Source organism: Microcaecilia unicolor, chromosome 8, assembly GCF_901765095.1.
Source record: "Microcaecilia unicolor chromosome 8, aMicUni1.1, whole genome shotgun sequence".
Taxonomy (NCBI): domain Eukaryota; kingdom Metazoa; phylum Chordata; class Amphibia; order Gymnophiona; family Siphonopidae; genus Microcaecilia; species Microcaecilia unicolor.
In genome coordinates, this window is record NC_044038.1 from 184370715 (window position 1) to 184514893 (window position 144179).

The following is a 144179-nucleotide window of genomic DNA, read 5'->3' on the forward strand; positions in this document are numbered from 1 at the left end:
TGGGAGATGGACCGCTCTGGGCCTAAACACAAAGGGATGCCACCTAGTCTATCATTGTTGGAGTCTTTCTGTAGGCTAGCGGGGCTAACACACATCTTCAGGGCACATAGGACCCACTCTAGATTAGATTATAGCCTCCTCTCGCAGGAACTCTTTAGTCAGGTACAGGCGGCGAAAATAGGGCCGGAGGGCCTTTCAGATCACGCAATGATATGGGTAGACCTTGAAGCGCAGCTATACTACAGAGCACAGGCGAATTGGAGGTTTCCAGCTTACCTTTTCCCTTCTGCTGAATTTAAGACATACTTGCTCACTAAATGGGAAGAGTACTGCACCTTTAACGCTCAACATGCAGATGATCCAGTGCTTTTCTGGGCAGCTGCAAAGCAGTGTTGAGGGGGCACATAATTGCATATGTAAGCCAGCGCAACCACCGCATCGCAAAAGGTATTATAGAACGCCAATTCAGAGAGGCGAAGCGGCGGTATATAAAGTCACCTACAACAGGGAATTACAAATCTCTGACGGCGGCACAAGTAGCGCTGAATGAGATATTGCATGAGCGAATGACCCGATCACTATTATATAGGAAATATAAGATGTACAAATATGGAGACATAGTGGGGGGGCGTTTTAGCGAGGATGGTGAAAGGAGCCCGCAGGCCTCACTTTATTGCGGCAATTAAAGATAGCGTGGGGAAGGTGACGATGAGAGCAGAAGAAATAGCTGAAACATTTTGGAGCCATTTTGCAGCATTGTATCGGGGGGGAGGGGAGACCCAGAGGCAATAAGAACCTACCTGAGACAATCTGGACTGCCACAACTCACTGTGGAGGAAGCGGCAGGGTTAAATAAGCCGCTAATGGCTAAAGAAATCCAGAAAGCTATTAAAGCTTTACTCAGCACCCGGACCAGACGGCTATTCTGGTGAATTTTACAAATTACTAGGGAATCCGTTAACAGGGCCGCTGTGGGAATACTATACAGAAGTGATAGAACGAGAGACCCTACCCCCGCAGGCGAACACAGCATTAGTCAGTCTTATACCAAAAGGAGGGTGCGATCTGATGAACCCAGGCTCGTACAGGCCGATATCATTGATTAATGTTGATATTAAAATCTTGTCATGGGTGTTAGCAGATAGACTGGCTCCTCTGTTGCCCCGGTTAGTCCAGGAGAGCCAGGTGGGCTTCGTTAGAGGTCGACAGTCTGTACTCAATGTACGTAAGTTACTGGCGGTTGTGATTCATGCAGCAGTTGAGGGAGAGGGTGGTCTAATAGTTAGTTTAGACGCAGAGTGCGCTTTTGACAGGGTGCTCTGGCCCTTCATGTTTGAAACTTTGCAGTGGGTAGGGATAACGGGCTGGTATCTGCAGGCTATACGAACACTGTACTCATCACCAAAAGCCATGCTTATAATCAATGGGGTCAGAACCCAAGAGCTAGATAGTGTGGGACCCGGCAGGGTTGCCCCCTGTCCCCTCTACTGTTTGTGCTCTCGCTGGAGCCGCTGCTGTGCAGGGTGTGGGCAGAGGAGGAGATACGGGGAATAGAAATTCAAGGGGTAGCAACGAAAATTCTTGCCTATGCGGATGACCTATTATTAATGTTGGATTCGGGTCATTCCTCCCTGCACTGTTTACTAGACGTGCTGCAAAGATATGGGACAGTTTCAGACTTTAAGCTTAACTTGATAAAATTGCAGGGGCTGCCATTGGGAGAGGGAATAAGGGACAGCTGGAAAGGGAAATTCCCCTTAGAATGGGCAGAGGGCAATATTAAATACCTAGAAGTTAGGGTGCCAGCTGATCTGTCAACTCTATATAAACTGAATGTATTTCCACTGTTGCTGGAGACTAGACGGCTGCTGCAGCTCTGGGGCGCCTATCCCATCTCTCTAATAGGCCGCATAGCACTTTTTAATATGATGATAGCGCCCTAGTGGCTTTATTTCAAATGCTGCCACTATATTTGCGGAGGAGAGAAGAGCGGGGGCTGTATCAACTAACACAGGAATTTCTGTGGAGGGGCCGGCGCCCCAGACTACCAATGATGGTATTGCAGAAGCTCATGGGGGAATGGGATTGTTGAACATCTGATATCTTGTGTTGTCCTGTATACTAAGGCACATCTGAGACTGGCTGGCTGGTACTCAGCACTTACACCAACTGACATAGAGACTTTGTTGTCCCCCAAGGAGCACTTGGATGGCTGTTACATACCACAGGGCGGAGGCCGCGGATGGAAATCAGGAAAAAACCCATTTGTAAGCTCAGCAAGAGAGGCATGGAGATGGTTATGCCGGCGACACAGATTTTCTCCTGCAGCAACACCCTTTTTGCCACTAAAACATAACCCGGACTTTCCAGTGGGGACCTCCTCAAGGACCTTTTCGGAATGGCATTCACGAGAGATTCAATACCTCTACCAGCTGATAGATGAGGAGGACAACTCAAGAAATTTCCAGAGTTGCAGCGGGAGTTTGGGCTGCCAATGGTGGACTCCTTTGCTTATTATCAAGTGAGACATTATGTTTACTCATTGGGCTGGATGAACTTATGTGAAGATGTGCAGGAGATAATAAATTCGGCACTGACTCTGGGGGCCCAGAATGTGGTGCCGCTGAGATTCTTTCATCGCAACCTACTAGACACGACAGAGGATATAGATTAGAGAAGTTATGCAAAGAAGTGGACGGATGACCTAAAGGAGGAAGTCACTGAGACTCTGTTTACAGGGTTTTTGAGTAGCATACTGAAAAGTGTTACATTTCCTCATGACTGGGAGCTGCAATATAAGTTTGCTCTAAGACTCTATGTGGTGCCTAATCGAGCGTTTAAGGTGAAGTTTGGAGCCTCAGGGGCATGCCTGAAATGTGGACAAGATCCAGCTACTTTGTCATATGTTTTGGTTATGCCCGCAGGTGCACAGTTTCTGGAGAGCGGTGGTGGGTGCCATTGAGACTTATTGGAATTGTACAGTGCCTTTGCAACCCCTGCTTTTATTTGAAGAGTTCAAAATGTGAGTCTCCGAGTGTCGGGCTTGAACGGTTTTTTTTGCAGAGATCTATGCTGCAGGGGAAAAAGAGTACTACTGATAAATTGGAGAGAGGAGTGCCAGCCCAACATTGGCCCAATGGAGGGTACAAATGATAGAGATGTTGAAATTAGAGCGACGTGGAGTACAAGACTTGAAACAGAAGCGGGGTAAAAAACTGACAAAAATCTGGAGCCGTTTCTGGATACTCTACAACCAGCAGCCAGGAGTAGACTTCTTAACTGTTGAATGTGTGTGACACTTTGATATGTCCTGATGTGCCTAGAATGCCACTAAATCTTAGGAGAGGGGGGAGGGAGGGAGGGGAAAGGGATGGGCTGGGGAAGGGAGGGGAGGAAGGGAGTAGCATAAGGTTGTTTAAAAGAAATTATAAGATACTATTTTGACGGTAATAGACATCAGAAGATAACGTGTTGTAATGCATTGTGATGTGAATGATCGCAGTACATAAATGTATCTTTTTCATGCGAATACCAGTCAATAAAAAGATTTAAAAACAAATTATGCAAAGAAAAGCTCATCTCTGTGCTCTCGTGCTTCTGAGGAGGATGTTTTGTTTTGTAATAATTTTTTTTAATAGTCATCAGTCTCTTTTGAGGTGCTTGTAAGTGTTCAGATCCTTCTAACGTTTGGGATAGGTCTTTATTCTAATGATGTCTTAATATGCTGCTGTCACGGACACCTTAGCACCCACCTGGGATTAACCCTGTGGCCACCTGGAGGATATGTCCCGGCACTGCTTATGGCCGTCTGCACCTGGACATATTCTCTACACTGGCATACCCTTCCATCCACGTGCTGGTTTCCACGCCTCTGGGTGAGTCTCATACCCACAAGTTGTCTCCCCTGTTGTTTCTAAGGACACTGGGGCCACAATCCCAGGGGTCCCACAGTGCCTAGAAAGCACTCAGACTCAAACTGCCAAGATTCTTTGTAAGTCCAAGGCATCAGAGCTAATAAACTAATGGGTTTATTATCACAGAACTAGAACAGTGAATGATTTAAAACAGGTGCAAAAACAACAAGCAATAACAGGTAACTGAATAAGGATCAATATCTAACACTTTGTTACTACCTGGGTAGCACCTGGGGAGTTTCAGGAAATAACTGCTCACAGTTCTTGAACAGGGGCTCAGGTAGAGATGCTTACCCTTGCACTCCCTATCTGAGACTGTGGAAAATCCAGTATCTCCTTTCCTGGCTGGATTTGAACTCTGGGGCCAGTCAGAGCCCAGAGCACCAGCTGTCCAATGGCACTGTAGGTTGTCTTCCCATAGGGCTTAAACTGAAAAGTAACACTTTCCCTGCAACAGCTTTAAAACAGGAAAACAACCACCACCTACTGGTCAAACAAGAGAAATACACTGCATGAAAAGATTAATATAGTTCACAGGCTTGAAAACCCCCTGTTTCGCCACAGCTGTATTGGGTTTAAGTCATCAATGCCAGGAGCAGACAAGAAGATAATTATCTTGGACCACACCAACAAGGTTTAGCAAGTCCCAGAAGACCAGCTAGGCCACGAGAGTACAAGAATCCTTGTAAGCAAAGCTTCCTCTTCCAGAGGATTCTGGTAGGACAGTACCCTTACCTCTGTTGCACCCTTTCTCTTAGTGCCTCTGTAGTTTTACAGGTCTAGAGATTTGACAGCCTGAGTGTATTGAGTTCTGAGAGCTATTGTGGCTTCTTCCTGCTGGTCTGGGTAGAGCTTGAATATATCATATCTGGCCTGGGATGGATAGTAAGAAAGGGAAATTTGGATTGCCTGTTAATTTCTTTTCCCTTGAGTCCTGCCAGGCCAGTCCAAATCCCACCCATGGAAGCTACGGCAGACAAGGGATCTCAGACTGATAAATTTAAAAAATTGGATAGTATGTTGTAGCCCACTCTGAAAGTAGTTATTTCTTTGGTGTATGGAATTCTCAGTCCTGGGTTAGTGACCATGAACTGATGATTTTGCACCATGTTGGATTTCGGGATGAATTTTAAAAACCCAAAGCATAGGGATTGGTATGCTAGCGGTTAGACCACTGGACTCAGACTAGTTTGTTATTTGTGACATGATGTAGAGTTTTTGTATGATTTGTGAATGTTTTATTTTTATTACATGTATTTGAATATTTTGATTATGTATGTTATTGTAATCTGCTAAGAACTGTGGAGTAAGCTGAATAGAAATATTTTAAATAAATCTGGGAAGTCCAGTTCAAAACTCACTGCACCTCCTTGTGATCTTGGGTTAATCTTTTAACCTTCTATTGGCTCAGGTACAAACTTAGACTGTAAGCCTTCTGGGGCGAAGTAAATACCTAATGTGTCTTACCTTGGGCTACTAGTTGAAAAGATGTGAGCTAAATCTAAATAGAAATGATTGGCCTTTTGTAATCTGATCTTTGAGATATACGATATTTAGGAGCTTCAGGCAGCACCCCTCCTAACAGGTGTGGACTCAGCTCAGCAATTTTTCAGAGGCTCTATGGGCTGGAAAGGGGGCATAATTATGTGCCTGGACTAGTCTGGCATAACTCAAGGAAATGGAAATTTAGCAGGTAAGTCCAATTCCTTTTCTTGCTCACAATCCTCACTTAACCCTCCATTGCCCGCCGCATTGAGCCTGCCATGAGTGGGGAAAGCGCGGGGTACAAATGTAACAAAAACAAATCCTATCAGCCAGTAATAACCTACTTCAGCAGTAATGGAAACTGCTTCAAGGTTTTGACTATCAAAAGGAGAAACATGTACTATAGAGGCATGGGTGAAAATAAATTTCATATCCTGTCCCTCTGTTTTATCGACCAATTAATTTTTTCTGCTGTCCTTATCGGCTTTGGTTTTGGAGGTAAAAGGAAAGATAACTAACCAACAGTAGTGAATATGTTTTGATAATAGGGGAAGAAAAGGGGATGACAATACTACTTCAAAATCTGCACCCTAGTCCACAAAATTCTTCATGGAGAAGCCCCCGGATACATAAATATCCTAATCAATCTTCCAGCCAGGAATACATCAAGCACATCCCGTTCATTCCTTAATCTCCATTATCCTACCTGCAGCGGCCTCAAATATAAATCCACCTACACTTCCTCCTTTTCCTTTATTAGCACCCAATTACAAAATGCACTGCCTAAAGCTGTCAAAACTACTTGAAACCATCTCAACTTCAGGAAATTACACAAGACCAGCCTATTCGGGAAGGCCTACCACCAGGATCCAACATAAATCCTAAAGTGCTTCAAAACAGCATATAAATGGACTATTTTGGACTCTCTTACCTTCCCACTTTTCCCCGTTTTACCTTGTTCTTTGTATCTTTTCTGACTTCCACAATATATTGTAATTGTATAACTACTGGACTGGCGATAGCCTTTTTGGTTTATTGTAAGCCACATTGAGCCTGGAAATGTGGGGGTATAAATGTGATAAATATAAATATACTTTCAAGTAGATGAAGAAATGTTAAAATAATGGCTGCCCCCCCCCCCCAAGCCAATGTTTTAAGAAATGCCCAAACTGAAAAAGAAATGAATCTTTCTGACACGCCTGATGGGTGTATCACCTTACTGTACAAGGTTGATAAATGTGAAGTGTACCAAAATGTCATTGAAAGCCTGGTATAGCAGGAGCCTTACCTTGAGCAAAGTCTTGGTGGCTGTAGCCAACCCAACATCTCATGCCATCTCATTGCCAAGATGGTGACGGAACAGGACGGACCCTCCTGAGCTCCGTGCCCAGGTGGCAGCTGAGCGTGGCAGAGGCAGCAGACGGAGCCCGAATCGGCCAACAAGAAACACCGCTACACCCCAAAGCAGGGAGAAGCAAGCGACCCTCTCCCCATGGGGGTCAGCGAGATGATGGCAGGGGAGTGGTCAGTCGCGTGCCCGGCGCTCGTCCACCAGCCCGCCCCCACTGGGAAGCCAACAGAATCCCGCTTGGGCTACTGCATGGGCCCGCCAGGTAAAAATTGCCACCCGGGGCCTGCCCTTACCCATCAGCCCATCTCTACTGGGTAGCCGATGGAACCTCTGCCGTCCCCACGTGCTCACAGCGCCAGACAAGGCGTGTAGATGCGCAACTGCCGGGGCCCAACCGACTGCACCGCATGGCCAGTTCACTGAGACGGCAACGTGAAGAACGCGAGCGTTGCAGTGTGAGAGTCCTAGAAAAGGGCCTCGTAGGACCCAGTGCACATCGACAGTGGCTGCCGGGGCCGCTGCCTGCCCCCAATTCCTCCAGCAGCTGATACGGCAATCGATGTGGAACCCCCGAACAACTTCTACATACCCAACTGCTTATTACCTCTGCAGCACAGTTGTCTCTCCTCGGTTTCCTACCTACAACCACTAATAAACCTCTCAAAACTACGGAGCCTCTGTGTCCTGGGTCAATTCTAACTGTGAGTAAACTATCCATATCTATTTCTATAAGCATAACCCCAGAAAGAAAGAGACTTCTGCCGTGCCCTGGTACACCAAGGACTACTCCAAGCCACTGAGACTATCCACTGGAAAAAAAACAGCAGGAGACAAATTGAAGAATCCATCCTAGAATTACTCCCCCTCCACACCACCTCTGTTCACCAACATTACACAGGACCCAGAGCAATCACCGATTCCAACAACCCAAGGCAAGCCAATAATACATAAAAACACAAGTCTAGCACTCAAGAATCCACCACAAACAACATAGCACGATCACGCACCTTATCAAACACGGCCACTAGCAGCCAAAGTGAATTGATGCCATAATGAATACCGTCAATATACTCCTAACATTCTACTCCTTATCTCTGATCCACCTAACACTAACCACACCACTCACAGAAAGCAATATCATACCCATACTACACACTCATTACAGACAGATCAGATACACCACACCATCAATTAGTCATCAACCAAACCAAAGGAAGAACACCAACATGCGGACAACCTCAACACAAGGGAAAGAACGGTCAGAACAAACCCACACTTACAAAGAAACGACAACTGACTAAAATCCGCATAACACCAAACACAGAAGACCCATACCAACTAATTCAAGTGGGTTACATCAACGCCAGATCCGTAGTAAATAAGACAGTATTAGTAACAGACTGGATCATGTCAGAAAATCTCGATCTACTTTTCATCAACGAAACCTGGATCTATGATCAAAATGACCCCATAATCCTTAACCTATGCCCTCCAGGATACAAAATCTCCCACTGGACCAGAAAGGAAAAGAGAGGCGGTGGCATAGCACTAATATACCGATCTCACTTTACCACCGAAACCACTGCCAAGTCTATAACAACCCAAGTTGAATTTGCATCAATCAGAATCCATCACAAAACCCTACTTGATCATCTAAACTGTATCTTGTTTTATAGACCACCAGGTAATTGGAACGAAAGCCAACCAAACTTCATGGACTTCATCTCAAACACCTGTCAACTCCAATATACTAGTATTAGGAGACATCAACCTCCACCTAGAAGACCTAAATTCTACCAACGCATGAGAATGCAAGGAATTCCTGCACTCATGGGATTTTAAATGGCCACCCATGCAAGCAACCCATGTCAAAGGCCACACACTCGACCTCATCTCACACAAACTGTCCACAGACAAGAACCTAATAATAACAGAAATTAAATGAACAGAAACATCATGGACTGACCACTATAAACTAAACCTATCCCTAAAATGGTGGAAAAAGGGTCCACACCGTACACAAGAACACACAACCTGTAGCACCAGCGACCATATAGACTCGGAAACATTCTGGCAAATGATATACAATAATGAATGGACAGCACAAATGGACTCCATATACTACCTCTCAGAATGGGATAAAAGATGCAAAAGTATACTAGACGAAACAGCACCCTTGCGAACAAGAACCTCACGCAGGCATAACTCAATACCATGGTTCAACGAAGAACTGAAAATACTAAAAATACAATCCAGGCAACTCGAACGTGCATGGGAAAAAATAAAAGATGAACACACAACGCATGGAAACAAATACAAAGGAAATACAAATACACTATAAGACAGACCAAAAGATCCTACTATAAAAAAAAATTGATCCAGATTACAAAGACATGAAAAACTTATACCAACTCGTGAACAAACTACTAGATACCACCTCGGTCACCACAACTAATACAGACATCCCAAATGCAGACAATCTTCCTTAATACTTCAAAGAAAAAATTGTAAACCTATGTAACGCATTACCTCAGGACAACACCGATATCAAAAACTTTGTCAACAGCCTGGACACTACCCCCGGTGAATACACAGCGGATCGAACCTGGTCAAACTTTGCTCTCCTCAATGTCAAAACAGTTACCCAGGCGATTAACAGGTTCTCCAATACCCATTGTAAATTAGATACCTGCCCCAGCTACCTGATAAAAGCCGCCCCCCCCCCACCACCACTTCATAGCAGACCTTACATCCCACTTAAATTACATGCTTCAACAAGGTCTCTTCCCCAAGGATAATGGCAATATCCTGCTCACCCCAATACCAAATGATAACAAAAAAAACAAATGAAATTGAAGAGTCATGGGATAGCAGGTACATAAGTAATGCCACACTGGGAAAAGACCAAGGGTCCATGGAGCCCAGTATCCTGTCCACGACAGCGGCCAATCCAGGCCAAGGGCACCTGGCAAGCTTCCCAAACGTACAAACATTCAATATGTTAGACCTGGAATTGTGGATTTTTCCCAAGTCCATTTAGTAGTGGTTTATGGACTTGCCCTTTAGGAAACTGTCTAACCCCTTTTTAAACTCTGCTAAGCTAACTGCCTTCACCACGCTCTCCAGCAATGAATTCCAGAGTTTAATTATGCGTTGGGTGAAGAAAAAGTTTCTCCTATTTGTTTTAAATTTACTACAATGTAGTTTCATCGCATGCTCCCTAGTCCTAGTATTTTTGGAAAGCATGAACAGACGCTTCACATCCACCTGTTCCACTCCACTCATTATTTTATATACCTCTATCATGTTTCCCCTGAGCCGTCTCTTCTCCAAGCTGAAAAGTCCTAGCCTCCTTAGTCTTTCTTCATAGGGAAGACGTCCCATCCCCGCTATCATTTTAGTCGCCCTTCGCTGCACCTTTTCCAATTCTACTATATCTTTCTTGAGATGCGGCAACCAGAATTGAACACAATACTCAAGGTGCGGTCGCACCATGGAGCGATACAACAGCATTATAACATCCTCACAACTGTTTTCCATACCTTTCCTAATAATACCCAACATTCTATTCGCTTTCCTAGCCGCAGCAGCACACTGAACAGAAGGTTTCAGTGTATTATCGACGACAACACCCAGATCCCTTTCTTGGTCCGTGGAACCTTGCATGACGTAGCTATAATTCAGGTTCTTTTTTCCCACATGCATCACCTTGCACTTGCTCACATTAAACGTCATCTGCCATTTAGCTGCCCAGTCTCCCAGTTTCGTAAGGTCCTTCTGTAATTTTTCACAATCCTGTCGCGAGTTAACGACTTTGAATAACTTTATGTCATCAGCAAATTTAATTACCTCTTGTCCTGGATGTAAATCCCGTGAGCCCTTGGGTCCTACTGGAGGGCGGAGGTGAAGGTGACCGCAGCCCTCCAAAGGACAGCCGAACAACCCCTAGACTTCACCCACAGCGACCGCCATTCACCGGGAGTTGAGCTCCCAGCTGCAGGCCGCCAACAGAACTTCCGGAACCGCAGGGGTTGGCCGACCGGCCAGGCGGAGGGAGGAGTGGGATCAGGCAGCGGACAGGCTGGCAGCAAGCGAGGAGTGTCAGGAACTAGCAGAGGTCAGGGCTGGCAGCAAGCGAGGAGTGTCAGGAACTAGCAGAGGTCAAACCTGTCAGGTCAATCAGAAGAGATGTCTGGAGACAACGCACGGAAGCTTAAGTCCTCTGAGACGAGAAGCCGAAGCAAGAATCATGAGAAACGCTGTTCCTTAAATAGCCCTTCCCATCAGGGAGCCGAGAGTCAGCTGGGGAGCGCAGGGACCACAGGAGAAGTCATCCGAGGAGCATCCAGGATAGGCGTAGCATCAGACCGGAGGCGGAGCCCCGCTTCAACCAACCAATCAGGAAACCACAAGGCGCAGCCTCGCCTCCCGGGCTCCGCATCCAGAAGAGAAGCCGGCCCTCGAACGCCGGCGCCATGTTCTTTGACTTTGTTGACGCGGGCCCGATGGCCAGCAATCAGGAGCAGCGTGGCCAGGTTGGCCGGCGATCTGGAAAGGGAACCAGAGAGGCCGGCCAATGGCACAAGGAAAGGCGGCCAATTCTGGAGCGTGTCCTCTGCGGTCGCTGCGCTGCTCAGGTGAGAGGCGTGACAGGCAAGGGTCGCGACACCTCGCTAGTTACTCTAATCTCTAAATCATTTATAAATATATTAAAAAGCAGCGGTCCTAGCACAGACCCCTGAGGAACCCCACTAACTACCCTTCTCCATTGTGAATACTTCCATTTAACCCCACTCTCTGTTTCCTATCCTTCAACCAGTTTTTAATCCATAATAGGACATTTCCTCCTATCCCATGACCCTCCAATTTCCTCTGTAGCCTTTCATGAGGTACCTTGTCAAACGCCTTTTGAAAATCCAGATACACAATATCAACCGGCTCCACTTTGTCCACATGTTTGTTTACTCCTTCAAAGAATTGAAGTAAATTGGTCAGGCAAGATTTCCCCACACAGAAGCCGTGCTGACTTGATCTCAGTAATCCATGTCCGTGGATGTGCTCTGTAATTTTGTTTTTGATAATGGCTTCTACCATTTTCCCCAGCACCGATGTCAGACTCACCGGTCTATAATTTCCCGGATCTCCCCCGGAACCTTTTTTTAAAAATCAGCGTTACATTGGCCACCCTCCAATCTTCCGGTACCACGCTCAATTTTAAGGATAAATTGCATATCACTAACAGTAGCACCGCAAGCTCATTTTTCAGTTCTATCAGTACTCTAGGATGAATACCATCTGGTCCAGGAGATTTGCTACTCTTCAGTTTGCTGAAGTACCCCATTACGTCCTCCAGGTTTACCGTGAAGTCAGTAAGTTTCTCCGACTCGTCTGCTTGAAATACCATTTCCAACACCGGTATCCCACCCAAATCTTCCTTGGTAAAGACTGAAGCAAAGAATTCATTCAATCTCTCTGCTACGTCTCTATCTTCCATGATCGCCCCTTTTACCCCTCGGTCATCCAGCGGCCCAACCGATTCTTTTGCCGGCTTCGTGCTTTTAATAACCGAAAACAATTTTTTGCCTCTAATGCTATCTTTTTTTCATAATCCCTCTTTGCCTTCTTTATCTGCGCCTTGCATTTGCTTTGACACTCCTTATGCTTCTTGTTATTTTCAGACGGTTCCATTTTCTGAAGGCGTTTCTTTTAGCCCTAATAGCTTCCTTCACCTCACTTTTCAACCAGGCCGGCTGTCTTTTGGGCTTCCGTCTTTCTTTTCTAATTCGCGGAATATGTTTGGCCTGGGCCTCCAGGATGGTATTTTTGAACAGCGTCCATGCCTGTTGTACAGTTTGTACCCTCTGTTGCCCCCCTAAGTTTTTTTTTTTTTAACCATTCTTCTCATTTTATCATAGTCTCCTTTTTTAAACTTATTAACGTATATGACTTCCTGTGTATAGTTACTTCAAGGTTGATATCAAAACTGATCATATTATGATCACTGTTATCAAGCAGCCCCAGTACCACAATGTCCCTCACCAGATCATGCACTCCACTAAGGACCAAGTCTAGAATTTTTCCTTCTCTCGTCGGCTCCTGCACCAGCTGCTCCATAAAGCTGTCCTTGATTTCATCAAGGAATTGTACCTCTCTAGCGTGTCCCGATGTTACATTTACCCAGTCTATATTTGGATAATTGAAGTCACCCATTATTATCACATTGCCCATTTTGTTTGTGTCTCTGATTTCTTTTATCATTTCTGCGTCTACCTGCTCATCCTGGCGAGGCAGACGGTAGTACACGCCTATCACCGTCCTTTTCCCTTTTATACATGGAATTTCAACCCACAATGATTCAAAGGTGTGATTTGTGTCCTGCTGAATTTGTAATGTATCTGAGTCAAGGCTCTCGTTAATATACAATGCTACCCCTCCACCAGTCCGGTCCACCCTATCACTACGATATACTTTGTCCCCCGGTATGACAGTGTCCCACTGGTTATCCTCCTTCCACCAGGTCTCAGTAATGCCTATTATATCCAATTTTTCATTTAGTGCAATGTGAGTGGAGGAGTGGCCAAGTGGTGAGGGTGATGGACTTTGGTCCTGGGGAACTGAGGAACTGAGTTTGATTCCCACTTCAGGCACAGGCAGCTCCTTGTGACTCTGGGCAAGTCACTTAACCCTCCATTGCCCCATGTAAGCCGCATTGAGCCTGCCATGAGTGGGAAAGCGCGGGATACAAATGTAACAAAAATAAAAAATATTCCAACTCTCCCATCTTATTTCTTAGACTCCTAGCATTTGCATATAGACATTTCAGAGTATGTTTGTTGTTCCTATTTTCATGATGCTTAGTACTTGACACTATTGATTTGCTATCTTTTGTCTGATCTTTAGTTGTATTTAAGGGCACCTGGCCTACCACGGTCTCTTGTGCAACCTCACTATCCAGAAACCCTATCTTCCCTGTTTGTGAGGTATCCTTGCAAGATACCTTATCCCGAACCATGCGCTTTTGAGCGACTGTCGGCCTTCCCCCCATTTCTAGTTTAAAAGCTGCTCTATCTCCTTTTTAAATGCTGATGCCAGCAGCCTGGTCCCACCCTGGTTAAGGTGGAGCCCATCCTTTCGGAATAGGCTCCCCCTTCCCCAGAATGTTGCCCAGTTCCTAACAAATCTAAAACCCTCCTCCCTGCACCATCGTCTCATCCACGCATTGAGACTCCGGAGCTGTGCCTGTCTCTTTGGCCCTGCGCGTGGAACAGGTAGCATTTCAGAAAATGCTACCCTAGAGGATCTGGATTTGAGCTTTCTACCTAAGAGCCTAAATTTGGCTTCCAGAACCTCTCTCCCACATTTTCCTATGTCATTGATACCCAGATATACCAAGACAGCCGACTCCTCCCCACCAGTATCTAAAATCCTATCTAGGTGACACGTGAGGTCCGCCACCTTCGAACCAGGCAGGCAAGTCACCAGGCGATCCTCACGTCCACCAGCCACCCAGAAGCGGAGCCAGGTTGACGACGCGGGGGGAGCGAAAGCGACGCAAGAGTGAACTGCCGGTGCACGTTTTCAATGCAACACGATGAGAAAAAAATAGGCGCTGGTGCCAGCAGAACTCCATTGGGGGGAGCGGACGCTCCCCTGGCGCCCCACCTAGCTACCCCACTGCAGCCACCCAGCTATCTATATGCCTAATGATCAAATCACCAACTACAACGGTTGTCCTAACCTTTCCCTCCCGGGCAGCACTTGGAGACATATCCTTGGTGCGAGAGAATATTACATTCCCTGGTGCGCAGGTCCTGGCTACAGGAGTACTTCCTACTTCACCAGGGTGATGCTCTCCTAGGAGACCTCCCTCCTCCAAGGTAGCACAAGGGCTACCAGACTGGAGGTGGGACTTCTCTAAGAGCTAGGAGCTCTTTGCATCGGGTAGTGTTCTATTGTGGATTAAAAACTGGTTAAAAGATAGAAAACAGAGAGTAGGGTTAAATGGACATTATTCTCAATGGAGAAGGGTAGTTAGTGGGCTTCCCCAGGGCTCTGTGCTGGGACTGCTGCTTTTTAACGTATTTCTAAATGACCTAGAGATGGGAGTAACTAGTGAGGTAATTAAATTTGCTGATGACACAAAGTTATTCAAAGTCGTTAAATCGCAGGAGGGTTGTGAAAAATTACAAGAGGACCTTACGAGACTGGGCGTCTAAATGGCAAATGACGTTTAATGTGAGCAAGTGCAAAGTGATGCATGTGGGAAAGAGGAACCCGAATTATAGCTACGTCATGCAAGGTTCCATGTTAGGAGTCACAGACCAAGAAAGGGATCTAGGTGTCGTCGTTGATGATACGTTGAAGCCTTCTGCTTAGTGTGCTGCTGCGGCTAAGAAAGCAAATAGAATGTTAGGTATTATTAGGAAAGGAATGGAAAACAAAAATGAGGATGTTGTAATGCCTTTGTTTCGCTCCATGGTGCAACCGCACCTCGAATATTGTGTTCAATTCTGGTTGCCGCATCTCAAAAATGAATTAGGAAATGTGCAGAGAAGGGCGACGAAAATGATAGCGGGGATGGGATGACTTCCCTATGAGGAAAGGCTAAAGCGGCTAGGGCTCTTCAGCTTGGAGAAAAGGCGACTGAGGGGGAGATATGATAGAGGTCTATAAAATAATGAGTGGAGTTGAATGGGTAGATGTGAAGCGTTTGTTCACACTTCCCAAAAATACTAGGACTAGGGGGCATGCAATGAAGCTACAATGTAGTAAATTTAAAACAAATCGGAGAAAATTTTTCTTCACTCAATGTGTAATTAAACTCTGGAATTTGTTGCCAGAGAATGTGGTAAAGGCAGTTAGCTTAGCGGAGTTTAAAAAAAGGTTTGGACGGCTTCCTAAAAGAAAAGGCCATAGACCGTTATTAAATGAACTTGGGGAAAATCCACTATTTCTGGGGTAAGCAGTATAAAATGTTTTGTATATTTTTGGGATCTTGCTGGGTATTAGTGACCTGGATTGGCCACTGTTGGAAACAGGATGCTGGGCTCGATGGACCTTTGGTCTTTCCCAGTATGGCAGTACTTATGTAACTACTGCCCAGTAGCTTCTATTCCAATGGCAGTCAAATTGATGGAAAGCATGGTAACCAAACAACTTACTGATTATATGTAATCAATAGAAATCAAACAAAAGAAAACATGGAAAAGAAAATAAGATGATACCTTTTTTATTGGACATAACTTAATACATTTCTTGATTAGCTTTCAAAGGTTGCCCTTCTTTGTCAGATCGGAAATAAGCAAATGTGCTAGCTGACAGTGTATATAAGTGAAAACATTCAAGCATTACTATGACAGTCTGACAGGGTGGGAGGATGGGGGTGGGTCGGAGGTATGCATGGGGACATCAAAGCATATCATTGATATTCTAACAGGATGGGTGTGGATAGGTGAGGGGTGGGGTGATCAACAGAGACATACAGCTTTATGGTTTATAATGGGCTAGGAACCCCAGGTCCTTGTTAAGTCCTTTCTGTTGGGTGTTAAAATATTCAATCATTCTGACTTCAAAGGTCTTACGTTCTTGTATGGTTTTAAAGTTACCTTTCAGTATTCTCACTGTGAAATCATTGGTACAGTGTCCTGGTTCTGTGAAGTGCTGTCCCACCGGGGTGGGGGCCCTATTGGCTGTATTGTTCATGTGATGTCTATGTAAAGATCCCTTTATGTTGAATATCTTTCCTTTGTGGGTAACTGTGGGGTCCTGTGAAATATTTTGGCATAGTTTGCAACTGGATAAATTACAGGGACGTGTGCCCTTTGTTTGATTTCTATTGATAACCTTAAGAGTGGACTAACACGGCTACCACACTCCTCTACTTAAGATGATTATATGTACAAATTCACAATACTACATGAATCACAATCAGGATTCTGGCCACTACATAGCACTGAAACAGTACTAATCACTCTCCTAGCCAAATTCAAGCAGGAAATAGCAACAGGTAAAAGCATACTCCTCCTTCAATTCGACATATCTAGGTAGTGTGTTCGACATGGTAAACCATAAAATACTACCAAGACTACTTGACTACTTCGGCATCGGCGGAAACATATTTAGCTGGGTCAAGGGCTTCCTAACCACTAGAACATACCAAGTGAAATCAAACTCAAACATATCACCGTGGAAAGCAGACTGTGGAGTACCTCAAGGATCACTATCACCGATCCTCTTCAACCTAATGGTGACCCCATTAGCCAAGTCCTTATCCAACCATGGCCTCAACCCTTTCATCTATGCAGATGATGTCACAATATACATTCCTTATAAACATGACCTGGCTGAAATCTCCAATGAAATCAAGCTCAGTTTGAACATCATGGACGCATGGGCAAATGCATTTCAACTAAATCTCAACACAGAAAAAACACATTGTCTCATCCCAATACAACACATACAAACCCACAAGCATAAACACCCTAGATCACACCCTTCCTATCACAGACAGCCTGAAAATTCTCAGCATCACAATCGACTGTAATGTCACCCTAGAGTGCCAAGCGAAATCTACAGCTAAGAAGATGTGGAAATTCAAACGACTGAATCCATTCTTTCTGAGGGATACATTTTGCAACCTGGTACAATCTATGGTATTAAGTCATGTAGATTACTGCAACGGAATCTATGCGGGATGTAAAGAACAAATCATAAAGAAACTTCAGACCGCCCAAAACACGGCAGCCAGGCTCGTATTTGGAAAAACGCAATTCGAAAGCGCCAAACCCCTCTGAGAAAAACTGCACTGGCTTCCAATCAATTTTAAAATTGTCACAGAAGCACACAGCACGCCTTAAGAGAGCACTAGGAGAAATGGGGAGGGTTTGGGGTGAGGTATTGGAGGGAGGTGGGTGGGGGGTTTGTTTGGGGGAGGGAGATGGGAAGGTTTAGAAATTTTGTTATATGTGTGGTCAAAGATTTGTTTGATTCTGCTATGTATATTATGTGCCATGCAATAAACATGATTGGAATATAAAATTGTCACAGTGCCCATCCATAAAGTCTTGATGTCTATGTAATAAGATGTGGCAAACGCCTTCTTCAGGACCTCGTGCAGCAAAATGTGTGGAGATAAAATAACAAGACCAGGCCAGTCAGCCGTAGGTAAAAAGAAAACACAGCTTCCTCATTCTAGAATCATCTCACCAAGAGCTCTCATACCCATTCAAACATATCTCCTGGGAAGGAACATGAGGTCTTGTATGTAGTGGGAAAGGTATTTTATATGTTTAATGCATGTATGTACTTGAAAGGAAAAATGCGAATGTCACAGGAAATAATAAGACTAATGAATAACAATTCTAGCCAGAGTATAATATTTTCTCAATCTTGAAGTCCACAACCTTTGGGGAGAGGAGATTTAAGGAGGACCTTAAAGAAAAACCTGGTGACCAGCTGAGGTGAATTTAAAAATACATATTTCACATTCTTGTACTGTACAAGATATATACCTAAGCAAAGAGCCTTGGGTGAAATTCCATCTAGCTATGGATTTTTTTTTTTTTTAGATACCTAATTTCTACTATAAGAAACATTTTCATCTTCCTTTGAATGGTCATATCTTTAATAAACGTGATATTGAGGGCCTGGGGAAACTGCTGATGGCAGCCTCCCTTCTGAAACTTGCATCTGGCTCTGGCTGCAGAGCATATAATTGTTCCAATGACTGGATTGAGGAGGGTGGGGGTAGTCTTCTATACAACAGAAATGGCCATTCCTCTTACCCATAATGGAGAAAAGGAAAAAGGCACTGCAGCCCTTTCAGACCATCACAGCCATCACCATCTTGCTTTGGCCGGGTAAGACGGTATTTTAAGGTACCATGTTGTTGCAGTCCACCAGTTTCAGCTAGTGCAGTATTACAGCTTTCTCCTAGAGAAAGCAAACTCTGCCCTAATAGCTTACCAGCAGATCTTCAGATCAAGATGTCTGATTCCGTTCAGGGCACAAAAGACTATCCTAAAGATCACATATGCTTGGCCTTTATTTCTAAGACATCCTCCTACAGCAGACAGGGGCATTTTTGAAAGAACATTCATGTCTGAATTGGGATGTCCTGCACCTACCATCCAAAAAGATCTGTCCATCTTACAACCATTTTTGAACAGGAAAAATATCAGGAAATGACATTTTTTTTATGCTGAAAAGTCCAAAATGAACACCTATTTTCCACAATATGAATGTCAAAAAAATCAGGCACAAAAAAACATGTCTGCCATCATTGGACTCTAGAGCAGAGAGGCAGCTGAGTGGTCAGTGCAGTGGACTTTAAACAATGGGACATTACAGATCAAAGCAATAGGTGTCTTACAAATTCAGGTCCAGTGTTTTTTATTTTATCAAGATTTACTATACTGCCTTTCACTGCTACATTGCAGATCAAAGTAGTTTACAATCTAAAATTCACAGAAAAGAATGGAACTCCCGTATTTATAATAGGAAAATAGAATTCTTCATACAAAGCAGAACAAACAAAATATACAACTGCCCAACTCCAATTGCAACAATTCAGGTATCATCAAAAGCTTTCTGAAAGAGCCAAGTTTTCACTTTAGTCTTGAATGACTTCAACGATAACTCCCCTCTTATAGACAAGAGGAGGTAATTCCAGGGGGCAGGAGTCCTGAAGAAAAAGACACTCTACTGAATACATTCTAACTGAGCGCCATAAGGACCTGGAAGAAGCAAATGATAATTAAGAGAGCTAAGAATTTGTCCAACAAAGTAGGGAACAGTAATCAGTGGCAAATATCTGGGTTTGGCTGAGTCAGTATTTCTGTGTTCCAGGAAGGCTCACATATTTGTACAGAAATATGAGTTAAAAATGGGAGTTACACCTGGGTCCTGTTCAAAGTCCACTGCACTGACCACTAGGCTACTCCTTGTACTTGCTTGTTGCTGTATTAGGAATGGCCTGGAGCTATCATAAATTCTGGTATCCACTTTCACTTTTATTTTTTAGGGGGTAGGAGGGCAATCAGGGCATCTTTTTGTACTCTAAACATGATTGAAACAGGTCTAGATAAAAATGGCCTAATTTATTGCCTTGTGCTAGAAAAGAATATAGGGAGAGTTTCCAAAACAGGATAAATCCAAAAATATAATCACTTGGAAACTGTAACAAGTAACCTGCTATATATTAGTACATAGGAGGAAAAACCTCTAGAAGCACCTTTCACCACTAACAAAGCGGGTAGAAGGGCTAGGGCTTCTTCATCTTCGGGAAAAAACCTCCAACATTTTTTATTTTATTTTCATTATAAGCATTCATCAAAGTAAAGTTATCTCAATATTTCTCTACAAATGCAGATGTTGAAAATTGTTTGTAAAAAAAACTCGAGAAGATACTTAGCTTCTCATAGGCTCCTCCAAAAATAGAACCATGGTTAACGTTGGCCTTCGTTTCGCCACAGCTGCTTCAGAACCTCTGGTCTAATAATTCTGCTGAAAGAGCAAACACGAATCAGTTACAACTTAAAACACTTCACAACATCTTACAATAACATTCTATACAGCTTACTCTCTGTTCAGGACTGCCGATGGAAGCATGAAGGGCAGCAAACATTACAAACATGGGCGGAATAAGAACATTCTCTTTGATGTCACACGCTGTCAAATCCCCACCAATGAAACATTACCATGGGCGGGATCTATTCATGAACAAACATTTTGAAATAGCATATTCTGCATTACCCTTAGACTGACTTCACATTACAAGTATTGAGCTTAACTAAATAAATCTCAGACTTGTAAAATCTTTTAGGAGCAGGTCTAAGAGAAGCGAGAAAGGGTGCCAGGTCTTCAGTCCTTCAGGCAGGTAGCAGCACAGTTCCAAGATGGGGAATATTGGCAAGGCCCAGGCTCCAGCTGTTTTTTTTTTTGTTTTCTTTAATTTTTTTATTTATAACTTTTGAAAATAATACATTCATATCACTATAAATGCAAAGTTTAAGATTAAATTAAACAAAAATATATCAATGAGAAAAGGAAATTAAGTCATATACATATTGACCACCATAGTTGGGAAAACAAGATATCGGCAAAAAAAGATAGGAAATAAATTCAATCAATCAAGGTGGAGAGCGTTATCCACACACTAGAAGGCACTAACAGTATCATTTCCTATGTTGTCATTCAGGGTTGAACCTTCCCCTCTTCCTTGGCTTTTATGAATACAGCCATTTTTTGAGGGTCTAGAAAAACATAACTAACACTTTCAAATGTAACCAAGCATTTACAGGGATACTTCAGCATATACAATCCGCCTAGGGCAATAACCCTTGGCTTTAAGATTAAAAAGTCACGACGTCTTTTCTGGGTGTCCCTGTTGAGGTCTGGATAAATTTGAATTTTGTCCCCCATAAATTTGGCTTGCATATGCTTAAAATACAAACGAAAAATATTATTTCTATCCACTTCGAATGCAAAGGAAACTATAAGAGTCAATCTTTGTGTCACCGTCTCTAAAGAGTTCTCCAAAAAAGCGGATATATTTAAGTCAGGTGGAGATTCTGGTAAAACAGATTTAACTCCAAAAATATACTGCGCCTTGGCAACCGGTAGTAAAGCATCCTTAGGAATATTTAAGACTTCTTCCAAATATCTCTTAAACATGTCGACTGGAGGAATTAAAGGTATTTTAGGAAAATTAAGAAGTCTAAGATTATTCCTTCTTGCTTGGTTGTCTAGGTATTCCACTTTTTTAACCAGTATCTCCTTATCCTTGAGCGTTATAGTTGTTAAATTATGGAGAGATTTAATTTCACCGTTCATTATCCCAATTTGTTCTTCATTTTTCTGAGCTTGGGAAGCGGTAAGAGTCTGGGAAGTTTTAAGGGGAATTATGTCCTCTTTCATAACGTCAGTTACCTGAAGTAGGTTGTTGTTCATGCCCTGGATGGCGTCCCATAGGCTCTCGAGAGTGATCACTGCAGGTTTTACAGGTCCACGAATACCCCCGGAGGCACCTCCCGATTCACTGGCGAAGAGAGGGTTTTCTACCCCTTCTTTCCAGGTAGTAGTCATAACTGGGGTCGCCGTTGTAGAAGGCCCTCCTCTCACAGCCTGTCGGCTTGACTTTTCGGGCAGCTCAACAGGCTGGAGTCCCGCTGCAAGCAAACTGCTTCCGGGTCGTGGAGGAGCAGTGAGTAGAGGCGGGCTTAACGAAGCCCCCTCGATACTGCAGTCCGGCGATCCAACGTCGGAACTGGCCTTCGTGTGTGTTTGCCGCTCAATTCTCTGTACTCCACAGCTCTCCAGTGTCAGCTGCCAGGGAGTAGAGCTTACGGGAGCTGAGGAGGTTAGCATCACCATCTTCCCTTTCTTCTTACCCATGATGTCCGTCGGGTAGGGAAATCTCGACCTAGAGCTTAGTGAGAGTCAGGAGCTCAGAGACCAACATCCTCCTTGAACGCCATCTTGTTTCCTTGGCTCCAGCTGTTTTTTTTAATCTTCCAGCAGGCCAGGTTTCAGGATAAACCTGTGACAGACAAGGACAAATTCTTGCATGGGCCTACTGTGCTCATGCCCAAAGGTCTGGGAAGGCCTTTCTGATTATCAAGGCGTGCTTTACTTAGCAGCCTACCTGTAATATCCGGTGGCTGTGATTTTCAGGAACATGATAAATCTATTTATAAACACTGCTGAAACTACTGATGCTTGTGTCAATACTCTATAACACAAATGTGATGTTCTACGTATACTTTCAGACATGCCAAGTCTCACTCATTAGGAGTGTGTCACACTCATTTGAAAACTTTCTCACTCATCAGAGCTTCAGTACCAGTGCATTGATCCTGATCACTGCTCTCATGCGAGGCAAGCCTTAGAGAAGTAAACCAAGTGGTCCAACCAGTAAGAAGAAATCTGAGCACACCTTCCTGCCTACTGCTTCCCCTTGCCCTGTTAGTTTTCCCTTTACTGCAAATACATGTGCTCTGAAACCAACATATATACTTTTAACTACTGGGTGGAAGAGAATGTTCAGCTTAAAAATTGAACCTAAATTGCTACTCACTTTGTGTTCTTTCAGTGTCTTCAAAGAAAAGCCAATATCATTTAATGCTGCCTTGATTCATCTGGAAAGCAATGGTACGCTTAAATCATTCTAAATTTATACCCTGAATGTACCCTCTGAAAAATCTCACTCTTTGGCCTTTGATCTCACTCCTTGGTGTGGTAAATCTTACTCTTTGAGGTGGGGCACCCTTGGTATCATAGTTTCATGTACCTTGCATAAGCTGTATATGGGTTGGCATTGCCTCTCCTCCATCTCTAGCCATGCAAAGTTCAGAAATCAAGTGTCTTCTATCATAGGGACCAACTTTTCAAGATGATTGAGGGTGCTAAATCTAAGGAAATTTCCCTCCTTGGACACCCACAGATCTGGCACCTGAGTCTAGTTCTGCTCCAGCTCACCAAACCTTTGTGCTCCCAGCATTACTTCTTTCTGAGTAGAAACACAGAGAGACATCCTTACAGTCGAATGAGCCTCAATGTTAAAAAAGAAAATAAATTGTGGACACAATAGAATATTGGTATTTTAAAATGTTACCCATTCCAAAAATAAATAAACGAAATAAAAATAAAATGTACTTTCTTCCTTTGTTTTCTCCATTTACCTCTACTTCCATGGGCCTTTTTCTCACAGGACTTCTTCTGTGGCCAGGCAAACATGTTTTTGAATAAGTGTGCTGATGCCTCAAGAGGATTTCTTGTTCACCTAGTTTCTTTCTCTGTTCTCTATCCATCACTCTCCACTCCATCACATTTTTCTCTAACTGACTAGATGTCTCCATTTCATTTCTCCCCTTTCCTATTCCTTCTTCCAAACTCTTATCTCCTTTCAGAACAGCTCAGGCCATTTCTCCTCTCTGACTCTAGCTTCTACTTCCTACATTTCTGATTTTCACTCACTCTCAGACCCTGCCTTTCAAATTTTTTGCTCCTGTCCTTGATTCCCCAGTATATACTTTCGCATACTTTTGTATTTCCCCTAGCTATTCCCCCGCCCCCCCCAAGCAGCACAAAAGTACCAAGAAAAAGAATACAGTGCAAGTGACAAACAGAACACCAAAACAAAGCCACCAGCAGCACATAAATGCCTTCAAACGTCCTTTAATAAAAATCTTCACTTGACTCGACATGGGCCGTGTTTCAGCTAAATGGCGTGCATCAAGAGCAATATTTCCTCTAAGGAGTGGCCTGATGTATGCAAAATTGTTTTTGTGTGAGGTTTTAAAAACCAACAATTTTTGAGTGCCAGTATTAGCAAAGCATTTCTGTAGATGGCACAAAAAAACATTTTTGTGAGCAACCATTTAAAATCTGTGAGCGACGATCCTAAAATTTATGAACAATCACTCATGTGCTCCGCTTAGATTGAGAATTGATCAGGAGTCTAAAAAATTAAAATATATTAAATATATTAAAAATTAATATACAAAACATACAGAATAATATCAGTAATTAAAATAGACATTAAAATAAACTAACATCAAGAATAAAGCATATGGCCTATCCAGACAGCCCATCCATACTAATTATGAAGCTCTACAAGGATATTAATGGGCTCATTTTTTGAAAGAGAAAAATGTCCGTAAAAGTGTCATAAAGTACCATTTGGATGGATTTCTTCTCAAAATGTCCAAACCAGTATTTTCAAAACCTGTTTTGCAGACGTCCATCTATGCATTTCATCTGCAGTGCACTGTAGACAGGTAGACCCAGGCCTATACCTCCTCCTACCTGTACAGTTGTGGTGGAAGCTGTGAGCCTAGTGGTTAAGGTGGTGGACTTTGGTCCTGAGGAACTGAGTTCAATTCCCACTTCTGGCACAGGCAGCTCCTTGTGACTCTGGGCAAGTCACTTAACCCTCCATTGCCCCAGGTACAAATAAGTACCTGTATACAATATGTAAGCCGCATTGAGTCTGCCATGAGTGGGAAAGCGCGGGGTACAAATGTAACAAAAAAATGCACAAAGCACAAAACCTTGTTCAAAATAGTATTTTTGGAAAAAAAAAGATAATTTTCTTTTTTCAAAAATTGGTATATTTCCTATTTGGATTTGGCATGTATAGCGCAAAACGTACGAAGTTCGACTTAGACACACTATCGAAAATGCCCCTCTAAATGTCCTAGGCAAATGTTCAGCTCCCCCCCCCCCCCCCCCATTAATCTTTAGACTTTTGGCCTTGTCCATCCCCAACAATCCTAATCAGCCCAACTTCATCCCTCCCAAAATAATCTGAGTAAATACCTATTTAAAACCTGCCCACCCTCCCCAGCGCTACGAGATGGCTTAACGGTTGGGCCTGTTCTACTGTCCCTTCTTCTTTCTCACTTGTACCGTGCTTTCTTGAATTCTGTTACTGTCCATATGTCCACCACCTCCACAGGGAGGCTTTGCCTGTGCCTGCCTTCAGTACCAAATTTCTACTCTAAACACAATGGGTATTAACCCTGCCTTCTTCCTCATCCCCATCTCCCTTTTTTTCATCTACTCTCTCCAAATTATACTCTGACTTGGAAGGAAGCCTCTGCTGGAACTTGGTAAAAGGGATTGGGGTTTGCTGCCTGGCTTTTCATCTAATAATCCTTTTATCTGGAGGCTCTCTGCAGGGGGGTAATTGTATGTCATCCTGCCAAGCAGCTGAACCAGGATTCTGTAAATCTGTAACCAGGGATTCCTTGGTAGCAAAGGCCTTTGTCACACTGTTCAAAGATTAACCTGAAGTCTGAGCTAATTTCACATTCATCTTCCTGGGAGTAGGGTCTGACGGACTTCACCAGGCTCACTCTAAAAGATACCAGAAATTCATAGGGTGTACCCCCGCACCCCATGTAATGGGCTAAAAATTGTGGCACAGTAAGGAGATAACTTCTCATCCTGGTATGTTACAACACTCAATGTTGGGGATCTGGTGCTGTGTGCAGGGAAGGGGAGAGAAGTCAAATAGATATGTCTTGGGTGCTGGATCTCAATCTCCGGTTGATTTGTCATTAGCTGCACAGAACTTTCAGAAGCAGTCCCAATTAAAATAAGTGGGAGAAAGTATTAAACAGGGGCCCCAGGTTTGCATGTGGATAAGTGAGGGGATCATTGGAGCAGACATATATGTGGGTGTGAGAGACCAAAGGGAGTGTGTATGTGTGAGTGTGAGAGGATTAGAGAGATGGAGCTATTTTGAGTTGTCGGGAGGGGGAACATCAGAAGGGGAAGATGTCCATGTGTGCGGATGCAGACCAAAGGGACAAAGGTATCTGCATGTGTGTGAGGTATGAGGGTGCAGAAGTGTGTCTGTGTGTATATAATGGTATCAAATGAGTGAAAGGGGGGGTGCATATGCTCCTGCCACGTTCTCCACAGCATATCCTGCTGGGAAAGGCTGGGACTGCAGGAACTGTTAGCCCCCCCCCATCCCCACCCCCTACATACCCAGTGTTCCTGCTCTATTCCCTATATAACCTTCTGTTGGGATTGCAAGAAATTCATGTTATCCCATCATTTCTGTTTTGACTTTCTGTTTCTAGAATCTTTCGAATCAGAGGAACGGAGGGGGGGGGGTGTGTAAGGGTTCAGAGAGACGGTACTGTGTGAGCTGGAGGCAGATAAAGCGGGAGAACTCTTCCCAAAGTTAGAACCATGCACTGAACAGTGGGTATTGGCAATACAGGTGCTCAGTTCCTGTTCAGCTTGGCAGAGTTTTGCAATGTTCCTTATCTCACACTGCATTGGCAAAACACGCTGATGCCCCTGGGGTCCCGCAGTGATGCCCCTAATTGTCCATTGCATTCCCAAAGAGAGAGGTTTTTTTCCTCCAGTCAGTTAAATCTTACCACCTTGAACAAGTTTGTTCCTGTGCCTACCCCTATTCACTTGTTTCTCTCTGGAATAAGCTTCCTTCTTTTTGTAGATCTGTAGATTAATTATTGGGGTTTAGGAAGGCCATCAAAACTGGATTTTTAAACTACATTTCTAAATTTTGTTCTTTACTTGGGTTAATTTTATTCTACAATTGGTAACTATTCCTGTATGTGCTGTGGGTTTTTATTTGCTAGTTTTATGTTATTACTTTGTATATTTTGTGTAATTGATTGTGTTTGTTTCTTTGTAACCTGTTCTGGGCTTAATTAGGAGAACAGGCTAAATAACGAAATAAGAACATATGAAGCCAGGGATTAGTAGTAAATTCTTGCCACGTTCTCTTTCTCTATTTACAGCAGATTAACTCGGCCTCTTCTCTCTCCTCTACAGTGCCAGTGGTCCTGGAAAGATGAGGTGGTCTTTCTTTAACCTGCTGCTTTGGCTCCTAACTCTAACTGCAGTACAGACAGACAGAGAGGATGGTAAGAGGGAGAACGTTCAGTTCCGTGCTAAATCTCTGACAGAAAGACCCCTTTGAGAGTCTCTGTGGCTGTCGGTCCATCCCCACCTCACAGTGCTTTCCTTTCCCTTGCTGTGCTGGTCTTTGGTTCCCTTTCATTGGAGAAGAAGCAGCAATGCCAGCCAACCTTATGTGACTTGCAGAAGAGAGGTAGCTGTGTTGTGGGGATGAATCAGGTTTGAGGAATTATATTTATTTTATGATTAATATCCTGCCTTGGACATCTTTTTAGAAAAGCAATTAAGAAATGTATTTCTTTGGCTTTAATTTGTACCTTTTCATTGCCAGCTCAAGGTGATTTATATGTTGGTATAGTTGGCATTTCCCTATCCCTAGAGAGCTTATGATCTAAGCGCTACAGTTACTAAGTACATTAACATGTTAAATCATTTTTTAGTCATGTAATGTTTATTGTTACATTCAGGCAGGCATCAACTACAACAGAAGTTATTGCTTCCAGACAGAAAACAATTAAAAATTAAAAACTTCCTCTTTACATAGCTACTGACGTCCTAAGCCAAATGCCCATACATTTCCCAACATCCACCCCTTCAGACTCCCTCAACCAACCCTCCCCGTCTCCTCTCCCATTTACAATCTATCAACAGCCCACACTCCTTTAACTACTGCTAATGCTGCTCTGCACTTAACTGGCTATAAAAATCATGCCATAACTCCACATCCTGGCACTGCTGTCTGGGCAAGCATCATCATTTGACCAGCCTCTTTGATTTTCTCCACCCACTGGAGACATGGGTTCAATCCACCTCACCAGAATTCACTGCTGAGTGATCCCTTAGCTTCCAATACACAAAATAGGCCTCTCTGTCCATACCCCTCTTGACAAATGTCTCTCCCTGCCCTGGCACCCAGAATGTCATCATATCTAGACAGTGAATAAGATCCCTGTTTACTAAGGTGCACTAGCGTTGTTAGCATGCGCTAATGCTTAGCATGAGCTAAAAGCGCTAACGTGTCTCTAGCGAGGTTTAGTAAACAGGACCCAAAGTGTTTAACCTGTAGATACATAAAAACCTTTATAGGTCATATTTCTCATTTGTACCCAGAACACTGTTTTCCCAAGAGATTCCCTTCACTAAGTCCTTCCTCATGTTATCCACACCATCAGGGGTGTCTTCCCAATTGCAGATTTTAGTATCATCCACAAAGAGGCAAACCTAACCAGTCAGCCCTTCAGCAATATCGCTTGCAAAAAATGTTTAAAAGAACTGGCCCAAGAACCAAACCTTGTGGTACACCACTGGTAACGTCCTTTTCCTCAGAATAAGAACATAACCTAAGAATAGCCATACTGGTCAGACCAATGGTCCATCTAGCCCAGTATCCTGCTTCCAGCAGTGGCCAATCCAGGTCACAAGTACCTGGCAGAATCTCAAATAGCAGCGATATTCCATGCTACTAAACCCAGGGCAAGCAGTTGTTCCCCTATGTCTAGCTCGATAGCAGACTATGGGCTTCTCCTCTAGGAACTTGTCCAACACTTTTTTAAGACAGAAACAAAAAAAGGCAAAGATCTGCCACAGAAATAGCAAATAAAAAGAAAAAAAGCAGATCAAAAAAGACAAAAAAATAGAACAGGAGGGTAACAGAAGAAGTGGTTTATTACAAGTTACCCGACGTGGCCACGTTTCGCCCTCAGGCTGCGGCAGGGGTAAAAAAACTACAAAATAAAAATACATAATGAGTAAAACATAAACATCACATTGTATATTTGAAAATAAAACATATCTAAAAACACTATCACATCATATAATAAAAACAGATCAAATCTAAAAACATAATACAATAAGATATAATATCAAATCAATATCAGTTAAAAACATTCAGATTAAATATGCATGCAATAAAATAATAATTTTAATACAAGACATGATATCAACAAAAAATAATAATATCAACACTAAATGTATATCAACAGAACTGCATAGGACAGATAGGGGGAGAAATACAACACTAAAATAACTGAATGACCATACATACTAAATATCACCTACCTAATAGGGGTAAAAAGCAAAGTGAACCCCTAAAAGTAGTCATACAACCACCTAAAAAAGACAAAATAAAATATATAAAATCTCACAATGCTTGGCCTCAATTGCCGTCTTTTATACACAGTCAATGATCTAAAAATATTGAAATTAATATTCACTTTGTTAAAAAGTAAGGATCAGTGGGTTTCCATGTTCTAATAGATAGCAACTCAGATCAATAGAAATCAATACAAAGTACCTAAAAACATCATACTGTTCTATGACAATCATATATCTTGATGATGATATCATTAAAAAGAGCTCCACAGTGGCCATGAAAAAAAATGATTACAACTCACAGGCAATCCAGCACTCATTACTGTTGTTTGAATATACAAACATCAATTGAAATTGTGCTGTTGCAACGCACCAAACGTGCTTACCCTGATACTTGTGTCATTAGAAAAAACTTTGCAGTGGATGTAGCAATACTGATTCAGAGGCGCTCAGCCAAACTCACAGGCAATCTAGTGCTTTATGCTGCTATTTGAATGGGTGGATATCCATACATAAACCCTAATAATTTTATCATTAGAATTTAGCAATCCCAGTCAGCACAACTGACATGTAATGCAGTGCTCTTTACTGATACTTGAATAGGTAGATATACAATCATCTGTTTCAATCATAACTGTGGCAACATCCCAAACCCCCTTTAAGTATTGAAGCTAACAACACTAAACTGATCAGATTACACAAACTTCAATCAAACAGACATGGAGCAACAAGAAACTGGTTTAGAAAAAATACTGACTTAGAATTTGCACTGACAAAACATATTTAAAGCAAGCCAAGCTGTTTAAACAATACACACCACCATCTAAATTCCATATGCAGTATCTTATATCCTACCTTACATAAGTGCTTCCCAAGCTTACTGAGCAAACTTCACAATGCTATGTTGACTGGCAGCATTATAATAAACACTCTGATTGGGCCTTTAAATATCCCCTTTGAGAGTTCAAAGGTCAAAGAGAATTCTAGAACAAGAACCCACTAATCCACTATGGACATCTCAAAAACGGATAAGTACTACTACTACTATTAAACATTTCTATAGCGCTACTAGACTTACGCAGCGCTGTACAAATCAACATGAAAAAGACAGTCCTTGCTCAACAGAGCTTACAATCTAAATTGGACAGAAGAACAGACAGCTAGGGGTGGGGAAATTGCAGTGGTAGGGGTGATAAGTGAGGGTGTTGAGTAAGAGAGTAATGGTTAGGAGTCGAAAGCAGTAGCAAAGAGGTGGGCTTTAAGCCTAGACTTGAAGACAGCCAGAGACTGAGCCTGACATACTGGCTCAGGGAGTCTATTCCAGGCATAGGGAGCAGTGAGATAGAAGGAACGGAGCCGGGAGTTAGCAGTGGGAGAGAAGGGGGACGACAGGAGACATTTACCCAGCGAATGGAGTGTAGGGAGAGATGAGAGCGGAAAGGTACTGAGGAGCTGCGGAGTGGATGCACTTGTAGGTCAAAAGCAGAAGTTTGAACCGTATGCGGAAGCGGATAGGGAGCCAGTGAAGCGACTTGAGGAGAGGGCTAACGTGAGTATAGCAACTCTTGCGGAATATAAGACGCGCAGCAGAGTTTTGGACAGATTGAAGAGGAGATAGATGGCTGAGTGGGAGACCAGCGAGAAGCAAATTGCAGTAGTCTAGGCGAGAGGTAATAAGGGTGTGGGTAAGGGTTTTGGCAGCGTCCTCGGAGAGGAAAGGGCGGATAAGTAAAAATAAAAATGGAAAAAACAAAAAAACTTTAAGAAACAGGGATGATTTTTTTTTTAAATTCTGTCATGTGACTTTTCCAGGCAAAGGATGTGGAACAAGCATTGGATACTTGTAGTAACATATACTCACCACCAGGTGGCTGATTTAAACAAACATTGGGGAGAGTCACGTGATGGGCTGAGGGAAGAGGTCGCATTCCTTTTCACTCCCGGGTTCTCCCTCCCTCGAACCCTCCACAAACTGGATTGACTTGCTGAAAAACGAAGGAACGCAATCGGAAACAAACTTAAGACTCATGGACTCTTATATCATCCGCGAAACTAGAGCGATGACGGGGAAAACAACAAAAAAAGAGCCAGAGAAGCAGCGAGGGGTCGGCGAAAACAAGATGGCGCCGAGCCCAGCGTCAGATTCGGCGCCAAGGTTCCATCAGGCTCAACTCGAACAGCTCACAGAGGCGGTAAAGTCCGCTTTGGAACCGCAACTAACCCAGATTGCTGAAAGGCTAACAAGCGTAGAAACGAAACTTGGTGAAACAACAAAAAGAACGGGCGAACTTGAAGCACGTGTGTCGGAAGCAGAGGACGCCGCAGTTAGCGCTGTGGCGTCGTTGCAAGAGCTACAAAAAGAATTGAAAGCACAGGCAATGAAAATGGATGATCTTGAAAATAGATCTCGAAGATCCAACTTGAGACTTATAGGTGTCCCGGAGTCGATACCGGATCGGGCTCTGGCGGAACAATTAGAACGCTGGTTAAAATCAGAATTTGCCCTTTCTGACAGCATGGGACCACTCTGCCTGGAAAGAGCTCACAGACTGGGGAAAAGACTTAATAATGGAATTCGACCAAGAGCAGTGATTGTTAAAGTACATAATTTTGTACATAAAGAAGAAATTCTAAGGGGAGCACGATTAAAATGGGATTCCTTAAACTTGAATGGAGTTAGTATTAAAGTGTTCCAAGACTATTCTCAGGCGTTACAGGAACGCAGGAAAGCTTTTACCCCGATTTGCAGACAACTTGCAGAGAGGAACCAACGGTTTTTGCTACTATATCCAGCACAATTAAAAATCAACATGGACGGCATCTGGAGATCCTTTGGCTCTCCAAAAGAAGCTCAAGAAGCACTTCAATTCCAGGATCATAAAAACTCTGAACAGGGGGGAAACAACAGTTGAAGAACATAACATAACTCTTTGAGAGCTAGAAACTCAGTAATCTAAAGTTAAGTCTCAGTTGGACGCCAGAACGTTGGTTGAATAGCCAAATGTTGAATAGTAAGTACTATATGAAGTGATTTACAGCGCTGTGTTTTTCCCTTCAGAGAGAGATGAACAAGTTTGAACTGTGAGATACTATATATGGCAAGTGTGGAGGGGGGAGGGAGGAGACCCTACCATCGTTGACTCAGCACACCTGATCTAAGATAAGAGAGGGGAGTGCAAGGTTGGAGTCAAGGGGGATAGGGGGGGAGGGGAGGGGGGGCGGGAGAGAGGGGGGGATGGGAGGGAAAGTAAAGTGCAAGACTTTCTGGGACACATATAGAGGACAACACTCTGGTGGACACATAGAAAGGGGAAGGGCAACAGAACAGGTCACTGGAGCCATGTGGTCAGATAGGAAGGAACACGGGTGGAGCTGGGCCCCGGGGTTCCTCACAAAAAAAAATTTCACCGCTACACGACAACTGGACATAGTAATGACTAAGCACAATTTAGTTCGGTTCCTCACTTGGAATGTGGGAGGTATTTCATCCCCAATCAAAAGAACAAAAATTCTAGCAGCCCTTAAAAAACATAGAGCGGACGTAGCCTGCTTGCAGGAAACCCGTCTCAACACAGAAGAACATCAGAAACTGAAGCGGGCGTGGGTAGGAGAAGTTCATGCGATTCCAGCTGAGGGGAGGAGTAAAGGAATAGCTATTTTGATCCGCAAGGGATTAGTGGCCAAATCGGAAGTTATAGAAAGAGATTCTCAGGGGAGATATCTGATGATTCATCTATGGATTCAACATCGAGAATACATGCTGGTAGCACTGTATGGGCCAAATCTATTTGACAAATCATTCTATGAGCGGGTGGCCCAACGATGTCTCATTCGCAGAGCTCTCCCCCTAATTATAGTGGGAGACTTTAACCTCGTAGCAGATCCAACATTAGATTGCTCAGCACCTAGACGGGCCAACAGGGGAGGAATGAGATCGAGAGCCCTTCCACAATTCATGCAATCACTAAATTTGGTGGATGCGTGGCGGACTCTTCATCCAGACTCACGAGACTATACTCACTTGTCACGGGCACATGGCAGCTGGTCCAGGATAGATTACATCCTTGTAGATCAAAACATGTTTCATATGGTAGCAGACGCAGTAATAGGGCCAGAAGAGGTCTCAGATCACGCGATGACATGGATAGACTTGACAGATCCAGAATCATTTGGAGTCGGGGCGGGTTGGCGCTTTCCAGCATACTTAGCCGCAGACACTGAATTCAAACGTTATATACAAGATAGCTGGGAGGAGTATGAAAAATTTAATGCAGCCCACAAAAGCCAGCCATCCTTGTTTTGGCAAGCAGCTAAAGCAGTATTAAGAGGGGCAATTATAGCATTCACAGCTAAAAGAGAAAGGCGAATCACTAGAGCAATCACCAACCTAGAAAAAAGACTCCAAAAAGCAAAGCGCAGGTATATTAATAATCCCAATACATTCTTCAAAGAGCAAATGCAGTCAGCAAGAATAGCGTTAGATACCCTCCTACAGGACCGAGCCTCTAGGGCATTAATACGTAGGAAATATCGGTTACAACGCTTTGGGAACAAATCGGGAGGCATGTTAGCACGCGTAATAAAAACTTGGGGAGGAAGCAGAGTAATAATGGCGGTCAAGGACAAGGAGGGCCATATTCAAAACCAAAGAGACAAGGTAGCGAAGGTGTTTCGAGATTTTTATCAAGACTTATACTCTACGCCAATGCCCCACTCTACAGACTCTATTAATCAGTATCTAGAGCGGGCAGGGCTAACCAAGCTAGGAGAGATAGAGTTAGAGGAACTTAATTCACCAATAACAGGGAAGGAACTACAAGACATAATTAAAACGTTGCCCAAACATTCGGCTCCGGGGCCTGATGGGTTCTCTAGTGCATTCTACCAAATGTTAAACCAGCAAATAATAAGACCGCTGCTCTCATATTATGAAGAGGTGGTGGAACTTGGAGAATTCCCAATCTACGCTAATGAAGCGTTAATCACATTACTTTTAAAGCCAGGAAGAAAAGAAACACAGGCAGACTCCTATAGGCCCATATCACTAATCAATGTGGATACAAAAATCATGGCCAAGCTTCTAGCAAACAGAATTCAGAGAGTGTTACCGACATTAATAGAACCAGAGCAAGTGGGTTTTGTACGAAATAGGCACTCCGCAGTAAATGTGAGGCGTCTACTCATGGCAATGGGACAATGTAGTTGTACAGAAACAAAGGCAATCTTGGTGAGTCTGGATGCCGAGAAGGCGTTCGACAGAGTGGAATGGGAGTACATGTTTGCAGTGCTACAACACATAGGTGTCAAGGGATGGGCATACCAGGCAATTCAATCATTATACTCGGGCCCCACAGCTGCAGTACTGATCAATGGCACAAGAACAGCACAATTTTCTATAGCAAGAGGCACGAGGCAGGGCTGTCCATTATCTCCGGCCCTCTTCCTCCTCTCGATAGAACCACTGCTGAGGAGCCTGAAACGAGAGGGGGAGATAGCTGGGGTAGAGGTAGGGGGTGTCACGTTTGTGGCCGTGACCACCCTCATACTTACCCTGTTTCTGGGAGTCAGTGGCTGTGCTGGCTTCTGCTTGTCTCTGTGTCTGTCTCTGTCTTAGTTTCTCTCTGGCTCTGTGTGCTGATTGCCCTACTGAACCTCACCTGTGTGGGCTATGCCTCTTCCAAGATGGCTGCCGCCTCTTCCTCCTTGCCAGTTTCCAAGATGGCTCCCGCTGTTCCTTCCTATGGAATGACTGCTTTGTGTGTCAAGCCTCTGTTTGGTTGCAAGGTGATTGCTGCAGCTGTGGCTCTGGTCTTGATGGGCTTTATTAGTCACCTGAAGACTACAGTCCTGGCCTTTGCATTGCCATTCCCTCCGCAGTGCTTTAGGTCCCGAGGTTAGTGTGCTGTTAGCACCGTTTGCTTTCCTTGTCTTTTGCTCTGTGGGTTTTCAGCCCTTCTGTGTTTATTGTTCTGTGGGCTTCCTACCCTTCTGTGTTATTTGCTCTGTGGGTCTCCTACCCTTCTGTGGGTTTTCAGCCCTTCTGTGTTTATCGCTTGTGGGTTTCCAGCCCTTCTGTGTTTATTGCTCTGTAGGTTCCCTGCCCTTCTGTGTTTATTGCGCTGTGGGTTTTCAGCCCTTCTGTGTTTATCGCTTGTGGGTTTCCAGCCCTTCTGTGTTTATTTGCTCTGTGGGTTTTCAGCCCTTCTGTGTTTATTGTTCTGTGGGCTTCCTACCCTTCTGTGTTATTTGCTCTGTGGGTCTCCTACCCTTCTGTGGGTTTTCAGCCCTTCTGTGTTTAGCGCTTTGTGGGTTTCCAGCCCTTCTGTGTTTATTGCGCTGTGGGTTTTCAGCCCTTCTGTGTTTATCGCTTGTGGGTTTCCAGCCCTTCTGTGTTTTGCTCTGTAGGTTCCCTGCCCTTCTGTGTTTATTGCGCTGTGGGTGTTCAGCCCTTCTGTGGTTATCGCTTTGTGGGTTTCCAGCCCTTCTGTGTTTATTGCGCTGTGGGTTTTCAGCCCTTCTGTGTTTATCGCTTTGTGGGTTTCCAGCCCTTCTGTGTTTATTGCTCTGTAGGTTCCCTGCCCTTCTGTGTTCTTGCTCTGTGGGTTTCCAGCCCTTCTGTGACCATTGCTTTGAACCTACCTATTGCCAGAATCCGGACATTCCCTGCCTGTCTGCCTTGCCATCGCCTAGGGGCCAGGGGGCACTCCTGGACCTTCATTCCTGCGGTTCCTGTAAGTCCTACCGGCTGCCAGAACCCGAGGGCTCAACCTGAGGGGGAAGGCAGTCAAGTGTAGGTGAAGCCTAGGTCCAGTCCGGGTTCCAGTCCAGTGTGTTCCGGTCCGGTGTGTGTTCCAGTCTGGTGTGCTCCAGTCCAGTGTTCCAGTCCTGTGTCCTCCAGTCCGGGGGATTCCAGTCCAGTGTGTTCCGGTCCGGTGTGTGTTCCAGTCTGGTGTCCTCCAGTCCGGGGGATTCCAGTCCAGGTGTTCCGGTTCGCTGGGCAGTGCCTGCAGCCCCTGCCGTTGTGCTTACCCAGTGTTGGTTGGTGGGTTTTGCCTGCTGCTGTCACTCCTCGTCAGCAGCCCAAGGGCTCACGTTTGCTCCAGAGCCCGGTCCCGCGGGCTCAGAACCTGACAGAACCTGACAGGGGGAGAGACTGTGAAAGCATTAGCGTTTGCAGACGACTTATTGATAATGACCTAAAAACCAACAACGTCACTGAGTGTGCTGATAAACAGGGTCTCCCAATTTGGTAAACTTTCAGGCTTTAAAGTCAATTTAGAGAAATCTAGTGTTATGCACATTCAGACCAGCCCCGATGATATGCAGAGATTTACATTCCCATTACGCAGAGCGGCAGGAACCATCAAATATCTGGGGGTGCAGATCCCGAGCGATTTATCCCAACTCTATAATCTGAATATTCAAAAACTGCTGACTGAAACAGCAACAAGGCTGGGTCATTGGCAGGGGCTACCTCTCTCTCTCACGGGACGCATAGCGTTGTATAACATGATGATAGTTCCACGCTGGCTATATATCTTTCAAGTTTTGCCATTGTACCTTTCTAGTAAAGATGAAAAGCAGTTGAATGTAATGCTAAGAAAATACCTCTGGCAGGGGAGAAGACCGCGACTGCCTCAGACAGTGATGGAGATACCAAAAGAATATGGGGGAATGGGAGTGCTGAGTATGCGGCAAATGACGGTGGCCTGTGCAATGAGACACATCAATGACTGGTTCCGTAACACATCAGATTTTTCAGCGACTCAAATGGAGAAAAACTTATTAAAACCCCTCCACTTCAGTAGTGCCCTTCATGGTTTGGGTAAGAGAACATTCCCAGTTTTGGCGGCTACTAACATTCTACAGACTGCGCAAAAAACCTGGAAGTGGATTTGCAGAATGCATCAATTCTCTTATAAAACTACTCCATACTTGACATTGAAGGGGAATCCAGACTTTCCTCCAGGAGATTTATACACGGTGTTTAAACGCTGGGAAGACCAAGGAATAATTTATCTTCAACAAATACTAACAGAGGAAGGGAAACTAAAATCATCTACAGATCTTCAAAGGTCAAAGCTGATAACTCCGAAAGATTATTTTCATTATTGGCAGTTACAACATTATGTGTCTAGCCTGGAATGGGAAGACCTAACAGAAGATGTCCAAGTGGAAGTGGCGGAGGCATTCTCATTCAACTCTCAACAGAAAGTGCCTTTGAAATACCATCACAGACACATCAAAGATCATAAACTGGAATTGGACTATGATAAATACGCTGGGGAATGGGAGAGTGACTTGAATATCACAGTAACGTCTGACATGTTCAAAAGACATGTACTGACAATCCAGCGATCCTCCTTACTATCAGCACATTGGGAGATGCAATATCGATTTGCCCTCAGACTACACATTCCCCCACGGCGAGCGTTTCACATGGGAGCCTCCCCAGATGGAGAATGCCCCAAGTGTGGGAAGGAGGGAGCGACTTTGGGGCATATGTTCTGGCGCTGTGCACAGGTGGAGGAATTTTGGAAGAAAATTTTGAGCCAAGTCTCTAAATTGTGGGCTATAGACTGGCGATATTCCCCGTTGCTGCTATTTGGGAATCCTGAGGTGAAAGCCCCGGTTCCAGGAGGTTGCATTGCATTCATAAACCGGGCCATAGTCATAGCGAAGGCATCAATTCTGGTAGATTGGCTTTCTCCAGATGGTCCCTCAGTACAGGTGTGGAGAATGAAAATGGTGACTTTAATGCGTTTGGAAAGACAGATGTGCCAAGGCAGGCCAGAATCAGACTTGCAGCAATTCTTAAAGAAATGGAACCCATTTATACAGACATTACCACATGCTTCAAAGAGCTACCTGTTGAACTTCTAGTGACTACAGCTTGTATTCAGACTGTCGGAAAGTATCCTAGATCTTGAAGGGAAGGGAGGGTAGGGAGGGAGGGTTTGATAACTAGAAAAGGCAGGAGAAAGGGGTTAATTACGGATTAAAGAGTTACACTATGGTTCATTGTGGAATGTGAAGCGAAACTTGATAATTCCATGATATAAGATTGTTTGTTACTATACGTTCTGAAATAGTATGTGTGGTCTCTGTTAATATCAACTACAATGAATATAAACAGATTTAAAGTAGAGGGATAAGAAACGGGGGTGGGGTGTCCGGGGATAAAAAGAAATTTCATTGACTGTGAAATGCTGACTGATGTTCTTGTACTAGATTAGTGTTCAAGTTGATGTTTTCTGTTTATATGTACTGACCTTTCAGTCAATAAAAAAAGATTTAAATATAAACAAACATTGGATTGAGCAGTACATAATGGCAATCTGCTGGTAGTACTATAAAAACACTGAGAGATCAGTTTCTTGATTCAACCCAAAAGGTTTAACAGTCTTAAATCTATAAATCAAACGTTGTTCAGCTTGCAATAGCAATTTGTTCACATCTCCACCTCTCCAATTTGAATATATTCTTAAGAGAACTAAAAATCTTAACGGGTTAAAATCATGTTTAAATTCACACGTGTGCCACTAAAGGTTTATCTAATACCTCTCTTTTTATTGCGCTTTTATGTTCTAAGATGCGCTTATTAAATGCTCTTATAGTTTTACCAATGTAAATAAGCCCGCATAGGCAAATTGCTGCATATATTACTTACTCAAATTGTAAGACTTCACAAGTAATATATGCAGCAATTTGCCCATGTGATTGCTGGTACTCTGCTCTTTCTCCCACTCTTCCCTCACTCTTCCTGTGTGTCTCTGCTGATACTCTGATCTCTCTCTCACTCTTTCTCTGTATGTGCCCTCAGTGTGTGTGTGTGTGTGTGTGTGTCTCTCTCTCTCTCTCTCTTTTTAAGTAGCCCTAAATGTACTTCTCTCTTGGAGCAGGGCTATTTGAACATCTGATACCAGACTCTATTGAACACGTTCTGTTGGAACCAGGCAGTGCCCTGAGACTCCTCTGTCACACTGCTGATACCAAAAGCATCAGCTGGTATAAAGAGGCATCCCAGCTGCTACCAGGAGGACGCATCAGTATGAGACAGAGAGTGCTTGAGATTCAACTCGTGACACCGAAGGATTCAGGGAGGTACTTTTGTGTGGAGAGTGGGACTGGCAAAATCTTAAGCAACTTTGCCATCTCCGTGGTTGGTAAGTCGGAGCTCATCTTCATGACAGAAATGATGCCCTGGAAAGAAAACTTTATCTTTGGATATATCACAGGAGTTCTCATTGCTAGAGTAGTGAACTCCCTATGGCTATTGCTTCTGCTGGGAAAAACTAGGTCCTTTCGCTATACTACCTCCTGCTGGGAGAAGCAGAGACTGCAGGACCTGTGAGCTTTCTCACAGTCAGAACTCTGGCACCATTCCCTACAGTGCCTCCAACAGGGAAAGACAGGGACTGCAGGCATCCCCTGTGTCTCTTAACTGAATTCTGTTTGATTTTCTGTTTCTAGAATCTTCGGCCTCAGGTGATGGTGATGGGGAGGATGATAGTGATGGTGATAATGCTCGAAGAGAGTTAAAAGAGGGAATCTCCTACCCTCAGCAAGGTTGGTAAGGTCACACTTCCATCTAGAACCGCATCTCCGTGAAAGGGAAGTGGGAAGTGAGGCACATGTATGGATCACATGTATAGAGCAGCGGCCCCTCACCACAGTCAGATCCTGGGCATGAAAGAGCTCACGAGCTGCAAACACAGACACACTTGAGGCAGTGCTTCTTCACCTCACATAATGCTCTGAAGCTTAAAACTCTTAATTTGGCACCAGGTAACTTTGAAAGTCATTTTTCTCTTAAAGTTCCACACTGGACACAGCCACATCTCATGGACAAGAGACTCTTTGCTGTTCCAGCTGGGTACACAGTAAAATTCCGCTGTCCTGCTGCAGGAAGTCCAGTCCCCAGCATCCGCTGGCTAAAGGATGGTCAAGAATTCAGTGGGAAGCAGCGCGTTGGAGGAATCCGGGTAAGACTGGTTGCATGTTTGCTTGATAGAGAAGCAAGCCGGGGACATCTGATGAAAGATCAGATGCTACAACTGTTTCTGTTGGTCTTTTCAAAGGTTTCCAAATCTTAAGATGAAACCTCTTGGGGAAGGGAGAGTCAGATGTCACAGCGATGTAGTCTTTGTCCTGCAACCTTCTGCAGAAGCTGCATTTGAGTTTTACCAGTGGGGATTCCCTTAGACTCTTGACTAGAGTGTAAGCTCCCTAGAGCAGAATCTTCTCTTACCTGGATAGGTGCAGCTCTGCATACATCTAGTAGCACTTTACACATGCTAAGAAGTAAGGATAGAGTAGTGTTGGCATCTTGTAATGTTATGCTTCTCCACCCCTTTCCCTGCTATCTCCCTAAAGGCCACAGTTCAGATTCAAGCTGCCATACTGGGTCTGCAGCTGAAGGGTCCATCTAGCCTGTTTCCAGCAGTGGCCAGTCCAAGTTACAAGTATCTGGCAGAGTCCCAAAATGTAGTCAGATTTCATGCTACTCAACCTCAGGAATAAACCATGGCTTTTCCCAGGTCTACCTTAAGAAAGGTTTAAGGATTTCGCCTACAGGAATTTGTCCATAAACCCAGCTACGTTAAGTGTTTTACCACATCCTTTGGAAATGAGCTCCAGAACTTAACTATATGTCGAGTGAAAAAATATTTTGTTTATTTGTTTTAAATGTACTACTTTTGTAACTCATGGCGTGTCCCCTAGTCTTTGTACTTTTGAAACAGTAAACAGTTGATTTGTGTTTACCTATCCTACTCCACGGAGGATTTTATAGTCCTCGATCATATCTCCACTCAGCTGTTTTTTTTCCAAGGTGAAGAGCCCTACACTCTTTATCCTTTCTTCGTGTCAGAATAATGGCATAACCAGACAGCCAATTTTGGGTGGGCCCAAAATTTTCTCTGCCCTACCCTACCCCCACCTCAAAATATAAATGCATTAGCTAATGAGGATCCCCAAGCTCTGTCAACTGAACACTTTCTCTGAAGGTGGCCAGAACTCTCTTTTACCAAGCTTGGAAAGCAGCCACTGATGCCGGCCTCCCATGCATGCTTAGTTGTCAGTGGCTCAAGGATGCTATTGCCAACTGCAGAGCTTAGTAGAAGGGAGGTCTGGGTGTCTTTAGAAGAGGTCTTCAGCTGGGATGCTTGGGGATCCCTACCAGCTGTACAGCAAAGGTTCAGGACAGGTGTTAGACATGCTATGGCCCAGATCAGAAAATAAATAAGGGTCCCCCTCCCTCGTCCCCTCTCCTCCCTGCCTCCTCTCCAATTTCCCCACCTGACATTACTATCACACCAACAGACCCTCACCAAATACAGAAGGGATCACAAATTAGAAATAAAAATATCTAAGCAAGAATTGAACTGGGAACTCCAAGAAGTTAAACTTAACATGTACTACAGCAGTGGAGAAATAAAAATAGAAATGAATTTCCTTTTCTACTGAACACTAGCCGTTGAGCCCGTGAAAACGGGCTACTTTTGGAATGGGGGGGTTCCGAGCCCCCCGAGGTCGGCGCCGCCCCGCCTCCCCCGGAGTCGCCGCCGCCACCCCTCCACCCGGCCCGAGCAGCACTGTAAATTTACATCAGCACGCAGCAGCAGGCACATCAGCAAAGCTGCCGTCAGGGCGGGCTTCCTTCTCTGCCTGTGTCCCACCCTCGTGTGACGTAACGTCGGCGAGGGCGGGACAAAGGCAGAGAAGGAAGCCCGACGGCAGCTTTGCTGATGTGCCTGCTGCTGCATGGTGATGTAAGTTCACAGTGCTCAGGCCAGATGGAGGGGCGGCGGCGACTCCGGGGGGGGGGGGGAGCGGTTCCGACGTCTGCAGCATGCCAGTAGAGACTTCCCTCTCTGTCCCGCCCCCGTCATCACGTATTGACGGGGGGGGGGGCAGAGAGGGAAGTCTCTACTGCGTATTTGCGAGTGAGTATGGTCACTCGCCGTTTATATGTTTGATAGTACAAGGATATTTGCTATTCACATTTCCCAAAGCTAATTTAAAACATTCAAAATAAAATGCCTTTTTTCTATCTTTGTGGTCTGGTCATTTTATTTTTCCATCATGTTGGTTCCAGTTTCTCTTTTCTGCTTTCCTTCTGTCATCTGCTAATGCTCCTTCAAGCGACTGCTATCCATTTGTCTTTTCTCATATCTCCTCACTACACCTGCCTCTGACATATTGATTATTCTAGCTCTTTCCTCTTTTTTCTTTTTCTTTTCTGCTTTTGTCAACTCAAATTTCACCCTCTCTCACCATTCTCATCTTTTGTACTTTTCAGCAAGCTATCAAATTTCCATCTTCTTCTCTCATCCACTAACTCTCCCATTCCCCATCGCACTCCTTCCCCAGCCCTCCATTCCCTTTTATCTTTAATCTATTCCCCATTGCCATATTTATACCTTCTGTAATCACTGCATCTCATTCATTTCCTTGATTCCCCCTCCTCCCCCTCCCGGCTCTCCCACATGATTCCACCATGCCCACCACCCTTCTAGCCCAGCAACTGCTCCCTCTTTCTCCCCTCCCCACTCTAGTAGCCTGCCATCTCCCTGTCCCTTCTCTCTTCCTTCTTGCCCTCTCCCCCATGGCCCAGCATTTCTCCCTCTCTCTTCCCTCACTCTCATTGTCCGGCATCTCTCCATCAATCATTTCCTTCTGCTCCTGGATCCAACATTTCCCTCTTTCTCCCCTCTCCACCTCCTGTGTACCTCTCCCTCCCTCTCATCTACCCCCATGCCCAACATCTCTCCCTCCCTCCTATTGTCCACCATCTCTCTCCCTCCCTTGTACCACAGATCCAATATTTCTCTTCCCCTTCCCCTCTATACAGCATTCTCTCCCTTCCTCCCTTCCACTGCCATGTCCAACATTTTTGCCTTTCTCTCACTCTCCATTTCTCTCTATCTCTTCCTTGTGCCCCCAGGGCAAGCATCTCTCTCCCACCCCATACATCATTTCTGCCCTCCACCATCATATCCAACATCTCTCCCTCCCCTCCACCTCTATGTCCAACATTTCTCCCTCTCTCATCCCTCTTCCCTCTCCATGAAGCTTCTCTCCCTCTCCTCCACCCCCATATGCAAAATTTTCTCCCTTTCTGGCCCCTCTCCACCCCTTTTCTACATCTCTGTCTTCCTAACCCTCCGCCTCATGTCCAAAAATTCTCCCTCTCCTTCCCCCCCCCCCCCCCTACACACACATGCAGCATCTCTCCTTCCCTCTCCCAGCCACATCCACAACACTCCTTATTGCTGTTCTTGCTTCAATGGGTCCTGATAGCGATTCCCACACGCTGCCTGCTGCTAACCCAGAAGCCTCCCCTCTACCACGTCCTGCCCAGACAGAAACCGGAAGTTGCGACAGAGGGTGGTGGGATGTGGCAGAGGGAGAAGCTTCCAGGTTAGCGGCAGGCAGCATGTGGAAATCACTGCAGATGCCAGGACCTATTGAAGTGAGAGCAGCTTTAAGGGAGGGAGATGCAGGACTGTGGGAGTCCAGCCTGTTCCCCTGATGCTGGTGTTGGCAAGGGTGCACTGCTGCTAGGTGGGTCTGAGCCCAAACTGGGTGGGCCCAGGCCCACCCATGGCTACGTCCCTGTATGACAGTCATCCAAATCCCGTAATCATTTTGATCGCCCTTCTTTGTTCCACCACATCTTATTTTTAGATGTGGTGACCAGAACTTCACACAGTACTCAAGATGCAGACTCGAAAATGATCATATACAGATAAGGGTATATTTTTAGTGGATATTTTGATTTTTGACACTTATATTTATGCACTGTGGAATGATAGTCTTCATATTTTCTAGATTTTAAGAAACTTTAAACACTAACTTCAAAACAGATTTCCAAAATTCTTGGGCCTGAGGGCAAGCCCACCAAATATGTATCATATCCCCCTCCTGTCCACAGCCTTGCCAGCACAAAGCTGAGTGACCAGAGAACATTTTGGACAGACGCTTGGGCGTATAGTACCATTGATGTTCTGTAAGCGACATGTTCCTTCATGCTTGCTTCAAAGAGGGTTTGTTCGGGTTTTTTTCCCACATATAGAGGGGCATAATTGAAAGGGACACCCAAGTTTTCCTGAGGACGTCCTTGCAGGACGTCCCCAGACAGGGGCGGGGAAACCCATATTATCGAAACTACTACTACTACTTAACATTTCTAAAGCACTACTAGGGTTACGCAGCGCTGTACAATTTAACATAGAAGGACAGTCCCTGAAACAAGATGGATGCCCATTTTTCGTTTCAATAATACAGTCGGGGATGCCCAAACCGCGAAAGTTTGGTCGACCTTAGAGATGGTCGTTCCTGATTTTTGCTGATAATGGAAACCAAGGACACCCATCTCAGAAACGACTAAATCCAAGCCATTTGGTCATGGGAGGAGCCAGCATTCATAGTGCACTGGTCCCCCTGACATGCCAGGACATCAACCGGGCACCCTAGGGGGCACTGCAGTGGACTTCAGAAATCACTTCCAGGTGCATAGCTCCTTTACCTTGTGTGCTGAGCCCCCCAAACCCACTCCCCACAACTGTACACCACTACCATAGCCCTTATGGGTGAAGGGGGGCACCTACATGTGGGTAGAGTGGGTTTCTAGTGGGTTTTGGAGGGCTCACATTTCCCACCACAAGTGTAACAGGTAGGGGGGATGGGCCTGGGTCCACCTGCCTGAAGTGCACTGCACCCACTAAAACTGCTCCAGGGACCTGCATACTGCTGTCATGGAGCTGGGTATGATATTTGAGGCTGGCATAGAGGCTGGCAAAAAATATTTTCTAAAATTTTTTTGAGGGTGGGAAGGGGTTAGTGATCACTGGGGGAGTAAGGGGAGGTCATCCCCGATTCCCTCCGGTGGTCATCTGGTCATTTAGGGCACCTTTTTGTGGCTTAGTCATAAGAAAAAAAGGGCCAGGTAAAGTCATCCAAGTGTTCTTCAGGGACGCCCCTTTTTTTTCCATTATGGGTCGAGGACGCCCATGTGTTAGGCACGCCTCAGTCCCGCCTTCGCTACACCTCCAACACACCCCCGTGAACTTTGGTCGTCCCTGCAACGGAAAGCAGTTGAGGACGCCCAAAATCAGCTTTCAATTATGCTGATTTGGACGGCCCTGTGAGAAGGACACCCATCTTCCGATTTATGTCGAAAGATGGGCTTCCTTCTCTTTCAAAAATAAGCCTGGTTGTGTTTTTTATTTACCTCTTCTTTTAAACACATTAAGGGCCTTTTTTACTAAACCCTGCTAGTGATTCCCAGCATGGCAAATAAGAGAAAGCCCATTCGATTCTTATGGGTTTCCTCTCATTTGCCGTACAGGAATTGCTAGTGCGGCTTTGTAAAAGAAGCCCTAAGTTTTTTTATTCTGAGAGATGGGTAAGACCAATGATTGGATGTTCCAAGTATTGCCTTTTTGTCTTTCTGGGAGGGGCACATGGCAGTAACTTAATGCCCTTTCTTTCTATGTTTCTAGTTCCGGCATCGGCATTGGAGTTTAGTGATGGAAAGTGTTGTGCCCTCTGATCGGGGCAACTACACCTGCCTGGCAGAGAACAGACTGGGCAGCATTAGTCACAGTTACCTGCTTGATGTACTGGGTAAGGTTTCCTGCTCTCACTGATTATACATCACAGAGACAAAGCTGTCAACTTACCTAGTTCCAATTTAGATTGTAAGCTCTGTTGAGCAGGGACTGTCTTTTCATGTTAATTTGTACAGCGCTGCGTAAGTCTAGTAGCGCTATAGAAATGTTTAATAGTAGTAGTAGTTCCAGTATGTCTTAGGTCAGTCCTGGAATTCTGTCAGCCCTATCTTGATGCATTATGGGATTGGCAACTCTGATTTCAGTGTGTGGAATCTGGGACCACAAATGCTATTGCTTTGGGATGTAAGTTGAAAACCAGGACTAGCCTGAAATGTGTGAGTTTCCAGCTCTGTCTGTCATGTTAGAAGAGGCAGAGACAAGATCTGAGGATCCTAGTTAAAAGAGAATCTGGCTATATCAGGGCTGGTTGCAGGAGCACTGAGATGGAGAGAGGTCAGGCATGTGGAGGCCAAGCAGCAGCATCCTCAAGATGCGCATGTGGGACAGTGCTCAGAAAAGAGGATTTAAAGGAAGGAACCTTCCCTGTAGATATGTATTATTTATTAATTCAATATATGATTGGCCTCAAGACCAGAAGTGAGCTACAGCATAAGGGGGAAGTTATCAATGTGGGCTATTCTTGTGTTATTTTACTGTTAACCCCACCCCAGTAATTAGTAACTAGTTTTCATTGCATAAAAAGGGACCTGTGCTAAAATAGCACCAGTTAGTTGTGTTGGTAAAGGATCCAGCCAAAGGGGGTGGGGCTCCTGGGTAAGTTGCAGAGGGAGACGTTTCTTGTTATTGAGTGACAGTGTTGGAGGAGTTAGGAGGTAATAAATGACCTTGATGGGAAGTGCATAATGTCTTTGGTTGCCTGTACCCTTGCATGGGTTCAAGAAACTAAGGCTGACCATAGAGGCGGTTTTGGCCAGTACAGCAATGACTGTGAATTAAAGGAGTGCTCCAGGTGGGAAGTTGGAGATCCCAGCCTGGGAGCAGGACAGTGAAGAGCTGTTTGGAGCCAAAGGTGGTAGCCCAGAGGGGTAGTCCTTTGAAGGAGAGGAGTGGACAGGCAGGGATGTCTGATCCAGAGGAAGATTTGCTTTTTGCACAAGTGCTGCAGGCAGAGGCTTAGATTGTTTCACCCAGAAGCAACGGGTATAGACAGGAGGAGCTGTAAATATGTACATACTATAGGATTATAAATTGCAGTTAAGAGGAAATACCATATCCCTAAATTGCTTTGGATTACAATTTGTTCTTTGACTTTTAAGTGGTTTGTTAATTAACTGCTTGCTTCAAGGAACAACTGAACTGCCTGTTGCAGAAATTTAGTAAAGTTTCATTATTTTTGCATAACTCAATGGACTGGAGTCTCTTCTTTGAGTGAGAGTGGAATTAATTTACTCCCAGATTGGTAAAGAAAAAGAGAGCAGAGAGTAAGAGAGAAATAAAACCCCAGTTCATAATCCTACGGCCCTCTGGATTTTTATCCGACCCCATCCTGCTCCCAAGTCAGTGAATCAGAAGGACTAAGAACTTGGTAAAATGAGAAAGTAGTAGTAGAGAGAGAAACATTTTTTTTCTTTGTGGTCCTGGTCTCGGGTGGCCCCAGACCTGCGACGAGCTAGCTGGTGCCCCAGAACTGTGTGTATGGTGAGACCAGAGTTAAACCTACATCTGATGAAATGGACTCTTGTCCTCAAAAGCTTGTGCCTCAGCCCACTGGTTAATCAGCCTCTTTGTCATGGTAATGATACTTTCCATTATTTTCAATATGTTGTTAAGAGTATCATTGAAAAGGCAACTAATCAAACTGAAATTATAAATAATTACTACTACCATTTTATTTATTTATTTCACATGCTTGATACATTGCATGCGGCCTTATCATTTCTATAGCACTACTAAACGTAAGCAGTGCTGTATACTGAACATGTAAGAGACAGTCCCTGCTGGACAAAGCTTACAATCTAATCAAGACAGACAAACAGGACAAATAAGGGATAAGAGAATTACTTAAAGTGGGAATTGTAAAACAGATATGGGTACTGAACAAATGAATAGGAGTTAGGAGTTAAAAGCAGCCTCAAAAATGTGGGCTTTTAGACGGCCAGAGATGGAGCTTGACGTACTGACTCAGGAAGTCTATCCTAGGCATATGGTGCAGCAAGATAAAAGGAATGGAGTCCGGAATCGGCAGTGGAGGAGAAGGGTACAGATAAGGGAGGTTTACCCGATGAAGGAGTTCCCAGGAAGAACTGTAGGGAGAGATAAGAGTGGAGAGGTACTAAGGAGCTGCAGAGTGAAGGCACTTGTAAGTCATTAAGAGGAGTTTGAACTGTATGCAGAAACAAATAGGGAGCCAATGAAGTGACATGTGGAGAGGGCTAATATGAGCATAGCCACACTGGCAGAATATAAGTCATGTAGCAGAATTTTGAAGGGGAGAGAAATGGCTTACTGGGAGACCTGTGAGAAGCATGTTGCAGTAGTCTAAGCAACAAGTGATAAGAATGTGGATAAGGGTTTTGGTAGTGTGTTCAGAAAGGAAGGAATGGATTTTGGTGATACTATAGAGAAATAAACAACAGGTTTTAACAGTCTGTTGGATATGTGCAGAGAAAGAGAGAGATGAGTCAAAGATGACCCCAAGGTTACGAGCTGATGAGACAGGGAGGATGAGAGTGTTATCCACAGAGGCAGAGAATGGGGGAAGAGGAGCGGTAGGTTTACTGGAAAAGATAAGAAGCTCAGTCTTGGCCATGTTTAGTTTCAGATGGCAGTGAGAAATCCAGGCAGCAATGTCAGACAGGCAGACTTGGGCCTGCTGAAAAGTCTGGTGTAGAGAGGTAGATCTGGGAGTCATCAGCATAAAGATGATACTGAAAACCAAGGGAGGAGATCAGAGCACCAAGGGAAGAAGATGGAGAAAATAAGAGGTCCCACGACAGAGCCCTGAGGTACACCAGTTGATAGTGGGATAGAAGTGGAGGAGGATCCATCAGAGAATACACTAAAAGTGCAATGGGAAAGATAAGAAGAAAACAAAAAAAAGAACAGAGCCCTGAAATCCAAGCAAGGATGGTGTATTGAGGAGTAGATGATGATCCACAGTGTTAAAAGTAGCAGATAGATCAAGAAGGATGAGGATAGAATAGAGACCTTTGGATCTGGTCAGGAACAGGTAGACTTTAGCAAGGGCCGTTTCAATTGAATGTAGAGAGCAAAAGCTAGATTGAAGTGAAACTGAACATGGCCAAGACAGAGCTTATTGTCTTTCCACCCAAAACCACTTCCCCTCTCCCTCTACTCTCTATCTCAGTCGATGGCACCCTCATCCTCCCCGTCTCATCTGCACTCAACCTCGGAGTCATCTTCGACTCCTCCCTCTCCTTCTCTGCGCATATCCAGCAGATAGCCAAGACCTGTCGCTTCTTTCTCTATAACATCAGCAAAATTCGCCCTTTCCTTTCTGAGCACACCACCCGAACTCTCGTCCACTCTCTCATTACCTCTCGCCTTGACTACTGCAACCTACTCCTCGCTGGCCTCCCACTTAGCCATCTATCCCCCCTTCAATCCGTTCAGAACTCTGCCGCACGCCTTATCTTCTGCATGGATCGATATGCTCATATCACCCCTCTCCTCAAGTCACTTCACTGGCTTCCGATCAGGTACCGCATACAGTTCAAGCTTCTCCTACAAATGCACTCAATCTGCAGCCCCTCATTACCTCTCTACCCTTATCTCCCCTTACGCTCCTACCCGAAACCTCTGCTCACAGGACAAATCCCTCCTTTCAGTACCCTTCTCCACCACCGCCAACTCCAGGCTCTGCCCTTTCTGCCTCGCCTCTCCCTATGCTTGGAATAAACTTCCTGAGTCCATTCGCCAAGCCCCCTCCCTGCCCATCTTCAAATCCTTGCTTAAAGCCCACCTCTTCAATGTCGTCTTCGGCACCTAACCATTTTACCTCTATTCAGGAAATTTAGACTGCACCAATTTGATTTAGACTGCCCCAATTTGATTGACCGCACATTTTGTCCATTAGATTGTAAGCTCCTTTGAGCAGGAACTGACCTTCTTTGTTAAACTGTACAGCGCTGCATAACCCTAGTAGCGCTTTAGAAGTGTTAAGTAGTAGTAGTAGCTTGAGATGAAAGAAAGACAATGGCATATTCAAGTAGCTTGGATAAGAATGGGAGAAGGAGATGGGGCATAGTTGGAAGGGCAGGTAAATAAAGCCCCTGCTAGCCAGATGTAGACTGGGCATTTTACAGTTCTAGGCCGTGTTTATTTGAACTACTTTCAGCACCAAAACATGTTGTCAACCTACTGCTACTGCAGCTGTGCTTTTATCCAGACCTATCCCTGCTGCTGCAGACTTCTTAAACTGAGATCTGAGGAACAGCAGCAGCCGCCATAAAGACAGAGAAAATTTCATGCAGGCCTTAGAACCACTGCACAGTCTCAGGCTTTGTAGGAGAGGGAGGGACCATGGGACTTCTGCAGGACATGGGATTGTAGTAGCCCAGACATAATCTGCCCCTCCCCCACTGGTGACTCCAGCTTCCAGACTTACTCAGTCTTTGTTTTTGTGTGCTCTCTGCAGAAAGATCGATACACCGGCCAATCCTTCAGGCTGGACTGCCTGCAAACACTACAGTCACTCTGGGTAGTGATGTGGAATTCCTGTGCAAGGTGTACAGTGATGCCCAACCACACATCCAGTGGCTGAAACACATAGAAGTGAATGGCAGTAGGTACAGTCGTGAAGGGGTGCCCTTTGTCCAGGTGCTCAAGGTAAGTCTCCCCTACTATATTTGAATCCCAGATTTCCTGTCTCTTTAAGAAATCATTTTCCACCCTCCAGAAGATACATTCTGTCTACCCACTACTTGGAGCCATGTACTCATTCATTTGCTTATCCTAAATCACCTCCACTATTATAATTCTCTTTCTCCAAGGACACGCAGGATGTTGTATTCACACAAATGGGGGGGGGGAGGGCGATGTCACTGGCAGCGTCCCAGCACGGAGACGCTCCCCAGCATAACTTTCCAGGAGCTTTTGGAAGTGTGTAACCATGAATGCATGTGTTTTCCTGCCTGCCATCATCATGTGAGACCAAGCAAGTCTTCTTTCCACTGAGCCGAGAGGTTGTGTCTTCGCTACCCCGTCCCATCTATATCCTGTTCAGACTGGAGTTCATAGGAGCTCTTTCTATTTTCTAGGATTTATAAACCACAGAACCCCAAAAAGTCCAAAGCGTTTATTCGTAGTCATATATTGTACAGATTATAGACGTAAAATAATATCACAGTGATAATCTAAAAAGATAATAAACTTTGATTAAGGGCAGAAATGCTTCTGACATAAATACACGACACAGGCCAGAGCCTTTCTCCCAGAACACCACCTAAACTTCCGGAAATCACTAAAAACCAACCTGTTCAAAAAGGCATACCCTATCGACCCAACTTAAGTGCCTAAACCCTGCAACACAACGAAACCAAAGCTTGTTATAGACTCTGCATAACTCTTTCTCTCTACGATTCCCCAATTGTGTCTGTAACACATGAACCTTACTCGACCACAACAACTTTGTATTTGTCTCTGTACCGGAGATGGCGAACGCCTCTACGGTACAATGTAAGCCACATTGAGCCTGCAACTAGGTGGGAAAATGTGGGATACAAATGTAACAAAATAAGCAGCACATGGCAACCCTAATTTCTGTGGCGCTACAGGTTTGGCAGAGCCAATAGGTATCAGCTCAGTAGATGCTGAGATTGCTTAGCCTATAGCTTCAGCTGTCCACATCATACCCATATATGCCTCCATTTGAGTGGACTCTAGCTTCTCAATGGTCTCAAGCCATGGAGAACCTAGTGGATGTCATCACTATCACTCCTTCCCTTAAGAAGTCTCTATCTTGGCGGCTTATTTGCAGCAAATTTGGACAGGGGACTACCATTCCAAATTCCTCTGCCCAAAAGACAATGATGACGGATGCATCTTACCTAGGTTGGGGAGCTCCTGTAGGTGGGCACCACACCCAGGGTCAGTGGTCTGCTCAGGACAGGCAACACCAGATCAACTGACTTCTACATCAAATTGTTCTCATCCAAACAGACAATCAGGTTGCAAGTCTCGTACCTCCTGTGTCAGAAAGCAGTCAGAATGCAGTGGTGGGCCACCTCTCGTAGGATGGTTTCAGAGCCATTCACTTGGAGGGCTGGTCAACTGTCTGGCAGACAGGCTGAGTTGGGTCATGCAACCTCACAATTGGTCACTAAGTATGGGTATAACCCGCAAGATCTTCCAACAGTGGGACACCCCCTAGGTAGACCTCTTCACCACTCACCTGAACAACAAAGTTCCCCAGTACTGTTCCAGACTGAGATCACACAGCAGACTAGCCTCAGGTACCTTCCTCCTCAACTGGGGGATGGGCCTTCTGCATGCATATCCTCTCTATCATAATGAAAACTCTCCTTAAACTCAAGCAAGACAAAGGAACCATGATTTTCATCAACCCATTTTGGCTAAGGCAAGCATAGTTCCCCTTTTCCTGATTCTAGCTTGCCAGGATCTGTGGAGACTGGATTGCTTTCAGACCCTCATCACGTAGCATGAGGGGGACCGCCTTGCATCTCAACCTTAAATCCATAGTCCTCGTGGTTTGGATGTTGAGAGGCTAGAGATCGATTCCTTGTGTCAAGGTGTGGTTGCACCATGGAGCGATACAGAGGCATTATAATATTCATGGTCTTATTTTCTATCCTTTTCCTAATAATTCTTAGCATTTTGTTTGCTTTATTGGCTGCCGCCATGCACTAGGCAGAAGACTTCAGAGTGTTGTCCATGATGACACCTAGATTTGTTTCTTGGGTGCCTATTCTTAGCATGGAACCTAGCATCAAATAACTATGATTTGGGTTATTCTTCCCAATGTGAATCACTTTTCACTTGTCCATATTAAATCTCATCTGCCATTTGAATGCCCAGTCTTCCAACTTCCTAAGGTCTTCCTGCAATTTTTCACAATCTGCATACATTTAAACAACTTTGAATAGTTTTTTTGTGTGATCTGCAAATGTAAACACCTTATCCATTGTTCCCATTTCCAGATCATTAATAAATATATTAAATAGCACCCGTCCCAGTACAGATCTCCGGGGCATTCCACTATTCATCCTCTTCCACTGAGAGAATTAGCCATTTAACTCTACCCTCTGTTTTCTATCCATCAACCAATTCCTTATCTACAACAGAACATTGCCTCCTATTCCATGGGTTTTTAAATATTTTCTCAGGAGTCTCTCATGAGGGACTTTGTCAAAAACTTTCTGAAAATCTAGATAAACTACATCAACCAGATCACCTTTATCCACATTTATTCACACATTCTCTGGTACAGGTTACATCTTCTTCAGTAAAGACCAAGGCAAATAATTAATTCAGCCTCTCTGCTATGCCCTTATCCTTGTTCAGTGTCCCTTTTACTCCTTGATGATCTAATGGTCCCATGGATTCCCTCACAGGCTTTCTTCTTGTGATATAACTGAAATTATTATTATTAACATTTGTATAGCACTACCAGACACACGCAGTGCTGAACACCTGACATAGAGAGACAGTCCCTGCTCAATAGAGCTTACAATCTAAAAAAATAGTTATTACTATGAGTTTTTACCTCTACAGCAAGTTTCTCTTCATATTCTCTTTTAGCCTTCTTTATCAATGTTTTGCATCTAACTTGCCAGTGCTTATGCAGCTTCTTGTTTTCTTCATTCAGATCCTTTTTTTCATGTTTTTGAAAGGTGTTCTTTTGGCTCTAATAGCCTCTTTCAGTTCTCCCCTTAACTATGCTGGCTGTCACTTGCTCTTCTTTCCACCTTTATTAATACGTTGAATACATTTGGTCTGGGCTTCCAAAATGGTATTTTTAAATAATGTCCATGATCAATTTAAAGTCATAATCTGGGGAGTGTAGATGAGGGGGTTGACATTTTTTTGGATTTGTTACCTTCAGAAGGGGGCAGGGGCAGTTATTCTGTCTTCTTTTTGCCTCAGTGAATATTCTGATCTTGTGTTTCCTCCTCCTCAGACAGCTGACATTAACAGCTCAGAGGTGGAAGTTCTGTACTTGAAGAATGTGTCCTTGCAAGATGCAGGAGCATACACCTGCCTTGCAGGAAACTCAGTCGGCCTGTCCTACCAGTCTGCATGGCTCACTGTCTTGCCAGGTAAGAGCCAGGAAGGGGGGACCAAGAGGGAGAACAACATGGATCAATCCATGATCTGAACAGGAAAGATGAACAGGAGCTGTGAGAGGATTGAGCAGAAGGTACTGAAGTGAAAGAGGCTTTATTGGATAAGATAAAGGGAAAGGGAAAGCAGGGATAAGATCAGGGAGGAAGGGGGGAAGGGTAGTATGTGTTCAGGTAAGCGAAGAGGAAGAGGATAGCAAGTGTTGATGGAAAGAGGAAAAGTGCAAGTGGGTTCAGAGATCAGAAGAGGGGGCTATGGTTACAGCAGAAGGGGCAGTGGGTACAGAGGTCAGAGGAGGAGGCAGAACATAGTGAGGGAGTGAAAGTGGAAGGGATGTGGCAGTAGAGGGGGGAGGCGAGGAATATGCAGTGTTTCCTTTCTCAGGAAACAGATGGGAGTCCTTTTCACACATGGACAGATAGAGCTGGGATTCGGTATCTCTCTGAGGATGCTGCAGGATACACCTTGACCTTGGGCTTGGGACCTGGAGCCTTCTTGTGACTCCACTGTTTCATAAACACAGACTCCTGCTTTTGGGGTTATCTATGACCATGCAGCTGCCTGATCAGTGTCAGTAATTATCCCCCCCCCCCCCAATCTCCCTGTTTTTAATCTCTGCATTTCCCCTCTTTCCCTCTTCTCATTCTCTCTTTCATCTCCATTTCCCTCTGCTCCCTGACTCTTCTCTTCATTTCTGTCTTTAGAAGACGATATGCTGGAGGCTGAGAGAAGTGGAGTGCAGTATCCAGATCTCATCATCTATCTCTCTGGATCTCTGGCTCTTTTTATGGCCATTGTCATTGTAATTTTGTGCAGAATGCAGACTGGGCCCAGAAAACAGTCTCTGGAACCGACAGCGTTGCACAAACTCGCCAAGTTCCCCCTTGTGCGACAGGTACAGAAAAGCTGTCTCTTGCCCACCTTCTGCTGCTGCTGCCGCTACTGCCTGTCTCATACACAGCACTCTCTTTGCCCCTCTGACTTGCTTGCCTGCTGTTTCTACTGCTTTTTATGTTTTGCATTCACTATCTCTTCTCTCTGACTTGCACCCCTGCCCTCTGCTTTCACCCCCTCTCAGATGAGACAGGTACGCACTATGCAGTATTATTCAGCGTGTTGATGCCTCTCTTCTATCATTTCTGTGTAGTTTTCCTTGGAATCCAGATCCTCCCTTGTGAGGGTCACAGGCCTTTCATCCAGCTGTGACTCAGTGCTTGCCAGAGACATGGAGATAGAGTTACCCCTGGATGTGAAGTGGGAATTCCCAGGAGACAGGTAGGTTTGTGGAGATGCGATTCTGCTGGTTCTGTGCTGTTGTCTCTTCTGTTATACAAAGTACAGTTTTCAAAGCAATTTTCCCCCTTAATGTGGCTCAAAGTGCAAATTTTAGTTGCACTGAGAGAAGACTTTCCCACTGGTGTGTTTAGATTGAGCCGCAAAAATGAACACAGATTAGCTTTTCAAATATATATATATATATATATATATATATATATACACACACTTTTCCAGCAAAATTCTGCCTCCTTTTTTTTTTCCTTCTTTCACTTCTGCCTCTTTGATTCTGTTCCTACGTCTTTTTGTTTTTCAATTGTAAACCACTGTGGTATATCAAGTTCAAAAAGCTGAACCAAGAAATAGCAGGAACAAATGTGCAGATGACATTTGTCCTCATGGAAAGTTTCAAAGTGAAAGTAAGCACACAGTTTTGTTTTGAAAGTCTGATGCAAAGCCAGCAGGTAAGAAGTCTGCTGATGCAGACAAAGATAATTGTGTAATGTCTGTGGCACACACACAGCAGGGTCTGTGTTCCTTTCTTAATGCAAGGGGCTTCTCTTGCAGGCTGCGGTTGGGAAAGCCCTTGGGAGAGGGTTGCTTTGGCCAGGTGGTGAAGGCAGAAGCCTATGGCATCAACAAGAACAGACCAGAGAAAGTGCTCACTGTAGCAGTCAAGATGCTCAAAGGTCAGACACAAAATGCTCTTTAAATAAGTTGGACAGTAGGGCTGCAGGGAGATGAAGTGATAGAGCTGGGCAGAGGATGCAGCAGTAGAACTGGCTTGTTCATAGCCAGACATCATCAAGGTACCATCACTACCCAAGCCAGACCTTTGGTGCCTCAGGGTGGGAGAGGATATGGTGATGCCATTCCCAGCATGTGCTTCTGCCACTGTGCAGAACAGACAGAATTGCCCAGATGGACAGAGGTCTGTGCCGTCCTCTACCTTCCTATGCAAATATGTTCTCTGTGCATTCGCTTAGCTATTGGTCTGAACATTTCTCATTTGCTCCTGTTTATCACCTATTATGGCTTTATTAAACCTTCATCCCATATAAGGCAAGACTGTTTCATGGCTGGAGATCAGCATCTTATAATACTATAAACATTCAATGGTCATCAACTGCTACAGTTCATCAAATGACCTCAGCGATGACTCTTTTCACATGACTCACTTGCCTCCTCCTCAGTCGTACTCAACCTACACATACCTTTAGTTATTATCCTTTTTTCTCTTTAATGCTATTAAATAACTTTGAAATCTGGAATTAGAATTTGACTTAGCTTTTGGTTTTTGGCTTTAATGACGGGGTGGAGCCAGAAGCTAAATTTAAGACAAAAAAAAAAGTGGCACATTGTCCCATGCATGGGATTTGAATTTAGCTCACACCTTTTTACCAAATGTACTTCAAGGTGAGTTACATTCCTGTGTCCAGAGGGCTTACTGTCTAAATTGTAGCATGGCTGCAGGCAAGTTTCTGACTCGGTTAATGTCCATTCCACAGAAAATAGCACCGAGAAGGATCTTGCTGACCTAATCTCAGAGATGGAGCTGATGAAATGGATGGGTCAGCACAAAAACATTCTCAACCTGCTGGGAGTCTGCACACAGGGAGGTGAGTGGAGGAGGGGGACAGGACTGTGCCTCAGACAGAAAGGAGCAGTGAAGCACTGGATTGGGTCTTGATGGGGAAGAAGACACACAGTGAAAGCACATTATGTTGATGAGATTGGGGGAACACTTCTAGCCCGTCTAAAATTTAAGTGGGTTCCAATATTAAAACAGACAAGACCATCAAAAGACAATTGTTATCACATACGGTAATTCTTTTCTCTTACCCACTCAATTACAACAATAACAGACTGGCAAGAATTCATGTCCAAATAAATGTGTTATAAGAACATAAGAATAGCCATAATGGTTCATTCCAACAGTGGCCAACCTAGGTCACAAGTACCTGGCAAAAGCCCAGTTAATAGCACCATTCCATGCTACCAATCCCAGGGTAAGTAGCGGCTTCCCCATATCTGTCTCAATAGCAGACTATGGCCCTTTCCTCCAGGAACTTCTCCAAACCTTTTCTAAACCCAGATACACTAACCCTTGTTACCACATCGTCTAGAAACAACTATTTCACTGAGTGAAAAAAATATTTTGTCCTATTTGTTTTAAAAGTGTTTCCATGTAAATTCATTGAGTGTCCCCTGGTCTTTGTACTTTTTGAAAGAGTGAAAAATCAATTCCCGTTTACCCATTCTACACCATTCAGGATTTTGTAGACCTCAATTATATCCCCCCTCAGCCATCTCTTTTCCAAGCTTAAGAGGTCTAACCTCTTTAGCCTTTCCTCATATGACAAGAGTTCCATCCCCCTTTTTCATTTTGGTCACTCTTCTTTGAACGCTTTCTAGTTCCGCTGTATCTTTTTTGAGATATGGCGACCAGAACTGAACACATTTCTTAATGTTTAAGAAAAAGTGAAATACAAAAAAAGCTCTGTAAGAGGGATAAACTTTTCATTACTTGCCACAAAATTGCGCTGTAATGAATGAGTTTTTAAACCTGTTCAAATTTTAGTAACAAATATTTACAACTTACTTGGTTCCAGTTTTGTTGTGAACCAATATGGCTACAAGGGTTTTGCACTACACCAGTTGGTCCTTTGGTATCATAAGAGACATTTTATACACAGTAGCTTTCAGGATGAACCTTTCTACCTATAGGGATATAAATGCACATTAAGAGGGCAAGTCTATAACCTAAGTGCTCACATTTATGGGCTTCAACAATTTTCTAAACTACCCAACTGTACTGCACAAACCAGGGGTGGACTGAGAGGGGGGGAACAACAAGTTTCAAGTTTTAATAATATTTGATGTACCACCCATGAAATATTTATTTCTAGGCAGTTTATAATACTCAAATAAAGGAAATGTAAGAATATACAATAAGTTAAACAAGGAAAGAAGAAACAATAGCAGAGATTAAAAGAGCAGCTGCAGGCAAAGGCTATAGGCTATGAACAATGTGCACCCTGAAATCAAAAAGTTTTTAAGCCTGATTTAAACATTGAAAAGGACTCCTCAAGCCTTAAAACAGAGGTGAGACCATTCCAGAGCACATTCCCTCCTCCCTTCACACCCCCCTGCATGTTAAAAATACCTTTGATGGCAGGGATGACAACACCCCACCAGCCAAAGAAATTCAAGGTCCGAGCCGCTCATCTCCTTCTTGTTCTACTGCAGTCGGAAGCTGGCAGCGTGCCTCCAGCCGCCAACTCCGGGATTCCCCAAGCATGCAAGAACTGAGCATGTGTGAGAAGTCCTGGTGTCAATAGCTGTAGGCATGCTGCCGGCTTCCAATTACAGCACTGGCACGAGAAAGAGCTGAGCGGCTTGGACCCCAAATGTCTTTGTCTGGTAGGGCTTCGGCATCCCCACCAACCATTTTATGGGGTGCTGCAGATGTGGAGGCCCCCACTCCATGGCTACACCACTGGCACAAACATAGAAGTGTGTTCCACAAAGAAGGTCCCACTTTAGAAAAGGAAGAGAGGAGGGACAAGAGAGATATGATATAGATGTTTAAATAATTTAAACCATTTCCAAAAACAGGGAGGCTACAGAGCTAGAGAATATGGAATGAAGGTCTAAGGAGGGAATCTTAAAAGCAACATCAGGAAATACATTTTTGGGGAAACAGTGGCATCTGAATATCTGTTCACTACTGGGAAGCTACCTTTTTCCTGAGGCAGTTCTAATATTCTCGCTGCTCTGACTGTAGGACCTCTCTATATGATTGTGGAGTATGCTTCCAAGGGGAATCTCCGGGAGTTTCTCCGGGCCCGCCGCCCACCAAACCCTGAGTACCTGCTGAATGTCAACGCAGGGCCTGAGGCACAGCTCTGTTTCAAGGACCTGCTGTCATGTGCATACCAGGTAGCACGTGGAATGGAATACCTGGAATCAAAGAAGGTAAGTGTCTCTGCGTGCACTAAGAGAAACGTGACAGATGTGGCCAGGGCTGAGGACAGGGCAGTGATGCTAGGAAGAATACAGGTGGTAAGGGGCAGAGAAAAGGGATTTTACTGATGGGATGTCTGTGTTTGATGGTTTCTGTCTCTCGTCTTCTCTCATGGCCCCTGGACCAGATAGGGATGTCTCATAACAAGCTAGTCCTTCTCAAAAATAATCGACAAATTATAATCAATAATCAAAAGGAAATCTCCCTCTAATTTTCTCAACAAAATAATAAATACAAAAAAGGAGGAGATGTATAGAAAATATCATCAGCTCAGTTTACTGACAAAAATACACTCAATTGATTAAGGGAGATGTTGCCTCAAGAAGCCCCCGGCTCTATTATATATGGAGCTCGTGGGGGCTGGATTGCTTCATCATCGGCAACACCACCACACATATAAAGCAGCCTATACCCAACATATATTTAATTCTTTTTTTCTTTTTTTTCTATTTTGTTGAATTTTTAACTTATGATGGGCATTTGTAAAGTTAATACATAGCGGCTACTTAGCTTTTACAAGGTCCGATCCTTCTCACAGTTAGTTATATCCATGACGCGACCAAGACCAACAATGGCCAGCGTTTCGTCGCCTGCGTCAGGGTCAGATGGTCTGCGTCTAACTCCGTTGAAGGATCTAACATCTACAACGGACCAGATGTAGATGTTAGATCCTTCAACGGAGTTAGACGCAGGCGACGAAACGCTGGCCATTGTTGGTCTTGGTCGCGTCATGGATATAACTAACTGTGAGAAGGATCGGACCTTGTAAAAGCTAAGTAGCCACTATGTATTAACTTTACAAATGCCCATCATATTGGGCACAGGTGCTGGAGATGATTCATACAATGGTTAAGGTGACATACCCTAGTCAGGCAGGATATTGCTTATTACACCTTCGGCCCCCGAAAGTTAGGATACACTGGCATAAATTAGCGATCCAGTGTTTTGTAGCAGCTAAAATTATGCTAGCGAAGGCCTGGAAGCAGGTCGAACTACCTGGCATGCAGCTGGTGGCACGTAAATTAGATTATATATACCAGATGTCCAAGTTGACAGCAATTAGAAAAGGCCATATTAATTTGTTTCAGAAGATATGGCTCCCATACGAACAGAAAAGAGAAGTGCTTTTGTCACCACCATAGTGCGGGAGGGATGGGGGGGGGGGGGGGAGGTTGCTTTATCTGTAACTGTTTTGAATTGTATGAGAAACCCTATGTATGAGACTTGGCAAATGTTGCTGTTTTTTTTTCTCTGTTTGTTGAAATTGAAAAAGCAATAAAAATATTTGAAAAAAAAAAAATGCCCATCATAAGTTAAAAATTCAACAAAATAGAAAAAAAGAAAAAAAGAATTAAATATATGTTGGGTATAGGCTGCTTTATATGTGTGGTGGTGTTGCCGATGATGAAGCAATCCAGCCCCCATGAGCTCCATATATAATAGAGCCGGGGGCTTCTTGAGGCAACATCTCCCTTAATCAATTGAGTGTATTTTTGTCAGTAAACTGAGCTGATGATATTTTCTATACATCTCCTCCTTTTTTGTATTTATCATAACAAGCTAGAACAGGGGTAGACAAATACTCTCTCATTTCAGCCTTTCTGTTGTAAGACCACATACCCTAGCTAAATTCTGGCTTCCCATTCACTTCCAAACTACTAAGGAGTCTCTGTACCTGTGCCAGGCTTTCTTGAATTGTGAGGTGGCCCAGAGGATCACTATCTAGCTTATTTTCGAAAGGGAAGGACGCCCATCTTCCAACACAAATCGGGAGATGGGCGTCCTCTCAGGGTCGGCCAAATCGGCATAATCGAAAGCTGATTTTGGGCGTCCCCAACTGCTTCCCATCGCGGGGACGACCAAAGTGCCCGGGGGTGTGTCGGAGGTGTAGCGAAGGCAGGACTGGGGCATGCCTAACAGAGGGGGCCCCCCCCCCGGAACTGCTGCCAACTTTGACAACCCTCTTGACCCCCCTCCCCCGCCGTCACCTACCCTTGCTGGCGGAGGACCCCAATCCCTGCCAGCCGAGGAGGTCCTCTTCTTCCTGCGAAGGCTTCATTTTGTTTCTGACGTCCTGCACATACAGGATGTCAGACTCACAGAAACAGAACAAAGCCTGGCTGATCTGCAAGGCTTCGTTCTGTTTCTGTGAGTCTGACGTCCTGCACGTACAATGTGCAGGATGTCAGAAACAGAACAAAGCCTTTGTGGGAAGAAGAGGACCTCCTCGGCTGGTGGGGATTGGGGTCCCCCGCCAGCAAAGGTAGCCGACAGCGGGGAAGGGTTGGCGGGGGGGGGGGGGCGTCTAGAGGGTCGTCAGCAAGGGAATCCAGGGCCAAATCTATGGGGGCCCAGGCCCCCTGGCCCCACATAGCTACGCCACTGGTCATAGCAGGCATGGACATCCTTCTTACAAATATCCACATTTTGGACGTCTTCAACTGCAGTCACAGGGACAGAGGCATATCAAAGGACATCCTCAACTGCTGTTGCAGGGACGGAGGCATAGAAATGTCCAATGTAGCTCACCTTGAGCTACTACTGAAAAAGTTTTGAGCAAAATCTAAATAAATAGCGAAGGACATCCTCAACTGCCATCGCAGAGGTATAGCGAAGGACATCCTTCACCCATACTCTAAAAAAAAAAAAAAAAAAAAAAAGACAAAAGTTTTTAAAGTTGTTTTTTTTTTTCGGGGTGGGAGGTGGTTAGTGACCACTGCATGCCTTTTTCCATTCAGTTAGTGCATCAGTTAGTCCACTACAGTGCCCCCTAGGGTGCCCGGTTGGTGTCCTGGCATGTCAGGGGGACTAGTGCACTACGAATGCTGGCTCCTCCCACGACCAAATGACTTGGATTTGGTCGTTTTTGAGATGGGCGTCCTCAGTTTCTATTATCGCCGAAAACCGGGGATGACCATCTCTAAGGTCGACCTAAATGTTGAGATTTGGGCGTCCCCGATCGTATTATGGAAAGGAAAGATGGACGCCCATCTTGTTTTGATAATACGGGTTTCCCCGCCCCTTCACCGGGACGTCCTTAGAGATGGGCGCCCTTAGAGATGGTCATCCCCATTCGATTATGCCCCTCCACATAGCAAAAGGATGGAACTGAAGCTTACTTTGAACAGGTCATAGAGGGGTTTAACCAAACAACTCTAGCCGTCATATTGGACAGACTGGATGGACCACAGGGGTCTTTGTTTGCCATCATTTACTATGTTACTGCTTTTGCCGTGAGCGCTTCCCCGGAACAATGCGCTCCACTCTGAAGTTTTCCGCTTGTACAAGAGCTTTCTTCCTCTTCTGCATTATTTATCCCTTTGAGGTATTTATCATCTCCCCCTATCCCTACCTTAGAGCACATACAGTTGGCTCCTGAAGAAGGGAATTTTACAAACTTACCCAAGGTCAGCAGGAACATGTATCTAATTTGCAAATGGAAGGCGTGCTTGTACTTTTCCTTTGAAATCTGCCGTGGGTACAGTGCTCCCACCCACTTTGACCCTGTGTTCCTGTAAAGGTAAAACATCAATGGAAAATAATGCACTCTACCCATTGTATTTTCTGATCGCATCTAAAGCATACATCAAGGAGCCTCTCCTGTGGAGGTGACAGCATGCGTGTTATGAAACAACATACATTCTGTCTGAGGGGTTGGGGAGAAGGGGAGAAGGGTGAAATTTTCAGACAATTTATTTATATTCAACTCAGGCCTTTTCATTGGTAGTTGAAGGCAAGTTGCCTTTCAGGTACAGGAGGTAGTCCACTACTACTACTACTACTTGACATTTCTAAAGCGCTACTAGGGTTACGCAGCGCTGTACAATTTAACATAGAAGGACAGTCCCTGCTCAAAGGAGCTTACAATCTAAAGGACAAATGTACAGTCAGTCAAATAGGGGCAGTCTAGATTTCCTGAAAGGTATAAAGGTTAGGTGCCGAAAGCTTTCCCTGGCCCCAAAGGCTCACAATCTAAGGCCTACATTTACTAAAGCTTGCAAACACATTAATAATGTGTGTTATTTACCACAGAACCCATATTCTGCAATAGAGGCCTGTTTACAATAACATGTGTTAACAGCATTATTGTGTGCTGAGGAGGTAGAAAACTTTAATAAACATAGTTCGAAGTTGTACCTGACTCATCAGCGGATGCAGACTCGGATACAGTTGTTTTCACAGTGATATGGTCCAATGAGTTCCATAAATGAGAAGCAGCTATACTGAGATATCATCTGTTAAGGAAGGATTCAAATGACAGAAAAGGAAGGAGCAGCTCTTTATGTGAAAAATGATATCAAGGCAACTAAAATACAAGAGCCATTGATAGCTACATACAGAGTCCCTCGGGGTTTAATCCTCTCACCAAGTACTTTTAATGTCCTAAAAAGTGTGATGTTCTTTTGAGAAGGCTTTATCAAAGTACAAATAAGTTTCTGTACTTATGCAGATGGCATTACTCTTCTCATTACAATACATTCCACAACTGCAACTTACAACTAGTGATATTACGTACTTGATATAGATATGGCTGAAAGTTAGCCTTAGAATATCATATAAAACTGAATATTGATAAAACTGTTATGATTTTACCTGACACTAGATTAATCCTTAGAGACAATACACACCTTATTGAATCTTCTTTAAAAATTCTAGGGATTGATTACTATTGATTCATCTTTGTCCTTTGACAGTCATGTAGTGGAGGAGAGGCCTAGTGGTTAGGGTGGTGGACTTTGGTCCTGGGGAACTGAGGAACTGAGTTCGATTCCCATTTCAGGCACAGGCAGCTCCTTGTGATTCTGGGCAAGTCACTTAACCCTCCATTGCCCCATGTAAGCCTCATTGAGCCTGCCATGAGTGGGAAAGTGCAGGGTACAAATATAACAAAAAACAAACAAACAAAAAAAAAATCTATTAACTAAGAAAGCATTCAGGAAACTTTGTCAACTATGTAGAATTAGGAAGTACTTTTGACTACTTCATCACTCAAGCCTCTGTCCATTTGCAAATCGATTATTATAACATACTGTATGCTGGTCCATTCAAGGCAGGCAAAGAGCAGCAACCTGAGCCCAGCAGCAAAGAAAAGGTGGAAGTCCAGTCATCCCTCCTCTTTGCTGCTTCTTAGCCTTCAGCCTGCCTGTTTTATAAACTGACCTGGTCCTGGTCCAGCTGAAGTGAGAGAGGAAGCCAGGAAGGAAGCATTTGCCTCAGGGGCTCTGTCTGCATATGTGCTGTGGGTGGGGGAGGAATGTTCCTGGGATTTGGCAGGGAGAGAGGTTTAGCTGAGGGTTTGCCTGGGTGCCCAATACCTTGCACCAGCCCTGTCTGCCTATGCTTTCAGTATCTTTTGTACCCTGGAATCACAGTATCCTCTTGGTTATCCTCCTTCCACCATGTCTCTGAGATATCTATTATGTCTATATTTTCATTTGTTGCCATACGTTCTAATTCTCAAGTCTTAATCTTTAGACTTCTGGTATTCACAACTGGTCTAGCAGATTGTTAGGAGTAAATTAGAATCATGTACGTCTGTATCCTGGCTAGTTCAACCTTTGGCAACCTCTGTGTCAGGATATTCTAACTTCCCCTTTTTAGCCAGTATTTTTTGAAGTTCTTCTCTGAGGTCCTCAGGAACTACTCCTGTCTCTACTGAATCATGAGGTTCCTTAGTACCTGGGTGCTCAGTGTTATCTTATTCTGTAGCTAATAGTTAGTGTTTCTGTTGCTGCAGTGTATCCATCGTGACTTGGCTGCCAGGAATGTTCTAGTGACTGAGGAATATGTCATGAAAATTGCCGACTTTGGCCTTGCCAGAGGGGTCCATGACATCGAGTACTACAAGAAAAATGGCAATGTGAGTCACAGGGAAGAAAAGAATGCTGGGTAGGGACGACAGTAAATTGACACTGGGAAGAGGGAGGGGACAATGAGGTGCTTGGCAAGAAGAAGGAGGCAACAAGGGGGACCAAGGTGACCTAGTCAAAACGGAGAGGACAAGGAGGGAGCGAGGTGGCATTGGGCAATGAAAGGGAAGAAGTAATGACATGTTAGATAGGGGGAGGAAGTGAGGTGGTGCTGGATGTAGCCTGACTCGTATGTGGAGTTGGGCACAACTTTTATGTAAAGTGGAGGGGTCACTAGGTTTATTAAAACTGTTGAGGGGTTTACCTCGACTGTGTGTTGCAGTCTGCCTACCGTTCTTTCTGTCTCTCCATGTAGGGTCGTCTACCAGTGAAGTGGATGGCACCTGAAGCTTTGTTTGATAGAGTTTATACACACCAGAGTGATGTGTAAGTGCAACTAATTTCATGTAGACTTAGAATTAGACTGGGTGACCTGCTGGAGAGAAGGGGCCGAGCTTGGTCTGCTGTAACTGGAAAGTGCAGAGTGGGGCAAATCATGACACTCAGTAGCAGACACATGCTGCACCTGATCCAGGTTTACCCAACTTCCTTTTGTTTTTCAGATGGTCTTTTGGGGTCCTGATGTGGGAAATCTTCACACTTGGGGGCTCACCGTATCCTGGGATCCCTGTGGAAGAACTCTTTAAACTTCTGAAAGAAGGACACAGAATGGATAAACCTTACCACTGTACGCATGAACTGTAAGTTTAGAATAGTCTTTTTTTTTGGCGGGGAGGGCAATGCTGCTTTCAAAAATCCTCTTGCAGCACCCTTCCTTGCCCTCCTCCTCAAATTGCCTTTGCCACTCTTTTGTGCTGCTCCCAAGGAATTCTTTGCACTAGCCCCTTGAGCAACCGATTTGTCTGACTTGGGGCAGAGAAGATGACAGAGGCATAAGCATGCCTCTGGCTGTCAGCCTGGGGGAAGAACAGGAAGGTATGTGCAGCATGAAGACAGTGAGATTTGGGGACGCACTGGGAGAGGATAGGTGAAGAAGGAAATGAGGACTGGCAGGAAGTATGAGCGAGATGAAGGAGCACTGGGGGAGGGAGATCAGAGAGATTGAGAAAGGGACACAGATGAACATTCTATGGTTTTACTGAGCGCAGGGCACCTCAAACCTTTGACAAGAAGGGCCACATTGAACAATTCATATCAAAGAGAGGGACAAGGGATCCCTCTCAAAGAGTTTGCTGCATAGGAGGAAAAGAAAAGAGAGGTTGTGGAGGAGTGGCCTAGTGGTTAGGGTGGTGGACTTTGGTCCTGGGGAACTGAAGACAGTGAGATTTGGGGAAGCACTGGGAGAGGATAGGTGAAGAAGGGAATGAGGACTGGCAGGAAGTATGAGCGAGATGAAGGAGCACTGGGGGAGGGAGATCAGAGAGATTGAGAAAGCGACACAGATGAACATTCTGTGGTTTACTGAGCGCAGGGCACCTCAAACCTTTGACAAGAAGGGCCACATTGAACAATTCATATCAAAGAGAGGGACAAGGGATCCCTCTCAAAGAGTTTGCTGCATAGGAGGAAAAGAGAGGTTGTGGAGGAGTGGCCTAGTGGTTAGGGTGGTGGACTTTGGTCCTGAGGAACTGAGTTCGATTCCCAGCACAGGCAACTCCTTGTGACTCTGGGCAAGTCACTTAACCCTCCATTGCCTGCCGCATTGAGCCTGCCATGAGTGGGAAAGTGCGGGGTACAAATGTAACAAAAATTAAAAATTAAATGAGAGCAGAGTGTGTGAAGGGCAGAAGGAGAGAGGTGAAGAACAGAGAGAAGATAGAATAGAGGGAAGAAGAGCAGTAAGAAGATCAGAAGACATGAAGGAGAACAGAGATGAGGGCGAGAGTGAGGGAAGTGTGATAAGTGCAGGAGGGGAGCAGTACATGAGAGGTGTGGAGGGTTTGGAGAAAAAGGATGATGGATATCAGAAAAAACAGAGTAGGAAAATCGGGCCAGTCCACAGAACTGAGGCAGCAAGAGAGGACAGATGCAGGCTTGTTAGGTGATAGTCCCCAGGAGGACAAGAGTCAGTAGGCTTGGGAACCCCTCCTCCCTATACACCCTTTTATTTATTTATTTGTTACATTTGTATCCCACATTTTCCCACCTATTTGTAGGCTCAATGTGGCTTACATAGTACTGGAGAGGCCTTTGCAGGCTCCGGTGTGAACAAATACAGGGTGATGTTGTGGTAAGATCAAGTTCATGTGGCATCCTCTAAGGATGGAGTCAGGCCAGGGAGTCTACTACTACTACTACTACTACTATTTAGCATTTCTATAGCGCTACAAGGCGTACACAGCGCTAGAAGAAGGAGAGCTGCTGGAAGGTTGCAATTCTCTCATGAGCAGTTTTGAATTCTAAGCATTGGGGTGGGAGGCTTGAGGACCACTAAAGGGACTGTATTATATGATAATGTAGGATTACTAATTTAACCCAGGTCAATGAAATAGGTCATCCACTCCTGGTTTTGTCCTATTGCATACATATGCTGGAAAAGACCATATGATAATGTAGGATTACTAATTTAACCCAGGTCAATGAAATAGGTCATCCACTCCTGGTTTTGTCCTATTGCATACATATGCTGGAAAAGACCAAGAGGGGCATAATCAAAAGGGCGCCCAGGTTTTCCTGAGGACATCCTTACAGGATGTCCTGGCGAAGGGGTGGGGAAACCCGTATTATCGAAACAAGATGGACGTCCATCTTTCGTTTCGATAATACAGTTGGGGAAGCCCAAATCTTGACATTTAGGTCCTAGAGATGGTCATCCTTAGACTTGGTCATTTCTGATTTTCGGTGATAATGGAAACTAAGGATGCCCATCTCAGAAACGACCAAATGCAAGCCCTTTGGTTGTGGGAGGAGCCAGCATTCATAGTGCACTGGTCCCCCTGACATGCCAGGACACCAACCAGGCACCCTAGGGGGCACTGCAGTGGACTTCATAAATTGCTCCAAGGTACATAGCTCCCTTACCTTGTGTGCTGAGCCCCCCAAATCCCCCCCAAAACCCACTCCCCACAACTGTACACCTTATGGGTACAGTGGGTTTCTGGTGGGTTTTGAAGGGCTCACATTTACCACCACAAGTGTAACAGGTAGGGGGGGATGGGCCTGGGTCCGCCTGCCTGAAGTGCACTGCACCCACTAAAACTGCTCCAGGGATCTGCATACTGCTGTCATGGAGCTGGGTATGATATTTGAGGCTGGCATAAAGGCTGGCAAAAAAATATTGTTAAAATTTTTTTTGAGGGTGGGAGGAGGTTAGTGACCACTGGGGGAGTAAGGGGAGGTCATCCCCGATTCCCTCCGGTGGTCATCTGGTCAGTTCGGGCACCTTTTTGTGGCTTGGTCGTAAGAAAAAAAGGTAAAGTTGTCCAAGTGTTCGACAGGGACGCCCTTTTTTTTTTCCATTATGGGTCGAGGATGCCCATGTGTTAGGCACGCCCAAATCACGCCTTCACCTCGCTTCCAACACGCCCCCGTGAACTTTGGTCATCCCCGCGACGGAAAGCAGTCGGGGATACCCAAAATCGACTTTCGATTATGCCGATTTGGGCGACCCTGTGAGAAGGATGTCCATCTTGCGATTTATGTCAAAAGATGGGCATCCTCTTTTGAAAATAAGCCTGCAAAGGTCCATCAAGCCCAGCATCCTGTTTCCAACAGTGGCCAATCCAGGTCACAAATACCTGGCAAGATCCCCAAAAAGCACAAAACATTTAATACTGCTTATCCCAGAAATAGTGGATTTTCCCCAAGTCCATTTAATAATGGTATGTGGACTTTTCCTTTAGGAAGCCATCCAAACATTTTTAAAACTCCGCTAAGCTAACCGCCTTTACCACATTCTCTGCCAACGAATTCCAGAGTTTAATTACATGTTGAGTGAAGAAACATTTTCTCTGATTCGTTTTAAATTTACTACATTGTAGCTTCATCACATGCCCCCTAGTCCTAGTATTTTTGGAAAGTGTGAACAGACGCTTCACATCTACCCGTTCAACTCCACTCATTATTTTATAGACCTCTATCATATCTCCCCTCAGCCACCTTTTTTCCAAGCTGAAGAGCCCTAGCTGCTTTAGCCTTTCCTCATAGGGAAGTCATCCCATCCCCTTTATCATTTTCGTCGCCCTTCTCTGCACCTTTTCTAATTCCACTATATCTTTTTTGAGATGCAGTGACCAGAATTGAACAAAATATTCGAGGTGCGGTCACACCATGGAGCAATACAAAGACATTATAACATCCTCATTTTTGTTTTCCATTCCTTTCCTAATAATACCTAACATACTATTTGCTTTCTTAGCCGCAGCAGCACACTGAGCAGAAGGTTTCAACATATCATCAACGACGACACCTAGATCACTTTCTTGGTCGGTGACTCCTAACGTGAAACCTTGCATGACCTAGCTATAATTCGGGTTCCTCTTTCCCACATGCATCACTTTGCACTTGCTCACATTAAACGTCATCTGCCATTTAGACGCCCAGTCTCCCAGTCTCGTAAGGTCCTCTTATAATTTTTCACAATCCTCCCGCAATTTAATGATTTTGAATAAGTTTGTGTTATCAGCAAATTTAATTACCTCACTTGTTACTCCCATCTCTAGGTCATTTATAAGTATGTTAAAAAGCAGCAGTCCCAGCACAGAGCCCTGGGGAAGCCCACTAACTACCCTTCTCCACTGAGAATACTGACCATTTAACCCTACTCTCTGTTTTCTATCTTTTAACCAGTTTTTAATCCCCAGTAGAACACTACCTCCTATCCCATGACTCTCCAATTTCCTCTGGAGTCTTTCATGAGGTACTTTGTGAAACGCCTTCTGAAAATCCAGATACACAATATTAACTGGCTCACCTTTATCCACATGTTTGTTCACCCCTTCAAAGAAATGTAGTAGATTGGTGAGGCAAGATTTCCCTTCACTAAATCCATGTTGACTTTGTCTCATTAATCCATGCTTTTGAATATGCTCTGTAATTTTGTTCTTAATAATAGTCTCTACCATTTTGCCCGGCAGCAACATCAGACTCACCGGTCTATCTCTGGAACCTTTTTTAAAAATCGGCGTTACATTAGCCACCCTCCAATTTTCCGGTACCAGGCTTGATTTTAAGGATAAATTACATATTACTAACAATAGCTCCGCAAGCTCATTTTTCAGTTCTATCAGTACTCTGGGATGAATACCATCTGGTCTAGGAGATTTGCTACTCTTCAGTTTGTAGAACTGCCCCATTACATCCTCCAGGTTTACAGAGAATTCTTTTAAGTTTCTCCAACTCATCAGCTTCGAATACCATTTGTGGCACTGGTATCCCACCCAAATCTTCCTCGGTGAAGACCGAAGCAAAGAATTCATTTAATCTCTCCGCTACAGTTTTGTCTTCCCTGATTGCCCCTTTTACTCCTCGGTCATCTAGCGGTCCAACCGATTTTTTTTTTTTTTTTAAATAAGTATTTTTATTAAGTGAAAAATTCTCAAATTACATACAAGAACTGCCAACTTTGTTCATTTGCTACATGTAGCGTTACATATTCTTGATTGCTCCTGAATGCTCAACAAATTGAATCATCTATTCTAATACAATATACCACTACTGCTGCCCCCCCTCCCTTCCCTCCCCCCTCTTGGCTGGGCTGACCACCATTTATACATTGTTCATATGGTTGCCACATTTTCAGAAAGAAGTCCATTTTACACCTTCTCAATGCAGTTAGTTTTGACATCTGGTATAAGTATCCCACTTTGTGGGTTACCATGCTTATGTCTGGCAACTTCGGCTGTTTCCAGGCTCTTGCTATTGCTAATTTTGCTGCCACCATATATTGCGTCGCCAGCTTATGATGAATCATTTTGATCCCTGCGGGAGGAAAGTGCAGCAAGCAGTGCTCTATCTTACATGGATATACCCCTTGCAGCACCTTATTAATCTGGGTCATCACTGCTTTCCAAAATTCCTGTACCTTTGGGCATTCCCAAAATATGTGTATGAATGTTCCCCGAGCACCACATGCCCGCCAGCAATCAGCAGACAATCCCCCATATATGCGGTGCAGTCTATCTGGTGTATAGTACCACCAATAGTATATCTTGAATCCATTCTCCCTCGTGGATTGCGCTAAAGATGGTTTAAATAGTAATCTATAACATTTTGCCCAGTGTTGCTGTGTGTATGATGATTGCAAAATGTCCTCCCACCTGTTTGTATAGAGCCTCTGAGGGTTCCCCCTCTGTATTAGGGCCTGGTAAATCCGCGTTACACTGCCCCTTCCCCCTCCTTTTCTCAGTGCGCCTTCCAGCTTTGTTTCTTCTAATTCAAGCTCCTCCCTAGCGCATGTCCTTATATAATGTCTGACGCTACAGTAAAAGACCTGATCTCTGGGGGGGGAGCCCATATTCCTCCTGTAGCCTATCAAAACTAACCATTTCTCCCTTCTCCCACAATTGACCCAAGGTATGTAACCCTGCCCTCGACCACTCCCAATATACTTTCTCTGTACCTCCCAATTTAAACCCCGGTGCCTTAGATATGGATGTCTGGAGGTAGTATTTTCTCTCCGGGAACCACTGTTTCCTGATTTGATACCACGTGGTCAGTATATGACTAATCCCCATTGGGAGTCTTCGTGCCACTTCCAAGAGCTCTCTACCAGGAAGCCATAATGTATCTCCTAGTGCTTGTGTCCTCATCCACGCCCTCTCCCAGTGTCACCATTTTTTGCTCGCACATGGGTTCCAATCCGCTAGAATCCTTAATTGCGCTGCCTTGTAATATAGTAAGAAATTTGGAACTCCCATCCCCCCCCCCCCCCCCCCCCCCCGGCCTTGTGGCTGGAACATGGTTGCTCTTCGCACCCTTGGGGGGCGTTTCCTCCAGATATATATGAACAATTTTCGGTGTAGCCGCTCAAAGAAGCTATGTGGGATTGGGATGGGCAGTGCCATAAATAAATATAGCATTTTGGGGAGCAACATCATTTTTATTGCTTGGATTCTTCCCATCCAAGAAACATTTAGCCCTTCCCATCTATCTAGCTCTGTCAGCAGTTCCGCCACCTTCTTTGGGTAATTTGCCTGATACAGTTCTTCCACCCTCGGCGTCACCTGTACCCCCAGATATCTAATGGATTTCGCCGCCCACACAAAGGGGAGGTTTGCCTTCATCTGAGCTGATTCCTGTGGCGAGACCGTTAGGTTCAATATTTCAGATTTACTAGCATTGATCTTAAAGCCTGGTAGTGTTCCAAAATGTTCCATTACCTCTGTTACCCTCCTAGTTGAGATTGCGGGTCTCGTCAGGGTGAGTAGCACATCATCAGCGAACAACATTAGTTTATGTTCTCTCAACCCTTTCGTCACTCCCCGGATGTTGGAATCTTTCCTAACTGCGCATGCCAAGGGCTTCATAAAAAGGGCAAACAACAAAGGAGAAACCGCACATCCCTGTCTGGTTCCTCTATGCAGTTCTATAGGCTTGGTGTATGAACCATTAATTTTTAGTGTGGCTAGTGGGGCTTGATAAAGTAAACTAATCCATCTCAGGTAATTTCCCCCTATTCCCACCTCTCGCAACACTGCGAACAAGAAATCCCATTCTACGCGATCAAACGCTTTCTCTGCGTCTATCGAGAGAAGCAGTGCCGGCTGCTCCTCCTCCCTCACCTGTTGTATAACATGGAGCAAACATCTAATATTATCAAAGGCCTGTCGCCCTGCAATAAATCCTGTTTGATCGCTATGGATGAGCTTGGGCAGTACTTTTTGCATCCGCGTTGCTAATATTTTAGTGAATATTATGTAATCAACATTGAGCAGCGATATCGGCCTATAGGATCCGCATTCCTGTGGATCTTTTGCAGGTTTCAGAATTAAGGTTATTGCTGCTAACCTCCACGAATGTGGAAGTTCCTGTTCCTGCTCTAATGCTTCAAATAGTCTCCATAGTAGTGGTGCCAAGTAGGTCTTATACTGCTTATAAAATCGAGCCGGGAACCCATCCGGACCCGGCGCTTTTCCAAGGGGAAGTTCCTTGATAGCCCTCTCCACCTCCTCTAATGTGATAGGCTCTGATAGCATCTCCTGCTCTGCCTGTGTCAAGTGGGGTATTTCTATTCCCTTGATATATTCCTCTATCTCAGGTCCTTTAGCATTCTGTTCTGAGTCATATAGCTTAGAATAGTAGTTATAGAATAGCTCCTGAATTTGGTCACTCTGACTGACAGTTTGGCCTGCCTGATTTTTGAGGCTTCCTATATAGGTGCGACTCCTCTGCTGCTTGAGTTTATTAGCTAACAGTCTACTCGCTTTATCTCCAAACTCATAATGTTCTTGTCTCGTTTGCTCTAACTGACTTGCTATTTCAGCCAACTGTAAGTCATTGAGTCTCAAGTTGCATCGGTGTAGTTGCTCATTCACCCAAGAATCAGAGGGATTTGCTTTATGAGACTTTTCTAGTTGTTTTATACTCTCCCTTATTGATTCCTCCTGTGCCCCCCTTGTCTTTCCCAAGTGTAACCTCAGTGCTATTAACTGACCATGTAGTACCACTTTTAGCCCTTCCCATAAGCTTACCGGGTGTATTCCCCCTACGTCATTGAATTCTATATATTCCCTAATATACTTTTCAACTTCTTGCACATTTTGTGGTTCCCGGAGGATAGCTTCGTCCATGCGCCAGTATTTCGTCCCAGTGTGGTGGCTATCTATCCCTATCTCCATTACCACTGGGGCATGATCAGACCACGTACGCGGTTCAATATTAATCTTGCGCAATGCCCCTGCTACTATCCCATCCCCCAGTATCATATCTATCCTAGAATATGAGTTGTGCGATGCTGAAAAGTATGTGTAGTCTTTTTCTCGTGCATGTGTTGCTCTCCACAGATCCACCAGCCCCCACCTAGCCATGAATTTTTCTAGGGCCAACCTATCCTTCTTTGCGTACCCCGCTCCTCCCGTTGAGTTATCTAAGGCCGGATTCACCGTGAGGTTAAAGTCCCCCCCAATCACCAATAGCCCTTGTACATGTTTCTGCAGCAATCCCTCTACTTCCGTCAAAAAACTCCCCTGTCCCTCGTTTGGGACATATATAGTAAGAAAGGTGTATAACTTATTATAGAGAGACGCCACCACTAATAGGTAGTGGCCACTCTTATCCGCTACACTTTTCATTATTTTCCACGGATTAGCATCAGAGAAAGCCACTAATACACCTCTCTTTTTCTGCGAGTTAAGGCTAGCTGCATGTAACTGTAAAGGGTAACGCCTGTGGTTCATTAGCTTTTCATGTACTTTTCTCAAATGAGTCTCTTGGATCATAATCACATCAGCTTTCAACCTTGTCATATCTTTAAACAGTTTTTTACGCTTTATAGGGGTATTTAAACCTTTAACATTTAACGTGACACATTTAAACATTTGTATAACATCCAGTTATTCCGCTTCCCCTTGGTCAGCCTCCACCAAGCTTGCCTCCCTTCCCCCTGCACCCCAAACCCCTCTCCCCCCTCTTCCCTGATCCGATGTCGACATACCCCATTACCATCATGAGGCATGTCTCTTGCAGAGGAAATGTCGTCTCCATCTCTCCCTCAGCCTGTGCTACTGAATCGTCTCTTATGCTTGCGAGTGTCCTAGTGTATTCAGTTCTCTATTCTCCAAGCATTTGTAACTCCAATCGAGTGTTAGTTCATTCTCCTCATTTTCCATTACGCTCCACCAGTTGCTTTCCCGATTGCTGTCGCCTCAGGCGGCCTCTCCCTTGTGAAACTCTTTGCCATTTCGGTTTGCTGAGTGGTGGCCTAGTTAGGCATTCCTTCTCTTGGGGCATCTCATCCTCCCCCTGCTGATTCAAGTATTCTTGGGCTTCTGCTATCGAGGTCACTCGACGCTGCTTGCCTTCTTGCATGAATGTGAGGGCAAAGGGATACTGCCATTTATAAGGCACCCCCTCCTCTCTCAGTTTTGCTGTTAATGGTTGCAGCTCGCTTCTTCTCTTCAAAGTTGCTGGAGATAGGTCCTGATATATTTCAATGGGGTAGGTCTCCCATGTTATCGGGGCATCCTCTCTCGCTTTCTTCATTACCGCTTCTTTTTGCTGGAATTCTGAGAAGCAGGCCACTATATCCCGCGGCTGGTTTGTTTTCCTCATCCCCAGCGCCCTGTGTGCTCTCTCAAGACGTATAGATACTGGAGCACATGGCACCGCTGAGGTAGATAACAGTTGGGCCACTATCCCCTGCATGACCAGCGCACAGTCATTGTATTCAGGGAGCTCTGGTACGCCTCTGATTCGAATATTTGCGCGACGGCTCCTGTTATTGAGGTCTTCTACTTTATCCAGGAGATACCTTGTCTCTGCTTTCTGATTTTGCATTTGCTGCTCCAGTACAGAAACAGACTCAGCACATTCCTCCATTCCTGCCTCTGTTTCTGCTACACGTGCTCCCAGTTCAGCTATTTCCGCTCTGAGGTCCGTTCCCAGCTGTGCAAAATCCTGGCGCATATCTGTTATGCCAGTTTTAATCTCTTCTATCCAGCCACAGAGTTTGGCCCAGATTTCTGGAGTGGCCGCGTTTCCGCCATCTATTAGCTCCCGCTGGAGCGGGTCAGACGGCTTTTGGTTCGCTGCTGTTGCTTGGGCGCCATTTTCTTCCCCCTGCGTCTCTGCAGCCCTCTGCTGCTGTTGGTACGAGAACGCCGACAGATTTGGCTCTTTGATCCGGTTCGCGGACATCGCAAGGTAGGGCATTAGCTATGCCCTCTGATTCCCGTTCCGGGTATCGAGTTTCGCTGCTATTTGCGGCTTATTATTGCTTTTTACAGGCTGATTCGCGGGAGCTCCGATTTTATTCAGCCATTCGCTGACGTGATGTCACTTTCTCCTTCCAACCGATTCTTTTGACGGCTTCCTGGTTTTAATATACCTAAAAAAGTTTTTACTATGTGTTTTTGCCTCCAACGCAGGGGCGTAGCTACGGGTGGGCCTGGATGGGCCCAGGCCCACCCAATCACATCTCAGGCCCACCCTAATTTGTCCTGCTCCTCCAATCCAGGGCTGGTGCGTAGGCGTAGCTAGGGGGGATGGAAAAAACGGCGCCTATGCGCATTCATCACTAGTTTAGTTCCTGAAGGGCACGCGGTGCCACTTTCAAACGCTGGCCGGATCGGATTCATAGATGGTTGGCGGCGTCACCTGCTTGCCGCTTGTCAGCCCACTCAGCCGCCTGCTGTCCGCGCACTCCCAGTCTCCTGTCTCCCATCCCCTCACTGTGCTGCCTGCACTGCTTGAAGCCAAGAGAAGGCTCAGAACGTCGTCCGGGAGCTCAGCTGCAGCGGCCTTGTGTAGTAGTAAAGTAGCTTACCACACAAGGCCGCTGCGGCTGAGATGAGCTCTCTCGACAACGTTCTGCTCCTTCTCTTGGCAGTGCAGGCACCGGCAGCACGGGGGGGGGGGGGGAGGTCCAGTGTGTGTTGCAGGGTGCACTCGCTGCAGCAGCCCAGCTGTTCGGCGGCAGCGGCGCTTCACCTTCGTTGGCTGTGCAAAGCTGGCTCCTGTTCTTCTTTCTTCTTTGACTGCTGGGCTGGCGCCATGGCTGTAGTAGAGCCCTGCAGGTAATACAATTGTAAATGCTTTTTTTTTTTGCATCATAATGGTGGGATGAGTAGGGGGTAGGACAGGGCTGACACTAGGCTACAGGGAGGGGTGGGGGGTAGGGTGGGGCTGATGCCAGGTTATAGGGATAGATGGGGGGTAGTGTAGAGAAAGGAAGGGCTGATGCCAGGCTACGGGGATGGATGGATTGGGGGGGGGGGTAGGAAAGGAAGGGTAGGGCTAATGCCAGGTTATAGGGAAGGATGAGGTGAGTAGGGAAGGGTAGGACTGATGCTGGGCAATTGATGAGGGTTGGTCTGTGTTCTGCTTGTGACCAAAGTGATTCTTCTGGCATGTGGTTTGTGTTGGGATCTATATCAGTCTGAGTAGTCTGACTTTTCCAGTGAGACGCGTATTGCTGTTATTCACTGCTGCCTTTTTAAAGGTACTGTTACTAGTATTTGTGTGTTCAGAATTGGTGTTGTTAAAGTTTGCTACATAGGCTTTGAGTATGTATGTGGTTTATATTGATGCTGGACAGCTGTTGGGCAGACTGTTTATTAGAAATCCTTCATCAAGTGCGCTTTAAGGCATTATTTAGGAGTATCTCAAGAAATGCTACTCTCACTTATACATATATAGTGCCCACCCATATTAGCTCTGGGCCCACCCAAAATGTCAGGTCTGGCTACGCCACTGCTCCAACGCAATCTTTTTTTCGAAGTCCCTCTTAGCCTTCCTTATCAGCGCTTTGCATTTGACTTGACATTCCTTATGCTGTTTCTTATTATTTTCAGTCGGTTTCTTCTTCCATTTTCTGAAGGATTTTCTTTTAGCTCTAATAGCTTCCTTCACCTCTCCATCAGAGCTTGGTATTCATGTGACAAAACTAGAAATGGATCAGTGTGTTCAGCTGACCTGTGGTGAGTAGGCAGCCTTGGGGTGAGGAGGAAGGAGGCTGTGGATGATGCTTCTGTGGGGGGGGGGGGGGGGGGGGGGGGGTGTTTACACACTGTATTGGAAGAGTACTGTTGGCAGGATACTGGGCTGAGGCCTGACCCAGTATGGCTATTCTTATGTTGTTATGAAGAATCATAGGTGTTGGGGATCTGTGGAATCATGTGTATGGGGCAGATGTGTGTGTTGGGGGCCCAAGGAGAGGCTATGGTTCAATAGCAACTGAAGACTCAGGGAACACCTGCCTTCCAATTGCTCCTACCCACTGACGAAGGTGCCGAGGAATCAAAAACATCATCCTGATCACTTCTCATCCTCTTTTTTTCTCGCATAAAATTAGGGCTCTGTTTCTTATTGCCTGTGCTTAAATCAAAGGGTTTACTTTTATGATCATTATGCTGTCTTTTCCATTGTGGATAAGGAGGATTGCTAGAATATTGATTATAATTAAACCTCTTCTGATTCCTAAACCTATGCCAGGGGTATATATTATGATTCTTATAATCAAGATCATCCCTTCTCAAACTTCAACAATCGTAAATCCCTCTCAAACTGTTCACTGCTTTTCTTAAAATCTGCATACAGTAGGTCAAAATGTGTCATGTTCTTTAAGAAACACTAATTCTTTGGCTAATTCACTTTTGACTTTTGGTAGGCTTGAAGAAGCTTCTCTCTCTCTCTCTCTATATATATATATATATATTTTTTTTTAGTATCTATATTTATGTGATATGTGTCTTTTTATTATTTTTTAATGACAACATGCTTGATTTTATATATATAAGTTTTTTCTATATCTTTCTGTTGCTATATGTTATGGTTTAGATGTATTTGTATATTCATATTTTTATTTATATGGATTTTATTCATGTTTGAATTCATTCTTTTACTATATTATTTTATTATGTATTAAGATGTGTACTGTTAATATGATTGTATTTGTTTATTTATAGCCCCTGAGGCAGCCCATGTATGGGCGAAGCATGGCCTGTGTCGGGCATTGTTGGTTGAATAAATTCATCTTCATATAGATTTCTTCGTCTGTTCTGCTTTTCGTGTCATTGTCTTGGATCTTGCAGATGGATTGCCCTGTTATTTTCTTTGACTTTCATTTGATCCAGATCACTAGCTGCTCTAGTGGCTAGGCCTCCCATCCTGAACTCCCAGGCTGGCCTTGGTTCAAGCTCTTGTTGGAATCTTGCCCTAACAGTTTCTCTTTCAGCAAAATGCCAAGAAGGAACTGTTCTCAACTCACAGCTGAGACATTGAGCCCCATTTTAGATAGAACATAGAGATCATAGTTGAGATGTCTGGGTCAGGAGGTGCTCAGTTCCAATGGCATTTTAGAAAAGGATCTGCCATTGTGTAGCCTTTTTAAAAATACTTGGAGTGCATGTGGATATGCCACTTATTTATTTATTTAGATTTTGCTCACACCTTAGTTCAGCAGGAGCAGCCACTTCGCAAGATAAATGTGGAAAACATCAACAGCGGAAACTCAGCAACTTTACACATGTAAATGCCAAGCTTTACATGTGTAAAATGTGAAATACCTGTTTTACAAACCTTCATATGAGACTTCTGCTAATTAGACTCAAAGCTCACAATAGTTTACAGTTTATTCAGACTTTCTATACTGCCCATGCTAACATGCAGAACTGGGCAGTTACAGTCTAATATCAAGAAAAAAAGAAACAGAAAAGGAACTACAATAGCCAAAGGACAGAGAACAAATTCACACAAGAAAGACAGATCCAATCGACAACCCAAAAGTAACAAGTGCAAATTTCAGCCAAAAAAAAAAAAAAGAGACACCTTAAAATTCACCAAAAGATAAAACCATAATGATAAAGCCAATAGAGAGAGAGTGACACTGTACCTCAGAAATTTACGAATCAAATGTTCACTCAAATAGCCATGTTTTTATAGCTATCTTGAGTTCCTTAATAGAGGAAATACTTTGGACAGGGAGTGGTAAATTGTTCCAAGAAGCAGGGGCAATTAAATAAAAAGCACTAGGCCTCGTAGATTCGAGGTGTGTTTGATTGGGGCCAGGATGGACCAATCGATAATTGTTTATCAAACATAATACTGATGATGGAGTGTAAGGGTTTGAAGGAGTGGCCAAATAATTTGGGAAGCCCACTTTAAATGCCTTAAAGGTGAGTAGCAATATCTTGTGATTATTTGTTCTATAGGTAACCAGTGTTTTTTTTTTTTATATTGTTTATTTATACATTTTTCAATATCAACCAACTTCAATGTTCATAACATACAGAACCATTTTGTGTTGTAATAACTTTGCATATTGTACAGAAACATTGAAAATAAAGAGTATCTAACAGCGTCAGCTATTGTCTCTTAATAAACCATAAACTTATTTCCCCCCTTCCCTCCCCTTCCCCCCCAACCCTATGTCTGTGTGTGTATCGGAACTGTCGCTATATGCTTGGAGGCCCATGTGATATACGAGTCCCATATCTTATGATATTGGGCGATTTGCCCAGTACGTATTGCTGTAAGCTTAGACATCAATTGAATGGACCTTAATTTATTTATAACCACGGACAGATCTGGTAAGTGTGATTGTTTCCACCATGCCGCCAGGACCATTTTTCCGGATGCAAACACCTGTGTAGCAAACCTGTGAATGTGGTTTTTGAATCCTGGCGGCTTGAGGTGTAGTAGACATGTATATGGTGTCATTGGGTATTGTGTCCCTGTTACCTGGTTAATAAAATCCCCTATCTTTCCCCAATATTTTTGTGCCTGATTACACGCCCACCATATGTGGTACATATCTCCTACCTCTCCGCATTGCCGCCAACACAAAGCTGAACCTGAACGATATATGGTTGCCAAGCGGCTGGGAGTGTAGTACCAACTATATAGAATCTTATGTCCGTTTTCGATTAATGAACTGGAAATTGATACTCTCAGGAGAGATTTAAAGGCCTGTGCCCATTGTTTAGGTTCAAGGGGTGCACCCATTGCCAATTCCCATTTTCTTGTGTAGTAATCTACTGGCTGGGACCAGGCAAGCAGGGCCTTATATATCCTTGAGATACAACCTCGTTCCCCTCCGCCCACCATCCCCTTTTCTAGCATTGTTTCAGCTAAGCTCAACTCCTCCCCTGCGTCCCGGCAGATAAAATCTCGTACCTGATAGTATTGAAACACTTGGAGAGGTGAGAGCCCATGTTCCCGGTGCAGTACCCGGAAAGAAGGAATCTGCCCCTCTTCGGACATTTGACCCAGTGTACATAATCCCATGACCTCCCACTCCTCGTACGTTTTATCAATTGCTCCCGGTCCAAACTGAGGTGTGAATCTAAGGAATGCATGTTTAAAGTACTTCCTCTCCGAGAAGAATTTCTCCCTAATCTTGTACCATGTATTCAGTGGCCATCGAATCAGGGGAGGACTGTCTTTTAGTACCCTTTTCAGTTGTTGCTTTTGTAGCCAAGGTATAGCCCTAAGTGGAAATGGTTCCAGCCAACTCTGTTCAATGCGTTCCCATATCTTTCCCTTATTTTGCATCCAGATCGCTAAGATTCTTAAATGGGCCGCCTGATAATATTCACGGAATGCTGGAACTCCCATCCCCCCCTTATCTTTTAATTGGCATAACACCTCCCTTCTAACCCGGGGTGGTCTCTTCCTCCAGATAAAGGAAAATATTTTTCTTTGCAGACCCCGAAAGAAATCTTCAGGAATATCAATTGGTAAGGCCATAAATAGATACAGAAGTTTTGGTAGAATCATCATTTTGATAGCGCTAATCCTTCCTACCCAAGATAATGTTAGGCCCTCCCATTTTTCCAACTCCCGAAACAGTTCTATTGCTTTTGGCGGGAAATTACTTTTATAAATTTCCTCTATATTTCGAGGTATATTCACCCCCAAATATTTGACCTGTTTCTGTGCCCATCTGTATGGAAATTGGGCCTTCAGTTGATCTAATTGTGTATCTTTTATGTTTATGTCCAGTGCCTCTGATTTGTCAAAGTTTATTTTAAAGCCTGATACATCTCCGTAATTTTGTATTTCCTCGCCAATCAATGGAAAAGCTAATATGGGATCCTTGAGGAGCAGTAAAATGTCATCCGCAAACAGAAGTATTTTAGTTTCAATCCCCCCTCCTCGTAGACCTCGTATTCCGTCGTTTGCCCTGATTCTGGCTGCTAAGGGCTCCATAACCAGAGCAAACAGCAATGGTGACAGTGCACAGCCCTGTCTGGTGCCCCTGTGGAGAGAGAATGGTCGAGATATAATCCCATTAACGCGTACCCCTGCCCTCGGGTGTCTATATATAGTTTTTAGCCATTCCGCAAACCTCCCTTCAATACCCGCCTTCTTTAGTGCTGCAAAAAGAAAGGGCCAGCTAACACGATCAAAGGCCTTTTCGGCATCCAGGGAAAGTATACACATTGGGGAGTTTGTAAGCTGTGCCCCTTGAATTACCTGCAGAGTTCTCCTTATGTTATCAAAGGTTTGGCGGTTCTGCACAAAGCCTGCTTGGTCTTCATGTATTAGTGTGGGGAGATATTTCTGCAGTCTAGTGGCTAAAATCTTAGTAAATATCTTATAATCTACCCCTAGTAATGAGATAGGCCTGTACGAACTACATGCAAGAGGATCTTTGCCCGGTTTTGGAATTACTGTTATAGTCGCCAAGTTCCAGGTTGGTGGTAAGCCAGTGACCTCATTTATGGAGTTGAAAACTCTTGTTAAGATGGGTGCTAATATCTGTCCAAAGCACCTATAAAATTTGTTAGTGAACCCATCGGGCCCTGGTGCTTTATTAGGCACCAATCCTTTAATCGTCTGCTCTATCTCTTCCAATGTGATAGGACTGCCTAGAGCTTGGTCCGCTTCTGTTGGAAGCACTGGAAGTTCTATTTCCTCTAAGTAGTTGTCTACCTCCTCTGGGCTCTGTGTTTTTTCTGGTTTGTATAGTTTTTTATAAAATCCCCTAAAGGCCTCTTCCAAAAAATTTTGATCAGAATGTATATTTCCCCCTTCATCTCGTAACCCTTCTACTCCAGTTCTTGTTATCTGTTGTTTTAATTTATGGGCTAGCAATTTGCTTGGCTTGTTACCAAATTCAAAGTGTATCTGGTGCACTCGCTGTAATTGCTCATTTATATCCGCTAATTCCAAATCATGCAACTGCGAACGCAGGTCATGTGCTTGCATCTTAAGGGCTGTGAGATCTGTGGGTTCTCCCTTTTGCAATAGTGCCTCAACCTCTGCCAATTGCTGGCGAATATTATTCTCCTGTGTACAGCGAGCTTTCCATACCCGTGATTTTAATGCTATAAGGTAGCCCCTAGTCACAGCCTTAAGGCTTTCCCATAGGGTGATTGGGGAAACTTCTCCATTATCATTAATAGATATATATTCTTTAAGAGATTGTTCTATTTGTGTTACATTATTTGCGTCCGATAGTAGTGCATCATCCATTCGCCAGGGAGGTCTCGATTTTCTGGGTCCTACTCCCCTAATGTGTAGAATGACCGGCGAGTGGTCTGACCAGGTATGTGGAATGATCTGTGGAGTTTCAGCTCGCCCTAGTAGGGAGGCATCCCCTAACCACATATCTATCCTAGAGGACGTATGGTGTACTGTTGAATAGAAGGTGTATGTACGTGCAGTAGGATTATCTTTACGCCAATAGTCTATTAATTGCCAGCGTGTAAGGAAATCCTGAAAATTTCGTCTATCCTGCTTAGCATAGTGTGTAGTGGTCGCTGAGTTATCTAAATTCGGGTTCAGTGTTAGATTAAAATCACCTCCCATTAGTAAGGCTCCTTCTATATTCCCACACAACATGAGGTCAAGCTCTGCAAAAAATTCCGAATGTTGCGTATTGGGCCCATATATGTTTACTAGTGTATAAGTCTGGCCTGCTAATTCAAAAATTATCAGTAAATATCGCCCTTGCTTATCTTTTATCACTTTTTTTATCCCCCAAGTTTTATTCCCTCGAAACATCACTAGCACCCCTTTGCTTTTCGTGTTATCCCTGCTGGACGCAAAGTAGATAATCGGGTATTGCCTATGTTTGCATAGTTTTTCATATTTTGTTTTCAGGTGAGTTTCCTGAATCAAGCCCACGTCTATTTGTAGTCTCACCATTTCCCGAAACAACAGCTGCCTTTTTCTGGGAATATTTAGCCCTTTGACATTCAGAGACATACATTTAAATTCCCCCATTCTCATAAAGTGTTACTATACTTCTCTTATTTCCCCTATTTGCTTGCTGGCCATTACTGCCCAATTGCTCCGTGATCTTTGTTATATATATCTGAGTCTCCCTTGCTATCACACAACACAAATCCCCCTCCCCCTCCCTCTTTTGATTAACCCCCTTCCCTTCCCCCCCAATGTCCCTAACAATTGTGTAATACCCCGTGGTATATCCGCGAGTGTCTACCTATGGAGGAAGTAGCCGCCCCGCTTCCCGTTTACCCCACAGAGTTCTCATGATTCCATACCTTACATTAACAGATTATCTGCAGCTTATGCATTAACAGTGAACTTGAGTCCATTTGAGTCTTGTTTAATTTCAGGTGACTCTTGTAGCCGATTGTTGGCGTTGTAGTCTTCTGGGCCCTTTCCCCACTCTTTGCCATCTTGGTGGTAAGGGTCTAGTGATATTCTTTTTCTCTTGACCCCCTGCTCTTCTCTCTTCCGGTTCTGGTGTTTCAGGGCAAATAGCCCTCGCCTCTTCAATAGATTTTATTTGATGCATGTTTCCATCTTTATAAAAAGCTAGTGCAAAGGGGTGCCTCCATCTATATTGAATTTTGAGTTCTCTTAAGTGCCTGGTAAATGGTTTCAGGTCACCCCTTCTTTTTAAAGTTGCTGCAGCCAGGTCCTGATAAATTTCGATAGCATAAGAGTCCCAGTGAAAGTCTGGCACCTGGCGGGCTCTTTTCAGCACCCGCTCTTTTAGTTTAAAGCTAGAAAAGCAGGCGATTATGTCCTTTGATTTATTGCTCCGATTGGCACCCAGTGCTCTATGTGCTCTTTCTAATTGTATGGTAGCGGCTTCTACCGTTTCTCCGTTGTCTGAGAGCAGTGCACTAACCAATTGTTGTACCACATGTTCGCAGTCTTGGTACGCGGGTACTTCTGGCAGGCCTCGAAACCTTAAATTGTTGCGTCGGCCCCGATTTTCTAGATCTTCTATTTTGTCCAAAAGTTGTTGCTGGGTCCCCTGAACCTCACCAAGTTGCTGGTCCATGCTTCCCATGGCTTCACTGTGAGTTTCCATCTGCGCTTCGATGTCCTCTAGGCGTGAGCCCAGCTCTCGTATCTCCCCTCTCAGATCCTCTTTGAGCGTCACCATCTCCGCCCGAAGTGCCTTCAGATCAGCGCTAATGTCCTGTAACCACGTTTCTAATTTTTGTGGGACCTTGTCGTCTATTGCTCGCTCGTTTTGGAGCTCTGATGCGTTTCCCGCCGACTTTGTTTTCCCTCCATTCGCTAGCTCCGATGCCTTCCGCATCTCCGCCATTTTGTTTCGGGACGCCGCTGTTTTTGCTTTAAAAGCAAAACGGGAGAGATCCGCCACTTTGGGTTCTGATCCCAGATATATTCGCCGCTATGATTTCTCTTTAATTCTCTGGCTCTGTCTCGTGTCTCAAACAGCGCTATTTCTTCTGTTTTAGCTTAATTCCTCTGTGAGGCTGTGGGAGCTTAGCTCTTATGCGGCCATGCTGTTAGATGACGTCACTTCCTCCTCCGGTAACCAGTGTTTTTCTTTAAACATAGGGGTAACAAGATCAGATTTTTTTAGCATGGTACAGTAACTTAATCGCTATGTTCGCAAGTAGAAAGCAGCAACACTGCTCAGTCATTTATTTGTGGTTAACAGAAGAAGTAAGCAATGGGGGATTAAGGAGGAAACCTGCCTTAATTCCTCTTGTAAATGGCTGACTGAAAGGAGCACTTTTGAAAAACTTCTACATATGATGGAGCAAGTGTAAATTCCACCATGCAAATAGGAAATGCATATGCAGATTTTAGTTCTGGCCAAGCCCCACCCATATCACACTTAAACCACACCCCCTTGAGGTCTATATGTATTGTGTAGATATCCGCTTTCTAAACTTGGGTTGTGCATGTGTTTGCAATATACACCTGTAAATGCTGGTATTGGCAGGCGCCAATAAAGAATAATCTTAGCCATAAATGTGAGCAGGAGTACAAATGGTGTCTGTTCCTCTCAGGTACCTGCTGATGAGAGAGTGCTGGCGTGCTGTTCCATTCCAGAGACCTACTTTCAAACAGCTCGTGGCAGCTCTAGACAAGATCCTAGCCACGGAGTCTGAGGAGGTGAGTGAAGAAACAGATGGGCAGCAGTGAGCAGAATAGGATTTGGATTTAGCTCATGTCGTTATTCAGTTGTAGCCAGATCCGCAGTCTATGCTACTTGTTTTTGATCTCTCTTTTCCTTCTCACCTCCCTCTAGCTCCACAGTGGCCTTTTTTTGCTATTCTGCATGGGGAGTGGAAAGGGGATCCTTGGTCTAACACTGCTTTCTCTCTTTATCCCTCTGGGGCACAGATGGATGATACCCAATTCCCCCCCCCCCCCCCCCAGGGCAATAAAAACAAATCACATATCTTCAACACTGATATATATGGTCAGTTGCACTGAAAGTATGTACAGACCGCCGACTGCCATCAGCCATTTGGATTGGGGGGGGGGGGGGAGGAAATTCAGCTGCTGTCCACATAGCTAAGCAATTTCATTTAGGGTGAGGTACCCTTTTTAATGGGTAACTTTATCTGCAGAGCTGCAGACAGTGTGAATATCACCAGCTCTCCGTTGAGTTAGGCAGAACATTCATGCTTCACCAGGATGATCTGTAGCAATTTTCAGTGGTGTTATAGAGGTTGTGCCACTGAAAACTGATGGAAAGGGGGGGTTTACACATGTGAATAGCAATTCTATAACTGGGCACCTGTATTTACATGCCACTTGTGTGAGTAAATCTACAGGATACCTGCACTGTCACAAAGAGGTTTACACTTGACATGGGTAAGTGAGCAAAGTGACTGAGTGTTATTTTATAAGGGCACAAAAATGCAAAGGGAGAATTTATATGGGTGGAGCATGGGAGGGGTATGGACAGTGGTGCCACAGAATAGTGTAAGTTACACAAGCCTTGCTGCATTGATACATAGGGTTACCAACTGACTGGTTTTCAGCTGACCTGGCCAGTTTTTCAACTGCCGGAAAACTGACAACAGAAAAGCTGATTTTTCTGTGGCCTCAGATTACCTGCTCCTTGCCCCCATGGTCCATCAAATCTCTCCATTCCCTTCCTCCCCCCCCCCCCCCTTGGATTTATTTATTTTATTTTTCTTACATTTGTTCCCACTCATGGCAGGCTCTATGCGGCGGGCAATGGAGGGTTAAGTGACTTGCCCAGAGTCACAAGGAGCTGCCTGTGCCAGGAATTGAACTCAGTTCCTCAGTTCCCCAGGACCAAAGTCCACCACCCTAACCACCAGGCCACTCTTCCACTCCACTCTAGCATCTCTCCCTTTACTTCTCCTCTCCTCCCACCCCCAGGGTTCCTGTGGGTCCAGCATCTCTTCTCCCCCACAATCCTCCAAACAAGATGAGTCACTGACAGCAGCAGTGTGAAGACATGCTGTTTCCTACCAGGACCCACTCACAGGAAGTTGCATTAGATGAGGCGGGACCCAGCAGAGGAAAAGCCTTGAGGTCGGCTGGAAAACAATGTGTCTTTGAACTGGCACTGCCAGTGACTCTTGTTTGGAGACTGTGGGGTGAAGGGGGAGAGGGAATTATGCCAGACCCATGAAGAGGGGAGGGGAGGGGAGGAAGAAGGAGAAATGCCAAACACATGAAGGGGGGAGGAGAGGGAGAGATGACAGACCTGTGTAGGTGATGGTGGTGCAAGTGAGAGTTGGGAGACCTATGGTGGCAGGAAGGGGATGAAGGAGAGATCTCAGACTTATAGAGGATTAGAGAGAGAGCAGAGGGGAAAAGATACTAGACCTAGAGGGGAGGGGTAAGAAAAGGGGAGTGATGCTGGACCCGGAGAGGAGGGAATGGAGGAAAAAGAGAGAGATCAGGGAGGGGAGAGAGAGCGGGGGGGGGAGGGGAAGAAATTCTGGACCTACAGAGGAGGTGGAGCAGAGGGAAAAGAGACAAACCGCAGTGGGGGGGGGGGGGGGGGGGGGAAGGGAAAGGGAGAAATGCTAGACCAATGGAGGGAAGGAGAGAGAGATACCATCCTGGGGAGTAGGGGAGAGAGAGGGGAGGAGGGGAAGAAAGAGAGGATAGGTGGACAAGGACACAGAGAAAAGATGCTGAGTATAGAGACAGGGATACAGGGTGCGATATTGGACACAAGAAGAAGGGCAGGACACAGAGGGTTGATGCTGGATATGGAGAGGGATAGAGACACTAAGAGGGCAGTTGCTGAACATGGGGGAGGATAAAGACATAGAGGGGAGATGCTAGACAGAACAGAAAGGGATGCAAAAGGAAGATGGATGGTGGACATAGAAAAAGAAGAAATGCCAAATGGACAGGCGACCCTGGTGAGATAAATAGGAAAAAAACATAGAGAAAAGCAAAAAAGACATTGAAACAAAAGCAAATGGAAAAATAAAATGCTCAGACAATGAGATAGAAAAAAATATCTTCTTCTGAATTTGGAATATGTCAGCTTTGGCAAATGTACATCTCTGATATCTTGCATCTCAGTTTCTGTTTCTTTAGTATTGTTGTGCATGCAGAGGCTTACTTATTGACATTTCCAGTTCCAGTTTTGCCTTCATATCTCTATTACTGATGTCTGGTCCCTTGTTTCATATTTGAGGGTCTGTCTGTTTTGCACATGTGACCTAGATGCAGTATTCTGCTAGTGTTTAGTTTCTGTTTAGGGATCTGTAGTTGTCTGACTTGTTCTGTTTTTCCAGCAGGAAGTATATTGGTATTTTATGGTGCTGCCTTTTTAGAGGTAGGACTGTTACTATTTGAGTTCTACTGCTGCTTTAGTATGACAAGTTTTCTGTATAGGTCTGGATTTTTTTTTTTTTTTTTTTTTGCACTATTTGGTTACTGGAGCTGTTTGTGTTATGTGAAGTTTGTGAAATAATTGTACATACATGTGGCAGTTTTTTCTTCTGATATGGTAAGGGACCTGTGGAGGGGCATGGAGCAGGGCAGGTGTCGGGTTTTTCGTAGTTGGCAACCTCATGTATGTGCCCTGTAGTTCCACCAGCTCTGTGGCTTGTTAATTGCAGGTGTCGCTGGGTTGTGTAACAGAACCTGGACAACCAGATGCTACTACTACTACTACTATTTAGCATTTCTATAGCGCTACAAGGCGTACGCAGCACTGCACAAACATAGAAGAAAGACAGTCCCTGCTCAAAGAGCTTACAATCTAATAGACAAAAAATAAATAAAGTAAGCAAAACAAATCAATTAATGTGAACGGGAAGGAAGAGAGGAGGGTAGGTGGAGGCGAGTGGTTACAAGTGGTTAAGAGTCAAAAGCAATGTTAAAGAGGTGGGCTTTCAGTCTAGATTTAAAGGTGGCCAAGGATGGGGCAAGACGTAGGGGCTCAGGAAGTTTATTCCAGGCGTAGGGTGCAGCGAGACAGAAGGCGCGAAGTCTGGAGTTGGCAGTAGTGCAGAAGGGAACAGATAAGAAGGATTTATCCATGGAGCGGAGTGCACGGGAAGGGGTGTAGGGAAGGACGAGTGTGGAGAGATACTGGGGAGCAGCAGAGTGAGTACATTTATAGGTTAGTAGAAGAAGTTTGAACAGGATGCGAAAACGGATAGGGAGCCAGTGAAGGGTCTTGAGGAGAGGGGTAGTATGAGTAAAGCGACCCTGGCGGAAGATGAGACGGGCAGCAGAGTTTTGAACCGACTGGAGAGGGGAGAGGTGACTAAGTGGGAGGCCAGCAAGAAGCAGATTGCAGTAGTCTAAACGCGAGGTGACAAGGGTGTGAATGAGGGTTTTGGTAGAGTGCTCGGAAAGAAAGGGGCGGATTTTACGGATGTTGTAAAGAAAGAAATGACAGGTCTTGGCAATCTACTGGATATGAGCAGAGAAGGAGAGAGAAGAGTCAAAGATGACCCCAAGGTTTCGAGCTGAGGAGACAGGGAGAATGAGAGAGCCATCAACAGAAATAGAAAATGGGGGGAGCGGGGAGGTGGGTTTGGGGGGGGGGGGAAATGAGAAGCTCGGTTTTGGTCATATTTAATTTCAGATGCTGTATAGGATAGGGTCTCACGGCCAGCGTCGGGCACCTAAAAGGAAGCACTCATTTAGAATTGCCCCTTAGCAGCTCCTGCTAAACATATAAACCCCTTTGAATGCAGGGCTGATAATTTATTTATTTAGATTTTGCTTACACCTTTTTCAGTAGTAGCTCAAGGTGAGTTACATTCAGGTACACTGGATATTTCTCTGTCCCAGGATATTTCCCAGGATATTTCTCTGTCCCAGGTGGCAAGTTCTGTCATGACCTAAGAGATGAGAACAGTACCCTGAAGAGCAATGTCAGCCTGCCCTATCAGTTCAGTGCGAGTCTACCCTTCCTTTCTTCCTAATGCTCACAGATCTGACAATCTCAACTATAAAAGATTATTATCTTTTGTGGCGGAGTGGCCTAGTGGTTAGAGCACTGGTCTTGCAATCCAGAGGTGGCCAGTTCGAATCCCACTGCTGCTCCTTGTGATCTTGGGCAAGTCACTTAACCCTCCATTGCCTCAGGTACAAACTTAGATTGTGAGGGTTAAGTGACTTGCCCAAGATCACAAGGAGCAGCAGTGGGATTTGAACTGGCCACCTCTGGATTGCAAGACCAGTGCTCTAACCACTAGGCCACTCCGCCACAAAAGATAATAATCTTTTATAGTTGAGATTGTCAGATCTGTGAGCATTAGGAAGAAAGGAAGGGTAGACTCGCACTGAACTGATAGGGCAGGCTGACATTGCTCTTCAGGGTACTGTTCTCATCTCTTAGGTCATGACAGAACTTGCCACCATAGCATCTGTGTCTTTCTGCTTCTCAGAGTACAGTGTCTGGTAGCTCATTGTTGCACACAGTGAATGCATAGCAGCTGTTCATTCATGTACTGTGTAATTTCTCCCTCTTTGCTGTCCTCTTGCAGTACCTCGACCTTGTTGTGCCCTTTGAGCAATCTTCACCCGCCTGTCAGGATACCACCAGCAGCTGCTCCTCAGACGACTCTGTCTTCACCCATGAACCACTGCCTGCCTTTCCTCACCACAGCAGGATACGGACTTGATAGGAAATGGAAGCAGGGTTTGTTCCTTAGCCTCTAAAATGAACAGTTATAAAACAAGTTTTTCACAGCCACTAGTGCTGGTATACTAGGAACAGCTTTCAGCACTGGGACTGAAGTATGCTAGGAACAAACAGCAGACAGGCTCTAACTTTTCCTTGACCCTGTGATTTGAGCTGGACAGTTTGCTCTTTGCATGCTCTCAAATGCAGGAGAAGACTGAGTGTATGAGCAGTATCTAAGAACAACTCAGCAGGATTTCATGGTTTTCAGAAATCAGGAATTCCACCTTCTGGGATGAGGGAAAGAGGCACAGCCGAAAGAGGGAACCTGGTGCATCCTGGAACCCTATGGCACAACTAGAGCAGCAAGGAAGACTGCATGAGTGGGAGAGTTGGTCCTTCACCTTTCTGTGAAATTAGCCACTTCCATCTGCTGCATTGAACCCTTCTGGATGGAGCTATAGGTGTCACTAAACCCGATGTGTGCTTCCACAATTCAGGGGTTCTGCTGCGTTAATCCTTGGTGGTGACAATGTTCAGCAAACTTATTTTCCCCCTAATATTCTATTGGAAAACAAGATCAGTATTGGTTTAGCGGAAAGAGAGTCCTCTAATACTGTGCTGGGGCACTGAGTCAGTGTGGGTCTGTCTCTCTTCAATTGGAAGATTAATAATATGAAATAACACCCTGGCCCCAGTTCTCTATATTGTAAACTGCCTGTGATGCTGCGTGTGTCTAGGTGGTATTTTAAGCATCCTTAAACAAACAAACAAACTATGCTTAAAGCTGACATGACAGGAAGCAGTATTTTAGACTATGATAAAGGAGATGTGGAAAAATTAGCTTTTATAATCTGTTGTGCTTCCTGTAAGAGGTTTCTTTAAAGAGAAAGGCCTGTACAAAACTACAAGAGCAGAGGTACAATTCCACCATGTGCAGGTCTGGTTTTATGATCTACTCACTCCTCTCAAGGTAAATCTAACTCTCACACACACACATACACACTTATACCTGCAATTACAATAACATTCAACATGGATGATGCATGTTTCCATATGTCACAAGGTGTTATCTGTGTTATCGCTCATTACTGAGCTTCCTAGTCATGGTATTGTAGGTTGCAGAGTTAAACACTTTTATAGCAGATAAAATAAACCGGACAGTCATTTCACTGGTGGAAAAGCACGATGGATGGGAGTGTGAAGCCTGACACTGGCCTGCTTTGCAGTGCTGTCTCAAGAGTAGGCAGACTCCATGCCTGTTATGGTACTTATGTACTGTTAGTTTTTCTCTTGCAATGTTAATTGCATTTTGTCCAAGTTATTGCATGTGACAGAGGTTTATGCTTGGTAATCACATAATTGAACTACCATGGTTTATAATCTGACCTTCTCCTGACTAAGCATTTAGAGGGGGACATGGGCCAATATTCAGAATTGCCTCTAAGTCCAGTCCCTGGAGAAAGTGAGCTAGTTCTGGTCTTCTCTCAGCATTTTGGGATTTCTCTTATTTTATTGCTAGAAGTGGGGTTTTTTTTTTGTTACATTTGTACCCCGCACTTTCCCACTCATGGCAGGCTCAATGCGGCTTACATGGGGCAATGGAGGGTTAAGTGACTTGCCCAGAGTCACAAGGAGCTGCCTGTGCCTGAGGTGGGAATCGAACTCAGTTCCTCAGGACCAAAGTCCACCACCCTAACCACTAGGCCACTCCTCAGAGAAGAGAAAGATTAAAAACCAGATCTGGCCAGGGTACAATTCTGAATGTTCTCCTTCCCCTTGCTACCCCAATCACAGGCAATTCTTGTGCTCGAGCACATACATCAGCTGCTGTTAATGTCCAGGAACAAATGAATTCATTACTGCAAATCAGTATCTATATTGTCCTACCATGGGAGGAGGACCAGGCTGTCTCCTCATGTTAAACAACTATGTCCAACTGCTCAATGCAGAACATGGGGTGAGGGTGGAAAGGCATAAAGAATTTAACAGAACGGAAGCTCTGGGGGCATTCTATGTATGGCTTGAGAAATACTGTCTTTTCATGGAGTTCCCCTAGCCAGCCTGGTTTTCAGGATATCTAATAATGAATGTGCATGAATTCAATTTGCATGCAGTGGGATTCGGCGTATGCAGATGTGTCTTATTCTTATTTATTGTGGATACCCTGAAAACTAGAATGGTTTGAGAAACTTTGATATAAGATGGTGTTTAACTGAATTAGCTGAGAGACGCAGGGGGTAGGTTGTGTGGTTATGAGGATGTGTATAGGTGTATACAGTATTAGAATGGCACATTTGCTTATCTTGATACTTATCTGATGACATTTACTATATTAAATCTGTGCTGTTGGAATTCTGTCCTTTTAAAATGCAGCTCAGGTGAATGGGCAGCTGTCCCAGGTGCTGGATTACAGGCTGAGCCTACTGAATTGAAATCAGTTTCATGCTTCCCCCCCCACACACACACACTACATCTAATTCTTGTAGGCTTGCAGATGTTAGTCTTCTCTTCTGTGGGAAACCAGGAGCTCTGACTCCCATATTAGAAAAAGTCAGCATAACTGATTTATCTTTCATCTCTGGCCATTTACCTTCTTGTTCTGTGCATACAGGACCTTATTGCCACTGGGTTTAGCATTAGGAGTAGCTGGAATCTCACCAGAGGTACCAGGCATCTGATAGGAAGAAATACTACACTAAAATATCCCCTTCTGAAACCTGAGGAAGGCAGCACTTAAGCATGGCCAGAGAAGCTGGATTCCTCATCACCCATGTTGCAACAGGATTTGCATTTCTCTATGTGCAGCCTTAAATAATAAAGTGAAGCAGCCAAGACCTGCAGATCCCATGCCAGCAGCTAGTAGGGTCTCACCTTTCTGTCACACATATCTGCATATATATATATATTTGCTCCTTCAACGTTCAAATGTGTCTCACTGGGATGGTAATGATCGCCTGACGTCACTGGCCCGCACTAGAACCCTGCTTGCCTGTCGTCAGGAGATGTTACTACAGAGACTCTGTTGAGGAGCCGCTTCAGAGGTTTAAAGCCAGTGACAGGGTCCCCCCTCCCTCCCAGTTCCATGGTCGTCGTCCCTCCCTTCCTCCCTCCCTTCCAGTTCCAGGCCCCCTCATTCCAATTTTTAAAACTCATCTTCACTCACCACGTTGGCGTTACGGCAGCAGCGGTACAACGCACGCAGGCTCGGCCCGTCTCTCTGTCTTAGCTCTGCTCCTGCCCTTGCGGAAACAGGAAATGAGGGCGGGACCAGAGCTAAGACAGAGAGATGGGCCAAGCCTGCGTGCGTTGTACCGCTGCTGCCGGCTGCCGTAACGCCAAAGTGGTGAGTGAAGATGAGTTTTAAAAATCGGAGGGAGGGGGCCTGGAACTGGAAGGGATGGAGAGAGGAAGGGAGGGACGACGACCCTGGAACTGGAAGAGAGGGAGGGACCATGGAACTGGAAGGGAGGGAGGGAGGGAGGAAGGGAGGGACGATTACCGTGGAACTGGGAGGGAGGGAGGGAGGGAGGGACCCTGGAACTGGGAGGGAGGAAGGAAGGGAGAGAGGAAGGGAGGGGGCCTGAAACTGGAAGGGAGGGACGATGACCCTGGAACAGGGAGGGAGGGAGGGAGGGAAGGGGAGGACCCTGAAACTCGGAGGGAGGGGGGACCCTGGAACTCAGAGGGGGGAAGGGAAAGGAGAGAGAGAGGGGAGGAAGGGAGGGAGGAGGGCCACGAACTCGAAGGGAGGGAGGGGGGCCTGGAACTGGGAGGGAATGGGAGGGAGGGGGGCTTGGAACTCAGAGGGGGAGGTGTGATGCACATGTAGGGGGGGAGGGCAAGGGACAGAGGAGTATTGCTGCACCACGATGGATGGAGGGGGCAGGGGAGCGATCCTGCATATGGATGAATGCAGGGGAGAGAGCATAATTGGTGCACACGTGACACACACTATACTCTCTCACTCACACAGACAGACACATTCTGTCTCTCAGTTACACACTCTCTCTCAATCACACACTGTCTCTGACACACACTCTTTGTCTCTCACACATACTCACTCTCTCACACATACTCACTGTCTCTCACACATACTCTCTCCTAACAGTTCCCTTAAAAATATAATTGCCATCAGAGGACAACCTTGCTAGCGCCCATTTCATTTCTTTCAGAAACGGGCCTTCTTTACTAATATATATATATATATATATATATATATATAATAGTTTCCCTTATCCAGTCTCTCTTTAGCTCTGGATTCATCAGAACTATTAACTGTTTCACCTTCAGAAATGTTATGATTACAACCAAGGGGATTATAATCTTTTGAAAAATCATACGTCACATTTGTAATTCAGCATTTTTTTTTTTATTTCAAGGAGGTCTTTATTAACAAACAATAAGATTGCGCTTCTTTCCTTCCCCGAAGAGGCCACTAGACCACAGGGTGGTAAATGTAGGCTCAGAGAGGACAGCCTGCCTCTGCTTCAACCCGATTGGATACAGCAGTATCCAATTAGGTTCAAACAGAGGCAGGAAAAACACTTTTTTTAAAGGATTACTTTCTGTATTTGTACTTCATTGCAAAGTACAAAAGTACTGCTTATTTTTTTTAGCAATAGTTTTTACTTGTAACTTGGTACAAGTAAAAGTACTGAAAATTGTATTTTATTGTAACAAAGTACTACTTTCGCTTGCTGACCTGAACATGTACACCCTGGAGGAAAGGAGAAACAGGGGTGATATGATACAGACGTTCAAATATTTGAAAGGTATTAATCCGCAAACGAATCTTTTCCGGAGATGGGAAGGCGGTAGAACGAGAGGACATGAAATGAGATTAAAGTGGGGCAGGAAAGATGTCAGGAAGTATTTTTTCACGGAGAGGGTGGTGGACACTTGGAATGCCCTCCCGCGGGAGGTGGTGGAGATGAAAACGGTAACGGAGTTCAAACATGCGTGGGATATGCATAGAGGAATCCTGTGCAGAAGGAATGGATCCTCAGAAGCTTAGCTGAAATTGGGTGGCGGAGCAGGTGGGGGGAAGAGGGGGTGGTGGTTGGGAGGCGAGGATAGGGGAGGGCAGACTTATACGGTCTGTACCAGAGTCGGTGATGGGAAGCGGGACTGGTGGTTGGGAGGCGGGGAATACTGCTGGGCAGACTTATATGGTCTGTGCCCTGAAAAGGACAGGTACAAATTCAAGGTAAGGTATACACATATGAGTTTGTCTTGGGCAGAATGGATGGACCATGCAGGTCTTTTTCTGCCGTCATCTACTATGTTACCCATCTCTGATAACAAGTGTTATCTCCAATTCAGGGGCGTAGCCAGACAACAGATTTTGGGTGGGCCTAGGCAAGAATTGGGTGGGCACCAAGTGTTCTCCTCCTCCCCCCCAAAAAATCTCAGCATGCGCAGGTGCCGGTGTTGTGGAGAGTAGCGTTTTCATTACCATCAGGGGGAAATCTTCAGCTGGTGGCGCTTGGGATTTCCACCAGTTACCACTAAACATGTGCTACTGTTGGGTGGGCCTGAGCCATAAATGGGTGGGCCCTGGCCCACCCAAGCCCACCTGTGGCTACGCCACTGCTCCAACTGTACAAAAGAAAATAAGATTTTAATTGCATAGCCCCTCCCCCAGTACAGTTGTCATTTAAAAATTAAACAAAACTGTTATCCTGCAACAGACCCCAGATTTTCTCCCATTTCACGAAAGCGTCTTTGTATTGCTGTCAGTTTCTTCATGCTATAGACATATCTCAGTTTGGCCCACCATTTTGTCAGCATCTTTCCAACTGGCTGCATTCAGGCAATGTTACACCAACTTCATTTGTGCTATTTTAAAACCCAGGATTGCCCCATTAAACAAAAATATCCCAGGGATCCAACCAATCCTGTATACCACTGAACCTTAAATTGTACACTTTTCCAAAAAGCTTTGACTTTTAGGCATCTCCTAAAATACTACCTGGGGTACCTCTAGCTCCACAGCTCTGCCAACAGGCCAGCGATGGTTGTGGGATCCAATGATATATCCTATCTGGGGTGAGGTACCAACGATACATAAACTTAACATTATTTTCCTGTACATTGGTAGCAATGATTATGTGAGCCAGAGCAGTTTCCATTGCTTCCCACTCATCTGGCTCATAGCTAACTCCCAATTTTACCAATGTTGCAGCTCCAGCATTTGCTAATCTCTCAGATCTCTATAGAGCAGCCACCAGGTAATCGAAAATCTTCACCAGTCTCCTTCAAAAAGTGCTCTCCCCTTCCAGATGTGGTTTTACAAGTTTACTTCACAAGTTGCAGGTAAGCATATTGATGTACCTGAGGCAGCTGATAGTCAGTCATCAAATTCGCAAAAGGAAGTACCTCTGCATCCTCAAAAAGCTGTCCCATCAAATCAAGTGTAATTCAGCAAATGTATAACCAACCTCCCCCACCCATCACCAACACACTTAAGCACAAACATACACATACAAAACACAAATATGGCCATGTATTTCTTCTGCTTTGAGTATATATTAAGAGGATGTAAATACACATATACTGAGACACACCCACAAATATGTATAGTTCTAGAGATACGTGCACACATAAGACACCCAGGTATCTATCCAATGTGCACTTTGACCTTGTGCCCTGGAGCTCTGTTGTTTCATAGGCTGGTGATGAAACACTGCCCTCTGGTGTGCAAAGCCTGAAACATAGGTTCCTTTTTTCCTAACTATCCTTTTCTCTGTCCTCCCTTCGGCAGAGATTCAAAGGAACTTATCTTGGTTAGGTAAGCTGGGTTGTTGATAAATTCTTTCTGAATAATTCATGATTCACTGCTAGTCATCTTTTGATAATATTGTCATAATCTGACTCTGAGGAAGACGGTTTTAGTTCCCAAAGCAAATCGATAAATTACTCGGACATTGGCAGTTCTCCGTGATGCTTCTCCCCTCCTCTCTTGCAGAGATTGCATGATGAGAGAAGGAGGAGATGAACTGTTATGCAGCCAGCCATGTCCTCCTCCTCCTCCTCTGCCATCCTAGGCCTGATTGTTAATTTGAACTGCAGGAGGCCCATGTAATTCAAATGAACAGCTGGGCCCAGGCTGGCAGAGAATACAGCCTGATGTACAGCTATCTACCTCCTCCTTCTCTTGCTGCACAATCGGGGCAGGGAGGGAAGACAGACAAGACTGGACTGTGCCATGAGAGGGGGAAGAACAAACAAAGTGTGCCATAAAGGGGCGGGTAGAGTAATCTGAAAGTGTGTGTGTGTGTGGGGGGGGGGGGGGGGGGGGGGGGGGAGAAGTTGCAGAGCTAGCTAAGAGTGTGCCATGAGGGGGTGGAGATCAAGCTTAATGGAGATGGGGGAGAGACAATTAAAGCTAGGGGTATGTGCCTAAGGGGAGGAGAAAGAATGAGAAGTGAGAGTGTGTGCTTGGGGGGAAGCATAAAAAGATGGCAGTATGTGGGAGGGGGTGGGGGAGAGATGGGGTATATGCCTGGGAAGGGAGGTGGGAGAAATACGGAGAGTGGGAGGGATCTTGTGGACAGAATTAGGGATTTTGCTAGGAGACAGAGGAAAAGAGAAGTGTAGTTGGAGTGAGAAAACATAGTAACATAGTAAATGACAGCAGATAAAGACCTGAACAGTCCATCCAGTCTGCCCAACAGTCACATTCATTATCAAACCAAACCAAACCTTTATTTGTATTATTTGTGCGCTTATTTGTTTGGCAGTAGTCACACATGGTCCACTGACGGTGTGGGTAAGCGAGTACCCTGAAATATTGGCTCCACTATGAATTTGTAGAGAGTGGTGGCTGAGCATTTGGCGTCTCTTATTGCTCATAAATTCATACTGAGGGCTTCTTTCACATTTAAATTATTTAGGTATAGGTCAGTTGTTGTGGAAGCAACATAGGACATATGGATCTGCAATACATTTTGCTGTGATCCCATTTGGGGATTTTTTTTGTGTGTTTACTACACTCATTATCAAGTCATGATGAAACCAGCAATAAATGTGATATAAAATACTTGATCATTGTCTCTCTTTGGCATTTCTGGGACACAGACCATATAAGTCCACCTGGCCCCCTGACCTTAGGTTGTCACTACTGAAGTTGCCGTCAAAGCCCTCTCCAGCCTATCGAAATCCGTCTTGTTGTTTGCGAGACACAGATTGGTACAGTATTAACTATGAAATATCAGGTTCAAAAAATTGTAGGAGTGGTAGTCCCCAAATTGCGTACCATCAGGAGACTAAGATTATTTGAGTGATTATCATTTTAAAATGGTGTTTTTTAAAAATTATTGGAATGGTCTGTTGCTGGGTATTCTGAAGAGTTTTTTTCAAGGCGCTGCAAGTAGTGCAAAATGCCAGTGCGCATGTGCTCTCTGGTTGCTCTCATTTTTTATACACATTCCTCCAGTTTTAAAGAAGCTCCACTGGCTGCCGGTGGAACAGAAGATTAAGTATAAGGTGATATTTTTGGTGTTTAAAGTTATCTATAACTGTGAATTTGTATTGATCTCTACTAATTTACATCTCTATGAATCCCCACGAGCTTTGAAATCTGCTAAAACAATGCAGTTGGAGATTTCCTCATATCAAAGTATTAGGTTACAGGAATATCGTTCCTCTACCTTCTTTGTGATTGGTCCAAAGCTGTGGAATGCACTCCCACATGAACTAAGATTATTACAGAGCATGGGTCATTTCAAGAGAACTGAAGACATATCTATTTAAACAGGTTTATAGGATTGTATAAGAATTAAGAGTTACTGTGCTTTTTGGAGTGAATAGTATGTATATTTTTTTGAGCAGATTTATGGACTTTATTTTGCTCTGTATGTCATTGTGGGCAAATTTGATGTTGTATTGTTTTCTAGTTTTGTATGATTTTATGTTTCATTATATATATATTTTATTGTGACCCACCAGGGATTCAAGATTGTGCGGAATACAAATAATGTAAATAAATAAGGTCTGGAATTTATACAGGATGATAATAAACAAAAATAACATAAAAAGAAATGTGATACCTTTTTTTATTGGACTAATGTAATACATTTTTTTTTAGACAAGCTTTCAAAAGCAAATAACCTGGATTGGCCACTGTTGGAAACAGGATACTGGGCTTGATGAACTTTTGGTCTGACCCAGCATGGGAAAATCTCAATCTAACACTGCTTTTATTGGGGACTTTCCCTTCAGAAGAGTGAGGTTACTCACCTGTAGCAGGTATTCTCCGAGGACAGCAGGCTGATTGTTCTCACTGATGGGTGACGTCCAACGGCAGCCCCAGAATCGGAAGATCTTCCTAGCAACAAGTTATGCTAGCCCTCGCGTGCACATGCGCACCACGCATGCGCGTCTGTCTTCCCGCTCGTAGCGCGAGCATGTCCCTCAGTCAAATAAAAAGCAAAGAACAAGGGAAGACACAACTCCAAAGGGGAGGTGGGCGGGTATGTGAGAACAATCAGCCTGCTGTCCTCGGAGAATACCTGCTACAGGTAAGTAACCTCACTTTCTCCGAGGACAAGCAGGCTGCTTGTTCTCACATATGGGGTATCCCTAGCCCCCAGGCTCACTCAAAACAACAAACATTGGTCAATTGGGCCTCGCAACGGTGAGGACATAACTGAGATTGACCTAACAGTAACAACTAACTGAGAGTGCAGCCTGGAACAGAATAAAATTGGGCCTAGGGGGGTGGAGTTGGATTCTAAACCCCAAACAGATTCTGCAGCACCGACTGCCCGAACCGACTGTCGCGTCAGGTATCCTGCTGGAGGCAGTAATGAAATGTGAATGTGTGGACAGAAGACCACGTCGCAGCCTTGCAAATCTCCTCAATAGTGGCTGACTTCAAGTGGGCCACTGATGTTGCCATGGCTCTAACACCATGAGCCGTGACATGACCCTCAAGAGTCAGCCCAGCTTGGGTGTAAGTGAAGGAAATGCAATCTGCTAGCCAATTTGAGATGGTATGTTTCCCGACAGCCACTCCCCTTCTGTTGGGATCAAAAGAAACAAACATTTGGGCGGACTGTCCAGGGGCATATTCGGACTCTGGCAGTAGGGGGGGCCAGGGCCAGAGGGAGGGGGCACATTTAGCCCCCCCCCCCCGGCACCACCGACCCCCCCGCCATTGCCAGAGCCCCCCTGCCACCAACGACTCCCCCCCCCGCCATTGCCAGAGCCCCCCCCTGCCACCAACGACTCTCTCCACCTCCTCTCCCGCCGCCAACCCTCCCCCGCTGACGTTGTTTACCTTTGCTGGCGGGGACCCCAACCCCCGCCAGCCGAGGTCCGCTTCCGCCTGCTTTTAAAAATAATTCTTCAGCTGGCGGGGGACCCCAACCCCCGCCAGCCGCCGAGGTCTTCAAAGTTCTTGTTCGTCGTCCTCCTCCGTGGCCATGCTGTACGCTGCTGATTCGGAGTCTGTCTGACGTCGCACCACATTGTACGCGCGTACAACGTGGTGCGACATCAGACAGACTCCGAATCAACAGGGTACAGCATGGCCACGGAGGACGACGAACAAGAACTTTGAAGACCTCGGCGGCTGGCGGGGGTTGGGGTCCCCCGCCAGCTGAAGAATTATTTTTAAAAGCAGGCAGAAGCGGACCTCGGCTGGCGGGGGTTGGGGTCCCCCGCCAGCAAAGGTAAACAACATTAGCGGGGGAGGGTTGGCGGCGGGAGGGGGGCCAGGGCGAAATCTGCGGGTGCCCAGGCCCCTGTGGCCCCACGCAGATACGCCCCTGGGACTGTCTGTGGGGCTGTGTCCGCTCCAGATAGAAGGCCAATGCTCGCTTGCAGTCCAATGTGTGCAACTGATGTTCAGCAGGGCGGGTATGCGGACGGGGAAAGAATGTTGGCAAGACAATTGACTGGTTAAGATGGAACTCCGACACCACCTTCGGCAAGAACTAAGGGTGAGTGCGGAAGACTACTCTGTTATGAATGAAATATGGTATAAGGAGCATGAGCTACCAAGGCTTGAAGCTCACTGACTCTACAAGCTGAAGTGACTGCCACCAAGAAAAGGACCTTCCAGGTCAAGTACTTCAGATGGCAGGAGTTCAGTGGCTCAAAAGGAGGTTTCATCAGCTGGGTGAGAACGAGATTGAGATCCCATGACACTGTAGGAGGCTTGACAGGGGGCTTTGACAAAAGCAAACCTCTCATGAAGCGAACAACTAAAGGCTGTCCAGAGATAGGCTTACCTTCCACACGGTAATGAAAAGCACTAATTGCACTAAGATGAACTCTTACGGAGTTGGTCTTAAGACTAGACTCAGACAAGTGTAGAAGGACTGTCTTTCTTCTATGTTTGTGCAGCGCTGCGTACGCCTTGTAGCGCTATAGAAATGCTAAATAGTAGTAGTAGTAAGGTATTCAAGCAGGGTCTGTGTAGGACAGGAACGAGGATCTAGGGCCTTGCTGTCACACCAGACGGCAAACCTCTTCCATTTGAACGAATAACACCTCTTCGTGGAATCTTTCCTGGAAGCAAGCAGTACTCTGGAGACACCCTCGGAGAGACCCAAGGAGGTAAAGTCTACACTCTCAACATCCAGGCCGTGACAGCCAGGGACTGGAGGTTGGGATGCAGAAGCGCCCCCTTGTTATGAGTAATGAAGGTTGGAAAACACTCCAATCTCCACGGTTCTTCCGAGGACAATTCCAGAAGAAGAGGGAACCAGATCTGATGCGGCCAAAAGGGTGCGATCAGAATCATGGTTCCACAATCCTGCTTGAGTTTCAGCAAAGTCTTCCCTACCAAGGGTATGGGAGGATACGCATACAGGAGGCCCCTCCCCCAATAAAGGAGAAAGGCATCCGACGCTAGTCTGCTGTGGGCCTGAAGTCTGGAACAGAATTGAGGGACCTTGTGATTGGTCTGAGTGGCAAAAAGATCTACCAAGGGGGTGCCCCACGCTTGGAAGATCTTGCGTACTACTCTTGAGTTGAGAGACCACTCGTGAGGTTGCATTATCCTGCTCAACCTGTCGGCCAGACTGTTGTTTACGCCTGCCAGATACTTAGCTTGGAGAAACATGCCGTGTTGGCGAGCCCAAAGCCACATCCTGACGGCTTTCTGACACAGGGGGCGAGATTTGGTGCCCCCCTGCTTGTTGATGTAGTACATGGCAACCTGATTGTCTGTCTGAATTTGAATAATTTGATTGGACAGCCGATCTCTGAAAGCCTTTAGCACATTCCAGACCATTCGCAACTCCAGGAGGTTGATCTGAAAACCTGTTTCCTGGAGGGACCAACAGCCTTGGGTGTGGAGCCCATCGACATGAGCTCCCCACCCCAGAAGAGACTCATCTGTCGTCAGCACTTTTTGCGGCTGAGGAATTTGAAAGGGACGTCCCAAGGTCAAATTGGCGCGAACTGTCCACCAATGTAGGGATTTGAGAAAAACCATGGACAGCTGGCTCACGTCCTCTAGATCCCTGCAGCTTGATACCACTGGGAAGCTAGGGTCCATTAAGCTGATCTCATGTGAAGACGGGCCATGGGAGTCACATGAACTGTGGAGGCCATGTGGCCGAGCAACCTCAGCATCTGCCGAGCTGTGATCTGCTGAGACACTTGTACCCAGGAAACAAGGGACAGGAGATTGTCTGTCCTCACCTCGGGAAGATAGGTATGAGCCGTCTGGGAGTCGAGCAGAGCTTCTATGAATTTGAGTCTTTGAACTGGAAGAAGGTGGGACTTTGGATAATTTATCACAAACCCTAGTAGCTCCAGGAGTTGAATAGTCATCTGCATAGACTGTAGAGCTCCTGCCTTTGAGGTGTTCTTCATCAGCCAATCGTCGAGATAAGGAAACACATGCACTCCCAGTCTGCGCAGAGACGCCGCCACAACTGCCAGGCATTTTGTGAACACTCTGGGCGCAGAGGCGAGACCAAAGGGTAGCACACAGTACTGAAAGTGCCTGTGAGCTGGCAGTATCGGAATGTGAGTGGAGAGCCATCACCTGCACTCAAGTCCAGAGAGCATAGCCAATCATTTTTCTGAATCATGGGAAGAAGGGTGCCCAGGGAAAGCATCCTGAACTTTCCTTGGACCAGATATTTGTTCAGGGCCCTTAGGTCTAGGATGGGACGCATCCCCCCTGTTTTCTTTTTCACAAGGAAGTACCTGGAATAGAATCCCAGCCCTTCTTGCCCCGGTGGCACGGGCTCGACCGCATTGGCGCTGAGAAGGGCGGAGAGTTCCTCTGCAAGTACCTGCTTGTGCTGGAAGCTGAAGGACTGAGCTCCTGGGGGACAATTTGGAGGTTTGGAGATCAAATTGAGGGAGTATCCCAGCTGGACTATTTGAAGAACCCACCGGTCGGAGGTTACAAGAGGCCACCGTTGGTGAAAAAAACTTTAACCTCCCTCCTACTGGCAGATCGTCGGCATGGACACTTTTATGTCGGCTATGCTCGCCTGGAGCCAGTCAAAAGCCTGTCCCTTGCTTTTGCTGGGAAGCTGCAGGGGCCTGTTGAGGCGCATGCTGTTGACGAGAACGAGCACGCTGGGGCTTAGCCTGAGCAGGCTGGTGGATCGTACATGCACTTATTATAAGCGTAGGGAGCATTCCTCCTGCCCCCATAAAAACGTCTACCTGTCGAGGTAGATGCTGAAGGCGCCCGGTGGGAGAGTTTGTCGAAGGCGGTGTCCCGCTGGTGGAGCTGCTCTACCACCTGTTCGACCTTCTCGCCAAAAATATTATCCCCCCGGCAAGGGGCATCTGCTATCCGCTGCTGGACTGTATTCTCCAGGTCAGAGGCACGTAGCAATGAGAGTTTGCGCATCACTATACCCTGAGCAGCGGCTCTGGATGCAACATCAAATGTGTCGTAAGCACCCCTGGACAGGAATTTGCGACATGCCTTCAGCTGCCTGACCACCTTCTGAAAAGGCTTGGCCTGCTCCGACGGGAGCTTATCTACCATGTCCATCAGCTGCCGTACATTGTTCCGCAAGTGGATGCTCGTGTAGAGCTGGTAGGATTGGATCTTGGACACAAGCATAGCAGAGTGATAGGCCTTCCTCCCAAAAGAGTCCAGAATCCTAGAGTCCTGCCCCGGGGGCGCCGAGGCTTACTCTCTATTACTGTTGACTTTCTTGAGAGCCAGATCCACAACACCAGAGTCATGAGGCAACTGGGTCTTCAACAACTCTGGGTCCCCATGGATCCGATACTGGGACTCAATCTTCTTGGGAATGTGGGGATTACTTAAGGGTTTCGTCCAGTTCGCCATCAATGTCTGTTTCAGGACATTATGAAGGGGAACAGTGGACGACTCCTTAGGTGGCGAAGGATAGTCCAGGACCTCGAACATCTCAGCCCTGGGCTCATCCTCAGTAATCACGGGGAAGGGAATGGCCATAGACATTTCCCGGACAAATGATGAGAAAGACAAACTCTCAGGGGGAGAAAGCTTTCTCTCTGGCGAAGGAGTGGGATCAGAAGGAAGACCACAAGACTCCTCGTCAGAGAAATATCTTGGGTCTTCCTCTGCCTCCCACGAGGCCTCACCTTCAGTATCGGGCACAAGTTCACGAACTTCAGTCCGAAACCGAGCCCGTCTCGACGCCGAGGAACTAGGTCCTCGATGACGGTGCCGAGAAGACTTCCACGCCGCCGGCGATGAAGCTTCCTCCAGCGACGTTGGCAGGGAGTCAACTTGGGTGGCAGCAGGCACCAATGCCACAAGCGGCACCGGCGTCGCAGACCGCACCATGGGCGGAGAGCCAGCCGCCACATCTCTCGACGGTACCGAGGGTGCAAGCACCCCCGGTACCGGAGCAGATGAACTCAGCAGCCTTTCCAGGATCCCTGGAAGAATGGCCTCGAGGCGCTCGTCTAGAGTGGCTGTCGAGCAAGGCAATGGGGCCGGTACCGGCGACGATGTCAGAACCTGTATGGAGCGTGGAGGCGGTACCGGGCTGTCCGGAGCAGAGCACGTCGACACCTCTTGTATAGAGGGTGAGCGGTCCTCTCGGCATCGACGCTTTTCAGGTGCCGACTCCCTTGGCGCCCTGGAGCTCTCGGTACCGTGACGGGAAGGTGACCGATGCCAATGCTTCTTCGCCTTTGCTCGATGCACGGTACCGGTACCTCCCGGTACCGAAAAGGAGGACGTGGAATCCACATGTCTCCTCGGGCCGGGTCCGAAGAAGGTCGGTCCCGGGGGGCCTGCGCCGCAGGAGCCCTCAAGGCAGGTGGAGACCCACTCGATGGCTCACTGCTACCAGTGTGGGATCTCTGGACAGCCATCACCTGCACTCCGGACGTTGATGCACCCTCCGATGCCGACATTGATACTGTCGATGACCTCGGTACCGCTGGCTCCGGCGACGTCAAAGGACCGGACTCAGCTCCGAACAACAAGTTCCACTGGGCCGATCTCGCCGCCTGGGTCCTCTTTTTGAGCTGAAGACACGGCGTGCAGGCGTTGGGACAATGACCCGCTCCCAAACACTGAAGACACGAGATGTGTCTATCAGTCAACGAGATGGTCCAGTTGCACTGCGTGCACTTCTGGAAGCCGCTGGCAGGTTTCGAGGACATGGGCAGAAAAATCGCGCCGGAGAGGTCAAAGTGCGCGACAGTGCCAAATAAGACACCAAAAAAGGGAAAAAACCCATACGTGCGGCCAAAATAGGCCGCACACGACAAGAAAAAGAAAACTTACAGGAAAAAAACTAAAGAAAATAAGGGAACACTCTTTTTTTTTTTTAAGAAGACAGAAACAAACAAACGAAGTCATACACACACACTGAAAATTGGCGAAAAACACAGCGAAACGCTGCGAGGGTCTCTTTAGGGGCGCAGAACACCTGAAAACAGCCGTCCTGAGCCGCGGAAAGAAAAAGACTGAGGGACACACTCGCGCTACGGGCGGGAAGATGGTCACGCATGCGCTGTGCGCATGTGCACGCAAGGGCTAGCAAAACTTGTTGCTAGGAAGATCTTCCGATTCTGGGGCTGCCGTTGGACGTCACCCATCAGTGAGAACAAGCAGCCTGCTTGTCCTTGGAGAATAAGGAGGTTCACCTTCAGAGAATGCAGGGAAGAAATTAAGTTATTTGCATGATGATCTTAGGATGACTAAACTGGTAGATAAGGTAATACAAAATGCCAGAAGGATGCTTGGGTGCATAAGGAGAGCAATAGCGCCAGCAGGGAAAAGGAGATGATAATGTGTCTGTATAAGTCACTCATATGGTCAGTGGTCTTCATCATAAAGCATATGGGAACACACTTAAACATCTAAATATCTTTACCCTGGAGGTAAGATATTTAAATATATTTGAGATATAAATGCACAGGAGAAAGGCCTTCTTCAAGTGAAAGGAAACTATGGAACAAAGGGTCATAGGATGACTAGAAGGGGATAACCTCAGGCGTAATTAAGGAAATATTTATTTACAGAAAGGGTGGTGGACCCATGGAACAATTTCCTAGTGGAGGTGGTGAAGATATGGACAGCATCTGAATCCAAGAAAACATGGGACAAGCACAGGGAATCTCTGAGGGAGACGGACTGTACATAAGTACATAAGTACATAAGTAGTGCCATACTGGGAAAGACCAAAGGTCCATCTAGCCCAGCATCCTGTCACCGACAGTGGCCAATCCAGGTCAAGGGCACCTGGCACGCTCCCCAAACGTAAAAACATTCCAGACAAGTTATACCTAAAAATGAGGAATTTTTCCAGTCCATTTAATAGCGGTCTATGGACTTGTCCTTTAGGAATTTATCTAACCCCTTTTTAAACTCCGTCAAGCTAACCGCCCGTACCACGTTCTCCGGCAATGAATTCCAGAGTCTAATTACACGTTGGGTGAAGAAAATTTTCTCCGATTCGTTTTAAATTTACCACACTGTAGCTTCAACTCATGCCCTCTAATCCTAGTATTTTTGGATAGCGTGAACAGTCGCTTCACATCCACCCGATCCATTCCACTCATTATTTTATACACTTCTATCATATCTCCCCTCAGCCGTCTCTTCTCCAAGCTGAAAAGCCCTAGCCTTCTCAGCCTCTCTTCATAGGAAAGTCGTCCCATCCCCACTATCATTTTCGTCGCCCTTCGCTGTACCTTTTCCAATTCTACTATATCTTTTTTGAGATACGGAGACCAGTACTGAACACAATACTCCAGGTGCGGTCGCACCATGGAGCGATACAACGGCATTATAACATCCGCACACCTGGACTCCATACCCTTCTTAATAACACCCAACATTCTATTCGCTTTCCTAGCCGCAGCAGCACACTGAGCAGAAGGTTTCAGCGTATCATCGACGACGACACCCAGATCCCTTTCTTGATCCGTAACTCCTAACGCGGAACCTTGCAAGACGTAGCTATAATTCGGGTTCCTCTTACCCACATGCATCACTTTGCACTTGTCAACATTGAACTTCATCTGCCACTTGCATGCCCATTCTCCCAGTCTCGCAAGGTCCTCCTGTAATCGTTCACATTCCTCCTGCGACTTGACGACCCTGAATAATTTTGTGTCATCGGCGAATTTAATTACCTCACTAGTTATTCCCATCTCTAGGTCATTTATAAATACATTAAAAAGCAACGGACCCAGCACAGACCCCTGCGGGACCCCACTAACTACCCTCCTCCACTGAGAATACTGGCCACGCAATCCTACTCTCTGCTTCCTATCTTTCAACCAGTTCTTAATCCATAATAATACCCTACCTCCGATTCCATGACTCTGCAATTTCTTCAGGAGTCTTTCGTGCGGCACTTTGTCAAACGCCTTCTGAAAATCCAGATATACAATATCAACCGGCTCCCCATTGTCCACATGTTTGCTTACCCCCTCAAAAAATGCATTAGATTGGTGAGGCAAGACTTCCCTTCACTAAATCCGTGCTGACTTTGTCTCATCAGTCCATGTTTTTGTATATGCTCTGCAATTTTATTTTTAATAATAGCCTCCACCATCTTGCCCGGCACCGACGTCAGACTCACCGGTCTATAATTTCCCGGATCTCCTCTGGAACCTTTCTTAAAAATCGGAGTAACATTGGCTACCCTCCAGTCTTCCGGTATTACACTCGATTTTAGGGACAGATTGCATATTTCTAACAGTAGCTCCGCAAGTTCATTTTTTAGTTCTATTAATACTCTGGGATGAATACCATCAGGTCCCGGTGATTTACTACTCTTCAGCTTGCTGAACTGACCCATTACATCCTCCAAGGTTACAGAGAATTTGTTTAGTTTCTCCGACTCCCCCGCTTCAAATATTCTTTCCGGCACCGGTGTCCCCCACAAATCCTCCTCGGTGAAGACCGAAGCAAAGAATTCATTTAATTTCTCCGCTACGGCTTTGTCCTCCTTGATCGCCCCTTTAACACCATTTTCGTCCAGCGGCCCAACCGACTCTTTGGCCGGTTTCCTGCTTTTAATGTATCTAAAAAAATTTTTACTATGTATTTTTGCTTCCAACGCTAATTTCTTCTCAAAGTCCTTTTTTGCCCTCCTTATCTCCGCTTTGCATTTGGCTTGGCATTCCTTATGATCTATCCTGTTACTTTCAGTTGGTTCTCTTCTCCACTTTCTGAAGGATTGTTTTTTGGCTCTAATGATTTCCTTTATCTTACTGTTTAGCCAAGCATTTAGTGTGGGTGGGAAAACTGGATGGGCCACAGTCTTTTTGCAGTCCTGTTCTATTTTTCCACTAACTACAGTGTCTGGACTCAGGTTATGGGTGAGTACAGGAATAGTTGTGAAGTCTGACCTAGGATACCAAACACTCTGTCATGCCACTCACAGATAGTCTACCCCTGGAAATAAAGTTTACCGATGCAAAAAGATTCAAAGGAAAAGGGCGAGAAAACATTATTTCTTTTTTAATAGGACATGTGGTGATATAATAAGAAATATAGCATTGCTTTCTTTAAGATTGACTCATGTGAGTGATATATTTCTAGTTTGTAATTGTTTCTTTGAAATTTAAATAAATATTGAAATGGAAAAAAAAAATAAAAAAGTTGATGAATTAAATCTTCCACAAAACACAAAGGGCACTATTTAGTAAGGTGCACTAGCTTTTTTTTTAGTGTGTGCTAAAATTTAGTGCGTGCTGTGTAGACGCCCATAGGAATATTATGGGCATCTATACGGTTAGCGTGCGCTAATGCTTAGCGCGCACTAAAAACGCTTTAGTAAACAGGGCCCAAAGTTCTTAAGGAGAAAACACATCAAATGCACCAACAGTTGCTGATGGCACCATACAGACCAACCAATTCACTTTTGTCCTTGAAAGCTCATGCCTTAATAAATTGGTTAGGCTATAAGATACGATCAACCTCTGTCATTTTTACTACTTCAGACTAGCATAGGGCCCACTTCTGGACGTTTTCATCAAATTCATTAAGGATAAAGTGGTGTGGTAGCCATGTTAGTCCACTTTTAAAGGGAATAAATAGAAATAATATAAAACAAATGAGAAAATAAGATGATACCTTTTATGATTTTTGATTAGAAATTATGGGGCCCTTTTACGAAAGGGTTGACACAAGGCAACCTGGAATTATTGCCAGCCCAACGTGGCTGCTGGCGGTAATTCTGGCTCGATCGCATGCCATTTCCAGCACATGGGAAAATATTTTTGGAATTTCTACCATGGCGCTAACCCAGCGGTAATCAGGTAACGCCACGTGCTGCCCGGTTACCGTGGGAGCCCTTACTGCCACCTCAATGGGTGACAGTAAGTGCTCCCTGCCACAAGGCCATGTTTTAAGAGTAATCTTACCGCATGGCCATTTTTTTGGGAGGGGCTTTTACCGCTGTGGTAAAAAGGGCCCCCGCTGCTTCCGCTGGGCCCTTTTTGCTGCAGCTTGGTAAAAGGACCTCTATATTCTCAAGCTCTTTCAACTAATGTTCCCAGTGGGAGCATTTCCTATCTTGATCCCAGAAAAACTGCAGAAGATCTCCTCTCCCTCTTTGAAAGATCAAAACTACAGCACTACTGCTAAGGCACAGTTCCACAATCTCAACCTTCCTGGACAAAGCTCAGATGAATATCCATGGTGATCAAATATAATTCTTGACATAGCACAATGATACAACCCATTAACTGAATACAAGAAGAGTCAAAACAAATGGGAGAATTTCAAAATATTAAAAGATGCAAAAATGTATCAATACAAATTGATAAGGGCTCCAATACAAATCAATGCCAAACACTAGAAGTCTTTATGGAGCAGGCGCTAATGATTGATGTAAAAATGTAGGAACCCAAGAAGACTGAGTCCCAAAATCTGGGTTTATATTTATTAGTTTCTTGTTACAAAACAGCAACTGAAAGTAAATGAGGAAGAACAGCCTACCTTTTGTCTTCTCTAAGATACAAAAGGATAGTTTCAATAGTTAGTTGTATGCCAAAGGAAGGGAAGAGGTATACAACACTTGAGTCCACATTGGGAGGCCTTGACAGAAAAAGCATGTCAGCTCAAAAACTTGTGTAAATTAAAGGTAGAAATATTACCTTATAGACTTAAATAAAAAGGCATCAAGTTCCTTTGCAATAGGACCTGGTAGCAAAAAGTTCAATGGCGCATTGCTTCCAGCTGGATTGACGAGGAAGTGAGAACTAATAAATTAGCTTGGGACAACCTAAAGCTTCACTATGGTGTATAATGAATCAGGAGATTGGAAAGATAAAAGGCTGACCCATAAGGTAACCTTGATGAAAATAAGCAGAATGTTGAACTTTTATCCTTTGAGCTACAGGAAACCAATGATATGATTTCAGCAGTGGGGTTATATGATCAAATGTATTGGTTGAACAAAGGATCCTGACAGCCATATATTCTAAATAAATTGAAGATAATGCAAAGAAGTACAGTAAGGCCCATTAGAAGAACATTTCCATAATCCAGCCAGCTTATTTCCAGTATGCACATCTGTTTTGTGTGTAGAAAAGTAATAGTTTCCAATAAAATATCTAATTGCATTCTGTCCCAGGATAACAGGAAATGGAAGCCAAGGGAGCAGTCCTGCTTCAGGACTGGGTTGTCCCATTGTTATTTTCACTGGGCTATTGTTACTGATCCAATGAACACAGACCAGTCACTATTTCTTCATAGTAAATCTGACTTATTGTACCTTGCTCCCTCTGAATAAGGGTTTTGACACTCCCAGAACCTACCAAGACTTGGGCGGAGAGCACATCCTAGTCCATAGGGATCACAAAATTATTGGCTCCTGGGCAAGATTTCTCCCCTTTTTCCTTTTCTTTTTAATTTAATTTTTACTTGTCATGCTTTCTATTTTAGTTTACAGGTTTAATTTAGAGCAGCAGGTCCCATGGTGGTGCTTAATGGAATTCACTCTTGTGATGAGATAGGAAAGTAACCACAGGGGTAAGTGCTGCCCTGCTACAGTTCAACATCTTTATAAATGCCAAGTGGGATCAGAGTTAGGTCTGGTATTTCACCATATCTAGATAGGTGACAGCGTGAAAGGGTTAAAAAGGGAAGTGTTCCTATTTGCATATGATATGAAAATCTGCAACACAACAGATCTGCCAAAGGTACATGAGATAAAGATTTAAAAACATAGAAGGGTCAAAAGTTTGGAGACAAATAAAAAAAAATCATATTATCTTGAGCACAGAAACCAAGGGCAAAGTACTATTTAGAAGAGGAAAAAGTAGCAGAAACCAAATGACTGGAAGGATAAATGGGCTCACTGTAAGAGATAGTAGGGCCTTTGCCTTCTGCTATTCAATTTTCTTACTGTGCCCCCTCCCCCCCCTAGCACAATCTCCAATTCCTGCCAGCAGAATAAGGTTAGTCCTGTTGCTTCCTTGATTGGGTATCAGTTTGGCCAAGTTCATGAAGGAAAAGAGCATGGAGGCAATTAGGGACGCCAAGCAAAGACAAGAGAGAGGGATATATACAAACTGAGAGAAAGACTCTAAAGGAGAATCACTGCATCTCTTCTACAGTTTCTCTTCACTGGGAAATAAAACCTTATTCCTTAAGCCAGAGCTGAAAAATGACTATACTGCCAAAGTTACATATAATACACAGACAGGCCATTATTAAGGTGACAGTTGTGGAGAGGAGGGAGTATTGAGTTTTGGGGTAAAGGCTGTGTGGAGAGATAGATTGGTATTAATGTGATAGTGGTGGGGGGATGCTGAGTTTTTGACTAACAGAGAATGATGAATTTCAGGTGACAGAGGTTGGAAGAAGTAGGTCATAAGGTGGCAGTAGAGGGGGAAAGAAGCTCAGGTTCTGGATGATAGTGGTGGGGTGCGGAAAAACAGTTCTGAGATGATTGCAATGGGAAGAAGGATGCTGAATTTTGAGGTGGCAGTGATGTGGGAAGTACATTATCAAGGTAGTACAGTATTAAGGTGACAGTGGTAGGAGATGGCAGTGTGAGCACACAGTGAGACAGTAGTTCAAGGAAGATATTGAGTTTTTAGGATAACTGGTTGAGGGAATCAGGTCTATATTAAAGTGAGATGAGGGACCTGATCTGCAGGTGACACTGATGGAGGAAAGATGATGACAATGGGCGGCAGTCAGAATTAGTCACAGAGTCGGTGGAGAATGCTGAGGAGTCATTTAATCTCAACTTTCTGCCCATCAACTTCAGCAAGTAGCACTGTAGATTCACAAGCCCTGATATTACAACACACTTAAAAAAAATTCTCATGCAATTATTCTCTGAGATTTTAACTTACACTGGAAGATATTTCTGCACCATATACCAGGAATTTTTTATTTTTCACCCAGGACTACTTCTTACCCAATTGCCTCCATGCTCTCTTCCTTCTAAATAAAGGCTAAAGAGTTGACGTTCCTGAAATACAGAAAAACTCAAGAAGAGGAGCACGGAGAGGAATACCGGATGAAACTGAAAGAAGCCAAGAGAGAGATACATCTGGTGAAAGAGCAAGCGGAAGAACAAATGGCTAGAAATGTAAGGAGGGGTGACAAAAATTTCTTCAGGTATATTAGTGAAAGGAGGAAGACTAAAAAGGGAATTGTGAGACTGAAAGATGCTGTGAACCGCTATGTAGATAATGATGATGAAAAAGCAAATTTGCTAAATAGATACTTTTGTTCTGTTTTCACAGAACAAAATCCTGGAGAAGGACTGCGATTGACTGGCAAAAGCACGAATGAGAATGGAGTGGCTAGAGCACTGTTCACTGAAGAGAGTGTGTATGAACAACTTGAAAATCTAAAGGTGGACAAAGCCGTGGGACCGGACGGGATCCACCCCAGGATATTGAGGGAGCTCAGAGAGGTTCTGGCGGGTCCTCTTAAAGATTTATTTAATAAATCCTTGGAGACGGGAGAGGTTCCGTGGGATTAGAGAATGGCGGATGTGGTCCCTCTCCACAAAAGTGGTGATAGGGAAGAAGCTGGAAACTACAGGCCGGTAAGCCTCACTTCAGTTATTGGAAAAGTAATGAAATTTCCTGGAAGCCAATAAGTTACAAGATCAGAGACAACATGGTTTTACCAAAGGTAAATCGTGCCAAACGAATCTCATTGAATTCTTTGACTGGGTGACCAGAGAACAGAATCATGGACGTGCTATAGACCTAATCTGCTTAGATTTCAGCAAAGCTTTTGACACGGTTCCCCACAGGAGGCTCTTGAATAAACTTGACAGGCTGAAAATAGGACCCGACGTGGTGAACTGGATTAGGAACTGGTTGACAGACAGACGCCAGAGGGTGGTGGTTAATAGAATTTGCTTGGATGAGGGAAAGGTGAGTAGTGGAGTGCCTCAGGGATTGGTGCTGGGGCTGATTCTGTTCAATATATTTGTGAGTGACATAGCCAAAGGGTTAGAAAGTAAAGTTTGCCTTTTTCCGGATGATACTAAGATTTGTAACAGAGTGGACACCCGGGAGGGAGTGGAAAACATGAAAAAGGATCAGCAGAAGCTAGAAGAATGGTCTAAGGTTTGGCAATTAAAATTCAATGCGAAGAAATGCAAAGTGATGCACTTAGGGAGTAGAAATCCACGGGAGATGTATGTGTTAGGCGGTGAGAGTCTGATATATACAGACAGGGAGAGGGATGTTGGGGTGATAGTATTGAGGATCTAAAGGCGACGAAACAGTGTGACAAGGTGGTGGCCATAGCTAGAAGGTTGCTAGGCTGTATAAAGAGAGGTGTGACCAGCAGAAGAAAAGAGGTTTTAATGCCCCTGTTTAAGTCATTGGTGAGGCCCCACCTGGAGTATTGTGTTCAGTTTTGGAGGCCGTATCTTGCTAAGGATGTAAAAAGAATTAAAGCAGTGCAAAGAAAAGCTACAAGAATGGTATGGGATTTGCATTACAAGACGTATGAGGAGAGACTTGCTGACCTGAACATGTATACCCTGGAGGAAAGGAGAAACAGGGGTGATATGATACAGACATTCAAATATTTGAAAGGTACTAATCCGCAAACGAACCTTTTCCGGAGATGGGAAGGCTAACTAGAGGACATGAAATGCGATTGAAGGGGGGCAGACTCAAGAAAAATGTCAGGAAGTATTTTTTCACGGAGAGAGTGGTGGATACTTGGAGAACTCTTTTATTAAAAAAGAAACGTAAAGCCATACAGAAACATATAACCCCAAACCAAATATATACAAACAAGTCCCCCACCTTAAATCCACCTATATACCTATATACACTGTCAACCCCCACCCATCCTAAAATGAAATTAAATGAACATAAGATTCAAATAAAAACTCGAAGCCAATTCAAAATAAACTGTCCAACCCCTCTATGGAGGTTTCAAGTGCACATGCCTCCACCAAACATTAGTTCTTGCTATCCCCTCCACCACCCGTTCCCACTGGGCTACCCCCTGGACTGCCCGAACCACCTCCCAACTAACGCTATCGGCTGATCGGTAGTCCTGGTGCAAGGAGACCCCACACCGAGCCATCCAGAGGCTAAAGCGGAGTATCACCGAGATGAGGAACTCCGTCACCGGATCTAACCACCCACCTCCCCCCTGCCGCCCGTAAACCCAATCTGCATATGAATATGAATTAAAACTCGGGATGTGTAATAATGATGCTACCCTGCCGCATACCATTCGTGTAAAAGGGCATTCCCGTAAAAAATGTTCCATCGTTTCCTCCCTCCCCACACACTCCCCCCTTGGGCAATCCCGTTCCTGTACATTCCTGTAGTTAATATTCCCTCTGACATACAATTTCCCATGAAAAGACAGCCAAGCCATGTCTCTATATTTCGGCGGGATCCTCCGTGAGGCCACCAACCGCAAGCCCTGCCTCGGCACTGGACCAGGTGCATCCTTCAGTACCAGGGGCGATGAGAATGTCTGGGACCTCACCCGTTCCACCCATACCTCCCTCCTCCCTGTCTTTATTTCCTCTGCCAAAATTCCCCAAACTCGTACCAACCTAACTAAGGGCCTATAGTACCCAACCTGATCCGGAGCCCCCTTCCTTACCACCCCCACCCTCCTTCCCAGCTTCCACGGGAGCCAGAATCTCTCCCAACAAGACAGAACGCTACCTGTCCATCCTGGCGGATCCCTGTCCAGTGCCCGTCCCAGGTTAAACTGAATGAACAGGGAACAAAAGAAAAGTACAGGGTTTACCATCCCTACCCCCCCCTCTTCCCGGGCCAAGTATGTGATGTTGCGCTTGACCGGGTTCAGCCGATTCCCCCACAACATCTGAAAAAAAAACACTATATAGGGTGGTATAACAATGCACTGGCAACAAACAAATATAACTGACAAACAAAAACATAGGCACCAGGTGAGATTTAATCAGCTGAACCCGGTCAGCCATGGACATTCTCCACCCTTTCCATCTGTCAACCTTTTCCTTAGCTCCCTGTATGCACCGCTGCCAATTAAAGGTTGCATAATCCCCCTGTTCAAAGTATACCCCTAATACCCGCAGTCTGCTAATGGCCTCCGGAAACCCCCCTCCCAATTCAAAAGAACCCCCTGGAGGACCCACCCACAGACTCTGACTTTTCTGGAAGTTTATCAAAGCCCCTGAAGCCTGTGAGTACCCAGAAATGACCCCTTTCAATTTCTCCCCCTCCGTTGTGTCCGCCACCCACACCGTGACATCATCAGCGTAAGCCACCACCCTTAATTGAGACCCTGTACACACCTCCACCCCCCGAAGTCCCTCCTGCCCTCCCTGCTCTAACTGCCTAACAAAGGGATCAATTGCAAAAGCATAAAGTACCGGGCTTAAAGGACATCCCTGCCGCATCCCTGCTGTAACCCTGAAACTACTCCCTTTCCAACCATTCACCAGGGGAAAACACCGTGCCCTCATGTAAAGTAAACGCAATTGAGCCACCCAATCCCTAGGAAACCCATAGTGCTCTAAAACCTGCCAAAGAAACGTCCATTGTACCCTGTCAAAAGCCTTATCCTGATCTAATGCCACCATTAGTCTTCCTTCCCCCCGACTATGTTCCACACCTTCCCTTACCCAAGCCGCTGCCTCCAGAACCCCCCTCCCTTTAATCCCACAGGCCTGTGAACTTGCCAACACCCCCCACCACCTCCTTCATCCTATTCAGAAGCATATGCGCGAATATCTTCCGATCACCATTGAACAGGGCAATCGGACGCCAATTGGCCAAGGACTCTGGATCTTTTCCCTTACTCAGAAGTATCAACGCCGCCTCGGTCAGGGATTGGGGTAAAACCCCCTGCTGACGCGCAGCCTCCCAGACTTGCAGCAGGATTGGGGCCAGAAGGTACTTAAATTCCTGATAGTACTCTGTTGTGAGTCCATCTGGCCCTGGTGCTGTCTTCCTCCTTAAGGCCCCGATGGCCTCTTCTACCTCCCCCAGCGACCAGGGGTGCAACAGGGCCTGAAGAGACGCCCCCCCTTCCCACCCCCAGTGTCCCCGCAATATAGTGACCCATCACTTCCTTATCCACTTGCTTATCTGAAAAAAATCATGCAAAATGCTCTTCCTCCACCTTTAGAATCCCCTCCTTCGACACCTGAACTACCCCTCCCATGTCCCTTAAACCCCCCACAATCCTATGCTCCCTCCGCTCCTTGCAACACAAACGGGTCTGGGCTGACCAATTTCCCAAAGTCCCGTTCATAGACCAAGGAGGAATATCGATCATACTGGACCTTTTCAAGTTGCTCCTGCAAATCCAAAATATCCTCCTTCCTCCCTCCATTGGAGAGTAGATAGTCCTGTCACGTCTGTGGCCGTGACAACCCTCAGACTTACCCTGTTTCTGGGAGTCAGTGGCTGTGCTGGCTTCTGCTTGTCTCTGTGTCTGTCTCTGTCTTAGTTTCTCTCTGGCTCTGTGTGCTGATTGCCCTACTGAACCTCACCTGTGTGGGCTTTGCCTCTTCCAAGATGGCTGCTGCCGACTCCTCTATGCCAGGATCCAAGATGGCTCCCGCTGGGCTGACTTCTCTGTGTGTCAAGCCTCTGTTTGGATGCAAGGTGATTGCTGCATCTGTGCCTCTGGTGTTGAAGGGCTTTATTAATCACTTAGAGACTACAGCCCTTGCCTTTGCATTTCATCTAAGGGCCCTGGTGTATAGAGTGCTCTGTGTGAGTTTCTATGTTTGACTAGCTAGCTTAGGCATCGTGTGGCTTGTTAGCCTGTGTATAGCTTTGCTAGTTCTCTGTGTTTGTTCCTAGTGTTTGACTAGCCAGCTTAGGCACCGTGTGGCTTGTTAGCCTGTGTATAGCTTTGCTAGTTCTCTGTGTTTGTTCCTAGTGTTTGACTAGTCAGCTTAGGCACCGTGTGGCTTGTTAGCCTGTGTATAGCTTTGCTAGTTCTCTGTGTTTGTTCCTAGTGTTAGACTAGCCAGCTCAGGCACCGTGTGGCTTGTTAGCCTGTGTATAGCTTTGCTAGTTCTCTGTGTTTGGTCCTAGTGTTGACCAGCCAGCTTAGGCACCGCTTTGCTTGTTAGCCTGTGTATAGCTTTGCTAGTGCTCTGTGTTTGTTTCCAGTGTATGACTTGTTAGCTTGGGCACAGCTTTGTTGTTAGCTGGTGTATAGCTTTACTGGTCGCCTGCGCTTGCTCTGTGTATGTTTCCTGTGTATGACTTGTTAGCTTGGGCATAGCTTTCCTACTAGCTTGTATAGTTGACTAGTCTTCTGGTGTTTGCCTGCTGGTGTTCCGTGTATGTTTCTTTTGTTGCTGGAGCTTCTGCCCTTGTTCAGTCTGTTGCCAGTACTCCGTGATACTGAAGCTCCAGCCGTAGACTTGTTCCTTGACTTGACCATTGCTTTGAACCTGCCTGCTGCCGGAACCCAGACATTCCCTGCCGGTCTGCCCTGCCTTCGCCTAGGTGCCTGGGGGCACTCCTGGATCCTGATTCCTGCTGTTCCTGATTACAAGTTCCAGTTCCGGTCTTTCCTGTAAGCCCTGCCGGCCGCCCGAACCTGAGGGCTCAACCCTCAGGGAAAGGTGGTCAAGCGTAGGTGAAGCCTAGGTCCAGTGTGTTCCAGTCCAGCAGGTTCCAGTCCCGTGGGTTCCGCTCCAGTGTGTTCCAGTCCAGCGGGTTTCACTCCTGTATGTTCCAGTCCAGTGGGGCCCTCCAGTGTGTTCCAGTCCAGCGGGCTCCACTCCAGTGCGCACCCGTCCGGTGCGTTCCAGTTCCGTGTATTCCTGTGTAGAACTCCAGTCCGGGGTTCCGGTCCAGTCTTGTCTTATCTCTACCTGGAAGGTGATCTTGCCTGCCACTGCCGCTCCACGGTAGTGGCCCATGGACTCACGAACCCAGTGCTCCGGGGAAGAAGCCTGACAGTATGCCAAGGTCCTCGAGCACGCGACAAGTCCCTTCATTTCTTAATGGCAGTCCCCAGCTGAGTTCTCTCCCTTCCTTCTCTCCGTGCTTGACGGGTGAAAAAAAAAACCTCGTCCGCCTCTTCACTAACTCCCACCACTCTCCAATGGAGGGAAAAATACCCTGGATCGAAAGCTGGTCACCCAAAAAGGCCCGATATTCCTCCTTGACCTTCTCATCGGTAACCCATTTAAGGTTAAACCGCCATAACCCCCTCCCTGGCCTATGTCCCGCCCAACCCCCCACCTCCACCAACACCAGTTTATGGTCCGAGAAGTCCACATCCACCAACCTGGGCCCCCGAACGCATGCCCCTTCCCGGACCAAAAATCTGTCTATCCTGCTCCTACACTGTCCCCGTGCAAATGTGAAACCCTCCACCTCTGGTGAAAATTCAAGGTGCACATCTACCAACCCTGCCCCTTTCATTATCCCAGCTAGCCGTATCCCATCATACCTCACCTGCGCTGCCCTTCCTCCACTATCCTGTTTCCTCAAAATGGTGTTAAAATCCCCCCTCCAAACCACCTGACGTGCTGTGTATAAATAGGGTTTAATTTTAACAAATAACCGTGAACGTTCCCTCTTACTTTGTGGCCCATAAACATTAATAATCCGGGAAGCCACCCCGTGCCACAAAACATCCACCACCAAACACCTCCCTACTCCTAATTCCATCACCCTTTGAATCTGTACCTTATGTGTTTTAAATAATATCCCTACCCCCCCATACCTATCCCCTGCCAAGCCCCAAACCGAAGGCCCCCATCTCCAGGCCCTCCTCGCACGCCTGATTGCCTCCATAGTTTGCAAGCGTGTCTCCTGGAGTAGGAAACAGTCTGCCTGGATCGTGGAGAGGCCATCAAAGGCCAAACATTGCGCCCTCTGGGAGGCCACACTCGCCACATTCAGGGTGGCAAATAATAATATAATACCTGCCATTATGTAGGGAAAGATGACTGTCTCCCAACCTCTTCCTGCCAAACTGCCTCCTTCACATCACCCCTACCTAGAGCCCAAACCCCTTCTTCAACCACTTCTTCCTCCGCCCAATCCCTAACCCCAGCTTCAAAAACTCCCTCCTTCCCCACCCCCTCCCTTCTTCCTTCCCTTCTTCTTCTTAGACTCATCCAACCCCTCTCCTCTTCAGACAAAGACAACCCCCCCGCCCTCCTTCCTCTACTTGCCCCCCCTCTGATCCCCTCCCACCCCCTGAACCTTCCCCCTCTCACTCCCGTGATCCTTCCCCTGTAGAGCTCGAATTCTATCTGATCGCCTCATAAGCTTCTCCCCCTCTCCTGCCCCCCTCTCCCCCCCTCCCGGTCCAACCTGCCCCCACCCTCCACACTAATCTCCACCCTCCTAACCTTCCTCCTTCTTCTTACGCTTACCCCCTCTCCCTCCCCCCTCTAATTTCCTCTTCCCTTCCTCCCCTCCCCCCACAACCCCACCGACCCCTTCCCCTTCTTCTTCCCCCCCCTCCTCTTCCTCTGCCAAAACCTGAAACTGGTTTCCTATCTCCCTCTCTCACCGAGCCCCCTCTCCTGACCCCCCTGAAATCCATCTACCCTTCCCCTTCAACCCCCTCTGCTTCCTGGGGACCTGGGCCCACTCATCTACCCCCTCCAGCCCTTGCCCCTGTTTCCCCACCTGTGCTGCTGCCTCTGGAACCACCACCTCCACGACCTCCCTCTGTGCCCCCCTAGCCCCCTGATCCCGACTCTGAACCCCCCTCCCCCCACCCCTCCTCCTGCACCTCCTCTTCCCTCCCCCCATTATGCGACGCCCTAGGGCAGTCCCGGAAGGCATGCCCCAGACTACCACAAAGATTGCACCTGATCGAAGAACACTCTTCGGTGGGATGATCTTTCGATCCGCACTTAGCACATTGCTGTACTGGGCAGGACATGCTGAAATGGCGGAAAGACCCACACCGGAAACATTGTCTTGGCTGTCCCTTGTAGAAACACAGGATTCTGTCCCTTACAATAAAAGCCGCTGAAGGAATGTGTTGTACTACCTGCCCTACCTGGTGAAGTTTAACCAAAGCCCCCCCCCCCCCCCCCCGCCTCTACTTGGATCCGGGAGCTTAGTCAATGGAGTCCTCAACTCGGCATACTTGTGCAGCCAAAAGGCCAAGTCTGCCCCTGAGATGGACTCGTTACGGACTAGCAGAGTCACCTGCACCAGATCTGGCCGACTGATGGGAACTACCCTATAACATTTCCAATCCCCCCTTCCTCTTATCCCCTCATACTTTTCCCAGAAAACCTCCATGCCTCTCTGGGTCAGAAAACTGACATCGTATTCTGGGAGATTAACTGGATGAATACAGGCATAGAGGTCTTCTGGGACAAACCCTAACCCCAAAACTAGTTTCAACACTGTAACACGTGAAGGCATTCCCCTCCCCCACCCACTTGATTTTGACCGCATTCCTTCTCTTGGGTAGTTGCCCAAAACCCCTACCTCCCCCGAACCCAGCATCTCTTCCTCCTTCCCTATTAACCACATCTGCAAAGGAGGGCTGACCCTGCCTCCACTGACTTCCCCTCCTCCCTGAGCTTATCCCTTCCTTGCCTGAAGATTCCTTCCCCCCCCCCTGCTGATCCTGCCCACCCCCTTTACTTTCCCTTACCATCTCCCCATCAACCCCCTCCCCCCTTCCACAAACCGGAACAGCAACCCGTTCAACAACCTTTTCAACAACAGAACAGTTCCCCAAACCCTCTGCCCCTCCCCCTTACCCCCCCTCCCTCACATCAGAAATCAACATATCCTGAACAGCATCCCCAACCCCCCTCCCCCCTGCCCACAGTCAGTGCCCAGAGAACTGAGATCCCTGGACTCTATAACCAGTTCTGAACAGTCCTTAACTTTTACAATGCTTCCCTGGGAGTGAGCTCCCTCTGCCTGGGCTGCCGATCCCCCAGCAATATCTTCTGTCAGAGAGACTGCTGACACACTCTGAGGAGAGCTCTGTTCTCCCTGCCCCAGCAGGTCCCGCGTGAGTCTGTTTACAGCTGGTACAGAGCCAGAGTTTATCTCCTGATTGGCAAACCAATCCTGCCCATCCTCCCTTCTGTGCCAGGGGTTCCCTGAGCCTGGCTGTGCTGCTGAATCCATCACTTGTGGCTGAAAACCTGGTGCCTCAATCAGGGAGCTAACTAAGCTCACCTGTGTCTGCAGCCCTAAGACCTGCTGTTCATTAGTCTCCACACTCCCAATGCCAGTATGCTTTCCAGCTTGCTTTCCAGTGTTCACCTTCCCTGTCAAACTGTTGCCTGCATCAGTGTTGGGTAATGCAGGCACTTTTTGTGAAATAACACAAAACCCCAAGTCACAGTCCTCAGTTTCAAAGACAGCAGAATGTGTAGACTGACTAAGTTCCAACTCCATTTTGTTTTCAGCCATAGTCTCTGCAGCACCAACTGAGGTCTCTTCAACTCCTTCCCTCTCTTCCTTGGCAGCTGCCTCTAAGGTAAGGTTTGCAGGGTTCTGAGTTGCTAGATTCTTCATAAATTGTAAAGTGTCTTGACTGCTTGTCCCCAACACTGCAACCTGGTGTTTTGTAAAACAATCCTCAGATACCAACTCTCCTGTTTCCTCTGGCTGATTCTGGTTTGGCAATGTCCTGGGTTGAAATCTTTCCCTGGTAATATAGAGTTCCCTTAAAGGGTTATCAGAGCCCTTCTTCAGGGAGTCCAACACCTTTCTTTTCAGACAAAGCTGCTTTCTCAAACAAGCTTCTTCCTTTCCATACAGACTCTTCTGTGCTGCTAGGGCCAACTTCTGCAGGGTTCTGGCCCTGTTTAGTTTTTTCCCCAGGGCCTCAATCCTCCTCACCCTGTCCACAATACCTCTGGCTGAAGAATCTGGGCTGCTGCTTCCCAGCTGCCCCACCCCCTCCTCCTCCTCTTCCTCAGACCACTCATCCTCACTGTACAACGGGTCCAGCACCGGCTGAAGCTCCTGACCCTCCTCCATCCTCTGTTCTGCCACTTTCTGGGCCTGTGGGACCCTCACCCTCCCCATCCCATGCTCTTCATGCTCCTTACCCGGTAACCGCTGGGTCATGGGAGGGGTGCTGGGTCTACTGTCCCCCCTGGACCTTGAGGCTCCATGGTCCAGGGGACTCCGCTCTCTTCTCCCAGGGGCCAGGCTCGGCTGACAGCTGCTTCTCCGGCTCTCCTGGTAGCTGGGCCCGGCCGTCTCCAAAGCCGGGCCCTGCCCTGAGGAGTGCTCCCCAGAGGCCCTGCCTCATGGCTGGGAAGGGAGCTAAGCCTTGCTCCCCTCCTTTCCTCCAACAACAGAGCCTCCTGTAGTATGTCCTTCTCCTTCAGTGTCTAGCTACACACTGACTTGGAATGCCCTCCCGTGGGAGGTAGTGGAGATGAAAACGGTAATGGAATTCAAACATGCGTGGGATAAAACATAAAGGAATTGTCAGGTTTTTAAGGCAGAAACTAGGTTCGTGAGCCTTTGGGCCACTGCCGTGGAGCAGCAGTGGCAGGCAAACCCACCCCACACCAGAGACAAGGCAGAACTCTGACAGGAACAGCTAGACTTCACCTGCACTTGACCGCCGTTCCTCAGGAGTTGAGCCCCTGGGTGCAGGCGGCCGGCAGGACTTACCGGACAGGGCAGGAACGGGATACCAACTAGGCCGAACAGGGACTAAGGGTCAGAGGGGAAAGGAATATACATAGGCAGTAAGGCAGGAAAGAGGGCTAGGACTCACAGATAGACAATACTACACAAAGCAGGAAATGGACAAGTTAAAGGACAGGAACTGAAAGCTGCCAAGCAGCCACTGAAACAGGGTACAAATACTGACAGACAAGAGACAGGACTGAAAGCTGACACGCAGCCACTAAGAAAGAGACATAGACAAACAGAAACTAGACCAGGGATACAGACTAGAAACAAGACTAGGAAATAAGCAATAAACCTAAGCTAAACTACACACAGACTAACTAGAACTGAACAAGAAACCAGACTAGGCAGAAGTGCAACAAAGCACCAACAAACCAGGGACCTTAGACGATGCAAAGGCAAACACAGAAGTTTCCTGGTGATTAATAAAGCCCATCAGCTGCTGAAGTTCAGCTGCAAGAATCACAAGGCAGCTACGGGTGCTGTTCAGGCATAAACAAGAGAAGCAAGTCTGGCAGCCCGGAAGATCTGGACCAGACTAGGCTGAAGTCTGGAACAGGTGACAGTCCATAGCAGCCAACGGTTCTGGCCACCAGAGGGCGAGGTGAGCACAGACAAGGAAACATTCACATACGTGACAGTACCTCTCCCTCAAGGCCCCCCCCAACCTCCACGAGGGATTCAGGTCTCCATGGGTAACAATGGTGAAACCTACGGAGGAGCTTCAAAACATGACCAGGGGTAGCTGGGCTGGAGCTTGAACAGGGGTCAAGACTGGAACCCGGAATGACATCAGGACTGGAACTTGGACTGGAACTTGGCTGGAGCTAGAACTCAGAGTGAACTCAACATCCTGACTGGATTTGGAACTCGGTGTGGACTCAGCAGCTCGCCTGGAACTGGAACTCGGCGTGGGCTCAGTGTCTCGGCTGGAACTGGAACTCGGAATGGGCTCAGCATCTAAGCTGGAACTGGGACTCTGGACTCAGTCTCTTGGCTGGATCTGGAACTTGGCTTGGACTCCACATCTAGGCCAGAACTGGAACTCAATCCAGACTCAGTATCTTGGCCGGAACTGCACCTCGATCCGGACTCAGCAACTTGGCTGGAACTGGAACTCAGAGTAGACTCAGTATCTTGGCTAGAACTGGAACTCGGCTTGGACTCAGCATCTAAGCTGGAACTGGGACTCAGCAGCTTGGCTGGAACTTGGCATGGATTCAGCATCTTGGCTGGAGCTGGAACTCGGCTTGGACTCAGCATCTTGGCTGGAGCTGGAACTCGGCTTGGACTCAGCAGCTATTCGGCTGACCGCATCCCTCAAGATGGACTGCTGGTAAGCCTGGACCTCGGGACTACAAAGCCACCTTCCTTCAGCCTGGGCTTCAGGAGTATCCCACAGGGCTGGAACCGAGAGAAGTTTGATGTGGTAAAAGAAGAGCTTGGTAGAGGGATCAACAGCAGAAACTGGGTTTTCAAAGAACCCAAGCAACAAGACACGCTTTCTCTCTGCTGCAGCTTCAGGAGTATTCTTCAGGGCTGGATCAGACAAAAGCTTAAAACGGTAATCATGGAGCATCATAAATGGATCCAAAGCAAAAATTGGGTTGGAACTGGGATCCGAACTGGAATTAGGAGCTAAACCGGGGCTGGAACCCGGATTGCCAACAGAGAAAAAAGTCTTGGGCTGTAATCCCAACTGGGAGGATGATTCTGCCGAGCTCATGGCCTTTGCATTCTGTCAGGTTTTCAAGGCAGAAACTAGGTTTGTGAGCCCTTGGGCCACTGCCGTGGAGCAGCAGTACCAGGCAAAACCACCCCACACCAGAGACAAGGCAGAACTCTGACAGGAACAGCTAGACTTCACCTGCACTTGACTGCCGTTCCTCAGGAGTTGAGCCCCTGGGTGCAGGCGGCCAGCAGGACTTACCGGACCGGGCAGGAACTGGATACCAACTAGGCCAAACAGGGACTAAGGGTCAGAGGGGAAAGGAATATACATAGGCAGTAAGGCAGGAAAGAGGGCTAGGACTCACAGACAGACAATACTACACAAAGCAGGAAATGGACAAGTTAAAGGACAGGAACTGAAAGCTGCCAAGCAGGCACTGAAACAGGGTACAAATACTGACAGACAAGAGACAGGACTGAAAGCTGCCACACAGCCACTAAGCCAGAACACAGACAGAAGAGTCAGGACTGAAAGCTGCCATGCAGCCACTAAGAAAGAGACACAGACAAACAGAAACTAGACCAGGGATACAGACCAGAAACAAGACTAGGAAATAAGCAATAAACCTAAGCTAAACTACACACAGACTAACTAGAACTGAACAAGAAACCAGACTAGGCAGAAGTGCAACAAAGCACCAACAAACCAGGGACCTTAGACGATGCAAAGGCAAACACAGAAGTTTCCAGGTGATTAATAAAGCCCATCAGCTGCAGGAATTACAAGGCAGCTACGGGTGCTGTTCAGGCACAAACAAGAGAAGCAAGTCTGGCAGCCCGGAAGATCCGGATCAGACTAGGCTGAAGTCTGGAATGGGTGACAGTCCATAGCAGCCACTGATTCTGGCCACTAGAGGGTGAGGTGAGCACAGACAAGGAAACATTCACATACGTGACAGGAATCCTGTTCAGAAGGAATGGATCCTCAGAAGCTTAACCGAGATTGGGTGGCAGAGCCGGTGGTGGGAGGCGAGGCTGGTGGTTGGGAGGCGGGGCTAGCGCTGGGCAGACTTCTACAGTCTGTGCCCTGAAAATGGCAGATACAAATCAAGGTAAGGTATACACATAAAGTAGCACATATGAGTTTATCTTGTTGGGCAGATTGGATGGACCGTGCAGGTCTTTTTCTGCCGTCATCTACTATGTTACTATGGTATCTAGCCCTATGCACACTGAAGAGACAGCAGAAAATTTTTCAGTTGGAGAAGCCAAACAAACCAATTTCCAACTCTCAGTTGTTGATACTGTTTTGGGTAAAATATTTGTGAGCCAAACCAGGAAGGTGGGGGTGGCCAGAGGAAATGGAGAAGACAAATCAGAATATACTACCAAAAATACTTTATTAAAATAAATCTATAACACGTGGCCATGTTTCAGCTAATTTGCCTGTGTCAGGGATCTAGAATTTCCAAAAGGATTTCCAAAGCAGTGATGGAAAGTCATGGTGCATAATTCTGCACTTAAATCTTAGCCACTGTTTAAATATGTGTTTCTGGTGCACAGCGCAGTGCAGGAGGAGGTAAAGGTGAATCCATGTGGTCCATTCCAGGTCTGCTTCCTATGACAGCAGAGGGAGAGGAGGGGGGGACGGGACAGGTCAGGAATACGTAAAATTATTTATTTATTTATTTAAACCACTTTTAACCTTCTTATAATCTAAGCAAGTTCCAGAAAAACATGCATACTAAAATACAAAAATATGAAATAACAAAATACATCTTCATTAATATATATGACATAAAGTGCTGTCATCACAAACTCTCCAAACCTGCATTGCCTATCAGAAAAAAGCTCGTACAAAAAGTTGTACAAATCAAGTAGGGTGTACAAATCAAAGTAGGGTATACACAAAAAGTAGCACATATGAGTTATCTTGTTGGGCAGACTGGATGGACCGTGCAGGTCTTTTTCTGCCGTCATCTACTATGTTACTATGTTTTAACAATTTCTTAAATTGTTGAATACTAGTGCTTATATGCAACTGGCCAGGCAAGGCATTCCACATAAACATTCCAGCAATTGAAAAAGCTGATGCTCGGATAGTTGCATAATGCATAGAAGATACCAAATGCAAATTCAAACATTTAGTAAAATCAGATCTTAAAGATCTAAACAAAGTGAAAACCTGACCAAAATACCATGGCATTTTATCATGAACCACTTGATAAATGAGAGTTAAACCTTATACTGTACTCTATATTTCACAGGCAACCGGTGAAGTTGTTTCAACACTGGTGTTATAGGGAGGATGCTGTGTTTTGGGGTAAAGAGACAGGGGGAAGCAGGATAGGATTAGGGTGACAGTGGTTGGTAGAAGATGCTGAGTTTCAGGGTGACAGTAATTGTGGGGGAGGGAAGTCATCATTAAAGTGACAGTAGTTGTGAAATTATGGCTTGTAATAGCCACCTGTAAGTTCAAAGGATTATATTATGATGACATGAGTGTAATGGTTTCATCATTACAATTTCAATAAAGATTTATTTCATTAAAGTGACACTAGTGTGTGGGGGTGATAGTGATAGGGGAGGATGTAGAGGGTTTGGGTGACAGTTGTGGTGGAAGCAGGCCTCTGTATCATTCCATGGTACGACCTCACCTTAAGTATTGTGTTCAATTTTGGTTGACGTATCTCATGAAAGATATAGTGGAATTAGAAAAGGTTCAAAAAAGAGTGAACAAAATGATAGTGGGGATGGAACTGCTCCCATATGAGGAAAAGAGATGGCTGATGGGAGATATGATTGAGGTCTATAAAATCCTGAGTGGTGTAGGATGGGTAGCAGTGAATCGATTTTTCACTCTTTCAAAAAGTACAAAGACCAGGGGACCTCAATGAAATCACATGGAAATACTTTCAAAATATGAGGAAATATATTTTCACTCAAAGAATAGTTAAGCTCTGGAACTTGCTGCCGGAGGATGTGGTAACAATGGTTAGTGTATCTGGGTTTAAAAAAGGTTTGGAGAATTTCTTGGAGGAAAAGTCCATAGTCTGCTATTGGTCCATAGTCTGCTATTGAGACAGACATGGGGAAGCCACTGCTTGCCCCGGGATTGGTAGGATGGAATGTTGCTACTATTTGGGTTTCTGCCAGGTCCTTTTGATTTGGATTGGGCTAGATGGACCATTGGTCTGACCCAGTATGACATGTTCTTATTATTAAAGTGACAGTACTGGGGGGTGATAATGGTAGGGGAGGATGCTGAGGGTTTGGGTTATAGTGGTGGGGGAGGCAGATCAATATTAAAGTGACAATAGTGTGTGTGTGGGGGGGGGGGGGAGAAATCGGAGGATACTGAGGGTTTGGGTGATAGTGGTGGAGGGCAGGTCTTTATTAAAGTGACAGTATGGGGTGGCAGTGCTAGGGGAGTATATTAAGTTTTGGGTGATCGTGATGACAAGGAAGCAGGTCATTATTAAAGTGACAGTTGTGTGTGTGTGGTGGGGGGTGATAGTGATAATGGATTCTGAGGGTGTGGGTGGCAGTGGCAGGGGATGCAGCTCATTATTAAAGTGACAGTATTGGTGGGGGTGACAGTTGTAGGGGAGTATATTAAATTTTGGGTGATAGTGATGAAGAGGAAGTGGGTCACTATTAAAGTGACAATAGTGGGGGAAGGGGATGATAGTGATAGGGGAGGATGCTGAGGGTTTGGGTGACAGGAGGGGGCGGGGGTGATAGTGACAGGGGAGGATGCTGAGGGTTTGGGTGACAGTTGGGGGGGGTGACAGTGATAGGGGAGGATGCTGAAGGCTTGGGTGACAGTGGGGGAGGCAGGTCATTATTAAAGTGAAAATAGTGTGGGGGTGGCAGTGCAGGGAAGGAAGCTGAGGGTTTGGGTGACATTGATGGGGGTGATAATGGTAGGGGAGGACGATGAGGGTTTTGGTGACAGAGGGGAGTAGATAGTGGTAGAGGAGGATGCTGAGGATTTGGGTGACAGTGTGGGGAGGGGTGATGATAATAGGGGAGGATGCTGAAGGTTTGGGTGACATTACTGAGGGAGGCAGGTCATTATTAATGTTGACGATAGTGTAGGGAGTGGTAGGGGAGGATGCTGAGGGTTTGAGTGACAGTGGTAGGAGATGATAGTGGTAGAGGATCCTGAGGGTTCAGGTGACAGTGGTGGGGGTGATAGTGGTAGGAAGGATGCTAGGATTGGGGTGACATTAGTGTGGATTGTGATAGTGGTAGGGGAGGATGTTGAGGATTTGGGTGATTGTGGTAGAATGCTAAGGGTTTGGGTGACAGTGGGGTGGTGTTAGGAGAGGATGCTGATGATTTGGGTGACAGTGGTAGGGGAGGATATTGAGAATTTGGGTGACATTAGTGAGGGGTGATGGTGGTAGGATGATGGGTTTGGGTGATAGTAGTGGGGTGGTGAAAGCGATAGGGCAGGATACTTTGGGTTTGAGTAACATCGGTGTGAAGGGGTGATAGGGAGGATTCGGGTAACATTAGTGGGGGTGATAGTGGTAGGATGCTAAGGGTTTGGTGACAGTGGTGGGAGAGGCAGGTCAGAGTTTAGGTGACAATAGGAAGAGTGTGTACGTGTCTGGGGTGGGGGGAATGGATGGATGGTATAGAAGGAAGGGGAGGGGCACGGTCGGACAGGTACAGGGCAGGCTGTAGGGAGGGAGCGAGGTCTCAGGTCGGTCTGCAGCTGTTGCTATCGGGTGTCTCTAGCGGCGGGAGCGGGAGGGAGGGCGGTTGAGTTGCAGGAGACAAGAGGGGGCGCCTTGCTCGCTCACGCTCCCGCCTGAGGCTCGGGGCCCAGTGGTGCTGCTGCCTTGGCCCAGCTCCTCCTGCTCTTTCTGGTTCAGACTTCCTGCCCTCCCTCCCCCCCCTGAAGGGCACCTCTCCTGCCCCCCCTCCACCCCCTCGTCGCGTCAGCGGGCTCTGGCGTCTCGTGCCGCGGGTGGCGGGAGGATGGTAAGGCTGGGGCCGGGCTCGCGCCCCTTGACGCTGTCGCCGCGTGCAGGCGCGAGGCTCCCCGGCGCCGGCTCTTTGCACACAGAGCGAGCTCGCGCGCTGCTGCTCTAGGGGCCGCCATGTTTGGCAGGCTGCAGCCCTGATCCCGGCCCCGAGGCCGCCGGCGGCGGGGGCTGAGGGGAGGGGGTGACAAAGGCCTGGCGGGGGCGCTGCGCAGGTACACGGGGCTGGCCGGGAGGGGAGCGCTGCCTTCTCAGGCACAAGTGGCCACTGAAGGGCAAGGCTGCACCGAACCGGCTCCAGACTCTAGGCCAGCTGTGCATGAACCAGGCCAAGCAAATGGAAGCTTCCCCCAGCCCCGGGCCGCCCTGTGTGCTAGTGCGTCGTGGTCAGCTGCCAGAACAGGGAGACTTAGGCCTCTGACAGCACTGGCTGCCATTTTGGATTGTGAAGCATTGAATGGTGTCTCAGTCTGCTCTGTGTCTTTTCACAGGTTTACAACTGCACAGGATGGATCAAGCCTGCGAACTGAGCAGGCGAAAGTGTTTGCCAGCCTTTGGCATTGCAGTTGATCCCGACGGCCCAGAGAAGGAGATTGGCTGCTTTGACAACGAAGAAGCAGAGCTTTCTGAGGCGCCTAATGGATGCTCTATGCAAATGTCTCCGGCCTCCAAAAGTTTCTACAGCCAGGATCCCGCTTCCTGTTACATTCCGCTCCGCAGATTACACGACTTGACCTCCATGGTCAACATGGACTATTTGAACGGCTCGCAGGATTCCGACCAGGCCATCAAGGACCCCCCGGCCTTTGGCACCAGTCAGGACCGACCCAGCAGCGTCTCCCCCACCCTGAAAATGAAAGTAACGCAGCATTGTAAGAACGGGGTGCTGCACCTGGAGTCCTTCCCCTGTGTGGCAGTGCAAGAGGCCAGTGGCCAGCTGGGCCAGGGAGCCGGAGAGCAGCAGCTGACCATCCCAAGAACAAAGAAAACCAAAGTGAAGAGTGCTGACCGTTGGGGCTACGAGCCACAAATGGAGAACGGCGCCCCGGATCTGCTCCGGTGGGGGGATGACCATGGCACCTACTTCCAGCAAGGAACAAAACCAGTGGTCTTGGCACAGATGCCCCTTCCTGGAAAAAGGCAAAAGGACAGCAGAGAAACGCTGGCCGTCAGAAGAAAGACGGCAAAAGCAGTGACGGCCACGGGGGCCCCCGATCTGTCCGAAGATACCGGCATGACAACACCACAGTGGCCTAAGAGCAGAAGTACATTAGCTCTTGCAGAAAGAAAAAGTGAATGGAGTGAAACATCTGCTGATGCAGTGGGATTACCGTTTGTAAGCATGCTTTTGTCCATCCTAACATGTATTTGGAAGGTTAATTATTCTACATGAGTAGCATCAGTTCCTTATTACAAGTGGGGGATGGTAAAGGAAAAGGTGAAATAAGGACACTCAGCTGCGGCTGCTGATGCCTTAAGACCAATTGAATGCACCAAAGTTTGTGATGTCTCACTAGCAGACTGTTCCCACTCATGAGCGTTTTCTGAGCAAATAGAGCACTTGGCACCATTTTGACCCTAGTAGGCCAAGTGGTCTTGCGATCTAGTGCCTAAACATGTTGCATAAAATAGGCTGGGTGGTATGTAACACACCTTAAAAGTTTTGGTGTGTGCTGCTAGTAATTGGCCCCCAAGTGATTTACAAGGCAGCATTTATGTCTGTGTGAAAAGAACATAGGTTAAGATGCACTATATCAAGAACATTGGGGTTTTCTTTATTAGGTATGAAAATATATTAAGAAAACTTGGGCACCAGACAGAAATAGTTTATTTTTTATTATTTGTAAGTGTTTTTTTGTTTTTGTATTTTTGTTTGTTCCTTTTTTAATCTATTGTTTTTAATTTTTAGCATATTTTGCAGTAATTTTTTAATGACTTTTCATTTTTACTTTTCTGGATATTAAATGCTCAGTTACCTGGCACTCTGAAATTTTCCAGCCATGACACTGATGGTACTACGGTTTGCTTTCTCTTTTAACAGTGTATTCTTTAGTACACGCTCTCCAGATTTTGGCATTCCTTTTTTTGTTGAGGGAAGGGGAGACATCAGATAAATACTAAATAACATAAACAAGAAGGGGCTCATTCACTAACAGTTATCATGTGCTATCTAATACAGGGCTTATAGGAATAAAATGGGCCTGGCCCTGCAGCATATAGCACATGTGAGCAATTACTAAATAACCCCCTTAGCATTTCTTGAGGGAGTGTAGCAGGTTATCAGCCTCCTTTCAGGTATATTATGCATGTGTGCATTATTATTAATAATTTGTTATTAAACCGAGGCGTGTATTTATTTGCTTTGCAGTAAGCAGCTGTAGATTTTATAATGCCAGATGTGCTATTCCTCAGATTCTGTATATGGTGACTAAAGTTGTGCGTGTAATTTTGGCCACATGGCTAAACTGCAAATTCAACTTAATTGTTTAACAAACAGTTATTGGCAGTAATTAGAATTTACACACACAATTTCTAAGGGTATTCTGTAAAGTGGTGCGCATACATTCTAATGCGCAGATCACAAAAGGGCATGGCCATGAGGGAAATGAGTGGATCGTGAGCGTTTCTAAAAATTACGAGCACTCTTATGGAATATGCCTGATCTACACCTATGTTAGGTGCGGTCATTTACAGGGATTTTCATTAGTGTAAATGATAATATCTCAGTTTTAGCTGCAGGGACGGGTACTATGCATATTCTGTGCACCACACAACTTTTGACAAGGTTTATAGAATAGCAGCACATTTGTTTAGGTGCTGTTTATGGAATTTGGTTCTATATGACTTTTAGAGAGCTCTGAAACTTGATCATCATGGACTTAGCGATGCCCATGGCACTACATCCCTGTTTTAGGGGTCCTTTTATTAAGCTGCGGTAAAAAGTGACCTTAGTGTGTCTTTGTGGGTCTTTCCCACACTAATACCATTTTCATCGCAGCTGTAAATATTGCTTTAAAACATTTTTTTTGTATTAATGACTATGCGCTAATGTTGCCATTAGCGTGCAGCCATTTTGAAAACTTCCCATGTGCGCACTTACTGTCACCCATTTCATAGGCAGTAAGGGGTGACGTAATATCTGTGCACTAACCAGTTAGCATGCAGTAACTGGCTAGTGCAGGGATGCCCGTTCTCTGCCCCTCTGACACACCCCCTAGAAAAAAAATTTTTTAGCAGTGAAACAGTCGTGCACGTCTATTTGCAACATTATGCTCTGACTTTATGTGCTTCAAGAGAAGTCCAAAATGGCGGCCGTACTTAAACAAGATGCTGTAATCCAACTGACCAGTCACCATCTTTATGAGAGATCATGTGTTCTTATACATATTTAAAATAATTTCTTTATGCTCAAGATCCATCTACTTTTGACTCTTTTTAATATAATTTAAATACATCTCGGAGGTAGGCCAAGATATTCACCCATAAGGAATGCAATGTGGAAAGGGGATTCTAGCATTTCCAAGAGACAAGGGAGAGACCGTCTTTTGTGTGTTAAGAAAATCTATGTGTCGTCAACATATAACAAGCTTGTGTTCCTTTTTTCCTATGAGAATTGTCTGCATGTTCCCTGATGACGCACCATTAATGGTTCACTTACCATCACTAACAGCATCAGGAAGAGAGGGCAGCCCTATCTTGTACCTCCTAAATTCCTCAGATATAGAGCTATAGAACTAATACAGATATAGAACTAATATGCAGTTTCTGGTATAATGCCTAAACCCATTATAAGAAGTTATCACCCAAGTTAAGATATTCCATCAATGTAAATAATAGTCCACACTCTATCCTATCAGATGCTTTTTTCAGCATCTGGGCTGCACAAGTGGCTTTTTCTTTTTCTGGTTTGCATCTCATATATAACGTATTCGAGGTGCGGTCGCAGCATGGAGCGATACAACGGCATTATAACATCCTCGTTTTCCATCCCTTTCCTAATAATACCCAACATTCTGTGCGCTTTCTTAGCTACCGCAGCAGACTGAGCAGAAGTTTTTAACATCTTAACCACGATGACTCCCAGATGTGACTCTTAACGCGGAACCTTGCATGACATAGCTGTAATTCGGGTTCCTCTTACCCACATGCATCACTTTGCACTTGTCAACATTGAACTTCATCTGCCACTTGGACGCCCAATCCCCCAGTCTCACGAGGTCCGCCTGTAATCTTTCACACTCCTCCTGCAACTTGACGACGCTGAATAACTTTGTGTCATCTGCGAATTTAATTACCTCACTCGTTACTCCCATCTCTAGGTCATTTATAAATATGTTAAAAAGCAACGGTCCCAGCACAGAGCCCTGCGGGACCCCACTAACTACCCTTCTCCATTGAGAATACTGACCATTCAATCCTACTCTCTGCTTCCTATCTTTCAACCAGTTCTTATTCCATAGTAATACCCTACCTCCGATCCCATGACTCTCCAGTTTCCTCAGGAGTCTTTCATGAGGCACTTTGTCAAACGCCTTTTGAAAATCCAGATACACAATATCCACCGGCTCCCCATTGTCCACATGTTTGTTCACCCCCTCAAAAAAATGGAGTAGATTGGTGAGGCAAGACTTCCCTTCACTAAATCTGTGTTGACTTGGTCTCATCAGCCCATGTTTTTGTATGTGCTGTGTAATTTTATTCTTAATAATAGCCTCTACCATTTTGCCCGGTACCAACGTCAGACTCACTGGTCTATAATTTCCCGTATCTCCTCTGGAACCTTTTTAAAAAATTGGCGTAACATTGGCTACCTTCCAGTCTTCCTGTACCACACCTGATTTTAGTGATAGATTGCATATTACTAATAGTAGCTTTATAAGTTCATTTTTCAGTTCTATTAATACTCTGGGATGAATACCATCTGGTCCAGGTGATTTACTACTCTTCAGTTTGCAGAACTGAGCCATTACATCCTCCAGGTTTACAGAGAATTCATTTAGTTTCTCTGACTCGCCTGCTTCAAATACCCTTTCCAGCACCGGTGTCCCACCCAAATCCTCGGTGAAGACCGAAGCAAAGAATTCATTTAATTTCTCCGCTACGGCTTTGTCTTCCCTGATCGCCCCTTTTAACACCATTTTCGTCCAATGGCCCAACCGATTCTTTAGCCGGTTTCCTGTATTTAAAAATATTTTTACTATGTATTTTCACGTCTAACGCTCTTTTTTTTTTCAAAGTCCTTTTTTGCCCTCCTTATCTCCGCTTTACATTTGGCTTGGCATTCCTTATGTTTTATCTTGTTATTTTCAGTTTGTTCTCATTCCCACTTTCTGAAGGATTATTTTTTTGGCTCTAATGGCTTCCTTTACCTTACTGTTTAGCAACGCCGGCTGACGTTTGGTCTTTTTTCCTCTTTTTCTAATATGCGGAATATATTTCTGCTGTACCTCTAGGATGGTGTTTTTGAACAGCATCCACGTCTGATGCAAGTTTTTTACCCTGTGAGCGGCTCCTTTCAGTCTTTTTTTCACCTTTTTTTCTCATTTTATCGTAATCACCTTTTTTAAAGTTAAATGCTAGTGTATTTGATTTCCTAAGTTCACTTGCTTCAATGCCAATATCAAAACTGATCATATTATGATCACTGTTATCAAGTAGCCCTCGCACCGTTACCCCCCGCACCAGATTATGAGCTCCACTAAGGACTAAGTCTAGTATTTTTCCTTCTCTTGTCTGCTCCTGAACCGGCTGTTCCATGAAGCTGTCCTTGATTTCATCAAGAAATTTTATCTCACTGGTGTGTACCGATGTTACATTAACCCAGTCTATATCCGGATAATTGAAATCACCCATTATTATTACATTGCCCATTTTATTTGCTTCCTTAATTTCCTTTGACATTGCTGCGTCCGTCTGCTCGTCCTGGCCAGGCGGACGGTAGTACAGTCCTATCACCATTTTTTCCCCTTTTCACATGGTATTTCGATCCACAAAGATTCCAATAGTGATTTTGTATCCTGCAATATTTGCAGCCTATCAGAGTCAAGGTTCTCATTGATATACAGTGCTACCCCTCCTCCAATCCTATCTACCCTATCACTACGATATAATTTGTAGCCCGATATCACTTGTGTCCCACTGGTTATCTTCCTTCCACCAGGTCTCAGAGATGCCAATAATATTCAATTTTTCATTTTGTGCAATGTATTCCAGCTCTCCCATTTTATGTCTCAGGCTCTTTGCATTTGTGTATAGACATTTCAATGCATGCTTGTTGCTCAGTTTTATATCACGTTTAATACATGGCATTATTAATATGTTACCTTCTGCCTGGTTGTTATTATTTTTACTTAAGACCATCTAATCCACTACGGTCTCTTTGACATCCTTACCTATAAAGAACTTTTTCTTCCATGTGTGGGTGATATCCTCAAAAGATACCTTATCCTGAGCCATGCGCTTTTGAGCGACTGTCGGCCTCCCCCCCCCCCCGTTTCTAGTTTAAAATCTGTTCTAGTTCTTTTTTAAATGTTGACGCCAGCAGCCTGGTCCCACCCTGGTTAAGTTGAAGCCCATCAGATCGGAATAGGCTCTCCCCCAGAATGCTGCCCAGTTCCTGACAAATCCAAAACCCTCATCCACGCACCATCGTCTCATTCACGCATTGAGACTCAGGATCGCTGCCTGTTGCTTGTTCCCAGTGCATGGAACAAGTAGTATTTCAGAAAATGCTACCTTAGAGGATGTGGATTTGAGCTTCCATCCTAAAAGCCTAAATTTGGCTTCCGGAACCTCTTTCCCACATTTTCCTATGTCGTTGGTACCCAAGTGTACCAAGACGGCCGGCTCCTCCCCAGCACTATCTAGAATCTTGTCTAGGTGCCGCGGGAGGTCCGCCACCTTCACACCAGGCAGGCAAGTCACCATGCGATCCTCACGTCCACCAGCCACCCAGCTATCTACATGCCTAATGATTTGAGTCTCCGACTACAACGGCGGTTCTTTTTCCCTGTGGGCTCTAATCAGAGACATATCCTCGGTGCGAGAGGATAATACATCCTCTGATGGGCAATTCCTGGGTACAGGAGTACTTCCTACTTCACCATGGCAATGCTATCCTTCTAGGAGACCTGTCACCTCCGAAGTAGCACAGGGGCTACCTGGCTGGAGGTGGGACCTCTCTATAACATCCCTGTAGGTCTCATCTATGTATTGTTCTATCTCCCTCATCTCTACCAAGTCTTGTACTCTAGCCTCGAGAGAATGGGCCTTCTCTTTGACAGCCAGGAGTTCTTTGCACCGGGCACACACATATGACTTCACTCCAACTGGGAGATAATCATACATGTGACACTCAGTGCAAAAGACTGGGTAGCACCCCTCTTGCTGCTGGACTACTGACTCCATCTCATTAATATATGAGTATCTCTCTATATAAAACGCACCTCTTAACTTTCTAATGAAGCCGGAACTTCCGTAGTTGTGTAGATCGCTTTTGCCCATGAGTGTGTGCCCCGCCCTCGCGTTACAACGTGATGACGTCGAGGGCGGAGCACTCACACTCACCAGCTCACCATGGGAGAGAGGGTGGGGGATTACTTTCCTAGCGCATGATCGCCATGATGTTGAATTGCATCGCTCACACACATAACGGACCTATCCACCACCCGAACAACATCAATCGCCGGCGCAGACAAGAAGATAAATCTGGCTGTGGTCAGCACAGGTACGCGACGGCAAACAGGGAGGGTTTTCTGCGGGAAGGAGGGGTTTTGACAGGGTCGCGTCACGGGGTCAAGGGGTCAGTAACGACGAGTGGGGGGGTGTTGAAATCGGAGGGAGGGGGGAATTTGGAACTCGGTGGAAGGGGCGTGAGGGGGCCTTGAACTGGGAGGGAGGGACGGGCGTCAGGGGGCCTTGAACTGGTAGGGAGGGAGGGGGGGTCTGCAACTCGGAAACAAGGAAGGGAGGGAGGGGGGTCTGGAATTCGGAAGGAGGGAGGGGGGTCTGGAATAAGGGAGGGGGGGTCTAGAATAAGGGAGGGAGGGAGGAGGGGGGGAATACCTTGCTAGCGCCCGTTTCATTGCCTACCGAAACGGGCCTTTTATACTAGTTTCAATATATTAAAGCAAGCTACAAAAATTAAGGATGTTGGATAGTCAAAGTGTCTTTAGTCAAATGCCCCTCCAAGTGACTTTGTAAGCCTAAGTGCTTTGAAAATACGCCTTTATGTCTACTATATAACTTTGCATAAAATCTTTTGAACTCCGTTGCAATTTCCTTATTTTATTTTGCCATTATACCTCCTTCCTAATACACTTCTTTCACTGATCTAATCCTCCTTCAGCTGCCAAGCTTACTCTGTCTGTTGCAATGCTTGAGTAACTCCCTTTTTATATTTATTTTTAAATACATTTACAATTATAAGAATATAATAGGAAACAACATATATCAAAATACAAAAGTAAAATATTGAAAGAATTGAAATATAACAATACTTAGCCCACATTACAGGGAGAAAATGAGAATAACAAAATATAGGAATCTAAACTCGAAGGAAGTCAAATTAATTTAAACACCTACGGTCTAATTCCTATCTCAAAAATCAAAAACAAGGATAAAGGCAATATTTTTCACAGGAAAAGGATGAAAACCAAAACAAAATATAAGAACATAAGAATAGCCATACTGGGTCAGACTGATGGATCCTCTAGCTCATTGAGTATCCCCTAGTCCTTTGTACGTTTTGAATGAGAAAACAATTTCTGACATTTACCCATATTGGTAAATCCACTCAGGACTTTGTAGACCTTTATCATATCCTCCCTCAGCTGCCTCTTTTCTAAGCTCAGGAGCCCTAAATTCTTAAGCCTTTCCTTGTATGAGAGGAGTTCCATCTCCTTAATCATTTTGGTCACCTTTTTTTGAACCTTTTCTAATCCTGCTATTTTTTTTTTGAGATGCGGCAACCAGAAATTCAAACAGTACTCAAGGTGAGGTCACACCATGGAGCGATACAGAGGCATTATAGTATTCTTTGGGCTCCTTTTACAAAGCAGTAAGCGTGCAGAAGCCCATGGGAATTGAATGGGTTTTTTTGCATTCAGCACGCCACTAATTGGTAGTACCGCTTTCTAAAAAGAGCCCTTTGTCTATTTTCTATCCCTTTCCTAATAATTCCTAGCATTCTGTTTGCTTTCTTGGCCACTGCTGCACACTTGGCAGAAGATTTCAATGTATTATCCTCAATGATACCTAGATCTTTTTCTTGGGTGCTGACTCCTAAAGTGGACCCTAGCATCAAATAACTATGATGTGGATTATTTTTCCCAATGTGTATTACTTTGCATTGTCCATGCTAAATTTCATCTGCCATTTGGATGCCCAGTCTTCCCATTTCCTAAGGTCCTCCTGCAATTTCTTATCATCCACATGCAATTTAACAACTTTGAAAAGTGCTTTGTCATCTGTAGATTTAATCACCTTATTTCGTCCCGTTTTCAAATCATTTATGGATGGATCATGTATTTGATATACTTCCTTTCTGTGTAACAACCAAAGCAGTTTACATTGTTATTATTATATGCAGGTACTTTCTCTGTCCCTAGTGGGCTCACAACCTAAGTTTTAAATAACAGTGATCTCAGTACACAACATTTGGGGTACTCCACTATTCACCTTCCTTCATTAAGAGAAATGGCCACTTAACATATCCTCTGTTTTCTTTTAGCCCGTTCCCAAACCACAGCAGAACATTGCCGCCTATCCCATGCCTTTTTAATTTTCTCAAGAGCTTCTCTTGAGGGACTTTGTCAGAAGCTTTCTGAAAGTCTAGATACATTACATCAACCAGCTTACCTTTATTCACATGTTTATTCACACCTTCAAAGAACAGACGCAAATTGGTGAGGCAAGATTTTCCTTGGCTGAATCCATGTTAACTCTGTCGCAGTAAATCATTTTTGTTTATGCGTTTGATAATTTTATTCTTTACAATAGTTTTTGTCATTTGGCCTGGTACTGGTGGCAGACGTACTAGCCTATAATTTCCCAGATTATCCCGGAACCCTTTTTAAAAATCGGCCTTACATTGGTCACCCCCCCAGACTTCAGGTTCTGCGGATTATCTTAATGACAGGTTACAGATCACTAATAGCAGATCAGCAGTTTCATGTTTGAGTTCTTTCAGTACCTTGGTCCGGGTGATTTACTATTCTTTGGCTTTAACTTTCTTTGGCTCTAATGGCCAAAAGACTATCTTTCAGAAAAATGGGAAAAAGGATCTAAATGAAGAAAACAAGAAGCTGCAGAAGCACTGGCAAGTTAGATGCAAAGCATTGATAATGAAGGCTAAAAGAGAATATGAAGAGAAACTTGCCTTGGAGGCAAAAACTCACAGTAGTAAGTTTTTCAGGTATATCAGAAGCAGAAAGCATGTGAGGGAATCAGTGAGACCGTGAGATCATGACCAATATAAGGTCAATTTTCGTAGTCCACAATTCATCTTTCACGTCACCTTTTAACCAGGCTGACTGTCGTTTGCCCTTTTTCCCACCTTTATTAATACGTGGAATACATCTGGTCTGGGCTTCCAAGATGGTATTTTTAAATAATGTCCATGCCTGATTTTAAAGTCATGACCTTTGTGGTTGCTGCATCTAGCTTTTTTTTTTACCATTTTCCTCATGTTATCATAGTTGCTCTTAAGACTTGATCTCAAATAGTTTCCCCTCTTGTTGGTTCCTGGATCAGTTTCTCCAAGAAGCAGTCATTTATTTTGTCTAAGAATTTTATTTCCCTAGCATTTCCTGATGTTACGTTTATCCAGTGAATATTGGGGTAATTGAAATTAGAAAATCCTAAAAAATCTACTCAAAATCGAGAAACGAGGTCTTCAGCAATATAAAAACACTACATCTGCAACATGTTCAAACCAATATCCAAAAAGATGAAAATTTATGTTGAGAAAAAGACAGTTAAAAAAAATGTCAAAACCTGCTCGTTAAATTTTATCAAGTTGGAGTCATTTAATCATCGTCGGAAAAAACTCCACATCTCAACGTCTTTATTTCAGAATTCTCCATCAAAACATTTGCTGGTATGTCTCCATCTTCTTGAGTAGTTCTCTTCCTCACACTCTCCTCCTCTGGTGTAATCGTGTTGATGCACATGCCTGATAATGTGCATTATTAAGCATGTCTTCCATGGGCTGAATGAAGAGGTTTCTTGGGGTGGAAACAGCCTGTAAGTTTTGTTTGATACATTTGTACTAAGCCATATTGGTTTCTGTTAATGCTATGGTATAACATTAAGGAAACTTTTTTTTTTTTTTTGACCTACTTGGTTTTGTCCTGCTCCTTTGTACTTCCAGCTTAATCAGAACCAGGGCATTCATTTGAAATTACACAGAGATTTTCACTCCCCCTTTTCTTTTTAATATCCTTCATCTCCAGCATATCTAACCTGTGCCCTAGTGATCAATTCCCCACACTGTTCAGAAACAGCACCTTAAAAATAGTGTTGAAACAGCATGGGGAATTAACTCCCCAGTGATCAATACTAATAACATGCAAATGTATGCACATTATTAGCACTGATCATCCGGCAGTAGTGCGGGAGGATTGTGACAGAATCCTCCCACACTTGTTTGACCTGTCTAACAGGGGCTTGGAGGTCCATGGGACTTCTGGACCCCCCTCCAGAAGTGAGGCCCTGGTGGCTTAGTGCACCCCAAGCCCCCACACCCCGCTTGGAACAGCGACACGGGGGGGCTGGAAGTTCGGTGGATCTCCAGCCCCCCCTACCTACCCTAGTAGTATAGCAGACTCCTCCCCCTGTATCTCCGTGTTGGAGGAGGGAGTAGCACACTCCCTCCTCTTTCCAGCGCAGCTTTCAAAACGGCGGTGCACTGGGCAGGGCTGGGCACCACCATTTTGAAGGCAGCACTGGAAAGAGGAGGGAGTGAGCTACTCCCTTCTCCAACATGGAGGTGAGGGGGAGGGGTCTGCTATACCACCAGGGCAGGTAGGGTGTTGGTGTGGCAGTCCACAGGCCACCAGGGATTTTAGGGGGAGATCCACCAGGTTAGAGGCCCGCTGGACCTCCATGCCCCCCATATTGCTGTTTGGGGGGTATGAGGGCTTGGGGAGCACTAGGTCACCAACGTCTCACCTTTGGAGGGGGTCTGGGGGGTCCAGTGGACCCTCAGGACATGGTGACAGCCTGGGCTGCCTGACTCGGGTGGGGGGATGGGTACAGACTTAACCCTAATGCCAGCTCTGAGCTGGGATAGGGTGAAGGCGCTATTCCGCCCCTACAGTCTGAGTGCCGATCTCTATCCCTAGGGTGGAATACAAGCAGAGCTCATTTAATTCTAATGATGATCATGGGGGTGCAGGTAAATGTGGATGCTAGTCAAGCACTAGTGACCTCTAGTGCCTGCATTTACCTTTGATTATTGGGTTGCTGGTTATTGTGAAGACTGTGGGCTATGGGCCATGCACTAGGGTTCCATTTGTAGCCCTACAATTATGGGCCCTGGTTCCGGTCACCAGGTGTCACTTTTAGTGACAATGACTCCCTCTTCCTGGACTGGTGAGCCACGAACACTGCTTTCCCAGCATCACCAATAAGCTTGGAGACCAGAAGGCACTACTTGGGGATAGAACTGGGGACCTTCTACGTGCCGCAATTACCACCTGAGCCACTGGGCTGGCAAGCAGTAGTTTTCCTAGTTTCTGT

The 144179-nt window shown here is 45.5% G+C and overlaps 2 protein-coding genes across 5 annotated transcripts in view; both read left to right on the forward strand.

Annotated features, from left to right (window-relative positions):
* Positions 1–27036: 27036 nt before the first annotated feature.
* Positions 27037–92840, forward strand: FGFR4 (fibroblast growth factor receptor 4). Of its 4 annotated transcripts, none has more exons than XM_030211596.1 (17): positions 27037–27158; positions 39144–39410; positions 39718–39813; positions 40063–40229; positions 45753–45876; positions 50482–50672; positions 53983–54121; positions 54851–55041; positions 55294–55421; positions 55989–56110; positions 56930–57040; positions 59209–59399; positions 65186–65308; positions 65674–65744; positions 65921–66058; positions 86168–86273; positions 91112–92840. In XM_030211596.1, exons 1-17 carry the CDS (start codon positions 27086–27088, stop codon positions 91247–91249), a joined length of 2376 nt encoding a protein of 791 aa, XP_030067456.1. In that variant the 5' UTR covers positions 27037–27085; the 3' UTR covers positions 91250–92840. The 4 variants fall into 4 exon arrangements, with proteins under 4 accessions (XP_030067456.1, XP_030067459.1, XP_030067457.1 ...); XM_030211599.1 differs by having other exon boundaries at positions 40153–40229; XM_030211597.1 differs by having other exon boundaries at positions 39147–39410.
* Positions 92841–131361: 38521 nt separating this feature from the next.
* Positions 131362–144179, forward strand: part of NSD1 (nuclear receptor binding SET domain protein 1) — a 226858-nt gene continuing 214040 nt past the window's right edge. Inside the window, 2 exon segments of the mRNA XM_030212301.1 lie at positions 131362–131436; positions 131930–132774. Coding sequence (XP_030068161.1) covers positions 131947–132774 — 828 coding nt within the window. The 5' untranslated portion in view covers positions 131362–131436; positions 131930–131946.

Bases quoted from the DNA above. Each gene is read 5' to 3' on its own strand.
- FGFR4 (XM_030211596.1), top strand. From the start codon at position 27,086: ATGAGGTGGTCTTTCTTTAACCTGCTGCTTTGGCTCCTAACTCTAACT. The intron at 27,159-39,143 runs GTAAGAGGGAGA...TCTCTCTTGGAG, and splicing joins ACAGACAGACAGAGAGGATG to CAGGGCTATTTGAACATCTG. The intron at 65,309-65,673 runs GTGAGTCACAGG...CTCTCCATGTAG, and splicing joins ACTACAAGAAAAATGGCAAT to GGTCGTCTACCAGTGAAGTG.